The sequence below is a fragment of the Trichomycterus rosablanca genome, chromosome 12 (assembly GCF_030014385.1).
Source record: "Trichomycterus rosablanca isolate fTriRos1 chromosome 12, fTriRos1.hap1, whole genome shotgun sequence".
Taxonomy (NCBI): Eukaryota; Metazoa; Chordata; class Actinopteri; order Siluriformes; family Trichomycteridae; genus Trichomycterus; species Trichomycterus rosablanca.
Genome location: NC_085999.1, coordinates 36,219,832 through 36,364,010, shown reverse-complemented (window position 1 = coordinate 36,364,010; position 144,179 = coordinate 36,219,832). Strand labels below are relative to the sequence as shown.

General features: G+C 41.9%; 7 protein-coding genes, 1 long non-coding RNA gene and 1 other non-coding gene across 12 annotated transcripts; 3 read left to right on the top strand and 6 right to left on the bottom strand.

Moving 5' to 3' along the window:
* The first annotated feature begins 41,870 nt into the window (after positions 1–41,870).
* Positions 41,871–57,231, top strand: si:ch1073-416j23.1 (rac GTPase-activating protein 1). The gene is made up of 16 exons (XM_063006224.1): positions 41,871–41,952; positions 44,238–44,440; positions 44,943–45,079; positions 46,188–46,260; positions 47,305–47,361; positions 48,103–48,201; positions 48,616–48,751; positions 49,875–50,020; positions 50,822–50,983; positions 51,907–52,002; positions 52,630–52,828; positions 55,203–55,308; positions 55,465–55,597; positions 55,687–55,852; positions 56,327–56,438; positions 56,900–57,231. Exons 1-16 carry the CDS (start codon positions 41,871–41,873, stop codon positions 56,952–56,954), a joined length of 1,962 nt encoding a protein of 653 aa, XP_062862294.1. The 3' UTR covers positions 56,955–57,231.
* Positions 57,232–57,664: 433 nt separating this feature from the next.
* On the bottom strand, positions 57,665–68,734 carry gmppaa (GDP-mannose pyrophosphorylase Aa). 2 transcript variants are annotated; one of them, XM_063005548.1, is made up of 13 exons: positions 68,594–68,734; positions 67,418–67,515; positions 65,961–66,064; positions 64,287–64,479; positions 63,369–63,428; positions 62,486–62,616; positions 62,315–62,329; positions 60,890–61,024; positions 60,404–60,501; positions 60,152–60,198; positions 59,963–60,055; positions 59,080–59,248; positions 57,665–58,595 (listed from the first exon to the last, which is right to left on the bottom strand). In XM_063005548.1, the coding sequence occupies exons 1-13, from the start codon at positions 68,631–68,633 to the stop codon at positions 58,495–58,497; spliced, it is 1,284 nt and encodes a 427-aa protein (XP_062861618.1). In that variant the 5' UTR covers positions 68,634–68,734; the 3' UTR covers positions 57,665–58,494. The 2 variants fall into 2 exon arrangements, with proteins under 2 accessions (XP_062861618.1, XP_062861619.1); XM_063005549.1 differs by lacking the exon at positions 62,315–62,329 and having other exon boundaries at positions 68,594–68,733.
* Positions 68,735–70,478: 1,744 nt separating this feature from the next.
* On the bottom strand, positions 70,479–77,505 carry LOC134324386 (zinc finger protein 883-like). Of its 2 annotated transcripts, none has more exons than XM_063006217.1 (5): positions 77,474–77,505; positions 76,953–77,077; positions 74,384–74,494; positions 72,765–72,917; positions 70,479–72,672 (listed from the first exon to the last, which is right to left on the bottom strand). In XM_063006217.1, the coding sequence occupies exons 2-5, from the start codon at positions 77,074–77,076 to the stop codon at positions 71,309–71,311; spliced, it is 1,752 nt and encodes a 583-aa protein (XP_062862287.1). In that variant the 5' UTR covers position 77,077; positions 77,474–77,505; the 3' UTR covers positions 70,479–71,308. The 2 variants fall into 2 exon arrangements, with proteins under 2 accessions (XP_062862287.1, XP_062862286.1); XM_063006216.1 differs by lacking the exon at positions 77,474–77,505 and adding an exon at positions 77,163–77,218.
* A 1,511-nt stretch (positions 77,506–79,016) lies between these two features.
* Positions 79,017–82,313, bottom strand: LOC134324388 (zinc finger protein 883-like). The gene is made up of 3 exons (XM_063006219.1): positions 81,794–82,313; positions 81,599–81,709; positions 79,017–80,206 (listed from the first exon to the last, which is right to left on the bottom strand). The coding sequence occupies exons 1-3, from the start codon at positions 81,924–81,926 to the stop codon at positions 79,065–79,067; spliced, it is 1,386 nt and encodes a 461-aa protein (XP_062862289.1). The 5' UTR covers positions 81,927–82,313; the 3' UTR covers positions 79,017–79,064.
* A 3,060-nt stretch (positions 82,314–85,373) lies between these two features.
* On the bottom strand, positions 85,374–88,887 carry LOC134324387 (zinc finger protein 3 homolog). The gene is made up of 4 exons (XM_063006218.1): positions 88,558–88,887; positions 88,316–88,414; positions 88,009–88,206; positions 85,374–86,674 (listed from the first exon to the last, which is right to left on the bottom strand). Exons 1-4 carry the CDS (start codon positions 88,796–88,798, stop codon positions 85,812–85,814), a joined length of 1,401 nt encoding a protein of 466 aa, XP_062862288.1. The 5' UTR covers positions 88,799–88,887; the 3' UTR covers positions 85,374–85,811.
* Positions 88,888–92,665: 3,778 nt separating this feature from the next.
* On the top strand, positions 92,666–103,296 carry LOC134324553 (protein lifeguard 3). Of its 2 annotated transcripts, none has more exons than XM_063006434.1 (12): positions 92,666–92,714; positions 95,209–95,428; positions 96,952–97,022; positions 98,098–98,162; positions 98,277–98,330; positions 98,413–98,463; positions 98,558–98,597; positions 99,131–99,168; positions 101,303–101,390; positions 102,030–102,125; positions 102,376–102,429; positions 103,048–103,296. In XM_063006434.1, the coding sequence occupies exons 2-12, from the start codon at positions 95,218–95,220 to the stop codon at positions 103,198–103,200; spliced, it is 921 nt and encodes a 306-aa protein (XP_062862504.1). In that variant the 5' UTR covers positions 92,666–92,714; positions 95,209–95,217; the 3' UTR covers positions 103,201–103,296. The 2 variants fall into 2 exon arrangements, with proteins under 2 accessions (XP_062862504.1, XP_062862503.1); XM_063006433.1 differs by lacking the exon at positions 92,666–92,714 and adding an exon at positions 93,067–93,117.
* A 1,617-nt stretch (positions 103,297–104,913) lies between these two features.
* dars1 (aspartyl-tRNA synthetase 1) lies at positions 104,914–141,298 on the bottom strand. The gene is made up of 18 exons (XM_063006212.1): positions 141,159–141,298; positions 138,506–138,608; positions 136,337–136,366; positions 134,922–134,979; positions 133,253–133,345; positions 127,902–128,004; positions 120,751–120,853; positions 120,583–120,663; positions 119,054–119,113; positions 115,954–116,065; positions 113,731–113,865; positions 110,676–110,823; positions 110,177–110,323; positions 108,153–108,195; positions 107,863–107,943; positions 107,668–107,779; positions 106,450–106,521; positions 104,914–105,691 (listed from the first exon to the last, which is right to left on the bottom strand). Exons 1-18 carry the CDS (start codon positions 141,179–141,181, stop codon positions 105,600–105,602), a joined length of 1,596 nt encoding a protein of 531 aa, XP_062862282.1. The 5' UTR covers positions 141,182–141,298; the 3' UTR covers positions 104,914–105,599.
* On the bottom strand, positions 106,244–106,355 carry trnas-cga (transfer RNA serine (anticodon CGA)). The gene is made up of 2 exons: positions 106,318–106,355; positions 106,244–106,289 (listed from the first exon to the last, which is right to left on the bottom strand). It is a non-coding gene; the product is annotated as a tRNA-Ser (tRNA).
* LOC134324383 (uncharacterized) lies at positions 118,327–120,999 on the top strand. Its single transcript, XR_010014171.1, has 2 exons — positions 118,327–118,377; positions 120,165–120,999. It is a non-coding gene; the product is annotated as an uncharacterized LOC134324383 (long non-coding RNA).
* Positions 141,299–144,179: the final 2,881 nt, after the last annotated feature.

The window sequence follows — 144,179 nt, the reverse complement described above, 5'->3', positions numbered from 1 at the left end:
CTGCCCTCCTCTACTGCCAGAAGTCTGATACTCTGTCCTCTACCTGCTGAAATCCATCCCCTGGCCTAAAACTCTCATTCCTTACTGCCAACAGTCTGATACCCTGTCCTCTACCTGCCAAAGTTCATACCAAGGCCCTAAAACTGCCCTCCTCTACTGCCAGAAGTCTGATACTCTGTCCTCTACCTGCTGAAATCCATCCCCTGGCCTAAAACTCTCATTCCTTACTGCCAACAGTCTGATACCCTGTCCTCTACCTGCCAAAGTTCATACCAAGGCCCGAAAACTGCCCTCCTCTACTGCCAGAAGTCTGATACTCTGTCCTACCTGCTGAAGTTATATTAAGTCTTAAAAACTGTCCTTCCTCACTATTAACAGTCTGATACTTTTGTCCTTTATCTGCTGAAGTCTATTTCCAGGCTCAAAATTGCCCTCCTCTAATGCCAACAGTCTGAATACCTGTCCCTTACCTGCTAAAGTCCATCCCCAGGCCCAGGAACTGCCCCTTCTTACTACTAACAGTCTGGTACCCTGTCCTCTACCTGCTAAATTCTGTAACAAGTCTCAAAATCTGCCCTTCCGTACTGTCAACAGTCTAAATACCTGTTCTGTACCTGCTGAAGTCTGTAACAAGTCTCAAAAACTGCCCTTGTCTACTGCCAACATCTTGTACCCTGTCCTCTACCTGCTGAAGTCTATCCCCAGACCCAGGAACCAAACGCTCTGCTGACAACCATAAGAAAAGTCCATCCAAGCTCCTCCTAATTCCATTCCTGTTAGTTATCCTCCAGACACTAAATCTTCCTAACCGGTTGGTCTTACAAGACTCTGATCACCAGGTTTGGACTTTACTTCTTTACTTCTTAACCCATAGTCTTCTGATTTACATCAGATTCATGATCACCTGCTTCCACCAGGGAAATCTACAGCCTTCAGCCTGACGGAGGATTTTACTACCAGCCATAAAGACCAACTCACACGTCCTAATAACCGTGTAGAGAACAAATTGAGTCGTTTACTGAATGGGTCAAAGATGTTTTTCTCAGTACTGTTATATATACTAGATGGTCATATGTATGTGGACACCTTATCAATGTTCTGTTAAAAAAGCACAAACACCCCTTATTTTGTTGGTGGGTAAACCAAAGTCCCCAGAGGAAACACAAGCAAAGAGAACAAGCGAAACTCCTCACAAATAGTAATAGAAAGCACAATTAAAGATCAAACCCAGGTCCCTGGAGGCCATGCTGCTCTGCAGCACCCTCTGTACCACCAGTGTGTCTCACTGTGACCTCCTAAACGTTCATGTGATGTTGTAACGATTAGAGCTGCTGCTGAAGGATGAAGAGTTTGGGATCTCAGGGTCTTTGGGATTAACGTGTCTGGGTAAGTGAAACTCCTGCATGATTTCCTCCGGGAGAGGAGTGATGAAGCTCAGAAATTACAGACAGTGACTAAAAACAGGGTTTAAACCCAAAGCCCCAGGTCCCTAAAGCTGTGCAACACACGCACACACACACACATCTTATTGTCAGAAAGCTTATCGACTTTAATCTTAGGCTCACATTTTTTCCTCCTTCATTCACCTGGCTCTGATTGTTTTGTTCCAGCTTCCTGTGATAAACAGTCAGAAGGAAGCAGATTTCCCTGGTGATCCATAACCAGCAGAACCAGAGGTACCATAAAGAACCAGAACTAAATTACAGTCCTATTAGTGCTATAACAACCAGGTCAGATCCAGTCTTGACCAAAAGAAATAGTCAGAGTCGTTTGGCCACAGAAGAGAAGTTGAAGCATTCAAACCCAACATTGCTGCACCTACTGTAAAGCATGGTGGTGGTAGTATTATACCCTGGTGCTGCTTTGCTACCAGTGATAACACATCAAAACTGAAGCTTTTGGAATGGCCTCTCCAGTCCTGACCTTCAATCCCTTTCGAAAATATGTGGACTCTACTGAAAAGTCAAGTGTGTACCAGAAACATGAGTTATACTGTATATACAAGCAGAGTTGGACCACATGCTTGTTGCTGGCTATCAGTAAGGAGCTCCTCCTAAATTTGAGTTCAGGTGTTTGGCCACACCCATTGCTTACAGGTGTATAATATCAATTATATAAAGTATAGTTCAGGTCTCCTACTTTCTAGTAACAATTTAAGGAAGGCCCTTTCCTATTACAGCATTACTGTTCACCTATACACAAAGCAAGAACCATAAAGACGTGTTCAGATGTTTAGACCAGTCTGGTGAGAAGAAACTTAAGGCGTATATACTGACCTCAGTGCTGATGAACTGAGCTTACAATCTGATTAAACATGCCACAATCAGACACATTTATTTACACTGCATGTTCAAAAGTATGTGGACATAGGCATACGGCCCATAAGCTTGCTGAACACTTACTTTCTTAACCGCTTATCCAAATAGGGTCAATGGGTGCAAGGCACACAGTAACACCCTGGACGGAGTGCCAGTCCATCACAGGGCAGACACACACACACACACACACATTCACCTATAGGGCAATTCAGGGTCTCCAATTAACCAGACTGCATGTCTTTGGACCGTGGGAGGAAACTGGAGCTCCCGGGGGGAACCCACGCAGACACGGGGAGAACATGCAAACTCCCCACAGAAAGGACCCAGACCGCCCCACCTGGGGATCGAACCCAGGACCTTCTTGCTGTGAGGCGACAGTGCTACCCACCGAGCCATCGTGCCGGCTTGCTGAACATCTCATCTTAAAACCATAAACATAAATAGAGACTTGTTATGTTTATGGGCAGTGATAGCTCAGTGGTTAAGGTTGCCACCGCCAAGTTGCCACTGTTGGGCCCCTGAGCAAGGCCCTTAACCCTCAATTGCTTAAAAAATCATGTTCAGTCATAATTGTAAGTCGCTTTGGATAAAAGCATCTGCTAAATGCCATAAATGTTTTAGCATTAACTTTTCTAGGAAGGCATTGAACATTAATGTCTGACTGAACACATTCTCTGTGCACAAAATGGGCAGAAGTTCCTACAGACACACTCCGAGATGGTATGCAAAGCCCTCCTAGTACAGTAAAGGTCGCTATAACAAGTCTATATTTATGTTTAGGGTAGTTGTAGCCTAGTGGTTAAGGTACTGGACTAGTAATCGAAAGATTGCTGGTTCAAGCCCCACCACTGCCAGGTTGCCACTGTTGGGCCCTTGAGCAAGGCCCTTAACCCTCAATTGCTTAGACAATATACTGTCACAGTACTGTAAGTCGCTTTGAATAAAGCGTCTGCTGAATGCCAAAAAATGTAGATGTAAAATGTAAATGTTTATGGCTTTAAGAGAGATGTTCAGCAAGCTTATGGCCCGGCGTCCACATACTTTTGAACATGCCGTGTATATGAACGTGACTGATTGTGTCATATTTAATAAAACTGTAAGTGACCTTGAGTTTTCCTATAAAAATGTAAATGATGATTATTTAGAGTGTTTTTTCTCTCTCCTCAAACAAACCAGTTAAATGAACCGGGATGAAGGTGACACCATGAAAACATGAACCGAGAGCAACATGGGACGTTAGAAAGCCTCCGATAGCGCAGCGCCAGAAAATGGAAGCTAATAAATTTCAGAAATTAAATTAGGCTGATGTGGAGTATCAGACCTGGACACAGTAATGACTCTGAGAAAGTCCTTGTTTTATAAACTACAGAACAGGAACTTACTCTGATGAGCCAAAACATTAAGACCACGCGTTGAATGTGGCAGATCTGATAAGCATAAAGACCTGAGTGACTTTGATAAGGACCAGACTATCCCGTTATCCAGAGCATGGTACCCAGGCAACACAGTGCATCTTGCTTTCTTTGTAGAAGATAAGTAACATAAAGCCTCCACAAGCCTCATTTTCTTATCCGCTTATCCAATTAGGGTCGCGCGGGAAGGGGGATGGGGGTGGGGGGTTGGGTTGGGTGGATGCTGGAGCCTACCCCAGCTTTTCAATGGGCTCAAGGCACACAGTAAAACCCTGGACGGGATGCCAGTCCATCGCAGGGCAGACACACATACACACACATTCACTTATAGGGAAACGGGAAACGATGTCGTTTGTTTTATTTCATAACACTAATGGATTAATCGTTGAGGATGTGAGAGATCTCCAAGCCAGGACAAGATTTTCTTTATCTCAGGTGAGCGATTTATTATTTATAAAGCGTTTTTTAATGTGTTTAAACAGTGTTTTTAGATGTGGCAGTAGTAGATGATTGTTTAAAATGCTAAAGGTTTCAGTAGATCAGTGTGTTTTAATTTCTGAATGGCCTTATTTACATTAAGTGTTATTTGCATTAAGTGTTATTTACATTAAGCAACAGTATCGTATTAGATTACACGTTTTTTTTCCTTCCGATATCCGATCCAGTGATTTGGGCCAGTATCAGACCGACACCAATACAGCGTATCGGATCAGTGCACCCCTAGTCACAACCAAGGCTTGGAAAATCTCTGCTCTACAGCACAAACTTCATTTGCTCAAACAATCTAAGACATTTAGTAAAATGCAATTTAGGTAAAATTAGTGATTTGTTAATGGCATTAACGGAGGATCCACCAAGTCTTCGTCTTTGCAAGTAAAATTTGGGCGTGGCTCACCACTATGTACCAAACCTCATGATAGAATTGTCAATCAGTTCAAAATATCATTTTTCAAAGCAGGTTTGGGAATAATCGAGGTATTTCACCATCTACTGTACATAATATTGTGAAAAGATTTAATGAATCTGAAGGAATCTCAGTCCATGTAGGGCAAGGGCAGAAACCACTGCTGAATGCGCAGTTGTAGCCTAGTGGTTAAAGTACTGAACTAGTAAGCATAAGGTTGCTGGTTCAAGCCCTGCCATTGCCAGGTTGCTACTGTTGGGCCCTTGAGCAAGGCCCTTAACCCTCAATTGCTTAGACTGTATACTGGAAGTTGCTTTGGATAAAGACGTCTGCTAAATGTGCAAATGTAAATGTAAAGACCATCGAGACCTCATGCTGCTGTGATAAATACAGCCACATGGGTTTGAAAGTACTTTAGAAAGCCATTGTTACTAAACACAGCCCGCCACTACATCAAGAAATGCAAGCTGAGAGTCTATAACACAAACAGAAAGACAAACATCAGCTCTATACACAAACACCACCAACAGAGACCAGGAATCCAGCAGAGAAGACCAATCAGTGGTTTGGATTTCAGCACCATTACCGTGAGAGACGTTTATCAAGAGAAGTGTTCGCCGTCAGGCTTTCTGCAATAAACAAATTAGCGCAGAGCAGTTGGAATTAGAAAAACAAATTCATCAGCTAGATAAAAACAATGTTCAACATCCATCAGCCGAGGAACACGAGAAGATATCTGCTCCGAGGCTACGTTCAGCGTACAAGGCTTATCACTTAGTTCTCATGTTTTGTTCAGATCTGATTTCAGTCTTGATGGTTTCTGCTCATGTGTAGGAGAGATCGTTGTTGTGATTAATGCTAACAGACCTCCGGCGTGTAGATGTTTACACGACCAGCATGATGATGTGAGGTTTTTTATACATATGAACCATCACTGCATGGCACCTTCAGCCTCTGCTGAGAAGATGTTCTGCTGCATCTCAGCAGCTTTTCATCTCGCCTCGCTTTTACTGAGGCAGGACCACAATTCTGTGGGCACATGCGTTCATGTCAGTAAGCGCAGTAGTGGTTAGGAGTTAAGGTACTAGACAGGTTGCCACTGGTGGGCCCCTAAGCAAACACTGTACACCGATTAGGCATAACATTATGACCACCTTCCTAATATTGTGTTGGTCCCCTTTTGCTGCCAAAACAGCCCTGACCCGTCGAGGCATGAAGTCTGACACCTTTCTATCAGAACCAGCATGAACTTCTTCAGCAGTTTGAGCTACAGTAGCTCGTCTGTTGGATCGGACCACAGGGGCCAGCCTTCCCTCCCCACGTGCATCAATGAGCCTTGGCTGCCCATGACCCATGACTTCTTTGGACCACTTTTGATAGATACTGACCACTGCAGACCGGGAACACCCCACAAGAGCTGCAGTTTTGGAGATGCTCTGACCCAGTCGTCTAGCCATCACAATTTGGCCCTCGTCAAACTCGCTTAAATCCTCACGCTTGATCATTTTTCCTGCTTCTAACATCAACTTTGAGGATAAAATGTTCACTTGCTGTGTAATATACCCCCCCCACTAACAGGTGCCGTGATGAAGAGATAATCAGTGTTATTCACTCCACCTGTCATAATAGTATGCCACGGAACAGTGTACATGGAACAGCAGTTTATTTGTCAAAGTGAGCAAGAAAACCCAAAAGCTTATCTTATGTCTAAAGAAAATCTTTGGCTAGTCATGTATAATGTAGAACATAACAGAATACAGGTCTGCCTTTGACCCTCTGACACATTCCTTAATTTTCTTCTCCAACCACATCCTACACCAAACCACCTCCAGCTTTTACACACTCCTTACACTTCTACTTCACAGTCTGTAAACTTTATTACATATAACAGTTATCAGTGGGATCCTGGTTGGTTTTGACTGTCCAAGTTTGATCTAGATGTATAGTTTTATGATGTTCAGGTCGGTTAGATTGTTTTTTCCTGGTCTGGTTTGATCTACATCTTTTTCCTTCTCACTCATCAGGAGTGATGTGAGAAATTGTTTTGCTCCCAACTCGAGACTATAAATGGCAGAGCAAATTAGGACAGTTATGTAGATGTTCAAAAAAGCCTCAGGTGTCAACAAAAAAAGAAGACGAGATGAAAAATGTGTTCCATTTATAAGTATGACAGCTAAAAGCTTTCTGTGTTCCAACGAACATCAAAACATCGTCTCAAATTAGAGTTTTTAACAGCATGGAAAACATCTCACTCAGTAACATTATGCATCCGTGTTTGTTTGAGGGGGCACAAACACCTTCCAACCCGGGTAACCTATTTATTTTAGCTTTAGATTTTGTATTAACATGTTCAACAAGCTGGTTTTAGCTGATAACCATCCTCACCTGTTTTCCACAGGCTCACTCCAAAATAGTGTGAAAAGAGTGGAGGCTGCTGTGGCTGCAAGTACAATTCTTTATTTAAGCCCATGGTTTTGAAATGGGATAGCAAAAAAAAGCTCATAGTCAGCTGTCCACATACTTTTGCCATACAGTGTAGTGTAGATGATAACCGATGATACACCTAAAATACATACAGTAATTACACACACACACACACACACACACAGAGTGAGAGAGAGAGAGAGAGAGAGAGAGAGAGAGAGAGAGTGAGAGAGAGAGAGAGAGAGAGAGAGAGAGAGAGTCACAGTGAATAATAAAAATACTTGACTTTATAAAAAGAAGTGTTTATTTGCGTTGGGTGAAACTCTCCCCAGGAGTTCTTTAAATAATGTAAATTGCGTTCTTGTACTGGAACACTCAGCAGGTACTTAAGCAGGACTGGCACAATGATTTATACTGTGGAGTCGAAATTAAACACTTTAAAGAGGCCGAGTGGGAGCAAACACAACCGGCCCAAATTCATTTTAATACTTGGCAGATTAAATGCACTTAGTTTCTCTGTGGGGTAAGAAAACAGGTGTAAGGTGTGAGTGGGGGGTTATTTGGGGTTAGTGAAAGGGTATATGGGGCGAGTGGGGCTGAATGGAGTGAATGGGGAGTATATGGAATGAGTGGGGGGTGTACAGAGTGAGTGGGGTTATATAGAGTGAGTGGGCATATATGGGGCAAGTGGGGCTGAATGAAATGAGTAGGGGGGTATATGGGGCAAATGGGGAGTATATATGGTGAGTGGGGTTATGTGGAGTGAGGGGTGAGAGGGGGTATAAAGAACAAGTGGGACTAATGGAGTGAATGGGGGTATAAGGGGTGAGTGGGGGATATAAAGGGTGAGTGGGGGGTATAAGGGGTAAGTGAAGGTATATGGATTGAGTGGAGGTTATAAGAGGTGAGTGAGGAGTATATAGAATGAGTGGGGGTATAAGGGGTGGGTGAACGTATACGTGGTGAGTTGGGGGGATGTATGGGGTGAGTAGGAGGTATAAGGGGTGAGTGGGGGTTATAAGGAGTGAATGGGGCTGAATGAAATGAGTAGGGGGTATATGGGGTGAGTTGGGCTGAATGAAATGAATGGGGATGAATGAAATGAGTAGGGGGTATATGGGGTGAGTTGGGCTGAATGAAATGAATGGGGATGAATGAAATGAGTAGGGGGTATATGGGGTGAGTTGGGCTGAATGAAATGAATGGGGATGAATGAAATGAGTAGGGGGTATATGGGGTGAGTGGGGTGTATGGGGCTAAATGAAATGAGTAAAGGGTATAAGGGGTGGGTGAAGGTATATGGAGTGAGTCGGGGTGTAAGGGGTGAGTGGGGTTATAAGGGGTGAGTGGGGGTAAATGGGGTAAGTGTGGGGTGGGGAGTATATGGAGTGAGTGGGGCTGAATGAAATAAGTAGGGTGGTATATGGGGTGAGTGGGTCTGGATGAAATGAGTAGAAGGGTACATGGGGCAAGTGGGGTTATATGGAGTGAGTGGAGAGTATAAGGGGTGAGTGAAGGTATAGGGAGTGAGTGGGGGTATATGGAGTGAGTGGAAAGTATAAGGGGTGAGTGAAGGTATATGGGGTGAGTGAGAGGCACTTACCCCATATACCTTTACCCAACCTTTATAGTTGAGTTGGGCTGAATAAAATGAGTAGGAGTGTATATGGGGTAAGTGGCGACTCCATCTACCCTAAGACTCTTTTTCTCGCCTTTCTAGAGAGTAACAGTTGGACTTCGGCAGCACGTCAGGTGATGGGTGGATTGAGTAGTTTGTCGACTGACCATGGTCACAGTTCAACCTAGCTATAGTTAGTGGGAGCAGGATATCAGATGTCTTTCCCTGAACACCCTGGTTATCACTAGGAGCAGTGGGTCGGGTCACTGTGATATTCAGACTGCACTACCCGCTGTCTGACCTCTTACCCTGCCTGACAGGTGACCTCTTTTCTTTTTGCCCCTGTCCTACAAGCACTCTGGCATGGTGGTGTGTTGTGCTGGTATGAGTGGATCAGACACAGCAGCACTGCTGGACTGAGAATAGTCCACCAACCAAAAATATCCAGCCAACAGCAACCCGTGGGCAGCGTCCTGTGACCACTGGTGAAGGTCTAGAAGATGACCGACTCAAACAGCAGCAATAGATGAGCGATCGTCTCTGACTTTACATCTACGAGGTGGAGCAACTAGCTAGGAGTGTCTAATAGAGTGGACAGTGAGAGGACACGGTATTTAAAAACTCCAGCAGTGCTGCTGTGTCTGATCCACTCATACCAGCACAACACACACTAACACACCACCACCATGTCAGTGTCACTGCAGTGCTGAGAATGATCCACCACCTAAATAATACCTGCTCTGTGGTGGTCTTGAAAGGGTCCTGACCATTGAAGAACAGGGTGAAAGGTATAACAAAGTATGCAGAGAAACAGATGGACTACAGTCAGTAATTGTAGAACTACAAAGTGCTTCTATATGGTAAGTGGAGCTGATAAAGTGGACAGTGAGTGCAGAAACAAGGAGGTGGTTTTAATGTCATGGCTGGTCAGTATACACCTGTGAGCAACGGGTGTGGCTAAAACACCTGAACTTAATAATTACAAGGAAAGAAAGTGTGTGTGTGTGTGTGTGTGTGTGTGTGTGTGTGTGTGTGTGTGTGTGTGTGTGAGAGTGTATGTTAGTTTAACCTGAGGCAGTGAAGGATGAAAGAGAAACACACCATCACACACTCCTTTCTAAGAGGATTAACCTCAGCTCAGTATGTATCACACACACACACACACACACACACACACACACACACACACACCATTACAAACACAAACACTTATACACACACACCAATATGCTCACACTAACATAAGAAGGAAACATCTAGATGGTCGATTTGGGTGCCTGTTAAACACCAAAAATTCACTGTAGCAAAAAGTAAGTGGTCAAGGTCTCAGGAGTGTACCCACTTCGTTCTGACCAATTTGTTTCCTAATGGTTTGTTCTTAGGACCATTAAATCTTGATCTTGTACTGTTTTAGGCTTATTTTGCTCCATTGCGTGAGGTTTATAACCAGAGATGAGTAACCTGGAACCTCGAACGTAATGAACTCTGGGTCAGACCGGACGCGGGTCTGTTGGTGTGGAGTCTGAACGGCGTGTAGATCAGCAGCTCGAAGCGAAACGCTGGTGTTTATCTTCTCATCTGGATTAATGAAGCGCTGCAGAAGGTTCAGTCCTCCACTCACAGCGTGACGGCGGGGCAGAATTACCCCCGCTAATTAATTAGATTACAGACTGTTCTAATTGGCAGAGCAGGAGAATGAGAATTCCCCTACAGATGTGTGTTACACACTAATCCAATCACACGCACACACACACACACACACACACACTGTGTGCTGAGAGGTAAATCTAATCAGACAGCTGCCTGTTAGTCTGATTGACAGCTCTCGGGGTAGATAAGTTAATAATAAAAATTCACAGATGTCAGTGCGTCTATAAACCATCCGTTTATTCACCCTGGTCAGGGTCACAGTGGGTCCTGTGTAACCCACAAACACTTGGAGTTTTCTGGGCTGGGTCCAATGAGCACTGTTTTCACAATATTCCAAAAATCATCATGTGATGTTACTGAATGCTCGGCTTTCTCTGTCTTCAAGCGCCCTGGTTAACACTGGACGGTGTTTAGGTCCAGTAACTGTGGAGGAACGTCCATGAAGGTCAGCACTGCTTAATCTTCTTTGGTCTTCTAGTAGCTTTATAGTTTGGGGGTTTTAATGAACAATATTGGAATAAACTGGCCGCCACTGTGTTTATAAACATAGATAACGGATCTACTAGGTGGTTCCAGTTTGCGTGTTAAACTTAGCAGATCTGTTCAGCATAAAGACTTGAGAGACTTTGTTTTGGACCACATTGTTATAGCCAGATGACTGGGTTGAAGTATGTCCCATCAGTAAGTGGTGAGTACCCACTGACAGCGATCCGAGGAGGAACGAGCCACAAACCGCCGACAGGTTGTTGGGCAGCCAAGACTCACTGCTGCTAGAAAATGTGAAGGCTACGGTGTATGGTACGGACCAACAGAAGATCTACTGTGGATCAAACTGCAGATCATTTGAATCCTGGTGATGAGGTGAACATGCCACAACTCACAGTCCATCAAACCCGTCTGTGTACGGAACTGCATAGTCAGAGGCCATTCAAAATGCTCATTCTAACCCCTGTCAACCATAAAAAGCACCTACAATGGGCATGCAGAAAAAGAAGATTGACTGGTCCAACAAATCCTTTTTCTCCAAGATCATGAGAACAGCCAGGCACATCAATATTGGTTGAAGTGGGAGCTTAGTAATTAAGGTACTGGAGTGAGGATCCAAAGTTGCTGGATGATGCCCCACACCACAGCTGTACCATTGTTGGACCCCAGAGCAGGGAGGGCCCTTAGCCCTTAACCCTCAAGTTGCATGACCAGTAGAAACCAGAATAACAAGCATAAATACACAACGAATGCTGGCCAGTCTAGCAATTAGCTATCAGCAAAGTCAGCAATTGATGGTTGGCCAGCCTAATAAAAGCCAGTAACCAGTAACAAATGTTGATTGGCTCTGAGTGGAACTGTATTCTTGTTATAACAGACCACAGTTAGTCTGCATAAACCAGCACTGCCCAGTTATACCAGCAATAGGCCAGTATTTGGGTACAGAAACCAGCAGCAACCAGTATTACACAAAGGAAATAAGACATGAGAGTTCTGAATCAGTTCAACAGAATCAAATCAGAAGAATCAGTTCAAAAGAATCAATTTGCTAAACTGAATCTTAGGTTCTGTGTTTGTGCTGCTGCTGAAGATGCTGAAGATGTGCAGGCAGGCACAAAATCATAAAGTGTGTCTGTCTAAATGAAGCGTTCGATCCGTGCAGGCTTTTACAGTATGGAAAAGATCAGAACCGACATGTTTACTGCATTTATTTTCATCTCAGTCACTGCAACCTGAACCACGTCGGCTAAAAGCACCAGTATAAAAGCGGACGCTAATTCCCCTTCTTTCACTAATGCAAGCAAAATAGAGGTGCACTTATTCCCATAAAAAGACTCAGCAAGAAATGCACTGCAATACAATTTTATTATTGTACATCATCACTGAATGCCTCGCATGAGCCAGGTCCACACTTACACCAGAAAAATATGTCTGACTAATGATCCAAACCTGCTCTCCAAAGTGGATCAATCAAAAAACGCTGCTCCGTGTTTCATTGTGGACGAGGGAAAGTTCTGGGAAATTGCTCAAGCCTTTCCTCCTAATTCCATAATAAACAGACTTTTATTTTAGTGACCTGGTTATTTACACTTAATTTACACCTGTGTTCATTTTAGACCCCAGACCTATTCAATATTCATGAGTTGTTATGGAAGTAATTTGTGAAATCCGGCAACTCTGGTGTAAATGAATGAAAGTTAGCAACACACACACAATATATCGAACATGACGTGATTTTTATAAACAAGAACGGGTCAAGGATTCTTACTGTCCAACAGTTAAGCGTAATGACAAGTGATTCCAAAGATTTTAGGAGCTGGATAGTGTGGAGAGAACACCCTCAAGAACATCCTGTCTTCTGTTTGGGTGCATAATATCATTAAAAGATTCAAGGTACCCAGAGAAATGCTACAATGGATCTTCAAAAAGTTTCTGCACTTTTATATTTTGGTTATAAGCAGTGAGGGTGGGAGGAGGATTAATCGGTCATGTCTGAGAGACTGAGAGACGCTTATAGTCCGGATTTAGCTCCATCTGATTTCCACCTTTTTGGACTCTCAAGGAAGCTTTAAGGGGAAGAAGATTTTCATGTGATGATGATGTGAAAGCAGGTCTGCATCAGTGGCTACGTGCTAAACCAAAAGCAATTTTTTGCTGATGGCATTAAAAAGTTGGTACAACACTGGAAAAATGTAAGGTGACGATGTAGAAAAGTGATGTAAGTTGTTTTTCAAATTCTTAATAAAAAGAGTTTTAAAAAGTGCGGAAACTTTTTGAAGAACCCTCGTAGTTTGACATTAACAAATGACTTTGATAAACCTTTGTCAGTGTTTACAGTTCATCAATACATTACCAATATTGTTCTATAGCCATAGGTCAAAAACACTGCCAACTTCTCTGGGCTTAGACTCGTTAAAAAGAACAGTGGAAACATCAAATGTTGTCTCTGATGAGTCGAATTTTTTAGATTATTTAAAAATATAATAGCTGTTCTTGTTCTTCAGGCTAAACAATAAAAGAACCATCCAGATTGTTCACCGTTTAACAGTTCTAAAACCTGCGTATGTACATTTTCAGCATTAGGCAGACACCTTTATAAAAAGCAACTTACAATCTGAGCAACTGAGGGTTAAGAGCCTTTCTCAAGGGCCCAACAACAGCAATCTGGCAGTGGTGGGGCTTGAACCAGCAACCTTCTGATTACTAGTCCAGTACCTTAACCACTATGACGTTTTAAGCAGCATATGCTTCATTTCGGCATCTGAGAGACCTGAGTGTTAGCCACTGTCTTTCTTGTTGTGGTTTCCTGGTGAGAGTTTGGGTTTTGGCTCAGTGGTGGATTGAGTAGCTGGTGAAGTTGTGTGACGTGCCATGTCCAGTTTCCTGTCTTCTCTATTCTTCTCTCTCTTCAGGCTGCAGCTCATGCTTTTATTTTTGTTTTGTTATTTCTATATTATTTCTATATTTCTATATTATATCATTGGGGTTCTTTTTCTTCTCCATATAAAACATTGGTTGTGGAGGAACTTGAGGGATACAGTCTCCTGTTGTAAGCCAAATTTACCCCCTGCACCTTTCAGACCATGACACAGTGCAAAAATTCAATCTCATAATGAAGTGGTCATACAGTGAACAGCATCCAAACCTTTGACAGACAGAGAAAAGGATGAGGGCTGAATCAGAACCTCTACCTGATGCTCCACCACACGTTCCTTGTTTTTATTTCTGTCACCACCCCCTGCACGAGCTGGACTTCATCCTGGTGATCATCAAGGCATGTCAGAAGAATGGTAGCAGCAAGTCTGGGGCCATCATGATCCAGTCCGAGTCTGGGTGTGTGTGAAGAGTAGAATAACGAGGGTCCCCTTGTCATGTTAAAAATAATAAACGGCCTGATTTCAGCATTCAGCGTTCAGCAGCACCAAAGCACATCCAGTAGAGCAGAGCAGAGAAACATGAATGGTAAGCAGAAATGTCAGAGAGGATGGAAAGAGAAATGCTTTTCATATCAAACACCCTCACGGTGCATGTAAAATGAGGAAGGTAAGGTGTTAGCAAAGCAGAACGTAAAAATAAGAAGTTGAGAAGTGTAATAAATCAGTGCAGTGAAGATGCTAAATGCTCGAATGGAAAAGTGCTAACCATCAACATTTAACATCAACAACCTGGTCTCAGACTGAAAGATTTCATGCAAAAATGATTTCATTCTTTCTTAGGAACAAAATAATGAAACAGCATTTGAATAGAAGAAGCTACAGAGCCACAGCAAACACTTTTAACATCCCTGTCAGTACAACTGGTTCCATCATCCACAAGTAAAACGTTCATTAAGCCACAAAAGAGTTGCAGGACGTCCTAAAAGCAGCAGGACCAACAATAAATAATAAACATCATCTCTGTTCCAACAGCCCACACATTACTCCTCTGTAGGTGGCGCAGCAGGATATTCCGAGATTCTGAACTCCTCGGTTTGAAACTCGGCGTTGCCACCGGTCGGCTGGGCGCCATCTAGCGGGCATAATTGGCAGTGCCTGCAGCAGACACGGTTCTGCTAGGGCGGGATGACCGGACTATGTGGGTGGGGTCTTTGAACGCTGTGTAAGGACCCTGATTAGCAGATAGAGAGGCGCCTGTGCAGAGTGCATGAGTGAAAAAGGGTTTCGCTAAGGGCTGCGCACGGGTCGGAGGAGGCGTGAGCAGCAATATACCCACCTCGACTGCAATCAAGGATCCCTCAGCAGTGGAAGACAAATTAACTAGGCAAAATAAATGCATAAATAAAATAGAAAAAAAGAATTGCAGGACATACAGAAAGCAGCAGGACCAACAATAAATAATAAACAATCATCTCTGTTCCAACAGCCAACACATTACTCCTCTGTTAACACAGAAGCATGTGGGTTCCACAGTTAAGAACCGCTTATTTAGACTAATCAAAACAATCTTTGGTAATAATTCAGCTGAACGTGTTTTGAAATAGAAGTGTTGCTTATGCGTAAGATCCCAACAGTACCAAACCCACAGTGATGTGTGGTGATGGGAGCATCATGACATGGAGCTGCAACAATACTGCAGCATCACATCACCATAGAGAAAAATAAGAATGAAGTGAAAGTGCTGAGACATTTTATAAGAGGAATTAATCTCATTGATCAAGAAAATACATCTGGATTTTTAAACAGAAAAATCCAAACACGCAACAAGAACTCAAGAAGCGTTTCACAAAAAGACAGAACAAGTGTTTGCATGGTCTAGTCAATCTCCGAACTTAAAACCTGTCTAAAATTTTGAGGACTTTGAAATTGTAAGCTCCTTAAAGAAAGCATTGTCACCATTTCTTGAAAGAAATGAATAAAAATGGCAAAATTCAAATCAAATTCATTCAAAAGCTACTTATTGGGCACTTAGGCACACAGAGGTCTAATTGGCTAACTCACCAATACAGAGTCTGAGAGTCTTGAGTGTTAGCCACTGGCTATTTTCTAGTGGTTTCCTGGTGAGTGTTTGGTTATGGCTCAGTGGTGGATTGAGTAGCTGATTAAACTGCATGGAGTGCCCTGTCTCTGCTCTAGTAATGTCCAGTTTCATCTCATCTTCATTCCTCTCTCTCTTCAGGCTGTTTTTTTTCTTCTCCTTATAATACTTTGGTTGTAGAGGAGGTTGAGGGTCAAAGTCTCATTATATCATGACTCAGTGCAACAATTAAACCTCATAACAAGGTCATCATACAGTGAACATATTCCATAACATCCCCATTGCATAGTCAATTCATTCAATCGTATTTGTTCCAAAGAACCGTAATGATTTCTCACTTTCAGAAAGCCCGGGGCGGTGCATCAGTCATGGGCGTTAGCGCTGTTGCTACTTTGTTTTGCTCTGTAATGAAAAGTGAGTGTGTTGTTGTCTACAGTAAATAGCATCTGCTGTGTAATTCATCTCCTCTATCGATCCTCTCGCATCATTCACATCTGCTTCAACTATAATTGATTTTACTCTCAGTCTCGCTTGCTAATAATCTGTTAAAATGTTTATTCTCTTCGCAGAATGTCAGGATCACGTCCAGAAGGAAAGGAAACCTTAGAGAGATACAAATGGGGAAAGAATTGGCTATCTGGGAGAATCTAGGAGATTGGCTAGATCGTCGTACAGCACCTTCACCTTCTTCCTAAAAAATTAACCTTGAGTTATTGGTGGATTTATGGTTTGACTCATTTTGTTGAAACTAATAATTGGTTGTAGCGTTATTAGCTACACTATATTGCCAAAAGTATTCACTCACCCATCCAAATCATTGAATTCAGGTGTTCCAATCACTTCCATGGCCACAGGTGTATAAAACCAAGAGCCTAGGCATGCAGACTGCTTCTACAAACATTAGTGAAAGAATGGGTCGCTCTCAGGAGCTCAGTGAACTCCAGCGTGGTACCGTGATGCCACCTGTGCAACAAGTCCAGTTGTGAAATTTCCTTGCTACTAAATATTCCACAATCGACTGTCAGTGCTATTATAACAAAGTGGAAGCGATTGGGAACAACAGCAACTCAGCCACCAAGTGATAGCCACGTAACATGACAGGGCGGGTCAGCGGAAGCTGAAGAACATAGTGCGCAGAGGTCACCAACTTTCTGCGGAGTCAGTAACTACAGACCTCCAAACTTCATGTGGCCTTCAGATAAGCTCAAGAACAGTGCGTAGAGCTTCATGGAATGGGTTTCCATGGCCGAGCAGCTGCATCCAAGCCTTACATCACCAAGCGCAATGCAAAGCGTCGGATGCAGGGGTGTAAAGCACGCCGCCACTAGACTCCAGAGCAGTGGAGACGTGTTCTCTGGAGTGACGAATCACGCTTCTCCATCTGGCAATCTGATGGACAAGTCTAGGTTTGGCGGTTGCCAGGAGAACGGTACTTGTCTGACGTGTGTAAAGTTTTGTGGAGGGGGGGATTATGGTGTGGGGTTGTTTTTCAGGAGTGCACCAGTGCACAAAGTAAGGTCCATAAAGACGTGGATGAGCGAGTTTGGTGTGGAATAACTTGAATGGCCTGCACAGAGTCCTGACCTCAACCCGACAGAACACCTTTGAGATGAATTAGAGTGGAGACTGCAAGCCAGGCCTTCTCATCCAACATCAGTGTCTGACCTCACAAATGTGCTTCTGGAAGAAAGGTCAAAAATTCCCATAAACACACTCCTAAACCTTGTGGAAAGCCTTCCCAGAAGAGTTGAAGCTGTTATAGCTGCAAAGGGTGAGCCGACATCATATTAAACCAGGGCCAGAGTGGGCCCCTTTTTCAGCCCGGGAGTTTCATGCCCAAACTCGGCCCACTTTTTCCATGGAGGAGGAATTTGAATAAATGAAACAGCAGCTAGCTCTTACAATGCCTTTTTATTGGGTATATAACAGAAAACACTTCACTTAAACATGTTTAATTCAAATTTAAATCAGATAAAGATTTAAAAGGTAAAAAAAATGTGATAAAGATGAAAACTTATTTACATTTGTACAGGAGCAATAAGTTAACGGTGTCATTGTCTATAGACATAAGACATGGCTTATCTGCTGCTCTGAGGCTAAAAAAACATTTAATTAAGGGTTAGCCTATTTTGCTGAATAACATAACATGCTTGAAGGTTATTATTATTTTTTTTTTAAACAATTTAGCCTACGTATATTATGATGGTGTAAAATTGATAGTGATTTAGGCTATTTGTCTCTATTTGTTAAAATAAATTAGGCTATTGTGCTGCCATCTTTCTGAATGTCTAAACAATTTTACATATATCATGTATATTCTCTACGTTATATTTTACATTACAAATAACTATTTTAGTTTAAATAACTCTGTTAGACTATCCTCTACCTGTCCCTTCAGTAGTCATGGCCTCCTCGGGATCATCAGTACAGTAGCGTTGGAACAAAACATTCCATTAATGAGTTAGGCTATTCAATAGATTACACTTCAAATTATGTTTATTATTTTCAGCTTGAAACTGGATATTTGTGATTAATGGTGTGTATTGGGTTCTACAAAATAAACTACGCTAAGTTGATGTTGCAAATGTTGCGCAATAGCCTTACAGTGACAATACAAAATTATTTTTATATCTCTCTTTACCGGCTGCAACTGGGGTCTGTCCTCTGGAAAACAGGTCTGTTCATTTGGCAGCTTTCTTTTTTTTAACCTGGCCTTTTCGGCTCCACCTAGCTTCTTCCTGCCCTGCATCACCACCGAGTGCGACTGATGGTTGCGCTATTCTGTTGCTGTATTTACTTTTACCGGCGCTCCAGAAAAGACGCCTCGTGGGCCAAACCAACTTAAACATTTGGGAGGGGGAGAATTCCCTCAGATGGTAGAACCCATCTGATCTACTGCGATGTAAGGGCTGCGCTGTCAGATGAATGGAGAATTAATGCAAGAAGAAAATGAAATAAGTGACAGATAAGTGTCAAGATTATTTTTCCCAACCGGCCCAATTCGAGATTGACATGAGCCGGCCCATCGGGAATCCTCCCGAATCTCCCGATTAGCCACTCCGGGCTTGTATTAAACCCTATGGATTAAGAATGGGACTCACTCAAGTTCATATGCGTGTGAAGGCAGACGAGCGAATACTTTTGGCAATATAGTGTATTTTAGCTTGATCATCTGCTTTGGACAGCCTTCATCAAGCTCTATTCGTTGGGGTTTTAATGTCGGACTCTTTCAGTACAGTCCAAATATTTTTGATACAGCTGAGGTGGGGGTTTTAAGAACAGTATTACATAAATAGTACTAGTGTGTGTTTGGCACAATGTCCTGCAGATTCACCAGGTTGCCACTAATATCAGAGAATTTCAGGGTTTTAATCTTCCTTCCCATCCACTTTCTCCACTTTCATCTCAAGGTAGTCAAAGCATTTACTGTAGGGAATGCTATATGTCCAAAAATATGTAGACAGCTGACCCTGAGCTGGGCATCCATAGGCAATAACATGAAGCAATGCACTCATAAATTAATGCCCCCCTTCTTCCTAGTCTCTAATCTTCTGGAAGGGCTTTTCAAGATGGTAAATAATATAAGAAGTCAAAAGAATAGTTGTGAGGTCAGGCACTGATGTTGGAGGAGGAGAACTGTCTTTGCTATCCACTTAATCCAATTTGTTCCAAAGATTTCCAGGTCTCTGGTGTTTCTCCATGCCAAACTCATCATACCAGGTCTGAATTTGTGCACATGGAAATGGCTGGGACAGGAAGATGCTTAGTCCAAAATGCTGACCCAAAATTAAAAGCATCATTTAATCATTTATTTGATGTCATTGATTTAATGCACCTTTAGATAATAAAGTGTACAGTAGGGATGAAGTAATGTACCTGTTGTGATTAAAAATGACTCCTCTGGTTGCAGTAATGTATCAGTGCACTGGTAATGGAAGTGAAATGTATAGAAATGCATCATCAAATTGTCTTATTTTCTGCAGAGCAGCGAGTATTTTGTCCATAAGTGGTTCTTATAAATGAGTCTCGGCTGAGCAAACACACCCCGCTTAAATGCCGGACAAACTGAATCCAGATGAGATCCAATCTGAGCAAAGTGATCTAACAACATCAGATGATTAGATTTCATTCTGTTAATTCACGTCAGTGATGAAAAACTTTCCAGTGCTTTTTCAAACAACAATTAACACTAAATATTTGGGAATTTTAATGACTAGATGGAAATTAGAATCACTCTTAGATAGATAGATGGATGGATGGACAGACGGACGGACGGATATATAGATGGATGGTGGATGGATGGATGGATGGATATATAAATATATAGACGGATAATAGATATATAGATAGATGGATGGATGGATGGATGGATGGATATAAAGATGGATGGATGGATATATACAGTAGATATATAGACAGATGATAGATATATAGATAGATGGATGGATGGATGGATGGATGGATGGATGGATGGATGGATATAAAGATGGATGGATAGATGGATGGATGCATGGATGGATGGATGGATGGATGGATGGATGGATGGATATATAAATATATAGACAAATGATAGATATATAGATAGATGGATGGATGGATGGATATAAAGATGGATGGACGGATAGATAGATAGATATATACTGTAGATATATAGACAGATGATATATGGATGGATATAAAGATATATAGATGGATGATAGATAGATGGATGGATGGATATATAGAGATATAGACAGATGATAGATATATAGATGGATGGATGGATGGATATAAAGATGGATGGATGGATGGATATATAAATATATAGACGAATGATAGATATATAGATAGATGGTGGATGGATGGATGGATGGATGGATGGATGGATATAAAGATGGATAGATGGATATATATGGATGGACGGACGGACGGACAGACAGATAGAGATTCCGAAATTAGCCAAGCAGGTTGCACATACACACCAAGCACTTTATTAGGAACACCTATTTGATTCATCCACATTCTTCTAAGCTTCACCTACAATACATTTGAACTTGGTGAGTATACAATTACTAACTGTGGCCCATCTCTTAATGCTCCAAACAATGTCAAATTAAATGTAAAAAAGTGACCATGTGCAGGAATAGAACCCAGCTACAGAGGTTATTAGAACCCTGGATCTGTAGGATCTCTATGATAACCACACTGGACTGAGTGATGAACCACTCCACTCATCTGAGCTGCTTTTATCCCTTACCTCTTTTCTCCCGAATCCTCACAGTGTGTATGTTCAGATCAGACGTGTCCACTCTTTTTGATCCGTGTAGGAATTACAGTGGATGTCGGATTTGAACAGGACCTCGTTAAACTATCGAGGTCTGACAGGTTGGTAATTTGGACTCAGCACCATTAGCCTCCATCAAGTAGAATTATGGGTAAAATATCCACAATATTGTGTCATTTCTAAACAAGAGCAGAAACCAGAGGCATCAGGCACAGGGGAACAGAGCACGCTTCCATCCGAAAAGCTTTTAGCATGATGCTTTACTGCAGCTTATTTATACTTCAAAAAAAGTTTAAACCCTGAAACCTTTTTAAAACAGGTCACTGTGTATGAAATCTTTAGTGTTTTAGAGAAACTGGGGCTAATCAGATCAACCTTGTGGTATGTCATCCAAATTCCTTGTTAGTGAGTACAATTTACGGCTGGCTAATTCTATGAGCCAATATAAATAGGACTAGTTTGACTGGACCAATTACAAATAACAAGGAACAGTGGTCCCGTGCCAGGGCTGCTACATGATGCTGAGAGGAAATTTGTCTTGATGCTTTGATGTACTTCAAAAAACACTTAATAACAGGTCTGTCATTTATTAAAATCTGCCTGCTGAAACATGGTTGTCCACAGTCACGCGAGCTTTCTTTTTGCATGAGGCTGCCATGTAGGAAAGGAGTCCCTGCTCTTGATTCGTCTTTGTCCAAGGAACCAGCAGTAGCCCTTGGCGATATAAAGCTCACTTGATTGTAAACAGTGTTGCCCATGTTCATGGCAGACCATCCGACCATCCAGAAAGTTTTGCATTGTAGGTACTTTGACTATCTTCTACACTTTGTATTAAAGGGTACTGGAACGTGAAACTGCAGCACCAAAGACCATACTTAAAGAAGCCACCCTAGAGTGCATGCAAATTCAGATCGGAAAGACAGTTCACCTTGTAACACGACAGTGGCCCTAAGCATACAGCCAAAACAACACTGGAGCTTTCATTCTGACGGATCTTGAAAGGATCTTCCATGAAGAATGGAATGAACTGCCCATATTCAGGTTTGCAAAGCTTGTAGAGGTCGGATCTAAGAAGAAGGGTCGTCTACAAGTCGTGATCTATTTGGGCAGTACAGAGCACTTATAACCAGTACAGAGCACTTATAACCAGTAATAACAGAGAGAAGTTTAGTTCCTGTGTGGTACTTTTAGTACATTCAGCCACGTTACGCTTTATTTAGATGAAGCTTTTTGGGGATTCAGAACCCCGAGCTGCAGAACCACCACATGTGAAGTTAATTCAGCTAAACACAGATACATGTGGAGCTTTTAGACTGGATTTGATTGTTATTTCACACAGACGGATGTTCATGTCATGGAAACATGGCGATGTTTTATCTCTCAAGCCGAGCGCTGAGACAAACACGTCTACGTCTTCTTATCACTGATAGCTGATTGATGCTTTTTGCATAAAAACGAACATCTGTAACAACAGCACAAATCACCACAGATAATCTACACGCTCCACCATCATGTTACTCTTTACTTTCTTTATGTAACGCCCACCGTTGATGACGCAAGCTTGGTTCCCAAAAACTGGTGGAAATGCGTGTTGGTTCTCTACAAAACACCAAGGTTCTAAAAAACCTGAACAGAACCGGTTCAAGAACCATGGTTCTTTTGGTGGAAAAGCGCTATGTGAGATCAATCCATAAGTGGTTATTGGTCAGACCAAGGCTTTCATCAATCGTAATTTGGTGATGGCGCTAGGGTCTGAAATCTTTCCAGTCCAGTGTAGGTTTATTAATAATTACCAACAGCCGCTCTACCGCCATGTCATTAAATGTTATCACAAGTTAGAACAGGATCGAATCAATGGAAGCAGATTTGCAGGTGAAGCGATGACTGGAGGACTGCAGCGTCCATGAACGGGTCTTTATTCTGCACCATCACATGATTAGAATATTAAAGATCATTAAAGATTCTGATGACCACGCAGGACGAGTTTTATTATCACGAACCAAATAATGAATGAACCCATTTAAATACCAGGTCCAAATCATCTCGGCCGAAGTCTTTCACACAAACCAGATTCAACAATGTGCTTTAATAATCCTGCTCCGTGTGAGAGATGGAATTATTCGGAGCTCATTAGGTCTCTATGTACGTCCATTTTCATCCAGACTGATTTCACTAAGCTCGCTTTGTGTTCACGAAGAACTGAAGCTGCACGTCAGCGTTTTTATTTTTACTCTGAAGGTCAAGGTTGATCTGAAGAAAAAAGGAAACGTCCACTTGAGCCAAGTGAAAGAACTTCTTTACTCGGAAATTAGGAAATAAAAACCTAAAACCCGTCCTGAGAGCAGCTGCTGGAAGTAAACGAGCTCATACGCTTTTATGTACATCATATAGCCAAAAGTATGTGGACACCAGACAAAAAGCTTGGTGGATATCTCCAAAATCATGCACTGATATGATATGGAGTTTCTCCCAGCCTAACTGTGCAGCTATAACAACTTTCACACAACAGAGGCCCTAAGCATACAGCCAAAACAACACTGGAGCATTCATTCTGACGGAGCTTGAAAGGATCTGCCTTGAAGAATGGAATGAACTTCCCATATTCAGGTTAGTAATGCTTGTAGAGGTCGTATCTAAGAAGAAGGGGCGTCTACAAGTCTTGAATTAGAGGAATTATGAGTGTAGTATAGAATAAATAATACATTAACAGCTTTTACTTTGTCATTCTGGGTTACTAATGATAATTGTATCCATTTAAAATCAAAACTGTGTACTGATATGGAGTTTCTGATATGCTGTTTCTCCCAGACCCATTTTGGAGCTATAACAGCCTCCACTCGTCTGGAGAGGTGTTCCTCAGTATTTTTGGAGTGTATCTGTTGTGGTTTAAGGCATGTGGAGTGGTTTATCACACAGCACAGAATAAATATCAAACAGCTCCAGGGTTCTGAGACCTGGGTTCTATCCTTTTCCTTTATTTATTTTACTATTTAATATATTAAGGGCCTTTTTTCTATTTTATTTGTGCATTTTCTCCCATTTTCTCCCAATTTAGTGTAGTCAATTTATCTTCCGCTGCTGGGGGATCCTTGATTGCAGTCGAGGTGGGTATATTGCTGCTCACGCCGCCTCCGACCCGCGCGCAGCCCTTAGCGGAACCCTTTTTCACCTATGCACTCTGCACGGACGCCTCTCTGTCTGCCAATCAGGGTCCTTACACAGCGTTTGAAGACCCCACCCACATAGTCCGGTCATCCGGCCCTAGCAGAACCGTGTCTGCAGCAGACATTGCCTATTATGCCCGCTAGATGGCACCCAGCCGACCGGTGGCAACACCGAGTTTCAGCGGAATATCCCGCTGCGCCACCTGGGCGCCCATATTAAAGGTCTTGATCAAGAGCCCAACAGTGGCATCTTGGGGTGTCAGGGCTTTTTTTACCTTTAAATCAGCACTCCTGTACCATAGCTGCTAAGCTACCACTGGTCATTGTCAGTGTGTGTTTCCTCTACATATTGTGGTTTATTTTAACCTTCTAAGACATGCAGAAGGTGGATTGGCTGCTTTGAATTGCTTCTTGTAAGTATTGCTGTCCTGCAATCGACCAGACCCAAGGGTTGAGGTCACAAAACATATCAAACTGCATCTTTAACATCTTTAAATACCAATTTACTGAACATCTTTAAATTACTAAGACACACCCAGGGACAATCCAGATCAGCCAATCTACCTTCTGCACAGTGTTTGAAAAGGTCAGGTGGAAACCCCCACTCACACACACTGACCAGAGGCTGAGAAAAAAAATCCATGTTTCTGTGTGACTGAATATACCAGCTTCTTCAACAGTGAGTTGAAATTTGAGTTCTGGAACGTTCTGCTCCATAAAACTTTGACTTTTATGTGAGGAGAAGCTTCGTACGTTCATATTAAATATGATTTTCCACCACCAGAACCTGAGAGCTGATAAAGTGTGTGTAGCACTGCCATGTTCCCCAGAGGGCAGAGGTGCCAGTGCCAGAATGAAGCATGGCAGAACGTTCACTCGTTCACGCTGGTGCACACCGTGGTCGTGCAGACGGGCAGGCGTCTCATCATTCCGGGTCCCGGGCGAGCTCAGACTGACATCATGATGTTGAATCACAGCCCATTAAACACTATTAGCAAACAATCAGAGATAATTGAATCCACCTCCTGACTCCTAAATAGATTAAAAATTACAGATACGAAGGAACGAGAGAAACATCGCGTCTCTCACCAACCAAACACGCAACATCTCATGTTCACCAACCATCATCAAATAACATGGTGCACTGCGTTATCATGCAACGTATAATGATCAAGGCCCTACCTAATTCACGGACTGTGAAATGAGCCGCTTCCCATGTAATATGCAGTTGAGTGCATTTTTTCACTTTGTGGATTCCATAATCAATGGAAAAGTGAGCTTCTCTACTCATGTGATCATCTCTCTGTAGTCTGTGCTCAAAAGAACAAGCCAGTAATGTATTATGATCCCGATAGTTTGTCTATATACAGTTTATTTCTGTCTTTATAAACATACATATCAGCAAACTCTAAAGACGCTCGGTTACATCAGCAAATGTTCGTTAGACCAAGATGTATGTCCAAGATTTACATTTAACTATTAAGGTCGGCTGTGCCGTGTATTGTAGCTTCCAGTTATTCTATCATCCAATTTATGAGTGTAATTTAATGACTGCTGTGAAATGTGCCGCAATTACGCTAATGCATCATGACAGCTAAATCAACATTCCCAGGAAGTCATTCTGGATGCACTACGTAAGAATGTGTGTGCTAGACTGGCCTGCCTGCTGTCCAGATCTGTCTGTGCTATTGAAAATTTATGGCGTCATAAAGGGGAGAACTAGACAACAGCGAGCACAGACTTTTGAGCAGCTGAAGTCTCAAAACCAGCAAAAATAGAGAAAAAATTACCTACATAACTGCAACAATTAGTGTCCTGAGCTCCCAAATTATTATTTTTAATTATTATTAAGTCTCATTAATCGGAAAGCTGATGGAACACCATAGAGAACATGCCTCTGTCCAAGCTTTTTTGGAGTGTGTTGCAGGCACCAATTTATAAAATGATCACAATGATCAGTGAAAACAATAGAGGTTTACACCGATCGGGCATAACATTATGACCACCTTCCTAATATTGTGTTGGTCCCCCTTTTGCTGCCCCATACGCAACAAACTGTGATGCTCTGTGTATACTGACACCTTTCTATCAGAACCAGTATGAACTTCTTTAGCAGTTTGAGCTACAGTAGCTCGTCTGTTGGATCGGACCACACAGGCCAGCCTTCGCTCCCCACGTGCATCAATGAGCCTTGGCCGCCCATGACCCTGTCGCCGGTTTACCACTGTTCCTTCCTTGGACCACTTTTAATAGATACTGACCACTGCAGACCGGGAACACCCCACAAGAGCTGCAGTTTTGGAGATGCTCTGACCCAGTCGTCTAGCCATCACAACTTGGTCAATTTTTCCTGCTTCTAACATCAACTTTGAGAATAAAATGTTCACTTGCTGCCTAATATATCCCCCCCACTAACAGGTGCTGTGATGAAGAGATAATCAGTGTTATTCACTTCACCTGTAAGTGGTCATAATGTTATGCCTGGTCGGTGTATATCATTTATTACTACTTTTGCCAGTTAAATGAAGATTTTTATTGCCTGTATTAAGTAAGCAAACTTTATAGAATGATAGTTCATTAGAAACTAAAATTATATTAAAAGATTCAAGTTTTTATTTATACGTATGTTAAGGTTGCCAGATTTTTCCAGTTAGAACATCAGTAAGCTTCACTAGTTTTCCTCACATATTTGTTTATTTCAGGAGTGCTTACATTACCTAAACACCGCCTGTCTCGATAATAATGGCTGTGTTTTGTATCCTGTCCTCCTCCTGACATGTTTTTTAGCAAACACGGTTAAAATGAGCTCCATCACGGTGACGTTACTGAAGAGGAAAATCACATCAAACACAGACAGGAAGCTACGACTTCAAATTAAACAAGTTAATGGCTTTCAGATTCAGAAAAGCACCGGGAAAATTAAATCAAAAGCGCCGTTGTTCCTTTCAATCGTTTAATCAAGCGTGGTGAGTCGCAGCAAATGAAATTAGTATGAAACGCTGCAGCTCCGGCGGAGAATCAGAACTCAGAGAGAGAGAGAGAGAGAGAGAGAGAGAGAGAGAGAGAGAGAGAGAGAGAGAGAGAGAGAGAGAGAGAGAGAGAGAGAGAGAGAGAGAGAGAGAGAGAGAGAGAGAGAGAGAGAGAGAGAATTTAACATACATTTATTTAAAACCAACCATAAATAAACAGTGATTAATTTGGGTCATGAATAAATCAATAAATATATCGGGTGCTGGGGTGTGCAGCGATCTATCATGCTAGTCTACCACCACAGGGTTTATTTCGCCTGCCTCACAATAAATGTATCCATTGACCCTGTGTTCATTCATTCATTCATTCATTCACTGTATTACCGCTTTATCCTGGTCAGGGTTGCAGTGGGTCTGATTTATGGAGCAAAAGGCAGAAAACATCCCGTACAGGTCGCCAGTCCATCACAGGACACACTCACATGCATTTACGCATACACTCACACCCAGGGCAATTTTCAGTAACTCCAGCTGGCCTGACTGCATGTCTTTGGACTTGTGGGAGGAAACCCACACAGACACCGGGAGAACATGCAAACTGGAAGCTGGAAGAATGAGGTGGAAGACTGAATATTGTTGTGGGAATTCAAAATAACCCTTAAAGATCGACACAGACAACCGGGGTAATAGTGAAAGCAAAAAATCAATGTATTACTCAGCTGAGGACCCATCTCATAATGCAAACACACACAGCTTTACAGAAGAGGAAGGTGGATACTGTCCACCCTATCGCAGCATTTATACCACGCTTTACTGCCCCCAGAGGCTAACTCTGCTCAGCGACCCAGCCCAAGGCCGACTTTCCACACCAAACTTGTTTATCATCCTACAAGAATAGTCAGCTTGTTAAGAACATAACGTACTTGCATAAGAATGCGTAAGTAACAAAACTGTGAGTGCGGGGCTGCCCATGCCAAGGTCAACATATCTCTGGACCTCAGAAACCTTCCAAAAGTCTCTTCTACCTCTGCTAATTGAACTAAGAAAGCAGAAACTTAACGTTTAATGCAAATAACTAATAAAATGTAAAATTTCCAGTCACAATATAGAATATTAAATATGGAGTGTTAGATATAAGTGGATGAAATCGGAGGAATGAAGGTGGAAGGTTGAAGATTGGAAGAAAGAAGGATAAAGATAAAAGTTAAGACAGAAAAATGAAGATAGAAGACCGGACTATGTGGGTGGGGTCTTCAAACACTCTGTAAGGACCCTGATTAGCAGATAGGGAGGTGCCTGTGCAGAATGCATGAGTAAAAAAGGGTTCCGCTAAGGGCTGCGCGCAAGTCACTGATGAGTTTCCGTTGTTTTTGTTATGAATCAGACTGTCTGACTCAGACAGAGCAACAGACTAGAAGATTCGTTTATCTCCAGTGTCTGATAAAGGTTAATTTGGTAAAACTATGCATCCATTTAAAATCAGTTACCACCGAATCGGCAGAACCGCTGTCGTCATGGAGACGGACGGAGCCGGGATGGTGGTGGTGCGTCCGAGCTTGACATCGTCTGTATTTTATTTATTTCATCTGTATTTCTGTCAGACAGCAAAAAGTTGGATGAAAGTAGGTGGACTTCATGCTTTAGCCACACTCTTTGCTAACAGGTGTATATCATTCACTATATTAAATAAATGATATGCTTTCAACTATGTGACAACAGTTTGGGGAAGGCCCTTTTCTGTTCCATCATGATTGTGCCCTGGTCTACAAAGTCTGGTTTGTTTTGACCTGTTTGGTGTTTCCAGTGGCCTGCACAGAGCCCTGACCTCAACCTTTTTAAACACACATGGATTGCAGTCAAATGCTTTTTGACTTAATGGGCACAAACTCCCACATACACAGTCCAAAATCTTTTGGAAAACCTTTCCAGTAAAGTGAAGACTCCTGCTGAGCCAACTCAACAAGATCATGAACACTAAGATGTTCAACAAGATCATGGCCAGGTGTCCACACACTTCTGTTCAGTGTACTTCTGCTGAAATGGGTCGTTGTTGATACCTCTATCACCCCCTGGTGGAAAAAAAAGCCACATCACTGAAGAACATCACTTGGTAGAACTAGACGATCTCTGGCTGCTGCAGCCCTGAAGGTGTCAGAATAAACTAAAGGTGTAAGAATTGACTAATGAAAGGATGAATTAATCACGTATTCTCTAGACTGCAGGTCTCATTTAAATACAGACAGGAAGTCAATACACATTACCGTCCAACTCCCAGCCGAAGATCTACTGACAATCACACATTCACCACTGTCAGTTCTGCTGAACATCTACAGACACGTCATCACCATCACTCACTCAGACTTACAGCAGAGGAGCTGATGGCTGGGTTCTAACTCAGGGATTTTTCAAACCCGGGGTCGCGACCCTTCTGTGGGTCATGCTTAGAAAGTGCTCATGCTTAACTAATGAGACTTTTTTAGAATTCGTGTTATTGAATGTAAAGGTTTGCTCACCCCCGGTCAGCATTTATGCTTCGCTGATTTTCCAAGTGGTTTATTTAAAGGTGGCTTTTAAAGTTTTAAAGCTCCCTCAGGTGATTTTCCTGATGAGTTTAGGAAAATGCTGCATCCGCTATAAAAATATAAATTAAAATGTATGTGCATTTTATCTGTAATTCACTAAATCTTCTACAGAAATCATGAAAGGTTTTCAAAACCAAAGCAGTGACACGAAAGAGAGATGAAAATGTCTCAAAGTACAATCTGAATAACACTTGATAAAGTGGACTAATGTATGTTTGTGACTGTTCAACTATTCTTGAGAACCAATAAACCTGCACTTGACTCCAGTACCTGGTCTGAATTTAAAATGATTATTTAAGTATGTTGATTAAGAAGATTCAGATCTATTTCTCAGCCTGGACGGCACTGTTGGAGTTGAAAAACAGCCCGCTGATGCTACAACACAAGTTATGTAAGTTTGGGATTTACCAAAACTTGAACGTGAACCGTAGAAGACCCACTATTTATTACAGATGCACACCATTTCCAAGGTCCTTGTAGGTGCCACTTGAGGATTTTGGTTTGAACAGGAGTGGTACTTGTTCCCAAAAGTCTGAGAGCGTTCCCATAATAAATCACAAAAACTTGAGCTATAATGGATCCTGGGATAAAAGATGAGACTCGATGTACGAGGTTCGGTGTGAGGTTTGCGATTTATCTGATTTATTATGGCAGATGTTCATTCCGTAAATGTGGTTCAAAAATGATAGAAACCACTTAAATAAAGCGAGAGAAACTTCAAACAGACTGAAGCTTTGAAGTTCGGTTTCCTCCATTATGCTAAAACGACAGGGCCGAGCACTTTTTCAGAATTTCATTTCACACCACATTTAAGTCGAAATGATGAAACTTATCATATTCCAGAACGTTTTACAGAATGTCCTTTCTAGTCTGGATGTAACATGTGGGGGTGAAGGGATGTTCAAAGTCCAAAAACACTGGACAGGGGGCAGGAAGACACCCAGTGCAGGGTGCAAACAATCTCAGGACATCATACACATTACATCAAACACTCACATAACCTACAGAAAGTCAGGTGCCCAGGTGGCGCCACTGTATATTCAGCCCTCCTCTTCTCGCCCCTGCATTCTGCACGGGCATCTCTTCCGCCAATCAGGGTCCTTACACAGCGTATGAAGACCCACCCACCCACACATAGTCCGGCCCCCTCCCTGCAGATACGGTGCCCAATTAGTATCTGCTGCAGGCACTGCCAATTATGCCCGCCAGATGGCGCCCAGCCGACCGGTTCGAACCGAGGAGTTCGAACCGTGCTGGACCACCTGGGCACCCTACCACTGGATATTCTGCTGGTACATATACATTTGCAGCATTTAGCAGACGCTTTTATCCAAAGCAACTTACAATTATACAGTTTGAGCAATTGCGGGTTTGGGACCTTGCTCAGGGGCCCAACAGTGGTGGTGGTGAGGCTTGAACCGGCAACCTTACGATTACTAGTCCAGCATCTTAACCACTGAGCTATCACTGCCCACAATAGTGAGGAATCTCAGCTCTGCTACTGGTCATCTGGGCGCCCCCTAATGGTCATAATTTATTCTCATAATTTAGTCATATCTAATTCCAATGCACCATCCTGTTCTAACAGATTAGTACCCGCCCCCTCCGACATGCACGTCGACATCCTGTTGCTCGTTTACACCGGTCAGTGCTGGACACCCTGCTCTGTATGTTCCTCCACAACTCATGCCAGTGTCTCGACCAGACAGCAGGAACCGCTGTTCACAAGCTTGAACTCTCTTGTTGGAAAAAACTAAATAATTTGTCAAATTTAATGTTATCAAAAACCCTCAACAATTTCAAAAATTAACCGCCATTGGGCCACTCAGGTGGCGCAGCGGTAAAATACGCTAGCACACCAGAGCTGGGATCTCTGATACATCCTCTGCTGGCTTATTGATGGCACCTGCACAAAGTTAGGAAATAATCCTGATCAGGGTGTGGCTCTCCGTGCACAAGGCTGATCCGCATATGAACTCGCCTCGTGCAGGTGAAAAGAGGCAGTCGGTACTGCACAAGTGTCATGTTACTGTGCTGTCATTGCTTTGTGATGGTTGTCTGCAGAGATGTCAGCTTTCTCCAATGCCTTGTCTCATGTTGCCTGTAGCAGACTAGACTTGATAATGCAATCCAGCTTATTTGGTCTTCTTCTAACACTTCAGTGTTGCCTTCAACGAACTAACCGGATATGATTTGGTTCAGTATACTGGAGTTCCTCCACACCAAACTCATCTCGGATAGCGACCTGTCCGCAGAGGCATATTTGTGATATTTGTGCTGAAACAGACAAGGTCCTTCCCCAAACTGCTGTAACAGAGTTAGAAACATAATTTGTTTATAAACCTGTTAGCAGTGGGTGTGACAGAAACACCTGACCTCAGTAATATAGAGGAGCGTCCACATACTTATGAGCATATCGTGTATTTTATTATGAAAGAAGAAGCTGTTCATTTAAATCATGACATTTTCCTTCAGGCCAGCCATCCCGGAGCGTCTGAGCGCTAATCTTAGCTGGACTCGGCGCTACGCTACATGCCTCTCCAAGAATAGTAAAGCACTTTTAATCCCCTGAAGGAACCCCTGAAGTGCCCTTTTCACCAAGTGGAACAAGTTTTGGCACGGCGAGCTCTAAGCCGTAATGAGTTTCTATTTATTCTCTGGGCTTTATCGCACAGCTTACACACAGCGCAGCACCTTCTGAAGAACAAGAACACCCGGAGCTCTGAAGCATCTCGCGCTCGGCTCTTCTGTAGTGTTGTACTGACGGAGACGCTCTGTGGTTTACGTCTGAGCTTTAATGCTGCAGAATTTAGGTTTCTGAGGACCGAAGAATGAGCTTTGAGAAGAAAAAAATACAGATGATTGTGGTGGAAAGTGAAAAAGCCACTCGGAGCGAAACCTCAAGATCCTCAACCTAATAAAAATAATAAATCATTATTGTGTTTACTCTGTACACACTGAAGCAGGAAGAGAAGATCTGCTCTGTATTTACATACGAATAATATACATACCTGACATGTCCAAAAGTATGTGGACACCCTTCCTAATGGTTAAATGATTGGTGATTCGGGCCCACTCTTCGCCAACAGGCATAAAAATAAATTCTATATTTATATAAATTATATTATTCAAAATTTGTGGCAACACTTTGAGGAAGGCCCTTTCCTTTTCCAGCATGAACGTCTGGTGTGAGCTGAATAGAATAAGGAGAAAGGCAGTAAGTACAGATGAACGAGATGAGGTGGTATTAGAAGAATTAGAGGGGCAGTGGGTACAGAGGAATGAGATGAGGTGGTATTAGAAGCAGTAGAAGAGCAATAGGTACAGAGAAACGAGATGAGGTGGTATTAGAAGAATTAGAGGGGCAGTAGGTACAGAGAAATGAGATGAGGTGGTATTAGCACAAGCAGAAGGGCAGTAAGTACAGAGGAATGAGATGAGGTGGTATTGGAACAAGTAGAAGAGCAGTAGGTACAGAGGAACAAGATGAGGTGGTATTAGAAGAAGTAGAAGACCAGTAGGTACAGAGAAACAAGATGAGGTGGTATTAGAACTAGCAGAGAGGCAGTAGGTACGAGGGAACGAGATGAGGTGGTATTAGAACCAGCAGAAGGGCAGTAGATACGGAGGAACGAGATTAGGTGGTATTAAAAGAAGTAGAAGAAGAAGAAGAACAACCTTTATTGTCATTATACTTGCGTACAACGAAATTTAGTTTGACACTCTCCGAAAGATAAAAAAGAAGAAGCAAAAGTATTTACATAAGCATATGGATATTTAAGCATATGGATATTTAAGCATATGGATATTTAAGCATATGGATATTTAAGCATATGGATATTTAAGCATATGGATATTTAAGAAGAAGCAAACGTATTTACATAAGCATATGGATATTTACACAATAACCAGTACAATTTAAAAGTATGGATTTCAAGATAAATAATAAAATAAATTATGGGTGAATATGAATATATAAAGTGACTGTGCTATGTGGAGATACCAGTTCAGTTTCAGAAATGATGATTTTATGCTTGAGTGAGAGAATGGTTGTAAGAAGATGTGCAAATATGCAATGTTCAAGTTCACAGTCTATGAGGTGCTGGGAGGGGTGATGGAGGCCACAGCTCTTGGGAAGAAGCTGTTCCTCAGTCTGTTCGTGTGTGCACGAATAGTCCTGTACCGCCTCCCAGATGGTAACAGGGAAAACAGATAGTTCCCAGGGTGTGTTGCATCCTTACTGATGCTGTCGGCCTTGTTCTGTAAACGGTTGTTGTAAACACTGTCCAAGTTGGGGAGTTCGGTCCCGATGATACGTTCCGCCGCTCTGACCACCCGACGTAGGTCCTTCCTCTCTGAGGCTGTGCAGCTGGAGTACCACACAGTCATGCAGTTGGAGAGGACGCTCTCGATGGTGCTGCGATAGAAGTTCACCAGGAGTTTTTGAGGAAGCTGAGCCTGTTTTAGCTTTCTCAGGAAATAGAGTCTTTGATGTGCTCTCATGTTCAGGTACGAGGTGTAGTAGGTGTAGAAGGGTAGTAGGTACAGAGGAACGAGATGAGGTGGTATTAAAACAAGCAGAAGTGCAGTAGATACGGAGGAACGAGATTAGGTGGTATTAGAACTAGCAGAAAGGTAGTAGGTTCGAGGGATCGAGATGAGGTGGTATTAGAAGAAGTAGAAGAGCAGTAGGTACAAGGGAATGAGATGAGGTGGTATTAGAAAAAGTAGAAGAGCAATAGGTACAGATGAACAAGATGAGGTGGTATTAGAAGAAGTAGAAGACCAGTAGGTACAGAGAAACGAGATGAGGTGGTATTAGAACTAGCAGAAAGGTAGTAGGTTCGAGGAATCGAAATGAGGTGGTATTAGAAAAAGTAGAAAAGCAATAGGTACAGATGAACAAGATGAGGTGGTATTAGAAGAAGCAGAAGGGCAGTAGGTACAGTTGCTTGTTCTAATACCACCTCATCTAGTTTCTCTGTACCTACTGCCCTTCTGATTGTTCTAATACCACCTCATCTCATTCCTCTGTACCTAATGCCCTCCACCTCATCTTGTTCCTCTGTACCTATTGCTCTTCTAATTGTTCTAAAACCACCTCATCTGATTCCTTTGTTCCTACTGCCCTTCAGAATTCAGAGCCAGGATTCAAACCCACAACCATCCAGTTGGTAACCCACAGCTCTATCCACCAGGCTCCCACTGTTCTACCTGCTCTAATACCACTTCATCTTTTTCCTTTGTACCTTCTGCTCCTTGCTCTTGTTTTACATCTACATTCAATCAGTCTTTTGTAACCTCTGCTCCCTCGGCTTGTTCTACATCTACCTTCATTCAACTCTCCGTGACCTCTGACCCCTCCTTTATTTATTCCTCTGTACCTTCTGACCCCTCCTTTATTTATTCCTCTGTACCTTCTGCCCCTTTCACATCTTACAATGTTATTCTCATTCCACACGTTCTTTATCAGTATGTACTTTTCACTCGTTCTTTCTGTTCCAATTTTCAAAGAGCCTCTAGTCCAATGATTTATTTTTTTATGCTCCTCTACATGCTCCTCTAGGTCTTCCAATTGTTTATCCAGCACTTCTGCTAATTCGTTTTCCTCTGCTTGCCCTTCATTAGCTTTGTTAGCTTTTCCCCTGTACACAACGCTGACGTCTCTGCAGTATTCGCCGCAGATTCGTACGGCTTCTATTTCACGCTAATTGTTTTCAGATCAAACATGACGCTTCCTCTCCAGAGAGCGGGATAAAAAAAACAACTAGAACATTTGCAATAAATCACCAAGGTGGCAGCGTGTGTGACAGATTCTCCTCCACCCTAAAAGTCATTTTTATCTGCGTTACTAAATGATGAGGTGCGCAGGGAGTTCGCGTTCAGCTTGGCTAATATGAGGAACGGTGACATTTTCAAATGCGCTAAACCCAAAGCAGAACCGGGGGCTGCTTCACTGAGCATGTGCAAACAGTTCTGCTGTGGGAAACGCTGCACTCTGAGCTCAAAGTAAGTTTGTTTTGTGCTAATTAATTTCCTCATCTCAATTAGGGTAATTAATTTACCCCCGGTTATGAAACTTATGAGCTGTGAGGGGCAAAAAAAAGAAAAATCAAATGATCTAACAAGCTAGTAATGTAGCATGAAAACTGTTTGAGTTCCACGTGATACGTTGTTTTTAAGCTCTATTTAGCAGAAGTAAAATACAACCTAAAGGCAAACATTAATATGTATAGATGTTGCATCTGCACCTAAGGGCCCAATTCCAAAGACCCCTGATCACAAAGGGGCCCCAGGTGCGGTGGCTAAGTGGGTAGCACTGTCGCCTCACGGCAAGAAGGTCCTGGGTTCGATCCCCAGGTATAGCGGTCTGGGTCCTTTCTGTGTGGAGTTTGCATGTTCTCCCCGTGCCTGGGGTTTACTCCGGGAGCTCCGGTTTCCTCCCACAGTCCAAAGACGTACAAGTGAGGTGAATTGGAGATACAAAATTATCCATAGATATAACCTTGAGTAGCTACCGTTCCTGTCATGAATGTAACCAAAGAGTAAAACATGACGTTAAAATCCTAATAAACAAACAAACAAACAAAGGGGCCCCACAAAGATGGTAGAATTTACATCATATTGCCAAAAGTATTAAATTCAGGTGTTTCAGCCACACCCATTGCTAACAGGTCTATAACACTGATTATATTTTAATGTAACGGTGGTGACAACAGTTTGGGGAAGGCCCATTCTTGTTCCAGCATGACTGAGAAAGCTCCATTTACGGCTGACATCCAAAGTGACTTACAGTACCATGACAGTATATTGTCATATGACAGCAATTGAGGGTTAAGGGCCTTGCTCAAGGGCCCAACAATGGCAACCTGGCAGTGATGGGACTTGAACCAGCGACCTTTTGATTACTAGTCCATTAAACCTTAACCACTAGGCTACAACTGCCTACAAATAGAAATCACTCTTACTAAAGGCTGTTCTCTTTCTGATGATGGTTTTATCATCTGGGACCAACATGCATCAGATGGACGTCTCAGCTTTCAGAGGAGCGCAATCAACAACTGCTTGCCTTACGTTTCAATTTTATTCAGAAATTGAAGCTAGCAGAGGATGGTCTGGTGGGGTGTGGTGGAACTTCAGTGGCCTGCACAGAGCCCTCACCACAACCCTGTGTACCATCTTTGGGATGAATAGGAACACCGATTGCAAAACATGCTTGTTCAATGTCAGTGCCTCACCTAACAAATGCTTTGCTGATTAAATAGGCACAAATACCCACAGATGCACTCTAAAACTTTTTTAACAGCAGTAGCTTAGTTAAGGTACTGGATTAGTAATCCAAAGGTTGCCGGTTCAAGCCCCAACATCACCAAGTTGCCACTGTTGGACCCCTGAGCAAGGCCATTAATTTACTGTAATTTACTGTATTTACTGTAATTTGCTTTGGATAAAAGCGTCTCCTAAATGCAAAAATGTAAAAAGAGTAAAGGACAAATAGGATGGTGGCAACTCCATATTAATGGTTTTGGAATAAGATGTTCAACAAGCTTGTGGTCAGGTGTCCAGAGACTTCAGCTCTGAGGGCTTTTTTTAGGAACATCAATTGTTATTTCATGTTATATCATCATGACCCCGAGCTCTGGAAAGTCCCAACTTGCCGTACTCACACAGGCCAGTGGTGGTGGAGACACGGGTTCACAGAAAGGGAAGTTCATTCCCTGCACCCCATCAAACATTACTCATTACACCTTTGGGGAAACGCATAATAATCACACCTGGGACTTAAAGATGTTCAATGTTTTTAACTATTAGTTTCATTTAGAATTTGATGCCTGCAACACACTCAAAAAAAGTTGGGACAGAGGCGTGTTTAGTACTGTGTCTATTAGCTTCCCTATTAGTGAGAGTTTTTAACAGTTTAAACTGAGGACCTTGATTGAGCGCTTCCTTCAACGCCGCCTCTGTTCCACCCTTGGTTTCAAGTGGCAAGACTACGTCACCAACGAAGAGGTTCTCCAGCGAGCCAACCTGCCCAGTCTGGAGTCCATACTGCTGCAGCAGCATCTTCGTTGGGCTGGACACGTAGCAAGGATGGAGGACACACGAATGCCTAAAGCCGTCTTCCTTGGCGAGCTGAAACAGAGCAAACGTGACCGCGGCGCTCCCAGAAAACGCTTCAAAGACCAACTAAAGAAGCAGCTATCATTGGCTGGGATCCAGCACCAGACATGGCAACAGGAAGCACTTGATCGGGACAAGTGGCGCTATTCCATCAGAAGAGCCACCAGAAAGTTTGAACACGAGAGGAGCGATGCAGCAAAAGAGAAGCGCAGGAGGCGGAAAGAGGGATCAAAGAATCAACCAATAAGAGCTCCAGTTCCTTCCTTCATCTGCCCAAGATGCAACAGAACGTGCACCTCACACATCGGCCTCTTCAGTCACCAGAGGGCTTGTAAAAGCTGAAATCATCTTCTTTCTTCCCATGATCCTTGCACGCGAGAAACCAGCCATCATCATCAAACTGAGAACACTCACTTATTGTTGGATTTTTTTCCATTCTTGCTTAGATTCAGCTGCTTAACAGTCCATGATCCCTGTTTTTAACAGTTTGGATGGTCCATTTCACCGCAGTTTTTCCTAAAAACAAGATAAAATGTTGACTGATCTGACTATAGCTCACTTTTCCACTGTCTTTCGGTCCATCTGAGATGGGCGCAAGCCCAGAGAACTTGGGAACGTTTCTGAATACAGTTGATGTTTGGCTTTGTCTTTGCATAATAGATTAACAATTTTCAATCCCATGTGAGCGCTCAAAGGTGTCACACATTCAACAGTGGTTGCCCTAAACTGACTGAGATTCCATGAATCTTTTCACATTATTATGTACAGTAGATGGTAAAAGACCTCTGGTTCTTGAGTCTGGTTCCTCTCAAGGTTTCTTCCTGTAATTATAAGGGAGTTTTTCCTTGCCACTGTTGCCCTCGGTTTGCTCGACAGGGGTTTTGGTCTGTTGGGCCTGGATTCTGTAAAGTTGCTTTGAGACAATGTCTATTGTAAAAAGCGCTATATAAATAAAGTTGACTTGACTTGACTTGACCTCAGTTATATGCATCCTTGCATTAGGAAACTTTGTACAAACTGGTGAACCCATCAATGGCCCATCATTGTTTGCAAAGACTGATCCTTTGGTGGATCTTTCTTTTATACCCAATCACAATTCACCTGCCTAAATGTTGAACCACAGGTGGCTCGGTGGGTAGCACTGTCGCCCCACAGCAAGATGGTCCTGGGTTCGATTCTAAGGTTGAGCTGTCTGGGTCTTTTCTGTGTGGAGTTTGCATGATCTTTCCGTGTCTGTGTGGGTTTCCTCCCACAGTCCAAAAACATGCAAGTGAGGTGAATTGGAGATACAAAATTGTCCATGACTGTGTTTGACATTAAACTTGTGAACTGATGAATCTTGTGTAACCACTAACTACCGTTCCTGTCATGAATGTTAAAATCCTAAATAAATAAATAAACGTTAAACCTCCACCCATCCTTGCTCGTTAATAACTGAGACTTTTGTTAATGCTTTTTATACACCCAATGATGACAGCATCATATATAGAAAGTTCCAGAGTCGTCTTATATTGCTCCCGTCTTAACTTTTTCAGACTGTCTCGCAGGCATCTATTTTAAAAACACGTCTGTGTATCAGTTCATTTCAGGTGAAGCGTTGTGGAGAGTAACAGGCTCGTCTGTGCTTAAATTAGTAAATTAATCTTACTGCATATTTGCACATAATCATTCATTCCCCTAAACAAACAGCCCCCACAGATAAAGCTATTAAGCAGAACATGATTAACTACCACACCCCTTCCTCCAGCTCATAACTCCCTCTATTAAACTGCATGGTCGATAATAAAGAAAATCCAGTTTTATTATCTCTGCCGCTTCTTTGCAGGGTTTTTCTGAACATCTCCTCCTCATTCTGTCCAGCAGTCGCTATCAGAATTACATTTGTTATCAGGGCTCTGCTGGAATGCAGAGTTTCTATTCGAGCAGGAAGTGAGTTAGTATGAGAGCGGTGGATTTATACACGGCAGGAGGTGAAAAAGTCATCGGTAGAAAATATACAGAAATAATATGTACATCAGGTTCTCCACAATGAAAAACAGGAGCTCTGGTAACAGGGGAATGTAGCGACACAAACATGCAGTGGCATTCAGAATAAATCTGTTTTTCTCCTCAGTGTTTGTAAACACACACACACACACACACACACACACACAGAGGTTTAATGCACTGTGTGTTGAGGCAAATTCACCTCACTGGGTCGGTGTGCTTTTTTAAATCATAGATCTCTTTGTACTAACCACTCAATTTCTATCCACACTTACCAAACTGCTCGTCTTTGCTGGTGCATGATGCTGCTACCGCCATATTTTACAGTTAGAATGGTGTTACCAGGCTAATGTACATTTTGTGTTTTAGACTTAAAACCCAAATCACTTAGAATTCAAGCATAAAGCCGCTCAGGTGGCACAGCGGTAAAATACGCTAGCACACCAGAGCTGGGATCTCTGATACATCCGGCTGGGCTGGGCGGCTACATGAACAATGATTGGCCCGTTGTATCATCATAAAGAGGAGAATCAGAAAACAGCGACCACAGACTGTTGAGCAGCTGAAGTCTCGTATCAAGCAAGAATGAAGAAAATTCCACTTTTAAACCTGCAACAGTTAGTGTCCTCAGTTTCCAAATCATTAAAGTCTCATTAATAAGAAAGGTGATGGAACACAGTATTAAACACGCCTCTGTGCCTCTGTCCCATCTGTGTGTTGCAGGCATTAAATTCTAAATGTGTCGATATTTAAAAAATATAATGAATAAAAAATAGTGAAGTCTTCATTTCATGGTTAAAGCAGAATGCAATTTGAAAAATACATTACTGAGTATTATCATTCTAAATTATAAGTGTAAATTATAAAGTAAATGTTCAATTCATTTATAAACATACAAGATGGAACCTCATCAAATGAAACCAATGGAACCAATCAATGAAATAAATAAATATCTGGCAAGACAAATCTAAATACTAGTAAGATTTTAGTTTAGTAAACCTAAAGTTTGGCAAATAATAATAATTTAAAATAATAATCTGGTGTAGATGACATAATTGAACACTGAGCCACTATCAGGATGGAGTATGCTTCGGCTCTCTGTTTATGGAGCCTACATTACACTTCTGTTCATATTTACTGCAAAGAACACCTTACAGCAGTTTAGTATATTACATATCTCATCTGATAATATTTACAGCAATGACACTTTTTAAAGCTTTTTTTATATTATATACTACATTTTTATTATACAGTACTTATTTCATTACACAATGTTGTCCAACAATACTTGTGTACTTTAATACTGGTGACCTTTAATACTTGTGTACTTTAATACTTGTGTACTTTAATACTTGTGACCTTTAATACTTGTGTACTTTAATACTTGTGTACTTTAATACTGGTGACCTTTAATAATTGTGTACTTTAATACTTGTGTACTTTAATACTTGTGACCTTTAATACTTGTGTACTTTAATACTTGTGTACTTTAATACTTGTGACCTTTAATACTTGTGTACTTTAATACTTGTGACCTTTAATACTTGTGACCTTTAATACTTGTGTACTTTAATACTTGTGACCTTTCATACTTGTGTATTTTAATGTATCTTGAGCTGCTGTAATAACTGACTTTCTCTATGGGAGTAATAAAATGATCTATCTATCTATCATCTATCTATCTATCTATCTATCTATCTATCTATCTATCTATCTATCTATCTATCTATCTATCTATCTATCTGTGATGTGGAGCTCATGTGTTGATCAGTTGTGTAGGAAGTGTAGATGATATGTAGATCAGGTGTAGACGATGTGTAGATCAGGTGTAGATGATGTGTAGATCAGGTGTAGACGATGTGTAGATCAGGTGTAGATGATGTGTAGATCAGGTGTAGACGATGTGTAGATCAGGTGTAGATGATGTGTAGATCAGGTGTGCAGGTTCAGGTGAGTGTGTATGTGTGAGTGTTTAATGAATGAATGAATGAGTTACATGATGGGTGAAGAATTTATCCGTGAGCTGCTCAACCTTTACCTGCACCGTATCTCTCTGGAACACAACACACACTCTGAATTAGGTAACACACACCCTGTCTCACACACACACACACACACACAAACACACGGTTTAATCAAACAATTCTTAAACTGAATATTGAACCGTGTTGTGTAGTTTTTAGTGCTGTAGTGTAGTCTTTACATGCCTGAATCTCAGTGTTTGTAGACTGAATCACTCATATTTCAGGTTAAGTTTGTATTGGTGTTTATACAGATGGTGTCTTTAATTTGTAAGCAGGTTTACTTCTCAGCAAAACCTCAGTAGGACCTAAACTTGAAGAACCAAACATAAATAATGTCTAATTTATTCAAGAGTTTTGTTTTTTTAGCTGAATCTAAAAAGTTTCCTGTCCACATTTATACACAAATTATCTGCTCTTTTGGAAGGTCAAACAAATGTATGAAGCCACTTTGTTTATATTTCTATTAGCTGTTAGTTTGAGTTGGATATTCTTCTATCTGATGATTTATGACGGTGTTAATCTAATTATATTTATTAGTAAAAACTATGTTGATATTGCAAATGTCTGCACAACAAGGTCTGAAGTTTCTTTGCTTGTGTCTCATTTCTGCTCGGTTAATATTTTGATCTGCGTTTATTTCTGCTTCATCACGGTTTCATTTCTGGCTTTAATGTCCCCGTTTGCAGTCGGTGCACGAAGCAGCAATGTCTGTAAATCAGCAGCAGATTTTATCAGAGACATTTTCCACCATCTGAACCAAAGTCATTTCAGAAGCAGATTAAATATCAGACCCTTCAAAACTGAAGAGTTACACTGTGAAATATGTGTGATTGTGAAATATGTATGAGTGATTTGTTACTAATGTGCATATGGAGTGTGGTTTGGGACACATCCACCTTACTGATAGTGTTTTATTTAAATAGGGAATGGGGTTTGGAACACATTAGTGATAGTGTTTTAGTTTTGTAAAGAGTGTGGTTTGGGACACATTCACCTTACTGATAGTGTTTCATTTATATAGTGAATATGATTTGGGACACACATTACTGATAGTGTTTTGTTTATATGATAAGTTTGGTTTGGGACATGTCCACGTTAATATACATTAGTGTTTTGTTGATATAATTAATATGGAGAGTGGTTGGGGACACGACCACCTTACTGATAGTGTTTAATTTATATAATGAGTGTGGTTTGGTACACGTCCACCTTACTGATAGTGTTTTGTTTATACGTATAATGAGTGTGGTTTGGTACACATCCACCTTACTAATAGTGTTTTATTGATATAAAAAATCTAGAGTGTGGTTTGGGACACGTCCACCTTACTAAACATTAGTGTTTTGTTGCTATAATTAATATGAAGTGTGGTTTGGGAAACGACCACCTTATTGATAGTGTTTTGTTTATGCAGTGAATGTGGTTTGGAGCACACATTACTGATAGTGTTTTATTTATATAATGAGTGTGGTTTGGTACACATCCACCTTACTGATGGTGTTTTGTTGATGTAGTAAATCTATAGTGTGTTTTGGGACACGTCCACATTACTAAACATTAGTGTTTTGTTGCTGTACTTAATATAATTTGGCACACGTCCACCTTACTGATAGTGTTTTGTTGCTTAATTAATATGGAGTGTGGTTGGGAACACGACCACCGTACTGATAGTGTTTTGTTGATTATAGTAAAAATAGAGTGTGGTTTGAGACACGTCCACGTTACTAAACATTAGTGTTTTGTTGCTATAATTAATATGAAGTGTAATTTGGTTTATTGGTTTGGGAACCAACCACATACTGATAATGTTTTGTTGATATAGAAGTGTGGTCTGGGACACAACCACCGTAGTGATAGTGTTTTGTTCATATAGTGAGTGTGGTTTGGGAACCGTCCACATACTGATAATGTTTTGTTGATATGATAAATATTGAGTGTGGTTTGGGACACATCCACTTTGTTGATAGCGTTTTGTTGATATAGTAAATAGGTAGTGCAGTTTGGGACACATTAATATTACTAATAGTGTTTTGTTACTATAGTAAATATGTAGTGTGGTTTGGGACACGTTCATATTACTAGTATTTTGTTACTAATATGAATATAGAGTGTGAATAGGATTTTACACTATAACAACATCTAACACCTGGTTTAAACATTGCAGACAACAGTCATGACACCCAAGTGTATGTCATAAAGCTCGTCTATGTAGCTGATATAGCAAAAAAAATCAAATAACTCACTATAACCGCTTATTCTTCATGATAACAGTAAATTGTAAACAGGACAACGTCACATTTTTTCATTTTCTCTGAACCTCACTGACTTCCGTTTCTCCTCAGAGTTTATTGAGATTGTAAGAAACTTCGAGCTGGTCAGGAAGAAATGGCTCCAAGCAGAAGTGGAACTAAAGAAATACAAAGAGCTGCTGGTGAAATCGGACGTGACTCGAGCCGCTCTGGAGGTCAAACTGAAACACGCCCGAAATCAGGTGGACGTGGAGATCAAGAAGCGTCACAAAGCTGAAGCCGACTATCAGCACCTGGTAGTACAGCTGACACGAAACCTATGCACTTATACTGCCATGGAACCAAGGGTTCCTCAGGGTTCCTGGTTAATGAACTGCTTGTTAGATTATTGTATACTTAGAGAACACGGATTAATTATCTTGATTTTTATTTTATTTTTTCCTAGAACTGTTTTAGAGAAGATTCAAGACTTTTCTTAGACGGCTTTTCACATGATTTTGGAGTGTGTGTGTGTGTGTGGGGGGGGGGGGGGGGGGGGGGTGTATATGATGAAATATTCCAATTTATTTAAAAGTTGTTCAATGGGGTTGAGTTCTTTCACACCAAAGATCCTGTCAAAAGGCCCCGTGATGAATTGATGACCTGCCTGTGATGCACTGCGCCCTGTGCTTCCAGGGAAACTGGACTCACTGAGACCCTGACTAAGAGTCAGTGGCTGAAAAACATGAAAATAAAATTGAAAAAACATAATAATAATAAGAAGAAAAATAATCATTATAATTATGATTATTGGTGCAGGAGCGTCAGATGCTGCTGATGACGGATATTCTTGCTCATGATGGGAAATCGAACGTCGGCCTTAATGATGAACAGAGATCCATACTGGCCAGCTTCCACCACAGAGGAGCTAACATTACACAGCACAGGAGACAACGGTACACACACACTTACACACACAGCACAGGAATCAACTATACTCGCACATAGAAGGACACACACACACACTTACACACACAGCACAGGAATCAACTATACTCGCACATAGAGGGACACACACCTACAAACAGATACTGAAGAGCTAACATTACACAGCACAGGAGACCACACACACACACACACACACACTTAGAGCACAGGAAACAACTATACTCGCACATAGAGGGACATGCACACACACACACACACCTACAAACAGATACTGAAGAGCTATCATTACACTGCACAGGGGCCAACAGCACACACAAACACCTACAACACAGGAAACAACTATACTTCCACATAGAGGGACACACACACACATCTACAAACAGATACTGAAGAGCTAACATTACACAGCACAGGAGACAACGATACAAACACACACCTACAAACAGGAAACAACTATATATTCCCACATAGAGGGACATACACACTTACACACACCTGCAAACAGATACTGAAGAGCTAACATTACACTGCACAGGAGACAACGACACACACACACACACACTTAGAGCACAGGAAACAACTATACTCGCACATAGAGGGACACACACACACACACACACACACACCTACAAACAGATACTGAAGAGTTAACTTTACACTGCACAGGGGCCAACAAGACACACACACACACTCTCTTAGTATTTGAGTTATAGTAAAGATTTAGATTGCCCTCTAATGGCCAAAAGGAAGAACACAGAACACCCCCAATGCTCCTTCTTGTTTATTTATGAAATGGCACCTGGAGGTAGTGTGGCTTGAACCGGTGACCTACTGATCATTAGTTCAGTACCTTAACCACTAAGCTTCCACTACACTTGTGCAGGCATGGGGCATTACAGGATAGATGAAGCTCCTGAAGGTGAATAACTGATTATATAAAATAACTGTAACATTTGTGGCATTTAGTAAAGACAAACTTTGTAAGTTGTTTTTTTAAGTCAGATAAAAAACAGCCCCTTCAGCTGTAAATCAATATCTGTAAATTAAAAATGTCATTAAAAGCTCGTCTGTTCACTCTGACCTTCCTGTTATCTGATCATGATGAATCTCTGACAGGTTATCGGTGATCGATGAATCGTCTTTCCTCTCTCACTCCGACATCAGCTACGACAGAACCGATGATGATCTGGTACATCTGTTCATAAAGATCTACAGTTAAAGTACAGAAATATTTACCCCCCTCATCCTGCAGAGCTGGATTTATCTTTTTTGAATGATGCAGCAAATAAAGAAAGAAAATAAATGATGTAGGATTTTAGAGTTGCAGAATATTTTGTTCATACTGCCATGCATAATATTGCTGATCTTTATGTCCTACAGACTAGCAGTAGCTGATCTTAAAACCTACCGATAGTCTGTAGGACCACCGGAATGGTTCCAAATGGTTTCAACTAGGGATGTAATGATACACTCTACCCACGAAGCGATACAATTCATGATACTGGGTTCACAGTTTCTAAACTGAAATTGAAGACAAATTATGACAAAGTTTCCTTTTATTATTTATTTTAAAGAAAAATAAAATACTGTATTTGTGATGATCTTTTATTTATCTAAATAAGGAACGCCCTTTTATTTCTGAGGTAGGTACAAACTATGCAAAACAATTTTAAATTAAGCCAAATTTTGCTGCAAAACCCTGAATTCGGCAAGCAGGCGTATAGTTCCAGTGACGTCAACCAGGTGAGGTGAATAGCACCAGTGCCCTCTGTTGTTTACAGTAAAAAAAACTGTGGATCTAAGGATCAACACTTGACAAGGACTACAAACTGAAATATGAGAATTACCAACCTTTTCTGCCCTGAATTTAACCACTGTGGGAACGCGGTGTTAAACATCTAAATAAATAAATAAATGATCCCAAGAAGCTTACCAAAATTGTTTATTGGAGATTGTCAAGACACAAAGATGTTCCACCAAGTACTAAGGATTGAATTATAAAGGTGGTTGAATAATAGTGCTCATGGAAACTTGTCAAGAGAACTCGAAATGATTTGGACTGATGCTCACAAAACTACTGGTAAGTATCTTAAATGTTCTTTGTCTGTTTACTGCATCATCATCATTATAAATTAGTAAGGGCGGTGAATATTTCTCCTTGCAAATGCATGCTTATTTCACATACCTTTTAAATGTTAGAATATTGATCTAACAGATTGGCTTGTGTTTGTAGGATCTGGATGGAGTTTCTGTTGTGAAACCTCTGAAGTCGAGACCTCGAGAGAAACGAGTGAGTCTACACTGCTGTACTTTTTTCATTCACACTATACAGGAGAACTTATGCTGTACTGTATTGATATTTTAATACCAGTACATTTGTATGTGAATTTCACCATATGGCCAAAAGTATGTGGGTGCCTGACCATGAGCTTGCTTCACATTTCCTTCCAAAACCATGGGTAGAGCGCATTTTTTGGAGTATGTCTATAAAGGTTTGTGTTGTCAGGCACTGATGTTGGAAAAGAAAGAATTGAAAAGTCTAGCTCCCAATCAGTTCTCTAGACTGTCCCATAAAATAGATGGATTTAACTTATTTATTGGTATGGTAGGACTGGATGGATGGATGGATGAATGGATGGTTGAATTTATGGGATTGGATGGATAGGAGGGATGGATGGATTGGGATGGATTGTTTATTATTTTTTGGAATGGTTGGACTGGATAGATGGATGGATGGATGGATGGATAGGATTGGATGGATGGGATTGGATGGATGGATGGATAGGATTGGATAGATGGATGGATGGATGGATGGATGGATGGATGGATATGAACTTCAAAAAAGAGCCCTCCCGAAAAAGCATATTATTGATTTTATACACGTATTAGCAATGGGTGTGGCTGAAACCCCTAAACTCAATGTGATTTTTTTTTAAATAAATGTATTTTCACCTACTGTACCTTTGGTCATATGTAGTATTAGTTTATGAATGCTTTGCTCATATTTTGGTTTATTTCTTAATCTTGTTAGCGTTCCTCAATGGGACCAGTTGTTGGTCTGCCCATTCAGAAACGTGGTCGACTCAGTGGACGCTCTGGAGATCTGCTCACCTCACGCCAAGCTGAGAAGGTCTGTGTGTTAATAAAACAGATTTGAGACTCAGCATTATTAAGTTTCTTATTCTGCTTCAAATGTGCATGGATTTGAGAAACATACAAAAATATAATCAGTGTTATTAGTCGAGGGTTCTGACGTCTCAGGTCTTGAGACCCAAATGTGTCAAAACAAAAGGCACAACTGGCTGCTTGAAATTGTAAGCAGTCTTATACACTAGGTCACCAACTAGGTTATCTTGAGTCTCAGCAGTGCTACCAACCTGGCCAGGCACTCAACAGACACAACTGGGCATGTCTAAGAGAGGTTGGTGAGATGGGTTGCTCATTTTTTTTAGTAGATCTAGGTCTGTAATATACAGTATAAGTGTATGATTTGCACTCCTCATGCTTGGCTTAACTAAATTACTTGAATGATGTTTGTGTTTAGGAAGTTGAAGCGACCGTGGTTACAGCATCGGTCACCACCCCAGATACCGGAGGTCAGATCCACATGGTTATTGATATTACACAGGAAGCACCAGAGCCAATCAGATCCCGAGCCGATCTGCTCCCGTCTGTGAACGGTGAGTCTCGGGGTGTGTTCTACACTCCTTGTTTCTACACTCACTGTCCATTTTATCAGCTCCACAATATAGAAGCATTTTGCAGTTCTACAATTACTGATTGTAGTCCATCTATTTCTCTACATACCTTTTTAACCTGCTTTCACCCTGTTCTTCAATGGTCAGGACCACCACAGAGCAGGTATTATTTAGGTGGTGGATCATTCTCAGCACTGCAGTGACACTGACATGGTGGTGGTGTGTTAGTGTGTGTTGTGCTGGTATGAGTGGATCAGACACAGCAGCGCTGCTGGAGTTTTTAAACACCGCGTCCACTCACTGTCCACTCTATTAGACACTCCTACCTAGTTGGTCCACCTTGTAGATGTAAAGTCAGAGACGATCGCTCATCTATTGCTGCTGTTTGAGTTGGTCATCTTCTAGACCTTCATCAGTGGGCACAGGACGCTGCCCACGGGGCGCTGTTGGCTGGATATATGTTTGGTTGGTGGACTATTCTCAGTCCAGCAGTGACAGTGAGGTGTTTAAAAACTCCATCAGCGCTGCTGTGTCTGATCCACTTATACCAGCACAACACACACTAACACACCACCACCAGTGTGTCACTGCAGTGCTAAAAATGATCCACCACCCAAATAATACCTGCTCTGTGGTGGTCCTGTAAGGGTCCTGACCATTGAAGAACGGTGAAAGATGGACTACAGTCAGTAATTGTAGAACTACAAAGTGCTTCTATATGGTAAGTGGAGCTGATAAAATGGACAGTGAGTGTAGAAACAAGAAGGTGGTCATAATGTTATGCCTGATCGGTGTATACCATGACCTGCGTTCCAATAATTTAATACTGAGTAGAAAAGGAACCATTGTAGAGATCATCAAAATCGCATCCATTACAAGTGAGGCTAGCAGGTAAGGTACTGGACTAGTAATCAGAAGTCGCTGGTTCAATCCCCACTTCTGCCAGGTTGCCACTGTTGGGCCCTTGAGCAAGGCCCTTAACCCTCAATTGCTTAGACAATATAATGTCACAGTACTGTAAGTCGCGTTTGGAGAAAAGTGTCTGCTAAATGCTGACAATGTAAAAGTATGTAAACTTGTATATTGTGTATGGTGTGTGTTACAGAGCAGACATCAGTGTGGGTCTCTTCTGAAACCACCGAAGCTGAGATACCATCACTGATGGAGGAGACGAGGGTGGAACCCACAGTTCCTCAAATCTTCACTCCTCCTGTGGATACGAACGTCCAGCATGTCTTTCTGGCTAAAACTGTATGTACCTCATGAACGTTCATCTCAAAACATCCTTCTTTACCCATAAATTTGGACATTTCCACCACGTTCAATTGTCTTGTTCATGAATTTGGTTTAATTTATCTGTGGAACGGTGGCTCGGTGGGTAGCACTGTCGCCTCACAGCAAGAAGGTCCTGAGTTCGATTCCCAGATGGAGCAGTCTGGGTGCTTTCTGTATGGAGTTTGCATGTTCTTCCCATGTCTGTGTGGGTTTCCTTTGGGAGCTCCGGTTTCCTCCCACAGTCCAAAGATGTGCAAGTGAGGTGAACTGGAGATTCAAAATTGTCCATGACTGTGTTTGACATTAAACTTGAACTGATGAATCTTGGGTAACCAGTTACAATCCTAATAAATAAATCAAAAGATTATGGGTGTCATCACAAGCACAATTGGCCATGTGTGATGTGGGAGGATCGGACGTGGGTCTCTTCAAGCTGCCGCTGCAATATTCGATGCGAAGTTGAAACCCCACCCAGCCCCTCCTTCCCAAACACAGCCAAATGTGCCTGTTGAGTGCCCTGCCAGAGTCAGGCCTTGGCAGCTAGTATATGAGAGCTTCGCACCACCCGAGTCCCCAAGAGTTTTGTAATTATTATAAAAGAATGAAGCCAGGAAACCTGGATATTTGTATATTTCATCTGCCAGAAATATTGTCCCAGTGCAAGGGGCTTGTTATGAGGCAACAAAATGATCTAATGTAACATGCAAGCATTTTATATAGACTGTAGTAGAATCGAGTGTACTGTATGCTGATGGTGACTCTGGATTCTGACACCAGGTGATCCGTCCTGAGACGTGCACCCCCTGTGGAAAGCGGATCCGTTTTGGAAAGATGGCGGTGAAGTGCAGGGACTGCCGTGCCGTTGCTCATCCTGAGTGTAAACACCTGTGTGTGGAGAAATGTTCATCCAGTACACACGGACCAGTTCAACCCAACCACGTAATGATGGATTTTAATTATTTATTTGGATGGATGGATGGATTAGATGGATGGATTAGATGGATGGATTGGATGGATGGATGGATGGATGGATGGACGGGGGATGGATGGATGGACGTATGGACGGATGATGGATTTATGGGATGGATGGATGGATGGACTGGATCCATTGTAGATAAATAACTAAAGAATGGGTTGGTTGTGCGGATGGATGGATGGATGGATGGATGGATGGATTTGATCTATTGTAAATAAATAACTGAAAAATAGGTTGGCTGTGTGGGTGGATGGATGGATGGATGGACTGGATCCATTGTAGATAAATAACTAAAGAATGGGTTGGTTGTGCATATGGATGGATGGATGGGATGGGATGGGATGGGAGTGGATGGATGGATGGATGGATGGGAGTGGAATGGATGGAGGGATGGGATGGGAGTGGAGTGGAGTGGAGTGGAGTGGATGGGAGTGGATGGATGGATGGATGGATGGATGGGATGGGATGGGATGGGATGGGATGGGATGGGATGGGAGTGGATGGATGGATGGATGAGTGGAGTGGAGTGGAGTGGATGGATGGATGGATGGATGGATGGATGGATGGATGGATGGATGGATGGATGGATGGGATGGGAGTGGATGGATGGATGGATGGATTGGATTGGATTGGATTCATTGGATAGATGATTATTTACTGATAAATTGATAAGCTCCACCCACAATACATAAACGTTGTAGGTAAACAATTACTGTCTGTAGCTCATCTGTTGCTCTGTAGACTTTGTCATTTACTCCTTCCACAGCTTTACCATCGATGTTATAAAATAATAAATGAATGTGTGTACCAAACAGGTGTTCCTAATAAAGTGCTCAGCGAGTGTAGCTAGATGCTGAGTAAGATTGATGTTTCTGGTTGTTTTTAGGACACGTTGGAGAGTTTCGCTCCCTCCGCTCAGCTCAGGATCCCATCTGTGATCACGGAGTGTGTCAAAGAGATCGAGAGACGTGGCCTGGAGGAGGTAAACCACCACTTATTCATCATCGGTCCTCATCAGTAAGATAGTGCTGATATCATCTCATCTTCAGACTTCAGATCATCTGTTTTCATTATCATTGCAAGGATGGTACAGCTGGTAGCAGTGGTGTCACTTCAGCATGGGTCAGTGTGCATGCAAGGAATGCAAAGAGGAGAAGGATTGAGGTTGTGGTTGCTCATTCAAGGGTGAATTAGGACTGTCTATGAAGCCACACTGTTGGAGTGCATATCATTACAGATGTTATCTTTGGTTTTGTGTAGTACTCCTGAGTCCATGAGGTTTTATCACAGTAACTTGATGGTTTCTCATGCAAGGACTTGAGTCACACACATGCAACAGTGGTTTCTAGCCTTGCCATAAACTGATTAAAGTTCCTTAAATCTTTTCACTAAATTATGCACAGTAGATGGTAAAAGACCTAAATTATTAAAATTTTGCATTTTATTTGTTTTTGTAAGTTAAATAAAGACGTCCCAACTGGGGTTTGTTTTTTGCATGGTTGTCCTACTGTGTAATTACATCTCTCTCTCTCTCTCTCTCTCTCTCTCTCTCTCTCTCTCTCTATCTATCTGTCTATCTGTCTATCTGTCTATCTGTGTGTGTGTGTAGAAGGGTCTGTACCGTGTTCCAGGAGGTGAACGGATGGTGAAGGAGTTGAGGGAACGTTATCTCACTGCTAAAGGCCCTCTGATGCTTTATAAAGTGGGTGAAATCCATGTGGTGTGTGGACTTCTCAAAGACTTCCTGAGGAAACTCCGAGAACCCCTTGTCACCTTCAGACTTCACAAAACATTCATGGAGGCTGCAGGTAACATCTACATGGCAATATTTTATTAAATCTAAATTACACTCATGTACTTTATAAAGCTGTGTTTTTCCCAATTTCCCATCCAGCCTTCCCTTCCTCAGGCACAATCAACTGTGTCAGCTGGGTGCTCTATCATAAACACTAAGCAGAAATCCACCCTAGACAGGGTGTTAATCCATCTCAGAGCATCACATATTCCCATACTCGTCTATATCTAGGGCCATTTAGAGCAGCCAATCCCTCCTATGCATGTTTATGAAAGGAAGCCAGCGTAGCTAGAGGAGACCCAAACAATTAATATGATTAATTTAGGACATGCCAGCGGTTCTGTGGAGGCTTAGTAAAATGGTTGAAGAGGCCTATTTAAAAAGTTGTCTTGTTTTTTCCACGGGGCAGTATTTGTGTTACTCTTGTTTATCAGCTCTGTTTTGTGTCTTCTGCATCCTCAGGCTGAAGGTTTTTAATTATAAATGAAGACGATGACTGACTTCCAGAATAATGTTGTGTAATTTTCTTTTCTGTCTAATGAAAAAAGGATGTAAATGAGGGTCGAAGGTTTTACGCCGGTGTTTCTGTGCTCTGTCTTTGTATCACTTGAGGCGTAAACGTGAAGTCGGAGCCGAACGGATGAGTCTGATGTTTGTGGTTTATTGTATTTCAGTCACATTTCGAGCAGCGTGGACTTTCATGATTTAATGCTTTAACGTTTTTCCATTTAACCCCCAAACTTGGTGCCTTAAGTTTTAGTGAACAACAGCGCAAACAACGTTTTTTATATATATTTTTTTGGTTTATGCATTTTCTCCTGACTTTTTAGCGCGTCCAATTGGCCGATTGTGTCATTCTTTCTCTCCACTAATGCCGGCCCCGGCTCTGATTTGAGGAGAACGAAGCTAACCTGCGCCCCCTCCGACATGTGGGCAGCAGCCGTATGCATTTCGTCACCTACACTAGATGAGATCAGCTGCGGATCAGCTCTGTGTACGGAGAGACTCACCCTGACAGCACTCTTTTCCCTGCCTGTGCAGGCGCCATCAACCAGCCATCAGAGGTCGTTGTTGCATCAGTTATAAGAGAGTCCCTATCCGGCTTAATGCCCTGCCCCTATATGAACAACAGGCCAATCGTTGTTCATGTGGCTGCTCAGCCCAGTCGGCAGGCAGAGCCGAAATTCGATACAATGTATTTGAGATCCCAGCTCTGGTTCCAGCGTGTGTTTTTGCTTTTATGATTCTTGAGATGTGTGTAGAAGTCATTTGGGGTCCACCTGTCACAGTCTGGCTTGATTTGACATGGTTTGGAAAGGCACACCTTGATCTATAAGGCTGCACAATTTTATTGACAGCATTAACAGGGTATCTGGTGATAACTGAGGGACGGATGAATGCAGACAAATACAAAAACAGAAATACAGACAGAAAATATCCTCCAAAACACACACAAATGACACTTCGTGACTCTTAAATCTCGGTCCTCTGACCCACTCCTTCCCTTGTCAGAGGAAAAAAAAACAGCATAGTTTACCTTGTTCTCTTAAGGAAATAGTTCAGCCCTAGAAATGCAACTAGCAAACAGCACAGAGGTTTATCACCTAAACAAAATGGCTCATTTTTAAGCGAAATAAAAATCCCCATTACAAATTATAACATCATTATATAAGCTCTGTGTGCATGACACTGCACCCATGTCCCCACAGCCTCTCATTTAGAGGGAAGATATGATTGGTCAGTTTTGTTCCGGTGCTGGGAATCCTGACTGCGTTGCAGTAGGGTATATTTGCCTGCTCTATGGCTTTTCTGACCCGTGCGCAGTCCCTCGAACCCCTTCTTTTTTGCCCATGCTTTGGTGGATTCACACATGAGGCTCATCCACTTCTACACAGGCACCTCGGGCTGCTAACCAGGGTCCTTACACAGCATTTGAAGACCCCACCTTACGTAGTCTGGTCTTTTCCTACCCAGCAGACTCGATGGCCAATGTTGTCTGCTGTGCTTGCTAGATGGCGCCCAGCTGACCGGTAGCAGAGCCGAGATTTGAACCGGGGTGTTCAGAATCTCAGTGCTGGTATGCTATCCCACTGTGCCACCTGGGCGATTGGCTGATTGGTCAGTCATTTGAAACTGTCATCTGGTGTCTTGCTGAATTGCTATTGCTCAACCCTCTGTACATTTATAGCTGGACCACCAATCACCAACATTCTTTCTAGCAAGATCAGAGCAAAATTCTGATAGGGAGACAAAAGGGGCTTCTTTAAGTTAACCCTTTACATTCCGATACAAATTGAATAGTATGAATTATTTATTTGCTTAGATTTGTCCGGTAAAAAAAAGTGTTTGCCGGCTTCACAAGCATTTTACTGATGTGCCTTGTACAGAACTGGAAGATGACGATAACAGCTCAGCAATAATGTATCAGGCAATCGGAGAGCTTCCCCAGCTGAACCGAGAGACTCTTGCTTTCCTCATACTGCATCTACAGAGGTGAACCAAACACACTTACTCACATCACTTTAGAAATCATACAGCCATACACTTGATCTTTATGTGTTCATTATGGAACATTATTATATACATCAAAATTAAACATCTCATCACATACATGCAATAGAAAACTAACATCTGGATGCATTTTTGTAGAGTTACTCAGAGTCCTAAGTGTCAGATGAATGAGAATAACCTGGCTCGTATTTTTGGACCCACCATTGTCGGGCATGGCATGGCAGAGCCGTGTCCCCTCACCATCATGAAAGATACCAACACACAACCCAAAGTTAGTGCTTCACTCAGTCACTTACAATGATGGATAGCTCCATGCATGCAACTTTCTAAATGACTATTTGAACCCCTACTGTGCTGCAGGTGATGTTACGACTCTTCTCCTTCCCTGCTAATTACTGGAAAAGTCTCCTAAGTTCAAAAAAAGAACAACACAGCTCAAACACTTGTACCCAACCTAAGAGAGATGAGCTCATCTCATCTGTGATCCAGTCCAGCATCAGCAGCACAAATGCAACCACTGACCGAGGTACACACATATGTGCTGTTGTAGGTTAAATAGACAGGAATTAATCGCTCAATAAGCAGGTCTGAACTGTTGGACAGGTATTAATCGCTGTAGGCTGAACGGTGGGGCTAAAATGCTGTAGGCAGAATAAGCCTGGGACTCCTGTAGGCATAACAGGCTAGGAATAAACCTCTAAAGATTAAACTGGGGGGAATAAACTGCTGTAGGATGAATTGGTGAAAAGATACAGCTAAACTAAGACAGGAATAAATTATCTGAAAGAGCGTCGATAATTCACAGGCCGGGTGTAAATGGACAGGATAGTGCTGTAGGCTGAATGGGTGGGGATTTAATTCTGTAGGCTGAGACGTAAGTGCAAATAGTTTCTTTAAATCGTCCATACAAACTTTTTAGCAATTTAACAGCCATGCCAAGTTCAGATTTTTATATTGTGGACCTTTTAAATCCTTTATTATTTGGGTGTGTTTGTCGCAGACCGGATGTTTAAACCCCTCACCTCTCCTGAGCTGAGTAAATACAGCAGGACTCCAGGAGGCTCCTCTCTTAAAGGCAGGATTAAGAACCTGGGCAGTGCCTTTAACAACCCGTACGTTACATTCACACATTTATTCATGTAATTCACGTTTGCTCTGTGTAAATGTGGCTCTGTGTAAGTTTTCCAATGTAGTCGACGATTTTGGAGGGATTTGTACATATTTGTGTTCAATCTGTTCTATAGAGTTTAACTGGGCTCTGAGGGCCTTGGTCCAGTGCTCATTAGGCTAAGCATGAGAGAGCCTTCTCCAAACTGTTAACACTGTTACCAATTGGAAGCATGTGATTTATTCATTTAATATACCTGTTAGTCATGGGTGTAACTGAGCATCCAAATCGAATAATTAGGATTGTCCACTTACTTTTGGCTATATAGTATAATTCACTCATCAAATCATACAGCAAGCACTCATTCTGTTTAGGTCAGAACATACTTTGTTTAAATTCGTCCTAGTCTGTATGTGTTCGGATTCACGCATCAATAATAAAACACAGAATTTTTTTCTCTTCTAGCAGTAAACCCAAAACTGAACCTGCGAAAAAGAAGTTCTTCACTTCACCAAAGTGAAAGGAGGAGAACCTGCTCAAGTGTCTTAGCAGCTGTATGATTTTTACCTGTTCAGAATTTTCTGGTGGTTTCAGGGCAGAATGTAGTGACCCGGGTCAGTACTGTGACTGTCAGCACTTTAACATACATTATACTGAATATTGTATGACACTGTATAATATAAAGGGTTTATGTGTGTAATATAAAAAATACTAGTGAATCTATATTAAGTTTTGGAATGAATGGAATAATAAGTAAAAAATAAATGTTAACATTAATGAAATTAAATAAAGAATGAAAAGTAAAATAAATACATGGAGGGTATATTGTGTTATTTCTAAATAAAATGTTCTAAGGGTTGGGTGTATGAAGCTTTTTGTCTCTATTTGCATCTGTAATTTAGCTGCATTTTGGGCAAAATCTGTCTCATATAAACCTGGAGTATAACTTAGTCAAGGCAAATTTATTTATATAGCGCTTTTTACAATGGACATTGTCTCAAAGCAACTTTACAGAGTCCAGGACCAACAGACCAAGAAAAAAAAGTTTTCAGGTTTTGATGTTTTTACTTTGTTATTCTGGGTGATTATGTGTAGCTTAATGGTAAAAATGGTGATAATATCCATTCACCATTAAATCCAGTGTGCAGAAAGTCACAAGGTGTGACTCTTAATTCATTGTGTGTGATGGGTGTAGATTAATTGAAAAAGTCAATGAACATACATACAGGATATTATTATTATACATTTTAATTCATTCACTTTCTTATCCGATTATCCAATCAGGGTTGCAGGGGGCGTGCTGTAGCCTATCCCAGCTTTTCAAAGGGCGCAAGGCACACAGTAACACCCTGGATGGGGCGCCAGTCCATCGCAGGGCAGACACACACACACACACACACACCCTTTCACCTATAGGGCAATTCAGTGACTCCAGTTAACCTAACTGCATGTTTTTGGATTGTGGGAGGAAACCGGAGCTCCCGGAGGAAACCCACCCAGACACGGGGAGAACATGCAAACTCCGCACAGAAAGGACCCGGTGTGCCCCGCCTGGGAATCAAAGTGTATTAAATTGAAAACTATACAAAGACAATATTATTTTAACTTTATGAACTTTATGGTGTGTGTACATACACACACTATAATGTTCCAAAAGCTTATATATATATTATATGTTTATATATATACACATCAAATGTTATGCCTGCAACACATTCCAAAAAAGTTGGAACAAGTTGGAATAAATCCTGTTTAAAAAGCAGGACTTTAATTTACCTTTATTTTATTTATATACCCTGTGTATTCCTAAACAAAAGCTGTGTACTTTTCTCATCTGTATTGTCATTTTCACTTTCACAATTTACAGGAGGAATTAAATAAATAGTGAATCGTGACTAGGAGTCCATGTCACAACACTGTCAAAAATTTCACAGTCACCAGATTAACAGTTTAAGCTGCTGTCTATATACTTTTGACCCGACAGACATTTCCAAAAACCATGTAAACTTTTGACCTCAACAGTAGCTAGGTATATAGGGGATTACACACACACACACACACTAGAGTATAATTTGGTTTTTGAAGCTGCGGTTGAGATCTTTGTGTGGAAGGACGATGGAGTTGAGGATGATCACTTCAGACGGGATGGTCACGTTACATCCTGCGCAAAGAAGAAAATGAAAGTACTGAATTTCACAAATGAATACATAAATGAATGTACAGAAGAAATAAAGTTATCCAACACATGTATCACTATTGTGAAATAACAGCACTTGTCGCGGTCTGAAAAGGATTTTTTTACGACACTAGGACTCCACTGAATCACAGTGGGTGCCTTTAACACCAAAAAATTGGACTCCTGTGCAAGGTCCACAGAGTCCAATTTAACGAGTTTATTGTAGAAAAACTTTAGTGGCCTACAGAGACTTGACCTCCACCGTATTAAACACCTTTGGGATGAACTGGAACATTGACTGTGAGCCAGGCCTTCTTTCTTAACAGCAATGCCTGAGGTCAGAAATGCTCTACTGACTAAACAGGCATAAATTCCCACAGACACTCCTATACATGCGCATGATTTTGGAATGGGATGTCTAACAGGTCAGGCGTCCACATAGTGTCATAAAAATTGTATAAAATCCCACCTAGTATAGTAATGGACGGTGTTAGTTTTCCTTCTCTGAAGAGAGTCTCACTGTCCATTTTAGCGTACGGGTCGTTGGGGTTCGGGTCACTCGGGGTTCCTTCCACTCTCGCCCATCTACCGATGGTGCTGTCCCATCCAATAATGCTGTTCAGAACACAGCTGTGATCCTACACACACACACACGCACACATCAGATGTTAAAACAATCATCATAGCATCTCTACTGTGAATCATGGTGGTGGTAGCATCATGCTATATGAGGGCGCTTCTCACAGAAAGACTGATAATAACTGAAGGAGGATGCATGCATCTAAATATAGGAACATCCTGAAAACTCCCACTACAGCACAAGCAAACTCGTACTGGGGTGACGGTTCACCATCCAACATGACAGTGACCCAAAGCATAGAGCCAAAACAACAGTAAAGCTAAATCCCAGACTTAAACCCCAATAAACTTCTGTGGGAAGACCTGAAGACACCATTCAGTTCACAGACGCTCGTCATACAGTCTGACGGAGCTTAAGAGGATGTTGCCCAAGGCTTGTAGTGACGTATGCAGGAAAGTTAAATGGTAATAATAACCATTCAATATAAAGCATCAACACAAAAGTGTACAATGATCTCCTGTTTCTGCTTCTCACTTTCATCCTTTAAAACTCAACTCAAAACATACCTGTTTTCTAAATATTTTGATCTATTCCCTCCTGTATACAGTTGATAATGATTTCTTGTAAAGCAACCTTGAGCATGGAAAAGGCGCTATACAAATCGAACTTATTATTATTATTAAAAAGTGAAAGGGTTTGAATACTTTCTGAACCCACTGGTCTTATATTCCGGCTAGCGAATATCATAATTTGAAGCAAACCTAGAACACACCTGTAACGTGGCCCCGTGGAGGATGATGGACTCTCTCACTCGAACCCCGGCTCCGATCGTCACCCCCATCCCAATGGAAACGTTCGGCCCAAGCTATAAAACAAGTGTAGGATTATTAGCATTATTATTATTATTATAGGATTACTGAACTCTGAACCACTACACATGTTTAAAATAAACACGACTTACCGCTGCAGTCGGGTCAATAACGGCTGTGGGGTGGATGTAGACATTTCCTAAAAATAAAGATCATTCATTACTATCAGAGTTTTTACTTTTATTACTGTTTTATAAGAATGTGAGGGATTGGGTATTGGGACACCCCTTCCCATCAAACACAAACTTTACCATCACAGATACTGTTGGGAAAAAAAGAAACAACAACAAACAGATTAATTAGGAACTCTGACAACAAGAAACCAAACCAGACAGAAGAATCACCGATTATTTTTGGTCCTGCGTCCTTATTAGTAGCCAGTCTCTCGGGATGAGATTTATGGTACTGGTTCAGGTACAATCGACTCGCATAGATGGCTGATCTACAAACAGGGAATGTGAAAAGGATTAATTAACTTATTTATTTATTAGGATTTAAACCTCATGTTTCACACACTTTTACACACTCGCTTGTATCAGGCCAATGTACGAGGACGGATGATTTGGTGTAATTAGCACAAAATCTGGACCCCTGAGCAGTGGAAAAAGCTCATAACTGTTCAACATAGACGATCCATGTTAGTGTTGGCAGCAACTGTGAAGATCAATAATTATGAGGTAAATTCTTAGGACACGGTGCACCATATGGAGCTTGTATAAGATGTTTGGGAGATAAATGCCGGCCCTGGTCCTAATTAACTCATTGATATGCGTATAGTGTTAACCGTTTCCGTTATTTTGTCCACTCAGGTGCAGATGATGAGAACTTACCCAGCAGACTTGATCTGGCTCCAGAATCGATCGGTTTTATAGACGTAAAGTTTTTTCTGAGCCGCCAGCGCTGTGAAGATATCCTGCTCCAGTCTGATCACCTCCGCTCTCTGCTTTCCGTTGCACTGTTCATCTCTAGAAACACACAAGGTGCGGTCAGAAACCCAGACTTTAGGAATATGTATTAGCGGCTTCTAATTTATGACAGACACCATAAATGTCTGGACACATTTGTTACAAGTCCTAGTAAACAGTTGGTCCACAGGAAACTAACGTACACTCAGCGCTACTCTTTTATCCCATAGTGGGGTGTCAAAACATTTGCTTAGGATGTTATACACTGATCAGCCATAACATTAAAACCACCTCCTTGTTTCTACACTCACTGTCCATTTTATCAGCTCCACTTACCATATAGAAGCACTTTGTAGTTCTACAATTACTGACTGTAGTCCATCTGTTTCTCTGCATGCTTTGTTAGCCCCCTTTCATGCTGTTCTTCAATGGTCAGGACCCCCACAGGACCACCACAGAGCAGGTATTATTTGGGTGGTGGATCATTCTCAGCACTGCAGTGACTCTGACATGGTGGTGGTGTGTTAGTGTGTGTTGTGCTGGTACGAGTGGATCAGACACAGAAGCGCTGCTGAACTGAGAATAGTCCACCAACCAAAAATATATCCAGCCAACAGCGCCCCGTGGGCAGCGTCCTGTGACCACTGATTGACCATCTATTGCTCAAACAGCAGCATCGAGCGATCGTCTCGGACTTTACATCTACAAGGTGGAACAACAAGGTAGGAGTGTCTAATAGAGTGGACAGTGAGTGGACACGGTATTTAAAAACTCCAGCAGCGCTGCTGTGTCTGATCCACTCATACCAGCACAACACACACTAACACACCACCACCATGTCAGTGTCACTGCAGTGCTGAGAATGATCCACCACCTAAATAATACCTGCTCTGTGGTGGTCCTTTATGTTACATCTTGTAAAGCACAGTGGGACCAGATTGCTACCATTTTTATTAGTAAAGTATATTTAGTTGTGTGTTTTTTATTTTGTTACCTGGGTCGTGGTAAAAATAATTGACAACATGTCGGTCTCGCTTGAAAAAAGGGACCAAAAGTATAATCATCTGATCATGACCTTGTAGGACTATAGCAGCCTCCACTGATGTTTTGAAAAGGCCTTTCAAAAGACTCAACTTTTGTGAGGTCACTGAAGGGCCTCCGGCTCCACCAAACACCAAATTCATTAAACCAAAGCAATCATTACAAGGGGTGTCCAGATACTTTTAGCAAGATATTGTATGTACTATCACTATGAAAGTGTTGCTCAGTTGCCTACACACACTCAGCAGTGCAGAAAAGCTTCACTCTAGTTCTACTCCACACACTCCACACATCTCCAACATGACTTACCCTTCATACGCATATCTGATGACGAAGAACAGCAGAGCAAACCAACGCAGAGAGGAAAAAAGGAGGAATAAAAGAACGAATGAGGAAGGTTATGGAACTGAAACGGAGGGATAAATGAAAGGATGAATGAAGGGATGGCACACAGAGGTACAGAGATGATGTTCCACTCACAGCATCAGATCCTGCTGGTTCTTCTGGAAAACGTCTCCGATGTGCTTGAAGATCTCCGGGGTGAAGAGATAAATTCCACAGTTAATGATGTCGCTCACAAACGTGCTCGGCTTCTCCACGTAATGCAGCACCTACAGGAGAATCACACAAGAGAACCCGAATCCTGGGATTTAAACCACAAGTTAGAGACCATGTCCATGTTAGTCCAGAATTCTCAACCAGGTTTTGGATCTGTGACACCACCTTCTTGCATTAAATTGACTAATCACTGCGCTAGATGTATGATGAAGATGATGATGATGATGCCCTCCCTATACATAGTGCACCTTAATGCCACTGCCATCTACACTCACATTTCACTTAAGGAAAGGTTTGGCTGGTTTGAAGAGAAGACTATACAGAAGGACATGAAGATGCTCCAGCAGAAATATGACCTGAAATTTAATATCTAACACAGTCAGGGACAATTTTGCATCTTCAGTTCACCTCACTTGCACGTCTTTGGACTGTGGGAGGAAAACGGAGCTCCTGGAGGAAACCCACGCAGACACGGGGAGAACATGCAAATTCCACACAGAAAGGACCAGCTGGAAATGAACCCAAGACCTTCTTGCTGTGAGGCGACAGTGCTACCGACCGAGCCAATGTGCCGCCCCAAATAAGCGCCAGGAAACCAAAAAAAAAAAAAAAATAGATTGAACTCAGAACTGCAATTCTGCCAAGAAAGATCTGACCAGAGTTGGAGGTGTCTGTATATTTTTGATCCTAGAGATTTATGTCTTAATAGATCAGTCAGAAAGAAAGAACAGCTGTAACTATCATTTAAATCGTAGGACCGCCATAAAATACAGAACGTTCCTGTTAGTTTTGCGGTGTTTGTTACCTCACTGGTTTGTTCGTTCTCCACGATGCAGCCGTAGTTTAACGACTGTTTCCTGTTGGCCTGCAGACAGAAGAACAGAAGTTGAACAGAAGTTAGACAGAAGTTAGACACATGAGGGTGTGTATGGGTGTGTATGTATGGTTAAGTGTGTACAGATGTGCACCTAGATCTCTGATCCTCCCCCCCAAACCATGTCTACTTATGCACAGTCAGAAAGGAATTGGCAATGACTAAATTGGTATATGTGAACAGTAGGAACCTTTTATACACACTGATGAACCTAAGCTTTAGGACCACCCACCCAAAATGCTGTCAAAACAGATCTAACCCACCGAGACATCTAAAGAAGTCCTGTGGTATCTGGTACCAGGACCTTCAACATCTGTACGTTATGAGGTGGATTCTCTCACAGTGCACCCCAGTGCAACTCTGCCCCAGGTAAACAGTGCACATGTTTCTGACTGTTCATATAATATTGGAGAAAACAAGATTTGCCGGACCAATAGATCTTCTTCCATTGCTCCAATGTCTAGTACTGACGCCTGTGTGGCCACTGTGGGTGCTGCCCACAGTGGACAGGTGTCATCCTCATCACCAGGATTAAAATGATCTGCAGTTTGATACACAGTAGAACTTCTGTTGGTCTTCATGTTCTCTGGCTTCAATGAGTCTCAAACACACATCAACCTCTCAGCAGCTGGAGGCTCAGCCCTCCCTGGACCCCAAATGTCCCTCAGGTCTTTATGCTGCATTCAACACGTGAGCTACAAGGAACCACCATGAGCCCGACATCTAGTAGATCCCTCACCCTCAAATGTCCAGAGCTACCAAATACGTGTAGCCATTCACACCTTCAGTGGGTATTCCTAATGTTTTGTCTCATCTGTGCAGATGTACCACACACCATTGTGTACTGACCGTGGTGCCCAGGATGACGAAGCTATGAGCGTCTCCGTGCTCCTTCTGAAAGCTCAGCATGTCCTTAAGAGGAAACTCCGAGCACACATCTGCGTTCAGGACGAAAAACGCTTCAGGAGAACCAGACAGGATCTGATCTCTAAAATGATAGATCCCTCCTCCAGTTCCCAGAGCTGCATATTCCTGTAGGTATCTGATCACACAACATAGTCCAGATATAAATCACAGACATTCCAGTAGTGATGTTTACATTTACAGAAACACAGCATGTAGGTAAAACAGTCTAGGTGAATTTAGTCTTGAGTTTATCAGCCTTATATAATATAAATCTCACTCATCTCAAATCTTACCATCAAAGCCAAGCATTCACTGTGAAGTTTCTACAGGAACACTACACCACAATCCAAAAATATCATGAGAGCTGAGAAAAGCTAAGGTCGGTGTGTATGACTCCATAATCTGGCAAAAATGGGATTCATAAGAGGCTAGTAGAAGGAAAACTAGATCTATGAATTTCTATGAACTAACCCATCAAATTGGAACCTTTTGGACAACAAGGACCTTGTTTGTCTAGTTAAAAGTAAACACAGCATATCATTATACCAACTGTCAAATGTGGCAAAGAGGGTGATAGCATATGCTTTGCACCTTTATTGCTGTTAACAGGGGAACAATGAATTCCACTCTCTAGCAGAAAATTCCCCAAAAATGTCAGGTTATCTGTCCATAAGCCAAAGCTGAGGTGTAACGGGTTATGCAGTAAAACAACGGTCAAAAATGCAAAAGCAAGTTAATGTCTGAATGGCTAAAAGGTCGCAAAGTCCTCTTTGAACCTTGCTGAACTCCAGTGACCCTTACAGAGCCCTGACCTCAGCCCCACTAAACAAGTTAAGAATAAACTGGAACATTATAAAACGGATAGTTCCGGTCCTAAAATCTGATTGGCTGAGCCGCGTTCGAAGCCGTTGTAAAATAAAGCAATAAGCCACGAGAGGCCGTGCATTACTGTGATTTTAGCACGGGGATGACTTCTTTCCCCGTGCTAAAATCATAGCAGTAACGTACGGTCTCGAGTGGCTTATTGCTTTTATAAAACGGCGGTCAACATAAAATATAATAAATACAACAATGTTTAATTCATAAATGTATTTATTGTGTATAAACTTACAATAAAGCATTCTTCCGCGACGCAAAATAGTTCGATTAACAGTGTTGCTAGGCAACATGAGGGCGAAAATAACATACATTTTTTCTATTCAGTGGCGTATTAATATGGAATGATGTGAGGTGGTCATAGGTGTGCGTTTATCGGGGATTTTACAACGGCTTCGAACGCGGCTCAGCCAATCAGATTTTAGGACCGGAACTATCCGTTTCGCGTCGTGCCAAAAACGTCATCCCCGTGCTAAAATCACAGTAATGCACGGCCTCTCGTGACTTATTGCTTTATTAATTAACCGTTTCCTGACCAACATCAGTGCCCAGTCATACAAATGAATTGTGAGAAGCCTTCTCAGAAGGGTGGCTGTTGCTAAAGCTGAACATATCACATAGAGGTCACTATTTTAATACCATTTGTTTTTACATGGTATGTTTAACAAGCTCATGGCCAGGTGTCCAAATACTTTTGGCCATATAGTGTATATTGGCAAGTCTTAAGTACAGCGTGCTCACCTTATAGGTATCTTGAAATCTTGCTGTGCCGATGATAAGAATCGGTTTAGCGCCTCGTTCGGTTGGTAAAATCCAATCAGCAAGATCTCCTTCATGTTTGGGACCTGAAAACAGTCAAAGCATTTTCATTCTGAACATCCAGAACAGTTCAGGCAGAGTTTGCAAAACAAAATGTAAGCGGCTGTTCAGTTCCATTGATTTATAATCACAAACTATGTTCAATAATTATTATCACTTAGTAAAACACTGTACATTATTTATCTAGGCTTATAGACCGATCAGCCACAGGGCGGCACGGTGGCTAAGTGGGTAGTACAGTTGCCTCACAGCAAGAAGGTCCTGGGTTCGATCCCCAGGTGGAGCGGTCTGGGTCCTTTCTGTGTGGAGTTTGCATGTTCTCCCCGTGTCTGTGTGGGTTTCCTCCGGGTGCTGCGGTTTCATCCCACAGTCCAAAAACATGCAGCCAGGCTAACCGGAGACACTGAATTGTCCTATAGGTACCGAGCCGCTAGGGTGCATAAACCAGTGCATTGTAGTGCTGGTCCCAAGCCCGGGTAAATAGGGAGGGTCGTGTCAGGAAGGGCATCCGGCATAAAAACTGTGCCAAATCAATAATGCGGATCACGATGGATGGATGGATAGATAGATAGAGAGACTGATCAGCCACACCCTGCCTAATATTGTGTAGGTCCTCCTCACCACCAAACCTGAACTAAAGTGCCCATGGCCCTGCCACTGGTTGTCCTTCCTGGGACCACCTTTTATAGGTACTGCATACTGGAAACACCCCACAAAGCAGGCACCCCTACAAGACTGTATAGTTTACAGTGGACTTAGTCTCAGAGAGTCAGAGGCAAGAGAAATCCTGTTTGGCTAGAGTTCATCATCCTTTAGGGCATCCTTAGTGCATTCACTGCAGATTCCATCACATCAAGCAGTGGAAACAACGTCAAGAGAGTCAAAACCTTTTCAAAACTGAAAATAATATTGCTAAATGTAATTGCTTATAAATCCTTTAAATATTATTACTATAATTAAATAGTGTGAAGCTCTGAGAAAAGTGGACATGCTGGTGGTAAGGGGTCATGTTTTCCAGCATTCGCTAGGCACAGCATTGACTTATGTCCACTAATGTGCTCGTCTATCAGTTCTATCTCCTCCCTGCTTTTATTTCTCTCATTAATTGCGGTTATTTTGGCTGACCTTTATTTTGTAGTTTCATTCATTCTGTTTGTGACTTTTTGGTCTCATTCTTGTTCTACCTTGTTTGAGCATCTTGCATACTGGGTTCATTCTCCCTGGACTCTGTGGGGAGGCACGCCCTGCCCTGCCCTACTCCATATTAAAAATTAGTTATTTTAACTTCTGGATTAAAATTTCAACATCTGTTTAAAACAAGAGGACAGAAGGGTGCTGTGTATAGAAATACATTAAGGAAGGTTTTTTCCTGTGTTTACCTTGGCGCAGGCCTCAATGTGATGTTGCACCATGGGAACTCCTGCGACAGGAAACAGGGGTTTGGGAACCTCAAAGGACAGCGGCCGGAAACGCGTTCCTGTTGTTTATATGTAAATAAGTGATTAGTGTTACTACACCATACAGATAGAATAGAACACCTTTATATGTCATATACACTGATCAGCCATAACATTAAAACCACCTCCTTGTTTCTACACTCACTGTCCATTTCATCAGCTCCACTTACCATATAGAAGCACTTTGTAGCTCTACAATTACTGACTGTAGTCCATCTGTTTCTCTACATACCTTTTTAGCCTGCTTTCATGCTGTTCTTCAATGGTCAGGACCCCCACAGGACCACCACAGGGCAGGTATTATTTGGGTGGTGGATCATTCTCAGCACTGCAGTGACACTGACATGGTGGTGGTGTGTTAGTGTGTGTTGTGCTGGTATGAGTGGATCAGACACAGCAGCACTGATGGAGTTTTTAAACACCTCACTGTCACTGCTGGACTGAGAATAGTCTACCAACCAAAAATATCCAGCCAACAGCACCACGTGGGCAGCGTCCTGTGACCACTGATGAAATTCTAGAAGATGACCGACTCAAACAGCAGCAATAGATGAGCCATCGTCTCTGACTTTACATCTACAACTAGGTAGGAGTGTCTAATAGAGTGGACAGTGAGTGAACACGGTATTTAAAAGCTCCAGCAGTGCTGCTGTGTCTGATCCACTCATACCAGCACAACACACACTAACACACCACCACCATGTCAGTGTCACTGCAGTGCTGAGTTGGGCTGTATGGCAGAGCTGGGATTCGAACTCTTTCAGTTGATAGCCCAAAGCTCTACCCACTAGGCTACCACTGTCCCAATTACTGACTGTAGCCCATATGTTACTCTTTGTCACCCCCCTAAACCCCATTTATTAATCAATCGGGACCCATAGGAACCCCACTGACCAGGTGATATTTAAGTGTTGGAACACTGTCAGCCCTGCAATTACACTAATAATGGATGACATGGACTTTTGGACTGTAGGTTACTTAAATGTCATCCAATCTGTAATTTTATATAATATCCTTCAATAAAAACGTTTACAAACATTGAGAAATGAAGCCTGTCTGACCTGAGGTCAAATTCATGTAAACAATAAATGTTTTTACCTTTCTGCGCTCCTCCAATCAGAATCACAGCTTTCAGCATTCTGTCTGATTTACACGCTGATACAATCTAGTAATAATGATGAGTCTAATATTAGTACAGTCTCTATATTAATGACCTTATAAAATATATATTATTATTATAGAAACTGTTATATACACATATATAACACAAAGCTCCAGTCTGAGCGTGTTTATACTCTCCTAAACTTCACCCACATTTCAAAATAAAAGCCTCAAAATTACTTTTCAAAATAAAACCTTTATATTATTGTTATTATTATTAACGTCATATTTTACACACTTTTGTTACATTCATGACAGAAACTGTAGTCTCTGGACTGTGGGAGGAAACCCACGGGGAGAACATGCAAACTTCACACAGAAAGGACCCGGACTGCCCCCACCTGGGGATCGAACCCAGGACCTTCTTGCTGTGAGGCGACTGTGCTACCCACTGAGCAATACAATTCACAACACAATTGTCAAATAAAACATTCCAAATAAAGTCCTCACACTAAAACACTCAAACTCATACTGAAATGCTCTTAACATCTTCTATCTGTAAGTTTTCCTATCCAACAGGACTCGTGTCGTGTAAATCGTATGTAGCACATTAGCCTAGTACAATCATCCATACAGTAAAATATGTTGGTGTTAGCACAGTGTATTGATGATTTAATGAGCAAGGACTGAAAGTCTGGTCAGTTTAACCAGGCAAAACTGTGTGAAGTACTAAAATCAACAATTTATTTATTAGGATTTTAACGTCATGTTTTACACACTTTGGTCACATTCATCAGTTCACAAGTTTAATATCAAACACAGTCAGGGACAATTTTGTATCTTCAGTTCACCTCACACAAGTTCACTTGCATGTCTTTGGACTGTGGGAAGAAACCGATGCAGACACGGGGAGAACATGCAAACCACACAGAAAAGACCCGAACTGCTCCACCAGAGGGTCGAACCCAGGACCTTCTTGCCGTGAGGCAACAGTGGTACCCACTGAGCCACCGTGCTGCCTCAAATCTACACAAAGCCGTTTTAACAAAAATCCATGAGACACTCCAGTGGATCTCATGCTCCGTCACATTTGCTGGCTCGAAATCAAGCAATGATGGTTCATTGGACTGTGCTGGGTTTTGGGTCTTCAGGGCCAGTGTTGGGTTTTAAAGATATTCAAGTACATCATCTGGTTTCCCCATCTTATGTACCTTGAATCCTGTGGGCTTGAACCTTCAGTGCCACCAAAGCCAAAGTTGGATGTCGTGCAAATCTGCAGTGACTGTAAATACAATGAAGATAATGTCCAAAAACTCAATACTAGACTTTGATTGTATTACTGACTAAACTTTTGATTAAATCCTGTTACACTTAGTATGCTTTGCATTTGGAATAATATTCTATTTATTTAGTTTGTTTAATCATAATTTCATTATTGCAAATATCCTCTAGGTCTTCTTTACAGTAAAATCTTAGTAATGTTGCCTTGAGTGTAAGAAAGGCTAAGAGTAAAACATATTGTTCAGTTGAACTCAACATCTTAACAACTTTTATTAGAGGAAGAATGCATTTATTTTCACATAAACATAAGAAACACAAACACAAGAAGGTTCAGCCATTGAACTGCACACCTGGATCTGGAAGGGTAAAGGGTTTGGTTTAGGAGTCTAAAAGTAGCTGCTTGGTGGAGCCAGGATTTAAACCCTTAACCTTAACCAACCCACCCAGGTCACAGACTGTTTGTTCCCCTCCCATCAGGCAAAAGATACAGGACCATCAAAACACACACAAACAGACTGAGGAACAGCTTCTTCCCCAGAGCTGTAGCCTCTATTTACACCCCCCCCCCCCCCCCCCCCCAATCAATACAAATTGTGCAATACTTTTTTTTCCACTGCAATACTGGTTATGCTGTTCTGTTTTGCACTATTCAAACCCAGTTCATATATCAGACTCAGACTCAGCTTTATTGTCATGATGATATATTCATATCATCATGTAAATACTCCTTATTTCCTATGTTTATTTATTATTATGTTTTACACATTTTAAATACATTCACGACAGAACAGGTAGTCTCTCATTACACAAGTTTAATCTCACTTGTTCATCTCACTTGCACGTCTTTGGACTGTGGGAGGAAACTGGAGCACCCGGAGGAAACCCACGCAGACACGGGGAGAACATGCAAACTCCACACAGAAAGGAACCGGACCGCCCCGCCTGGGGATTTGACCCAGGACCTTCTTGCTGTGAGGCGACAGTGCTACCCACTGAGCAACCATGCCACCCCCACATTTCCTATAGTTTTATCTTATTTTTGTTGTACGTAGTTATATAGTTTGTATCTTATTTTTTATTATATTATTGCCGCTGGTCTTACTGAGAGACACCAAACAAAGTTGTTGTATAACTACAATGACAAAGTCTATCTTAATCTTTTAATCCATATTCCAAAGCCTTAACCACTAAGATAACTCTGCCTAAGTTCTGCAGCATCCAGGTAGGAGTAGCTGCTGGAGTTAAAAATATTAATAGATCTAAGGAGCATCAACAAGAACCTTAAGAAAACCAAGTTCAGTGATGTGAGAGGTAGAAGAAAGCAACAAACTGATGTGTCGTGGCTGTAGCAGTGGAAGCTACTTTTAATAATTACACAATGTTTCTTGATGGGACAAGTTCAAAATGAACAAATCTTAATTCATACAGGAGTTACTCTGCTGTGTGAATGTGCTGGTGTCTGTTTAGATTACTTCTTTCGCTGAAGCTCTTTCCACACTGTGTGCACTGATACGGTTTCGCTCCGGTGTGAATGCGCTGGTGCGAGTGGAGATTACCCTGCCGGGCAAAAGTCTTCCCGCACTGTGAACACCGATACGGCTTCTCTCCCGTATGAATGTGTTGGTGCTGTTTGAGAACACTTCTGTCTGTAAAACTCTTCCCACACTGTGAGCAGTGATGCGGCTTTTCTCCGGTGTGATTGCGCCGGTGCGACTGGAAACTACACTGCTGGGCGAAACTCTCTCCGCACCGTGAGCACCGATACGGTTTCTCCCCTGTGTGAATGTGCTGGTGCCGTTTAAGATGACCCGGGCTGGTAAAACTCTTCCCACACTGCGAGCAGTGATGAGGCTTCTCTCCGGTATGAACGCGCTGGTGTTTTCTGAGATTACTCAGGTGCGCAAAACTCTTCCCACACTGTGAGCAGTGATGAGGCTTCTCTCCGGTGTGAATACGCTGGTGCAGTCTGAGATGACTCGGGTGCGAGAAACTTTTCCCGCACTGCGAGCACCGATGCGGTTTCTCTCCTGTGTGAATGCGCTGGTGTCGTTCAAGATGACCTTGGTTGGTAAAACTCTTCCCACACTGTGAGCAGTGATGAGGCCTCTCTCCGGTATGAATGCGCTGGTGTATTGCGAGATGGCTCGGGCGTGAAAAGCTTTTCCCGCACTCTGAGCAGTGATACGGCTTCTTTTTGATGTGACTGGCTTGGTGGCGTTCAAGCGTGCTCAGGAAGGTAAAACTTTTCTCACACAGTAAACAGTGATACGGTTTTTCATCGGTGTGAATGAGCTCGTGTGAGTGAAGACTAGCTTTTTGTGTAAACCTCTTTCCGCACTGCGAGCACTCGTACGGTTTCTCTCCTGTATGAATGCGCTGGTGTGTTTTCAGATTACTTCTGGAATGAAAATGCTTCCCACACTGCGAGCAGTGATACGGCTTCTCTCCGGTGTGGACACGCTCATGTTGGTTGAGAGTACTCTTTTGAATAAAGCTCTTCCCACACTGTAAGCACTGATGTTCGTCCTCTTCGGTGTGAATGCGCTGATGTGATCTGAGAACACTTGGGTCGTCAAAACTCTTCTGCGTTTCTCTGGAAGCTGAGACATCGTTGAAAGGACCGGAAACTGTTTGCTGAATGCTGGTACTTATGGGCAGCAGATTCTCGTATTTAATCTCTCCAGAATTCAGCAGCCTCAGATATTCCTCATGGTGGCGACTCTTAATGTGGTTGAGGAGATACATTTGAGAGGTGTAGGAGAACACACACAAGGAGCAGGAGAAGCCTTTTGTGTCTAGAGCAAGAAAGATAAAACACACCATTAAATTAATGACCTGAAATGTGCACTGAGTGGAACCGCCTCTCCTCTATTAAACACTCCCAGACCTGCGTTAGGGATACTGGACTCCTGAACCTCTAGACCGGATGGAAGGGTTTGTATGGCTTGGTCAGTGACCCCAATGGGATCAGGAGTATCAGGAATGGAGTGAGCTGGACCGTGAAGTTCACACTTGTTGTAGGATCTGCAGTCCTCACAGTCTGGAAGAGGATGCAACAGAAGGTAATACATGTTAGATGTGTTTTATTTGCCTTTAGATAAATAATCCCAATAATATTTGAAGATATAAATGTAGATCTTAATAATTTTATTGGTTGTTGATTTCTCTACATGCGATGTTCAGTTATTTTTGCTTTACATCATGTCAGTGCTCTTGTATGATCATTACTTGACACATTAAGTAAGATTATACAAAAATGTTGTGTTCTATTATACGTATACGACACACTGTGCAATATAACGTGCAGTCACTATCTAATTATACAACGTCACCGACAGAAATCTTAGGCCTGGGCCGCTAAGGTAAAAACACATGCTGGAAAACCAGAGCTGGGATCTCGAATACATCGTATCGATTCTCAGCTCTGCCTGCTGAGCGGCCACATAAACAACGATTGGCCTGTTGTTCAGATATGGGCGGGACTAAGCCGGATGGGGTCTCTCTCTCATGACTGGTGCAATTACGACCTCTGCTGGCTGATTGATGGCACCTGCACAGAGATGAGAAAAGAGTGCTCTCAGGGTGTGTCTCTTCGTACACAACGCTGAGCTGCACTCGTCAAAGTGTAGGTGATAAGATGCATACGGCTGCTGCCCACGTGTCGGAGGGGGCGTGGGTTAGCTTCGTTCTCCTCAATCAGAGCGGGGATCGGCATTGGTGGAGAGGAAGCATGACGCAATCTGGCAATTGGACGCGTTAAAAAAGGGAGAAAAAGGGAGAAAATGCGTAAAGAAAATATATATATATATATACTGTATATATATATAAAGAAATCTTAGGCCTGTTGTATATGTACATCACTGAATAAAATCACAGTGACGTGGAGTCAGAGTGCTCCACACATCAGTTTAGCATCACCCACTGCTAGGGATGTAACGACACACTTTACCCACAATGCGATGCGATTCATGATACGATTTTTTTTCACGATTTTTTAAACAAAAGTTTCCTTTTATTACTTCTCTTTAAAAAAAAAATAAAAAATACTGTATTTGTGCTTATCTTTTATTCATCTAAATAATGAATGCCCTTTTATTTGCAAAACAACGCTGCACATTTCCCTTTTTGTGTAAAAAAAAACTGAAATGAAATTTTAAAACAAATCCCACATTAAATGAATAATACGAATAAAAAAAAGTATCCTCACATAAATACATTTGGCTGGAAAATTCCGAACCTGGCAACCCTGTAGTGACGTCAACCAGGCAAGGTGTATAGCGCCAGTGCCCTCTGCTGTTTAAAGTGAATATCGATTCATTATACATGTAAACCGATTTGAATCGTTACACGTGTGAATCGATTTTTAACTGTCTTGTGTTGTGGTGCATCGTTACATCCCTACCCACTGCTGTCCTGCTACTGTCCAGTCTGCCGCTAATCTGACCCTCTTAAATCTCTTTCTTGGTCTCTTACAGTCTAATTATAAAATGCAGTAAGTTCTCTTACACAGGTGATCTTCATCTTCAGGTTCCTTCTTTATAACAACCCTTATGGGGAAACCTTCATTCTGTTGGTCCACAGGAGTGATGTGTTCCACAGAGCTTGATGTTCCTCCACCTAAAGTTCCAATATTAATACAAAATACAAAACACAAAAATTAGGGACTGTTTTTCACTCAATAAAGCCCCTGTTCTATTGCTCCGTACCCTAAAGCAGCAGTTCCCAACCTTTTTTGCACCACTGACCGGTTTCATATAAGATATAATTTCACAGACCGGCGGGGGAGGGAGGATTTAAAATAAAATTATACGAGTGTAATAAAAAACACAAAGTGCATAATAATACTACTCATCAATTATGGAAAATCAGTGGGGACCCTGTGCTTTTTTTGTTGCTGAAACAAGATGAGAGGTGATAGAAGACTATAACACCCTAGGTCTGTGACCCGGTGGTTGGGAACCACTGCGCTAGGCCACAGCTGCCCTTCAATTTTTGGTTTGTCCCACTGTGGTTTTTGTGGTCTTTCATTTTTGCAACCCTGGTTAAGTTTTTTTTGTTTGTTTTTTATTGGACTGATGATTCTTAAATGATTGCATTGGACCAATCGTTAGTCTGCACTGTTTCTCACTCCACCCACCCAGAGCCGTAGATAGAGAGAGTTGCGACACTCCTTGATCTCGCCGCTACGCGGTCACGTGGTTCATGTAACCCTCCAATAGTTCCAAACAAACCCGGCGCTGTCATGTTCTCATATGGGACAGGCAGCAGTGAGTGAAATATTAAACAGTAAATAATAAACATTTGTACAATTTCTGGGTATTTTCAACTGCGTTTACATTTACTGCATCTGCTTTAATATCAATTTGGTATATGAAGTGGAAGATTGATGTTTATAATGACTTAATAGGTCGTTCTTGTTAACACACAGTACATTATATTAGCATACATTACATAATGCGATATCATTAAGTAGTAGAGACAATATACAGTACAGAGATTAGACAGTTTTTTATGTTTTGTTTTTTACATAAACTAATCTCCCTTCACTTTCCTGAGGATTCATAATAATAATCATTTTGGTTAAACACTAAGCCATGTGGCTGGATTCATAAGGTTTACCTGCACTGAATGAACAGATTCATAAACACACTACCGTACCAATACCTTTAACATTATAGTGCAGGTACATGAAATAGCATTAATTCATGTCTTATTTCATGAGTAAGTAATAATTTATTCCTACATGTAATACATGAATTAATTCATAATTAATATGCACTAGTTCATTTTGTCTAATGTAAGTGGTGGACAAGGTACACAAACCATGTAGTTGAGTTGAAGTAGAGATATCCAAGGTAACATATTACTCCAGTAAAAGTAGTAGTAAAAGTAAAATACTCTTTACCTCCACTAAAGTACTAAACTAAATTTACCTTCAAATGTACTTAAGAATGAAAGTAAAAGTATAATGATTTATTATGGCTCTGATGTTTTATTATCATTTCTGTAACAAGACTCTTGATTAATCAACTTTTAATTAATCAATTTTAGGTGAAAAGACTCTAGTGTCAATAATTTAGCTTAGCTGACTAAGCTAAATTCAGTTATACCTATTAATTAAGATAAACATGTAACATTTAGTGCTGAGCAAATGCTAAATAATAACAGTATTACGTATATTAATGACATCAAATTCATAATTTTTTTTAAAACAAAGCAACAAACAGCTAAAAATGCTTGATAAGTAGTGGAAATGAATGGGGCTCTATGGGATGTTTGGAACTATACAGAGCTCCACAACCCGGAAGCTGCACAGAAAATATGTCCCGCCCCCTTTCCAACGGTTCCCTATGGGAGTGTCGCCACTCTGTTCTCTCTACCGCTCTGCACCCACCCATACAGCCTGCTCCAGTATGTTTGGTCTCTGGTTTTGTAAGGTACAGTGGTACCTTGTAACTCAACATCCCCTAAACTCAAAATCTTTAAAACTCTACGCCCTTGCGAGAAATTTGTTCCCTTAAACTCAACGTGTTCAGCTTTTTAAAAATGTATTTGTTTAATTTCAAGTAACAATGAACTGCCGCTTTGTTCAGCGCTCGGCTTGAGCGGTGCGGTAATACGTCATCAAAGTGTGCAAATGAGACGAAACGCGTGGAATAACCATCAGATTCACTCTGAAAGCTCCACGTGTATCTGTGTTTATCTGGATTTTCCTCCCTGTTTCACTTTTAAACTTGTGTTACAGCTCGAGGTTCTGAGAAATTGTAAGAATCAGAATCAGCTTTTTATTCAAGTGTTTTTATATTATATTTGTGTTATTTTCAGTGTATAAGTGTCAAAAACAACCCCATTATTTTACATGAGCCTAAAATATATGCAGTTCCAAGGGACCATGGAACACATTGACAGGTTTCCCAACCTCCTACCCTGAAACTCAACGCCACTCACAGAACCAATTGACGTATTAAATGTTGGATCATGGATTAAAAAGCAAAACATACACTAGACAGCCGTTATCAAATCTAACTCGAGTAAAAAGGCTTAGATTGAACTTTAATGATCTGTCTTATCTTACAGAAATAATCTTCATCTTCAGTGTCCTCCTCTTTAACAAGCTTCTTTAAGAATCCTTCACTCGCTTGGTCCACAGAGCTTTTAGTCTCCTCATCTGCAGTCATACAGGCCTCCATCTTCTCCATCCTAACAAAGATAATAACAATCAACATAAAATAATCATTATATTATCTAACTGTGCCCGAATACTCACAGTTAACAGCTACATTACCTGGTAACCATATCGCCTGTGATCCCCCACTGTCCCAATTACCAGTGTACACGCATTAGTGTTCACACCTAAGAAACAAGACTTATACGTACATAGTGCACTTTCTAACACACTACCTAGTGCACTATGTAGGGAAAGTATATAGATTTGGGACGCTAACAGTTAGCCTAGTAGCACAGTTATCAGTTTTAGCGTTAATTTAGCTTCCGTATTTAAATCAGAATGAAGCGTAAAGCCGCATTTTCTAATAATTATTTTTAATAATTTATTTTTACCCCATTAGATGAAATTATAAAAACAATAATACACACAGCGTTAGCTCCTAAACATCATCATCTGCTGCTGCTTTGTGTCTGGTTGTTGATGTTGAAGGTGCATTAGCAGCTCCTACAGGACTGGAGCGTGGAGCTCCACTTACCATATAGAAGCACTTTGTAGTTCTACAATTACTGACTGTAGTCCATCTGTTTCTCTGCATGCTTCGTTAGCCCCCTTTCACCCTGTTCTTCAATGGTCAGGACCCCCACAGGACCCCTACAGAGCAGGTATTATTTAGGTGGTGGATCATTCTCAGCACTGCAGTGACACTGACATGGTGGTGGTGTGTTAGTGTGTGTTGTGCTGGTATGAGTGGATCAGACACAGCAGCGCTGCTGGAGTTTTTAAATACCGTGTCCACTCACTGTCCACTCTATTAGACACTCCTACCTAGTTGGTCCACCTTGTAGATGTAAAGTCAGAGACGATCGCTCATCTATTGCTGCTGTTTGAGTCGGTCATCTTCTAGACCTTCATCAGTGGTCACAGGACGCTGCCCACGGGGCGCTGTTAGATGGATATATTTTTGGTTGGTGGACTATTCTCAGTCCAGCAGGGACAGTGAGGTGTTTAAAACTCCATCAGTGCTGCTGTGTCTGATCCACTCATACCAGCACAACACACACTAACACACCACCACCATGTCAGTGTCACTGCAGTGCTGAGAATGATCCACCACCCAAATAATACCTGCTCTGTGGGGGTCCTGACCACTGAAGAACAGCATGAAAGGGGGCTAACAAAGCATGCAGAGAAACAGATGGACTACAGTCAGTAATTGTAGAACTACAAAGTGCTTCTATGTGGTAAGTGGAGCTGATAAAATGGACAGTGAGTGTAGAAACAAGGAGGTGGTTTTAATGTTATGGTTGATCGGTGTATATATACCAGCTTCTTCCCCTGGGTCATCAGGCTGCTGAAAAGTGATCTCCATAGTCAGTGGCCGGTGATAGCTCAGTGGTTAAGGTACTGGACTAGTAAACAGAAGGTTGCCGGTTCAAGCCCCGCCACCACCACGTTGCCACTGTTGGGTCCCTGAGCGAGGCCCCTAATCTTCAATTGCTCATCGTGATCCACTTATTGTGTAAGTCGCTTTGGATAAAAGCGTCTGCTAAATGCTGAAAATGAAAATGTAAATGTAGTCAATCCACACCATACACAACCCATTCTGCACTCTGCACTTTACTCACCTGAACTATCTATATCCACCACACTTGAACACATCTGTACATTAATAGCCTCTAAACCATATCTCTATATATTGAAAAGATGGTGCTAGTCTATGTAAGTGAATGTGTATTAAGCTGCAATTGACAAAAATCCAATAAAGCAGAAAGCTGTGATTTCCATACTGTCTTTTGCAGGTATTTAAAAACAACAGATCTCCACCTAGGCACCTACACGGAAAATGACTAGCTTGTCCGAGGGAGGGAGGTCGTAGAGATTCCTCAAAAGCTCAAAAGTATAAAAGTAGCAAGCAGCCACTGCCTTTTGGGACTGGATCCTCTCTACATAGAATAAAGCAGCCAACAAATGTTTTGATTGGACAAGTTTATAATGAACAAATCTTAATTTATACAGGAGTTACTCTACTGTGTGAATGTGCTGGTGTCTCTTTAGATTACTCCTTTCGCTAAAGCTCTTTCCACATTGTGTGCACTGATACGGTTTCTCTCCGGTGTGAATGCGCTGGTGCGAGTGGAGATTACCCTGCCGGGCAAAAGTCTTTCCACACTGTGAACACCGATACGGCTTCTCTCCCGTATGAATGTGTTGGTGTTGTTTAAGAATACCTCTTTCTGTAAAACTCTTCCCACACTGTGAGCAGTGATACGGCTTTTCTCCGGTGTGATTGCGCCGGTGTGATTGGAGGTTACACTGGCGGGCGAAACTCTTTCCGCACTGTGAGCACCGATACGGTTTCTCTCCTGTGTGAATGTGCTGGTGCCGTTTAAGATGACCTGGGTTGGTAAAACTCTTCTCACACTGTGAGCAGTGATGAGGCTTCTCTCCGGTATGAATGCGCTGGTGCAGTCTGAGATTGCTTGGGTGCGAAAAGCTTTTCCCGCACTCTGAGCAGTGATGAGGCTTCTTTTTGATGTGACTGGCTTGGTGTCGCTGAAGGGTGCTCAGGAAGGTAAAACTTTTCTCACACTCTGAGCAGTGATACGGTTTTCTATTGGTGTGAATGAGCTCGTGTGAGCGAAGACTACTGACTTCCGTAAACCTCTTTCCACACTGTGAGCACTCATATGGTTTCTCTTCTGTATGAATGCGCTGGTGTGTTTTGAGATGACTTTTGTAGTAAAAATTCTTCCCACACTGTGAGCAGTGATACGGCTTCTCTCCGGTGTGGATACGCTCATGTTGGTTGAGAGTACTCTTTTGAGTAAAGCTCTTCCCACACTGTAAGCACCGATGTTCGTCCTCGCCGCTGTGAATGCGCTGATGTGATCTGAGAAGACTTGGATCATCAAAACCCCTCCCACACTGTGAGCAGTGGTAAAATTTCTTCTGCGTTTCTCTGGAAGCTGAGACATTGTTGAAAGGACCGGAAACTGTTTGCTGAATGCTGGTACTTATGGGCAGCAGATTCTCGTATTTAATCTCTCCTGATTTCAGCAGCCTCAGATATTCCTCATGGTGGCGACTCTTAATGTGCTTGTGGAGATAAATTTGAGAGGTGTAGGAGAACACACACAAGGAGCAGGAGAAGCCTTTTGTGTCTAGAGCAAGAAAGATAAAACGCAACATTATAATCATTACAATTTATAGTATTGCACAATGAATTCCTCACTTTTTGCACATATTACTGTGTTGCGGATTTGATGCTAAATGGATGTAATAACAGAAATCACAGAAAATGACAAAGAAATCAAATACTGAAATCTTTTATTTACAAAAGTACTCAGACCTTTTATTGTGCCACCTAAAGGTCAGCTCTGAATCATCATATTTGCCTTAATGATCCCTGAGATGAGTCTAGAACCCAAATGGAGTCACCAGTTGCAAACAAAACTGATTGGACATAGTCTGTAATACAGTGGCGGCTCCTGCCAAATCTCTCAGGGGGGGAAATTGTTGCGATGATGGCTAAGGTGACCCGTTCGATGGGTAAATTAAAGCTTAAATAATTAACATTTTATGTCATCTGTCAGTTTGCCCTCACAAATAACTTTGAACATGGAGAGAGACCAGCTTTACCATCGATCATAAAATGAAGTAAAGCCTTCACACTAACAATTTAATCTAGTCTTCATCAGCATTTTATTTTAGGTGCAGCAGATCCTGAGGTAATGGTCATGTTGACAAGATCGCTCGCTGCTCAAATTATCGCTACACCAGGTTACGTGTGACGCAAGCACGTAAGCCCTCCCGGAACCCATACAGATTGTATTCCAGTGCCTACAGTTCGAAAAAAAGTGCCTTAATATGAGAGTCTATCAGAGCAATCCGAGCAATTTTCAGTCAGTCAGAAAAGGGGCGGTACTGCACGGGACACATCTCGACGCTGATTGGACTACGATATTCAGAGGCAAGACAGACCGTCTAGAACAGTCACAGCTAGTGACAGCTTTGTGATAGAAACATTTCTTCCCTTTCGCCCTTTGGTGATGCGTCGCCCGATCGCCCTAAGGAACAAGCCGCCCATGCTGTAATGGCAACCCTGGGTCTATAAGGGCTCCCAATTTACTTTGCACTGTCAGGACAAACCATGAAGTCCAAGGCAAGGTTGAAATCTTTCTGTAGATCATTACTTATAAGATCATTACTTGACACATTAAGTGAGATTATACAAAAATATTTTTTTATATATCTTGTTATATCCCACTATATTACACACTGTCTGATTATACGAGGTCATTGTCAGAAATTTCAGGCTTGCCTGTATATGTACGTCGCTAAATAAAACGAGTCATGGTGTCGTCCTCCTATTAATCCAAAATTTCGACTGGTTAGCAGGTCACATTGTGCATTACTCACCACCAAGATAAAAACCCAGAATCAAGCCAATTATCACACAGTGTAATGATGGTCTGATGCTTTTAGATCTCTTTCTGGGTCTCTTACAGTCTAATTACAAAAAGGCTGAACATTAATGTACTTAGTTCTCTTACACAGGTGATCTTCATCTCCAGGTTCCTTCTTTACAACAGGCCTTATGGGGAAACCTTCATTCTGTTGGTCCACAGGAGTGATGTGTTCCATAGAGGTTGATGTTCCTCCACCTAAAGTTCCAATATTAATACAAAATTAAATCTAATTTGAGTAAAAGGTCTTAGATTGAACTGTAATGATCGGTCTAATCTTACAGAAGTAATCTTCATCTTTAATGTCTTCCTCTTTTACATGCTTCTTTAGTAATCCCTTATTCGCTTGGTCCACAGGGGTGTCGTGTCCCAAAGGGATTTTTGTCACCTCACCTGAAGTCATACAGGTCACCATCTTCTCCGTCCTCACACGGCTAATAACACTCAAACCAAAATAATTAATCCATTATCTATTTGTGACCAAAGACCGAATGGATTAAAACATAGCAAACTGGCTTGAGCTGGAAGATACCAACGTTGGTGTGTGTTTCCTAATTTCCTAAAATTGATTATTTTAAACAAATGCATGCAAATCTAATAATTTAGTGTGTTCATGGAGACTGAATGATGACTAATGATTTTGTTTCCATGTTTTAAGGAGCATGTCTTGGTTCAGGTGGATGCTTCAGTCCAAGAAATAGGAGCTTTTGTAACACAGGAAAGTCTGGAGAGGAGCGTCCAGCCCTCCTCTTGAGCCTACTTTCCCAGGACAACAAGGAATTCAATTACTGAGATATAATCAATACAATACAATATTCACAATCTAATACCTTACCTAGTGCACTACGTAGGAAACATAAATCCATTATAATTCACTAACTAGTACACTTTGTAAAGAGTATAAATACATTAATAAATACACTATACACCGATCAGCCATAACATTAAAACCACCTCCTTGTTTCTACACACACGGTCCATTTTATCAGCTCCACTTACCATATAGAAGCACTTTGTAGTTCTACAATTACTGACTGTAGTCCATCTGTTTATCTACATACTTTGTTAGCCCCCTTTCATGCTGTTCTTCAATGGTCAGGACCACCACAGAGCAGGTATTATTTGGGTGGTGGATCATTCTCAGCACTGCAGTGACACTGACATGGTGGTGGTGTGTTAGTGTGTGTTGTGCTGGTATGAGTGGATTAGACACAGCAATGCTGATTGAGTTTTTAAACACCTCACTGCCACTGCTGGACTGAGAATAGTCCACCAACCAAACATACAGGGGTTGGACAAAATAACTGAAACACCTGTCATTTTAGTGTGGGAGGATTCATGGCTAAATTGGACCAGTCTGGTGGCCAATCTTCATTAATTGCACATTGCACCAGTAAGAGCAGAGTGTGAAGGTTCAATTAGCAGGGTAAGAGCACAGTTTTGCTCAAAATATTGCAATGCACACAACATTATGGGTGACATACCAGAGTTCAAAAGAGGACAAATTGTTGGTGCACGTCTTGCTGGCGCATCTGTGACCAAGACAGCAAGTCTTTGTGATGTATCAAGAGCCACGGTATCCAGGGTAATGTCAGCATACCACCAAGAAGGACAAACCACATCCAACAGGATTAACTGTGGACGCAAGAGGAAGCTGTCTGAAAGGGATGTTCGGGTGCTAACCCGGATTGTATCCAAAAAACATAAAACCACGGCTGCCCAAATCACGGCAGAATTAAATGTGCACCTCAACTCTCCTGTTTCCACCAGAACTGTCCGTCGGGAGCTCCACAGGGTCAATATACACGGCCGGGCTGCTATAGCCAAACCTTTGGTCACTCGTGCCAATGCCAAACGTCGGTTTCAATGGTGCAAGGAGCGCAAATCTTGGGCTGTGGACAATGTGAAACATGTATTGTTCTCTGATGAGTCCACCTTTACTGTTTTCCCCACATCCGGGAGAGTTACTGTGTGGAGAAGCCCCAAAGAAGCGTACCACCCAGACTGTTGCATGCCCAGAGTGAAGCATGGGGGTGGATCAGTGATGGTTTGGGCTGCCATATCATGGCATTCCCTTGGCCCAATACTTGTGCTAGATGGGCGCGTCACTGCCAAGGACTACCGAACCATTCTGGAGGACCATGTGCATCCAATGGTTCAAACATTGTATCCTGAAGGCGGTGCCGTGTATCAGGATGACAATGCACCAATACACACAGCAAGACTGGTGAAAGATTGGTTTGATGAACATGAAAGTGAAGTTGAACATCTCCCATGGCCTGCACAGTCACCAGATCTAAATATTATTGAGCCACTTTGGGGTGTTTTGGAGAAGCGAGTCAGGAAACGTTTTCCTCCACCAGCATCACGTAGTGACCTGGCCACTATCCTGCAAGAAGAATGGCTTAAAATCCCTCTGACCACTGTGCAGGACTTGTATATGTCATTTCCAAGACGAATTGACGCTGTATTGGCCGCAAAAGGAGGCCCTACACCATACTAATAAATTATTGTGGTCTAAAACCAGGTGTTTCAGTTATTTTGTCCAACCCCTGTATATCCAGCCAACAGCGCCCTGTGGGCAGCGTCCTGTGACCACTGATGAAGGTCTAGAAGATGACCGACTCAAACAGCAGCAATAGATGAGCCATCGTCTCTACAAGGTGGACCAACTAGGTAGGAGTGTCAGTGAGTGGACACAGCATTTTAAAACTCCAGCAGCGCTGCTGTGTCTGATCCACTCATACCAGCACAACACACACTAACACACCACCACCATGTCAGTGTCACTGCAGTGCTGAGAATGATCCACCACCCAAATAATACCTGCTCTGTGGGGGTCCTGACCATTGAAGAACAGGGTGAAAGGGGGCTAAAAAAGTATATAGAGAAACAGATGGACTACAGTCAGTAAATGTAGAACTACAAAGTGCTTCAATATGGTAAGTGGAGCTGATAAACTGGACAGTGAGTGTAGAAACAAGGAGGTGGTTTTAATGTTATGGCTGATCGGTGTATAGTACACTTTGTAAATACGTTAGTACACTTCGTATGAAACACGAATCCATTTTCTAACACACTATCTAGTGCACTGTGTAGGGAAGACAAATCGATTTGGAATGCTGACAGTTATCCGAGTAGCACAGTCAGCCGTTTCAGCGTAATTTAGCTCCTGTATTTAAAACAGAACAAATCCTTATAATGTCAATATAAAAATAAAACTCTATTATACGAAACTGTTAGTGTAAATAAAATAATAATAATTCATCTACGCACCATTAGTTCCTTAACTCCATCTGCTGCAGCTTCTTTGTTGTGTCTGGTTGTTGATGTTGAAGGTGCATTAGTAGCTCCTACAGGACTGGAGTTTGGAGATGCTGAAGCAACCTGATTCTTAACATCTGTACAGTGTAGAGATACAGTACTGGAGAAACCTGATGTTCATCATATGGAAATGTACTTAGTGCATTACAACAGTACAAAAAACATTTGTAGAAGCCCGTTTGGCAGCAATTACAGCTGCAAGTGTTGGATATGTCTCGACAAACTTCGCACACCCAAATTTATCCCATTTGTCATTGAAGATCTTGTCAAACTCTGTCAGATTGGATGGCATATGTCTGTAAACTGCCGTCTTCAGGTCTCTCTGCAGATGTTTGATGGGGTTTAAGTCTGGTCTTTCACTGGGTTACTCAGGGACCTTGCACTGAAGCCATTCTAGTGTTGTTTTGGCTGTTGGCTGAAATGTTACCAATTTTCCCACAGGCTTCAACATAATATGACTTCAACCACAGTAGTCAAAAGTATTTAGACACCCCTCCAAATTATGTATTTAAATAATTGCTTTTTATGTGTATGATTATATATGTATGATGGTACAAACACAAAATGAATTGTGCTTCGTTGTTACCCCAGACATTGCATGTAGATTTATTTCTATTTTTAATACACAACTAATCCCGCTTCGTGTCACGGTGGGTCCAGAGTCAAGCCCTGAAACACTGAGGTCAAGGCAGGAACACATCTGTACACTTTAATATTACAAGTACATGCTAAAGTGGTCATTTTCTTTAGCGACACTACATGAACAGAGGCATAAACATGGAATGAATCAAAAGGACTGACACATTAATTGATTTTAGATTGCGGAGCCAAGTCAAACACCTCCAGTTTATGTGCTGTTTACTGATTGTCCATATTTGTGACACAATTCTAGAAGCATAACTGCTGAAATCAACTTGTGCATGGTTACAATGGTTTTGTTCATAAAGCTTTATGCACATAGTACAGCGAGATAAAGCTACACTCCATTGTGAATGCGCTGGTGTGTTTTGAGATTACTCTGTTGTGAAAAACGTTTTCCACACTGGGAACAGTGATAAGGTTTTTCTCCAGTGTGAATGCGCTGGTGTGATTGAAGATTACTGTAATGAGTAAAGCTCTTTCCACATTGGGAGCAGTAATACGGTTTCTCTCCAGAATGAATTCTCTGGTGTAGTTGGAGAGTACTCTGGTGAGTAAACCTCTTCCCGCACTGTGAGCAGTCGTATGGTTTCTCTCCCGTGTGAATGCGCTGGTGTCGCTGAAGATTAGCCTGTTGAGTAAAACCCTTCCCACAGTGTAAGCACTGATAGGGTTTATCTCCAGTGTGAATGCGCTGGTGTCGGTCCAGATGACTCTGTTTAGTATAGCTCAGGCCACACTGGAAGCACTGGTAAGGCTTTTCTCCAGTGTGAATGCGCTGGTGTAGTTGGAGAGAACTCCGGTGATTAAAACTCCTCCCACATTGGGAGCAGTGATACGGTTTCTCTCCGGTGTGAATGCGCTGGTGCGATTGTAGGTGACTTTGTTGAGTAAAGCTTTTTCCACACTGTGAACACAGATAGGGCTTTTCTCCACTATGAATGCGCTGGTGTATTTTTAGATTACTCAGCTGACCAAAACTCTTTCCACATTCAAAGCAGTGTTGAACTTCAACTTCTGCTGATCTGTTAGAGGAGGTTTTGCTTCTTGTAGGAATCACAGTCTCATTCTTAATGTCTCCTGAATTCAGCAGTCTCTTAAATTCCTCATGGTGTTCTAACCTAACGTGTTTGTGAAGGTCAATCTGACATGTATTGGAAAGTGAAGACATGGAGTTTTCTGAAAGGAAGTTCTCCATTTCTGAAAAGAAAAACAAATTTAAAAAACATTGTGAAACATTAAGGCGACACTCTCTATGGGTCAGTCCTTTTTAGGTAATAATAGTACGAGATGCTGCCATGAGTTTGCCAAAAGCAGATCCCATGTTAAAACACAAGACACAAGAAATGCTGAATGATCTGAAAGCCTGGTATTCAAAACGATTTGTGACAATTCAGTGGGTTTAATGAAAAGGCTGTTTAGAAGGGTTGGAATTTGCTGACTATGCTCTAGAGTACCGCAGGCAGATGTGACCAAGAAAGACCCTAAAAAAGCTGGAAACCAGACTAAACTCAGTAGATCCCATCAACAGGAAAAAAGTACCCCAAGATGGTCCTGACTAAGAGCCAAAGGGGAGAAGGCAACAATGAATATGGACACTAGAAGACATAACCAGTAATAAAGATATCTGACCCCAATACCACTTACTTTACATCAATCTGGCCTCCATGGATTTGCTGCTTTTATGACAGCAGCAAATTCCTGGAACCCGTTTTTATAAGCCATCAATTATATAAACTGAATTCAAAAATAGCTGAAATTGCCGCTCAGGTGGCGCAGCGGTAAAAAGAAACGCGCTGCAACCAGGGCTGGATTCTGAGAGCGTGGTATCGAATCCAGCCTTGCTTTACCGGTTCGAAGCTGAGTGGCTATATGAGCAACGATTGGCCGGTTGCTCATGTGGGGGGTGGGACAAAGAACCGGATGTGGGTCTCTCTCTGTCAGAATGCGATTGCGTTCTCTGCCGGCTGATTGGAGGCGCTTACACAGAGATGGGAGAGGGTGCCCTTAGGGTGTGTCTCTCCGCATGCAACGCTAGGTGGCGCCAAACTCGTCGATGTGTGGGTGGCAAAGATGCATCTGGCTGCTGCTCGTGTTTCGGAGGGGATACGGGTTAGCTTCGATCACCTCCGTCAGGGCAGGGTTCGGCATAGACAGAGAGGAAGCACGATGCTAATTGAACAATTGGATGCGCTAGAAGGGGAGAAAAAGGGGTAAAAATAAAAAATAAAATAAAAAAAAATAGCTGAAATTCACAAAAAGCCAATAAAACAGATAGCAGTGGTTTTCAAAATGTCATTTAGATGTATTTAGATAAAAACAACAAATCTGCACAGACACTGACTGGCTTGTCCGAGGTAGAGAGTTCATAGGGATTCCTCATAACCTCTGTAATTAGGGAAAGTATAAAAGTGGCATTTGTGTACAAATGGTTTGTTAACGTGGCGACTCGTTCTACATCATCTCAGGACAAATTTTCAGCCTGTGGTGTTTGTACTACTGATGTCAATTTAATTAAGGTTTTAGGAAATTACCATTTGGAACAGTCTCTCCTTTATTAAACACTCCCAGACCTGCATTAGGGATACTGGACTCCTGAACCCCTAGACTGGATGGACGGGTTTGTCTGGCTCGATCAGCGACCCCCATGGAAACAGGAGTATCAGGAATGAAGAGAGCCGGACCGTGAAGCTCACATTTGTCGATGAAGAAGGATTTGCATTCCTGACAGTCTGGAAGAGGATGCAACAAAATAATAAACATTGACATCAATAATAAATAAATGTTTTTGTTAATATCAAATAAATGATGATGCCTAAAGCATTAGAAGGTACAAAATACATAAGTAATCTTCAGTTCCAGGGTCCTCCTTTTTTACAGGCTTCATCAGGAATCCTCCATTCTCTCGGTCCATGCAGCTTTCTGTTTCTCCACCTAAAACTCCAATTTAAACATAAACACAAACGTCTTAAGTATAAATGTCAAATACAAAACACAAACACCTATTAAAGCTTATGGGTTTAAACCATTAGAACAAAATTATTATTGAGCTGCAGACTGAACTCTGAGATCTTCAGTTTTACCTTCCTCCTCTTTCACAGGATTCTTCAGGATTCCTTCATTGTCATTGTGTGGTGGGTAGCGCTGTCGCCTCACAGCAAGATGGTCCTGGGTTTGATTCCCAGGTGAAATGGTCTGGGTCCTTTCTGTGTGGCGTTTGCATGTTCTCCCCGTGTGCACGTGGGTTTCCTCTGGGTGTTCCGGTTTCCTCCCACAGTCCAAAGACATGCAAGTGAGGTGAACTGGAGATACAAAGTTGTCCATGACTGTGTGTGACACCAAACTTGAGAACTGATGAATCTTGTGTAATGAGTAATTACCGTTCCTGTCATAAATGTAACCAAAGTGTAAAACATGACGTTAAAATCCTAATAAACAAACAAACATTGTCATTGTGTTGGTCTACAGGGGTGATGTGTCCCACATGGCTTTTTGTATCTCCATCTAACATCATACAGGTCTCCATCTTCCCATCTTCACAAAGCTAGTGATAAAGAAAAATCTAATTATTGTTCAAAAAACAGGTTTCAATATGCTCCGGTGACTCTGTTCGAGGGAACATAAACCATCTATCTAATACACTATCTAGTGCATTATGTAGGAAACATAAATCCATTATCTAATACACTATCCAGTGCACTATGTAGGGAACATGAACTTATTATCTAATACACTATCTAGTGCCCTATGTAGGCAAAGCAAATAGATTTGGGATGCTACCAGCAGAGCTTATCGTTTCTGCGTAATTTACCTTCTGTATTTAAAGCAGAATTAATTTTAAAGCCTCAAATTCTCACAATACTAATCTTCTATTTTAGCTCCATTAGATAAAAAACTGTTAGAGTAAATAAAGAAAAAATTTCATCTACACACCCTTAGCTCCTCATCATCTGCTGCTGCTTCTGGTTGTTGTTGTTGAGGCAGCACTGAGGTGCATTAGCAGCTTCTACAGGACTGGAGTGTGGTGATGCTAAAGAAAGCTGATTCATATCATCTGTCCAGTGTCGAGATACTGGAGAAATCTAGCTAAATTAATAAATGCTTTTTAACATGCTTGAAGCATGATCTGCATTGATCTATTCATTGGAAAATTGGATTAGTTTATGTTCACGTTTTCTGCAAATATAAGTTTTAAGGTTTCATTCTTGCATAAACAATTGTGTATCTCATTTTAATTTATATGAAAATGTATAGACAATATATAAAAACAGAAGGGACTGAATGGGAGACTGTGTTTTCATTTTCATCTAATGCAAATTCTGAAAACATTTAACTTAAAAGGATGCAAAATGTCAGAACAGTATAAACAGTTATGACTTGCAGGTATAAGCTGTTCATGTGGGTATGTTTGACCCAGAGTAAAAGGACTGGGAGCAGAAAGTGTTAAAAGTTTAGTGTAAATAATAATACTAAATCAAAACACAAGTGAGCATAACGTTTTTTTTTTAACTCAAAAGGGGAACAAAGGGTTTTTTTTCTCATGGACTCGCCTTCACCTGCTTGTTTAGAAATAATTGTGTGTTTTTTTTATATCTTGTTAATATACCTAGATTTACAAACTCAATTTTTCAACTTTATTTTATATATATATATATATATATATATATATATATATATATATATATATATATACAGTGTATCACAAAAGTGAGTACACCCCTCACATTTCTGCAGATATTTAAGTATATCTTTTCATGGGACAACACTGACAAAATGACACTTTGACACAATGAAAAGTAGTCTGTGTGCAGCTTATATAACAGTGTAAATTTATTCTTCCCTCAAAATAACTCAATATACAGCCATTAATGTCTAAACCACTGGCAACAAAAGTGAGTACACCCCTAAGAGACTACACCCCTAAATGTCCAAATTGAGCACTGCTTGTCATTTTCCCTCCAAAATGTCATGTGATTTGTTAGTGTTACTAGGTCTCAGGTGTGCATAGGGAGCAGGTGTGTTCAATTTAGTAGTACAGCTCTCACACTCTCTCATACTGGTCACTGAAAGTTCCAACATGGCACCTCATGGCAAAGAACTCTCTGAGGATCTTAAAAGACGAATTGTTGCGCTACATGAAGATGGCCAAGGCTACAAGAAGATTGCCAACACCCTGAAACTGAGCTGCAGCACAGTGGCCAAGATCATCCAGCGTTTTAAAAGAGCAGGGTCCACTCAGAACAGACCTGGCGTTGGTCGTCCAAAGAAGCTGAGTGCACGTGCTCAGCGTCACATCCAACTGCTGTCTTTGAAAGATAGGCGCAGGAGTGCTGTCAGCATTGCCGCAGAGATTGAAAAGGTGGGGGGTCAGCCTGTCAGTGCTCAGACCATACGCCGCACACTACATCAAATTGGTTTGCATGGCTGTCACCCCAGAAGGAAGCCTCTTCTGAAGTCTCTACACAAGAAAGCCCGCAAACAGTTTGCTGAAGACATGTCAACAAAGGACATGGATTACTGGAACCATGTCCTATGGTCTGATGAGACCAAGATTAATTTGTTTGGTTCAGATGGTCTCAAGCATGTGTGGCGGCAATCAGGTGAGGAGTACAAAGATAAGTGTGTCATGCCTACAGTCAAGCATGGTGGTGGGAATGCCATGGTCTGGGGCTGCATGAGTGCAGCAGGTGTTGGGGAGTTACATTTCATTGAGGGACACATGAACTCCAATATGTACTGTGAAATACTGAAGCAGAGCATGATCCCCTCCCTCCGGAAACTGGGTCGCAGGGCAGTGTTCCAGCATGATAATGACCCCAAACACACCTCTGAGACGACCACTGCTTTATGGAAGAGGCTGAGGGTAAAGGTGATGGACTGGCCAAGCATGTCTCCAGACCTAAACCCAATAGAACATCTTTGGGGCATCCTCAAGCGGAAGGTGGAGGAGCGCAAAGTCTCGAATATCCGCCAGCTCCGTGATGTCGTCATGGAGGAGTGGAAAAGCATTCCAGTGGCAACCTGTGAAGCTCTGGTAAACTCCATGCCCAGGAGAGTTAAGGCAGTTCTGGGAAATAATGGTGGCCACACAAAATATTGACACTTCAGGAACTTTCACTAAGGGGTGTACTCACTTTTGTTGCCGGTGGTTTAGACATTAATGGCTGTATATTGAGTTATTTTAAGGGAAGAATAAATTTACACTGTTATATAAGCTGCACACAGACTACTTTTCATTGTGTCAAAGTGTCATTTTGTCAGTGTTGTCCCATGAAAAGATATACTTAAATATCTGCAGAAATGTGAGGGGTGTACTCACTTTTGTGATACACTGTATATATGTGTGTGAAATAAACATTTATTCAATCAAATACATAAAAAATTAACAAATAAAATATACGTATTTTATTTATAACTTATAGAAATAATTTAGAATTTATTTATAACTTTTAAAATAATTAAAAGTAATATGGTTTTATATTAGGGCGGCACGGTGGCTTAGTGGGTAGCACTGTCGCCTCACAGCTAGAAGGACCTGTGTTAGATCCCCAGGCGGAGCGGTCCGGGTCCTTTCTGTGTGGAGTTTGCATGTTCTCCCCGTGTCTGCGTGGGTTTCCTCTGGGAGCTCCGGTTTCCTCCCACAGTCCAAAAACATGCAGTCAGGTTAATTGGAGACAATTAATTGTCCTATAAGTGAATGGGTGTGAGTGTGTGTGTGTGTGTGTGTGTGTGTGTGTGTGTGTGTGTGTGTGTGTGTCTGCCCTGTGATGGACTGGCGTCCCGTCCAGGGTGTTACTGTGTGCCTTTCGCCCATTGAAAAGCTGGGATAGGCTCCAGCAACCCCCCGCGACCCTAATTGGATAAGCGGATAAGAAAATGAATGAATAAATGGTTTCATATTTTCAATATGTAAAATAATAATGAAAAATGTAGGAATATAATAATAATACCCAATTTTTATTATTCTGTAATCTCATAAAAATTCCAAAAAAAAGTGAATATTTATTTGTTTATATATTTTTAAACAAAAACACCATAATCTCAACAGGTTTTATTTATATTATTCTAAAACAACAAAATGCTACAACTGATGAGTCATGTGGAGAGTCGGCTCACCTTACTTAAAGGAATCGGTTTAGAGAGTCGACTCTTTCACGATAAAGCTTCTCTGCCTTGGTAGCCAGAGTGGAGCTCTGCTTCAGAGTGGAAGTTACTCTCTCATCACCTGTATCATCATCTGGTGAGTCTTTATTATTTACTGACGTTTAAACACAATTAAAAACATTGATTAGATAATAATTGCAGGTAATGTTATTGTACTATGTTTGGATAGCTTTACTTGTGAAATACCTTTATATTTATAAACTAAAACGTTCAAGAATTGAGGTTACATTATAACACTCAGAAGTCATACGTTTTAATTTTCGATGCATAAATAACTTAGACACGGGTTGTATCTGTATTGTAGAAGTAGTCCACTACTTAGGGTGTATACATCATTCACTACATCCCTTAGATAGGGAACATATTTAGGACTTTAAAAGCTATTTGGGACACATCCATACCAAACAGTATATTTAAGTGGTTCAAAACCGGACCGTTAGTATCCATGGCGACCCCAAACCGTTATTAACGGTCAGCAGGTAAAACTAATATTATTCTATTAAGTTATTAATTAATGTATTTATTTACGTTTTATTTACTAAATATACAATGCAGTAGGTTTATATAACACAAAACTAAAAAAACAAAAAAACATAAAAAGTGCAAACCCAATTTCAAAATAGTTGTGACAGTAGGTAAAATGCAAATAAAAACAGACAGCAGTGATTTGTAAGTCTTTCTTTTACAGTAATTAATTGAAAACAGCACAAATTAGAGATATTTAATGTTTTGCCATATCAACTTTAGTGATTGTCATTGTTTTATTCACACACAATTATAAGGAATTCAGCCATTTTACCATCTACAGTCTGTAACATTATTAAAGGATTTCGGAGATTTAAGATTTAAGGATTTGTAACAAAGAATGGTGCGACCATGGTGAAAACACCAAGATAAGAAAGATCATTTCACCAAGAGGGCAATGTGTATAAGATTATTTTCAAGCCCTTGAACTACTTCAGCAGGTGCCACGTTACACTTTGTTGGACTTCACGACCATACTCCACAAACCACTCTTGACCAAGAAGCCCAGGAGAGGTCGACTGGAACATGGCAGATACAGTACAGGCCAAAAGTTTGGACACACCTTCTCATTCCTGTGGTTTTTCTTAATTTTTTTAAATTTTCTACATTGTAGATTAATACTAAAGACATCCAAACTATGAAGGAACACATATGGAATTATGTAGTAAACAAAAAAGGTGTTAAACAAACCAGAATATGTTTTATATTTTAGATTCTTCAAAGTAGCTATCTTTTGCTTTAATGACAGATTTGCACACTCTTTGAAATTTTCTCAACCAGCTTTATTAGGTTTCCACCTGGAACGGTTTTCAATGAATGTTTGTGCCTTGTCTAGAGTGAATTTTTGGAATTTGTTGCTTTTTTAATGTGTTTGAGACCATCAGTTGGGTTGTGCAGAGGTAGAGTTGGTAAAATATAAAACATATTCTGGTTTGTTTAACACTTTTTGGTTCACTACATAATTCTTCATAGTTTGGATGTCTTCAGTATTAATCTACAATGTAGAAAATACAAATAATCAAGAAAAACCATTGAAGAGAAGGTGTGTCCAAACTTTTGGCTGGTGTGTCCAAACTTTTGGCCTGTACTGTATATCCAGAGATTTGGGACACAGTTCTATGTAACGACAAATCAAAACTGGAACTGTTTGGCCGCATAGATCAGCAGTTTGTGTGAAGCAAAAATGGCAAGGCTAATGACCAGAAGAATACTAATCCTAACAGTCAAGCAAGGAGATGGGTCAGTGACGATGTGCGGATGTGTTCTGCTGCAGGAACTGGTATCATGGATTCACAGAAATACCAAAGCATTTTAAAGTGGAATATTCTGCCTTCTGTGGTGAAATTGGACCTGGGTGATCACTGGACTTTCCAGCAGGACGATGATCCCAATCAAACTTCCGAGTCAACCAAAGCGTCCTGATATATTCTGGAGTGGTCTTCTCAGTCTCCAGGTTTAAATCCCACAGAAAACCTTTGGTGGGATATAAAGAAAGCGGTTGCAGCATGAAGGCCTTCATACCTGACCGAGCTGGAAGCTTTTGCGTGAGAAAAATGGACAGATTCCACAAGATAAGATAGGTGTGAGAAGTTTGGCAGCACTTACTGAAATCGCTTATTGGAGGTCGTCAAGGTCGACAAAGGATGTTCCACCAGGTACTAAAGATGGGGGTTGAATAAAAGTGTGCATGGACATTTGTTTAGGGAACTAGATGTTTTTAGACTTGTGTCCAGATGAACTGATTCAACTTTGTGGATTTGTGTACCTGGATTACTGAGCATTCAGTTCCAAACGTGTGTACCAGCAGTACATGAATGCAATTCGACAACAGTGTAAGTTCTGTTTGGATGCCCATGTAAAAGCTTAGGATGATACACTTTAGTCTGATCATTTATGTACTGACTTAATTGCTGACATTAATAAATATACAGCTTGTATAAATTAGTGTATCAGGTGTCACATCACATTTTCTTTCTTGCTTTGCTGTTTCAATTTCCTGCTGTATTTTCTGTGTCTTCCTTTTTCCAATGAAACATCTCATCCAGAGAATCATCATGTTTAAATCTGATCTTCCTCCAACGTATGAAGAGTCCAAACATCAGCAGCATCAGTATGGTGCTTATCCACAAGGGGCGACTTATCCATTCGCACCATACACATTGGCTCCTCATACCACAGCATGGCATGGATCAGGATACCCAGCTCCAGGAATGCCCTCCATCATACCAACCTACCTGTCCTCAGGAGATCCTACTTCCAACCCAGGTACAGGAGACAAATCTAAAGAGGAACTGTATTTTCTATAAGTCTGTTTGCGTCCTGGTTATAATAATGAACAAATAAAGGATCTATAGGAAATATTTGCATTAATCTAAATTTGTTAGTTTCCTTGGAGTGTCTAATGTCTTCATAAAGAAGTGTTCCTATAAAGAAGTGTTCCTATAAAGAAGTGTTCCTATAAAGAAGTGTTCCTATAAAGAAGTGTTCCTATAAAGAAGTGTTCCAATAAAGAAATGTTCCTATAAAGAAGTGTTCCTATAAAGAAGTGTTCCTATAAAGAAGTGTTCCTATAAAGAAGTGTTCCAATAAAGAAATGTTCCTATAAAGAAGTGTTCCTATAAAGAAGTGTTCCTATAAAGAAGTGTTCCAATAAAGAAGTGTTCCTATAAAGAAGTGTTCCTATAAAGAAGTGTTCCTATAAAGAAGTGTTCCAATGAAGAAGTGTTCCTATAAAGAAATGTTCCTATAAAGAAGTGTTCCTATAAAGAAGTGTTCCTATAGAGAAATGTTCCTATAAAGAAGTGTTCCTATAAAGAAGTGTTCCTATAAAGAAATGTTCCTATAAAGAAGTGTTCCTATAAAGAAGTGTTCCTATAAAGAAGTGTTCCTATAAAGAAGTGTTCCAATGAAGAAGTGTTCCTATAAAGAAATGTTCCTATAAAGAAGTGTTCCTATAAAGAAGTGTTCCTATAGAGAAATGTTCCTATAAAGAAGTGTTCCTATAAAGAAGTGTTCCTATAAAGAAGTGTTCCTATAAAGAAGTGTTCCTATAGAGAAATGTTCCTATAAAGAAGTGTTCCTATAAAGAAGTGTTCCAATAAAGAAGTGTTCCTATAAAGAAATGTTCCTATAAAGAAGTGTTCCTATAAAGAAGTGTTCCTATAAAGAAGTGTTCCTATAAAGAAGTGTTCCTATAAAGAAGTGTTCCTATAGAGAAATGTTCCTATAAAGAAGTGTTCCTATAAAGAAGTGTTCCTATAGAGAAATGTTCCTATAAAGAAGTGTTCCTATAAAGAAGTGTTCCTATAGAGAAATGTTCCTATAAAGAAGTGTTCCTATAAAGAAGTGTTCCTATAAAGAAGTGTTCCTATAAAGAAGTGTTCCTATAAAGAAATGTTCCTATAAAGAAGTGTTCCTATAAAGAAATGTTCCTATAAAGAAGTGTTCCTATAAAGAAATGTTCCTATAAAGAAATGTTCCTATAAAGAAGTGTTCCAATAAAGAAGTGTTCCTATAAAGAAGTGTTCCTATAAAGAAGTGTTCCTATAAAGAAGTGTTCCTATAAAGAAGTGTTTGCACAAGTGCATGTTATCGTTTGCCCATGGAATAGATGGAATGCATTGTAGGATGATCCACCTCACAACATATAGATGTTAAAAAAACATGCTGTGATGTCCTGGTACCAGATACTTCAGGACTTCCTCAGATGTCTTGTGGAGTCCGTGTGTGGCGGGTGATCCTAATATTTCGGCTCATCTGTGCTGTATGTATTTTTGTTTGGATTGCAGGAGGAACTGAAGGTTTTGCTACACATGAATTATATGAAAGCAAAAGTGTTCGACATGCATTCATTAGAAAGGTGAGATCAACTTTTTTTACCTCTTTTAAACAAATTTTAAAGCTTTCTAATCAGAAAGGAAATTATTTAAAATCATTTAAAATGAATTATTGTTATTATTATTATTAGTAGTAGTATTACTATTAAGTGGAATTAAGTTGATTTTAAGTTCTTGTTACCTTGTTGATAGTGTTCCTCCTGGCCTTCTTGTCTACTGTTTGTCTTCAGGCTTTCTTATGGCTCGTTTATTGTTATTGGTTTATCTTGTTGCTAGTCATCCTCTTCCTCTTTTACCTTTAACTCTTCCAAGCATAATTGTCTCTTTCACTTAAAGGGTTCATAATGCATAATGTCCCCAATAAGAGAACTATAGTCTGGTGATCTGGGATTCCTGGGAGAGGTTTGATCTGGTTGAGGATCCATTTGTCTTCTTTGCTATCCACGGTCTCTCAAAATTCTTATTTCATAAAGAACCACAGAAAAGACCATAGTCTGGACAATTCAGATCTTTAAAAATCTTCTCCAGTTCCTTCATTCTTGTTCTTCTGAGGTTCAGTCTGTGACTGCTGGATTCTTTGCTGATAAAAAGTGTAGCGTCAGACCTATCGATGATTATTGATGTGTCGTTACTTTGAGTACTTGAACCCAGTGCAACAATGAAGCCTGTGTTTCTGTCACAACATTTTTATACCACTAGATTAATAAACAAAAAATCTGTGTGTTTATTTTTGACCCAGTATAAGCTCCACAAGACACTTGTCTTCATCTTACTCTGTCCATCAACCACCTGCATGTCCCCCCTCACAGCATCCTTGGCCCAGCAGTAGCATAGTTGCCACTGGTACCTGGCTGGTCAACAGTACTAGCTTCACACTACACTTGTGAACAACTCAAGTGTTCTGATCATTCAAGAAAAGAACAGTTACAGGAATCGTTACAATCCCAAACCATCCATGATACTCACCCATTTCGAATGTGTGCAAAACCTCAGGAATCTACAGATAAACAAATACTTGCTGCGACATTTCTAAGGTTTGATTGTACTGTCTATAAAATGCAATATCTTAATTTCATGAGATATTTTTCTGTATTGCAGGTTTACCTGATTCTAGCAGCCCAGCTGTTGGTCACCGCCTCCATCGTCGCTGTGTTCACATTTGTGTGAGTATCAGTTGCTTTTTTTTTCAAACCTTTTAGTTTGATTGAAATTCTGTATTGATTTCAAACTTGTCATTAATGCTACACATGAGAAACGCTCCGATTGTTTTTGTGCAGTGAGCCTGTGCGACTCTTTGTGATCCAGTATCCAGGCATTTACTGGGCTTCATTGTAAGTCTGGTTTACATCACTAACTAAACCATACAAGCTATCAAAGAACTAGTTAATAAAGCTAATGTTTTTTTTTCTACAGTGCTGTGTATTTTATCACATACATGGTGTTGGTCTGCTGTGAAAAAGCACGGTAAATTCATCAGGTTTTTTTTTTCCCACAAATCAGCCACTAAATCATTATTGTTATTAATATTGTCAGTATTATTGTAATTATTGTTGTACAGGAGGCGCTTTCCTTTAAACCTTGGGCTCCTCTTCATTTTCGTAAGTGTTCCTATAATACAGTATTGTAACTGTTGTTAGATGTTTGGTAAAGATACACTATATGGTCAAAAGTATTTGGACATCTGCCCTAGAGCATGTCAAAAACAAATAGTATTATAGTGACCTCTACATGTTCAGCAAGAACAACAGTCAGTCTTTGAAGTGTGCCTGTGGGATTCTGTGCCCATCCAATTAAAACCATTTGTATGGCTGGGCACTCATGTTGGTCAAGTAAGCCTCAATTGACGTTCCAGTTCATTCCAAAACTGTTCAGTGGGGCGGGGTCAGGCCACGAGTTTTTTTTTCATGTCTTCATAGGGGTACAGTCATGCTGGAACAGGTACAAGCCTCCCTAAACTGTTGCTGCAAAGTTGGAAGCATAGAATTTCCTTTATATAGTTAATTTATTACACCGGATAGCAATTGTTTTGTCCCAATACTTTTGTCCAAATAGTGTATTTTAGATTTTCTCTGGTTTTCCTGAGTGTTGGAGTTAGAATGTGCCAGGCTAATGCATTTCTTTCTTCCCACAGACAATTGCCTTGTCCTACATGGCAGGAACAATAGCAAGGTTAGACACACACTCACACACAAGCAAGACTTTACTGTTTGTAAACATCCAGCAAGCACTGGCATAAGAATATACACTGAGAAAAAGTAATCGCCCCCTTTCTGATTGCCTCTGTTAGTGCATTTATGTCACACTGCATGATTTCAGCGGACATGTTCTTTCAAATAAAACTCTACACAATTTCTAAAACAATATTTTACTTGACTTACCAACTACCAGCCAGTTCATCACGTTTAAGAAGTAAGCCATCTCACCTTGCTGGAAGGTTTATTGTGTAAAACATACAGTGGTGTTCAAAAAAATAGCAGTGATTTTAAAAAAGTGAATAAAGCACAAAATCATTATAATAACTTTTATTTCCATAAATGCAAATGCACTGAAAATACTACACTTTCAATTCTAAATTAAAACATTAACTAAATGTAGCCAGTTTGTGTTTATCCTTTACAGAAAGTTAAGAAAAATGAATATTAGGCTGTTCAAAATAATAGCAGTGCCAGCATTTTTCTTTAAAAACTCAAAAAAATTATCTATAACATGAAAAAATGTTTGAGGTTTCACTTTACTTTAAATTACTAAACTAATATTCAGTGGCATAACAATTGTTTCCGAGATCTGTGTTGCATGGAGTCGACCAACTTCTGGCACCTCTGAACAGGTATTCCAGTCCAGGATGATTAGACGACATTCCACAGTTCTTCTGCAATTTTGGGTTTTGCCTCAAAAAAACGTGTTTCAGACGTCAGCCCACAAGTTCTCTCTGGGATTGAAGTCAGGGGATTGGGCTGGTCACTCTATTACCTCAATCTTGTTTGTCTGTAACCAAGATGTTTTGGGTCATTGTCATGTTGAAACACCCATTTTAAGGACATTTCTTCTTCGACATAGGGCAACATGATCTGCTCAAGTATTCTGATATATTTAAACTGATCCATGATCCCTCGTATGTGATAAATAGGTGTAACACCATGGTATGAAAAACATCCCCATATCATCATTTTGTACCACCGTGCTTTACTGTCTTCACAGTGTACTGTGGCTTGAATTCAGTGCTCGAGGGTCGTCTGACATACTGTCTACGGCCACTAGACCCAAATAGAACAATTTTGCTTTCATCAGTCCACAAATGTTGAGCCATTTCTCTTTGGACCAGTTAATGTGTTCCTTGGCAAATGTTAACCCATTCAGGACGTCTTTTTCTTAACAACGGGACTTTGCAGGAGTTCTTGCTGGTAAATTGGCTTCACTTAATCATCTTCTGTACTTACTGGTAACTTCAGATGTTCCTTGATCTTTCTGGTGGGGATCATTGGCTGAGTATTTGCCATTTTGGCTAATCTTTGATCCAATTGAACAGTAGTTCCACGCTTTCTTCCGTATCTTTCAGGTTTTGGTTGTCACTTCAAGGCATTTAAGATTATTTTAGCTGAGCAGGCTATAATTTGCTGCACTTCTCTGCATGTTTTTTCTCTCTACAATCAACTTTTTAATCAAAGTACGCTGTTCATCAGAACAATGTCTGGAACAACCCATTTTACCCAATATTTCAAAAGGAAATGAGCTATGACCATGTCCTAATTGTTGGGTTTGTTTTGTTTTCAATACTCTACTACACTTTCAAGTCAATTTTTTGCTATGTAGAAATAGCATTTCTACTAAAAACAGTGATTTATCAGGTTAATGGTGTTGGACTGCTATTTTTTTTGAACACTACTGTACATATTCACGTATCAAAAGTATGTGGACACCTGTCTGAATGATTATGTTCAGGTGTTTCAGCCACACCCATTGCTGACAAGTGTATATAATCATTATATAAAATGAATTATAACTTTGTGACTTCCAACTTTGTGGCAACAGTCTGGGGAAGGCCCTTTGCTGTTCCAGCATGACTGTTCCCCTGTTCACAAAGTAATATTTGTAATGACATGATTTGATGAGTTTGTTGCAAAGGGGAGTTTATTGTGTGGTCGATACAGAGTCCTGACTATAACCCCATCAAACACCTTTAGGATGATTCAAATCACAGACTGTTCTTGCCAGTGTCCACATATTTTCCACCACAAACTACACAGTGGAAATATAAAAAACGTTTGGTTGATAAATAACCAAACGTCTGTGTTGGTGGTTTCAGTTACTACTCGACTAAAGCGGTGTTCCTGGCTCTGCTCATAACGGCCATCGTGTGTGTGGTGGTAACAATCTTCTGTTTCCAGACGAAGGTAAAGATCGTCCAGCGCTGCGGCCTCTCAAACGCCTCTTTGTTTCGTCTGATCAAATGAAACCGTTGTCTCGCCTTACAATGACTGCCTGTCTGTGTTAAAACATTCATGCTGCACCACTAAGAACAGCCCAGACTGTTCCAGACCCTGAGCCACACATTAACTCTGCATTATTCTCATCTCAGCAGTGTCACACCAACACACCTTTTGATCAGGGAGTGTATCGAATATTGGTGTAATGTCCTGGTTTTTCTGTCTGACTGGCATCTCTAGGGTACCGGGATGGAGCTTAGCTGCTGTTTTTGTTACTGTTTTATCATAAAACAGATTTCATACGTTTCTGCTTGTGTTTCTAATATCTGTTTATATACAAACACAAACTATACATTTTCTAATATGTCTTCAGTCTTTATTTATTACTACGATTACAGCTACGTTCACTAGCGATGAACCTGCCGTTAGGTGTACTGTGTAGCAGTATTTCCCAGCCTGTGTGAACAGCTAGTGATGTGTACAGTACAGCTACAACTTCAAACTGAACTGCACCAAGTCAAGTGTTTGCTTTGTGATGAAACCATTCTGTGTGTGTGTGTGTGTGTGTGTGTGTGTGTGTGTGTGTGTGTGTGTGTGTGTGTTTAGGTGGACTTCACCTCCTGCACCGGTTTGTTCTGTGTTTTGGCGATTGTGGTTTTGATAACAGGCATCATAACAGCCATCGTTCTCTCCTTTCAGTATGTAAGTTCCGAAGCTCACACCCGTCAGAAGCCGCATTCATCTCATCCGCAGCATGATGGCTGTGTGATGCATATTTTACATTTGTAGTTCAGGCACTGGACGGGTCAAGGGTCCGTCAGTGGTAGTCGGGCAGTGTTGAGACTCGAACCCTCAGCTTTTACTGATCGTTAGCTCAGTGCCCTCACCAACGTGCCACCACAGCCCTGTGTATATGATCTGTCAACGTATTGCGCTGTGGTTTCTCCGTCAGGTTCCGTGGCTGCACATGCTGTATGCTGCTATAGGAGCGATTGCTTACACACTGGTGAGTTCATCCTACTCTTATTTACTTGGGTCAGGGATATTTACAAAAAATATAAAGTCATTCCCATTTATTTTAGCTGGCTGGCTGTGGTGCTCATATCAATAACTGATATCAAAGGGCCACGTGTGCACACAAGTACTACATGACCATAAAATGATCTGCAGTTTGATTCACATTAGATCTTCGGACGGTCCATACCAGATGCCGTAGCCTTTATGTCCTATGGCCCACCCCCGTTCTGACCACTGTTGGTGGGTACTCACAATGGCTGCCTGTGACACCCCAAGTTTGGGAGATACTTCAACCCAGTCATCTGGCCATAAAGATCTGGTTCCTATCAAAGTCTCTCAGGTCTTTATACTGATCAGATCAGAACTACGAGGAACTACCATCATCTAGTAGATTCTTCACCCTCACATGCACCAGTGCTACTAAACATGCGCTACCATCAGAATACTAATGTTGTTTTCCGATCGGTGTTGGTTAAACTTAATAGGTGAAGTAAAAAGCTGTTCTACCAGTCACACACAAAATAATCAGGTTTGTTGACAGACTCGAGTAAACTTTATCATTAACATTCTACGCATGTAGACACACTCCGTGTTTTTGTGTGTGTAGTTCCTGGCGTACGACACTCAGCTGCTGCTGGGAGACCGAGCCCAGAGTCTGAGTCCAGAGGAGTACGTGTACGGAGCCCTCTCCCTTTACACCGACATTATCCAGATCTTCATCTTCCTCCTGCAGCTCACAGGCTCCTCTTCCTCTGACTGAACACATAAAGAAGCAGTAATAATCTTTCTCTTCTTTTACTGAGAAGCTCCATCTATTAAACTAATAACCATGAGTTATTATCAGTTATAACCAGTATTACTGAAGAGCACACTGTGGATTGGTGTGTTTGGGTCTGGACTGCTCGTTCATTTCCACTTGCTTTAGTGTACTTGGCTGAATACTAAAAAACACTGCTGTAAAAAACTAAGAGTAGCATATCCAGAATACATTTTGAGCATACTTATCCAACGCTGTGGTGTGTTTCCCACTGCTCAGTACCCTACAGTACCATCAAATCCAGACCTAGTTTCTGAATGTACACAGGTACTCATGAGAAGTCACTGAAGGTGGGGTTGTGACACCATTCTCTACCAGAGGCTGAAAGCAAATACGCCCTGATGATGATTTTTATTTTTTCTGTATTTACAGCACTGCTTTGCTGACCTCTACAACACCATGTATTTTATTCTCTGTAAACTTTCGAATGTTAGAATTGAGGTCATACTGCACCTCGTCAGCTGACCAAAAGCAGCTCTCAAGGTTTTCCATTTCTCTAACGATAAACGTATTAAAGCTCTGATGCACCAGTCAGGTCAAGCAAATCAATCAAGGTCGGTAACAACACTGAATATTGATTGAGTCCTGGACTGGACACAGACACTTTATTTATGTATACATCTGCTGCAGGTCATGTAGCTCCTCAGAAAGCAGGTTAATGTGTTCATGCATGTAACTGCATGTAATTACATAACTTGAGACATATTTATCAATAAAACCAGGACAAGGACAAATACTTTTTTACGCCGACATAAACAACTGCACACAGCCTCTAACTGGCTGAAGCACGGTGAGATCAAAATTCATTTTTATTAAAGGTTAATAAGCCTATAGTTTAACAATGCATTAATTTAACATGAACATCAGTGCACTTTCCTCATTCCGACGTCTATCTGAACAGAATAATAATCCTCCACATGCACTTCTGGTTATTTTCTGTGTGTTTATGGTCGTTTTGTTTTTGGATGCATGTACTGCAGATGGTTCTATTTTCATAATATAAAACTAAACCCATAAAAAAAATAGCCTTGTGTGATTCGCATCTTCATTCTGGACCCAAATGCATCTATGGATTTTGTGCTTGGTATGTTAGGACAAGTGTGAACTTTCAAGTGTCGTAGATACATAATAATTTGCGTTTTTCTTTTTCAATCTACTTATTTCAATATACTTAATGTATACAAAGTAAATAGATAAATACAATTAAAAGTTTAGTACTGTGTTTTTCTTTTCATTTTATAAAATCTGCTTTACCATTTATTGGAGCCTTGACTTGAACCATGGTCCGACACTAGTCCATTTTCTGCAAACAGGATCTGTAATATTTCAGGTCTGTTTTTTCCTCCAAAAGTACTGGGATCGTCTTAAAACGTTATGACGTTATGGACTTCGTGAGGAACCAGCAGATCTTGAATAAGAAGTTGGCTGGCTTTTCCAAAAAATTAAAAGTGGATTGTGGCTGAAACTTTTTGCAAGACGATGATCTGGTCACTTGCTGAAGAAAAATCAGATGTTTCTGTTTTGGAAATGAAAATCGGCTTAAATATTCTAACCTCTATAAAAAATAATAAAAAAACAAAACAAAAAAAACAATAAATATATCTGGTTCTGAAATCACTGCTTCATTATAAACAATTATAAGAATGAAAAAGCTGGTTTGTGTTAATAAGGCTTTTTATTTATTTTTTTATTATCCTCCCTCCAAGTTATACACCTCAAAAGTACCCAGTTGCAATCATCTCTGTAAGTCAGCTAGTTAGTTCTGTTGTGTGTAGTGCATCTGATTAGCACAGATTATTCAGTAGAAAAAGACAGAATGTGAGTATGAAGTTAGGTATAGTCAGGTTTACGCCCAACTTGTACACTAGCGTATCAAAGTTTATTAGACAAAACAGCTGTTTTTACCCAGAAACCACTATTATTTCTATTGTTAGAAGCGTCAGACATGACTGACTGTGTCTAAGAGAAAGGGTGAAACGGTTCCTTATTGCTGCTGCTGGCTGGTTAAAAAAACAAGTGCTTTATTTTCAAATTCCATTTATTATGCTAGGATTTGCTACTAGAGAATTAGGCTTGGTCGTAAACTGCACACTAGTGTGCTAAATGTGTGTAAGAACTCCGATTCAGATACTACTACGCTAAATAGTACCTCTCAGCCGTTAGCAGTTTTTATTAAAGTCCACTGGTTTAATCTTCACCTTCACACTACACCACACACACCTGACCTCTGTAAACTCATTATTACTGATGTTACACACTGCTGGTTTGGTATTGTTAGATAATCCTGACAGTTAGTGGACGTCCTGGTGTACGTTTGTGAGGTCAGGTGAACGACGGTTTCTTTATGGGGTCAGGCGTTTGGGGTCACGGGGGAACATGGAGGTCTGACGAACGTTGTGCAGTCCCAGGTACAGCATGGTCACTCTCTCCAGACCTGGCGGAATAACACAAACCATCAGTAAATGTGCTGTAAATAAGCAATACACACTGACGAGACAGAATATTAGGACCATCCACCAAACATGTACACAGCAGTGCTGAATTTTGTAGCATGTAATGGTGAGGGGGTCTAAAAAATGTTGGACTGACGGCAGTGTTGAAAAATGTGCTTTCCAAATTAATATTGATTTTCATGATCTTATTGATATACATGCAATCACCTCACTTGCACGTCTTTGGACTGTATGTGGGTTTCCTCCGGGAGCTCAGGTTTCCTCCCAGACAAGGGGAGAACATGCAAACTCCACACAGAAAGGGTTCGCCCCACCTGGGGATCAAACCCAGGACCTTCTTGCTGTGAGGCGGCAGTGCTACCCACCGTGCCGCCCCATGCAACACTAATAATTACACAATTATAAGATAAGATAACACTTTATTGATCCCGAAGGAAATTTCAGAGAGCTAGCGGAGGATGGTTTTGATCCATCGACCTCTGGGTTTTGGGCCCAGCACGTCTCCGCTGCACCACTCTGCTCACTAAATGTCATGTCAGAAGTGGGATTCGAACCCACGCCTCCATTCGGAGACCAGAATCCTCCATTACTCTGGAAGGTTGTTAACCTCGAGTCTGGCGCCTTAGACCGCTCGGCCCTCCTGACATCTGACATTTAAACTGTTAATAAAGCTTCTTGAATTTGATGTAGGAGTGAGAATGAGCTAGAGAGAGAGAAAGAGAGAGAGGGAGAGCTTTACCGATTCCTCCTCCAGCATGAGGTGGAGCTCCGTAACGGAAAGAGTCAATGTAGGCTTTGATCTTCTCCAAATCTAAGAGAGAGAGAGAGAGAGAGAGAGAGAGAGAGAGAGCAGTGTAAAAGCAGTGAAGTGACAAAAAAAAATCATGGACAAAATGTAGGTTGCTTGAAGAATAGTTTGGAAAAACTCTGTAATAGAGAATCCTCATTTTATTTCTATTTACTTATGCATTTTCTCCCTTTTTCTCCTAATTTAAATAGTTAATTTGTATTCCACTGTGGATCCCCGATTGCATTAGGGGAGGGTATACTGTACGGTCCTTCTTTACACCCGTGCTTTGGTGGATTTGCACATGAGGCTCATCCACTTCTGCACAGGGTCCTTGGACAGCGTTTGAACACCCCACCCACTTAGTCCGTTTCCACCCCACCCGGTGGGCAATTTTTTTTGTCTGCTACAGGCACTGCCAACTGTCCCCGCGAGACGGCGCCCAGCCGACCGGTAGCAGAGCCGAGATTCAAACCGGCGTGTTCAGAATGTCAGTGCTGGTGTGCTAGCGGAATATCCCGCTGCACCACCTGGGCGTCCAGTATATGGTTTTTACTGCGACCCAGGCAACACATCAAAACACATCAAATTGATCAAAACACATAACGAAATATACTTAATGAAAAAGGTGACAATCTGGTCCCACTGTGGTTTACAAAGTGTAACGTAACGTAAATGCCTCCACAAGGGGGCATTCATGTACAAGTTCATTTATTTATTTATTATTACTTTTTGTCTGGCCTATTTTTTTGGCTCACTCTATAAAATTATGGTTAAGCAGTTCTCTTTCTAGTGTGGCTCGTCAGTGCGGCAGGTGGATTCTGTCGTGTCACATAAATAGTTTTCTAGTTTAACAGCCCACATTAATGTGTATGGAGCAGTGGTTACTACTCAGTCACGTAATGAGATCAGTGCAGAACTTTCTAGAACTTCTACTGTAATGCTTGTGGCTTAGTACAATAAACACAAACTAGCCCTATGTAACTGGGCACAGAGAAATCACCAGCCGTGTTTACAACCTGCATTGTGTGAACAGTGTAACCATTTAGGATATGCTTTCTCATAACACACTGAAACCCCTAATAGCAACAGCAGGGCTTAAATGCCATGACGATAAGTTTGGTGTTCTCCATTGGCCTCCCCAGTACCCAGATCTGAATGCGTGTGTACCGATGCCATGGTGCAGAGCTCTCTCTGTGAGCAGCTGAGCATCGTGGACTCTCTGAGCTCCAGACAGAATCTCCTCTCCCCTCATGAACATGTCGTAGGAGTTGGAGTATTTCTGCAGAAATAAACACACCATATTAGCATGAGCTGAAACCTTCAGGCTTAGATCTGACGTACGAAACACAATCAGATACTCGCCGGGTTGTTCGGATCCGGCATGGTGTAAAACGGTCTCACAGCCAGCGGGTATTTATCCAGCACGTAGAAATCAGTATCATACTGCAAGAAACAACAGCACAGACTTTATTTAACATGATAAATTACACGTATCATCATGGTAGAAAGGTGAGGACTGCACTGATCTGGCACAGCAGCACCTCCTACTGGTAGTCAAGCCCACAGACATTGGCAGTGTTAGAAATAAATACGTTTTGGAATTAATACTAATATATCGGTGTAACGGCGGTGATGCTGCTGGCGTTGTTTACCTTTTCCTTGACGAGGCGGCCGAGCAGTTTCTCGTTGGGCGTGCTGCAGAAATAAAATACAGGGATGAATAAATAAACAGGGTTAGACAGAGGATTTAGTTTCAGGTTTTGGACCTGGATCTCTGTGGCTGCTGCTACGACAGTGACTGAGAATTAAAAGCGCCGTGGTCAGCTCAGTAATCAGCAGTAAATTGCTGCTAATGAGTTTACATTTACATTTTGGGCATTTAGCAGACGCTTTTATCCAAAGCGACTAACAACACTGTGACAGTATATTGTCCAAGCACTTGAAGGTTAAGGGCCTTGCTTAAGGGCCCAACAGTAGCAATCTGGCAGTGGTGGGGGCTTGAACCAGTGACCTTTCGATTACTAGTACAGTATCTTAACCACTAGGCTACCTTACCCTGTATTAATTAAACTGTATACACTATATGGGCAAAAGTATTTGGACATCTGACCATGAGACTGTTGGACACACCATTTAAAAAACTTAAGAGTAACAGCTAGGTGAGCTTTTCAGTTATAACATATAACTGTATATAACTGCCACTCTGCTAGAAAGGCTTATCACAAGACCTTAAAGTATGTCTGTGGGAATTTGTGCCCATACAGTCAAAAGACCATTTCATATGGCTGGGCACTGATGTTGGTCAAGAAAGTCTCGACTGATGTTCCAGTTCATTCCAGAGCAGATCAGGTCACTGGAGTTTCTTTAAACCAAACTTTTCTTCATGTGTTTATAGAGTTTGCTTTATTCACAGGACACAGTCATGCTGGAACAGGAAAGAGCCTTCCCTAAACTGCTGCTAAAAAGTTGGAAGCATTTAATTTTTTTTCTATAACTGACAGCTGTGATAAGGAGTGTCCCAATACTTCTGCCCATATAGTGTATGTGGTTTATAGCTAACCTACTAGAGCAGGGGTGTCAAACTCAAGGCCCGCGGGCCAGATCCGGCCCGCCGCGTCATTTGATCCGGCCCGCGAGAGCTTTAACGACTGTACGATTGTTGTGATGGTTCGCCTTTAAGAGACAACGTGACATCGTAGTCATGACAACTAACTTTAACCTTCGTTAAGAAGCCATGTGACTTTTACGGCAAAAGAACGCGGGGTAGCGTAGTCAGTAACGTAAACAATAATAAATAAATACAGATAATTATCCTGCAATATAATACCCAAGCATCGTCTGTAAGTAGTGGCGTTTATATTCTCAGTTGTTAGTAAATGTTTAGTGAGTATATCACAGCGTTTTAGTTACAAATTTACCGTAATTAAATACTATTGTTACTGTTACTATAGCAATTAGTATCTTTACACATAATTTTAACTCGTTATTTTACGTTTGGTTAAATCTCATATTGTACCAGATGTAACACTTGACTACAGCTGTGTGCTTTTACTGTATTAAGTTCTTTATTGTTTTTATTGTTTGTATTTTTACTTCATTTTGATGCACACGGTGTATCACACAGCTGGAAAGCAAATAAACCGACTGTATTCTGAAGAGAGCTGTCTGTCTGTCTGTCTGTCTGTCTGTCTGTCTAGCTGAGAAAGGGGGATAAACTATTAGTGAGGGCAGAATGATTGTCTTAAAAATACACTGTAAAATCCTAAATAAACTGCATCTTTCAAAATGCATGCTGATTTTGTGACCTGCAAAGTGACACATCCCACCAGTAGATGATGTTACACATATTTACACATGATCCTAAAATGTACAAGAAGATAATTAAGAAAATGAAGCATAAGGAGGAAATTTAATGAAAGTGAAAACAAGTTTGTGCTTCAGGAAGAAAAGCCGGTGCGTCTCTTGTGTTATGAGGCCGCGTCTGTGGTAAAGTAGAACAATATAAATGCAGAATTCAGCCTCCAAGAAAAACAGCAATGTGACTGCAATCACAGCAGGATACGTTACAATCGGCCCTTTGAGGGCCACAATAATGCTGATGTGGCCCTCGGTGAAAATGAGTTTGACACCCCTGTACTAGAGGCTCATGAAAAGATGTGTGTGTGCGTGTGTAAACCTGAGATCTTCCTCGTCTCCCATCTCCACTCCGGCCAAGCGCAGCAGGGCCACTGCCTCCTTAAACTCCAGCCTCAGGGTGGGCTCCAGGAACTTGAACGGCTCACTGGGGTACTGCTTACACACCGTCTGGATCTCCGTCTGGAAACTACAGCACACACACCATCACACACACACCAGGAGCTGCTGAGCAGTATATTCAGTTCTTTACTCCTCCTGACCACTAGATGGAAGCAAAGACCACAACCAGCAGCCGAGGAGTCTTTCATCCATTCTTATTTTGGTCTGGGTTGTAATTTAGAGCAGCTAGTCTAATGGTTTTATTCTGTGATGTGGGCAACAGAAACCCGGATAAACTCGAGAACATGCAAAACTCTGCACAGACAGTGACCAGAGGCGAGGATTGAAACTAGGACCTCAGGACTGACGTTAAATTGATGCTGCTAGGTAAAAACAGTGATAATACGGCTGCATTCATTGGTTGAGCGTGTGATGCGTACTTGTCTCCGAGTCCTTTGAAGATCTGCACCATGGTGTCGGTGATGGAGTCGATGACCTCGTGGTAGTGATAGCTGAAGGCCATCTCAATATCCAAACCTACGAACTCGGTCAGGTGACGATGGGTGTTGGAGTCTTCAGCTCTGAATACTGATGGAGAAACACAATGAGAGTGAGAGAGACTCGCAGGAAGGATCTGAGACCCTAAAGAGCTCATAGTTCTGCAACCTTTTAGACCGAGTACCGTCTTCTATCAAACCAGAACCTTCAAGAACGACCTGGACGACTGGTGTGAGATCTTTTCTTCCGTTTCCTTAGTCGACTGATCAATTTAAATGTTTGGTTTATTTACACCCATCCACCTATCCATCCTACTGCTTTTACATCCAACCATCAACCCATGTACCCATCCATCTATCCACCTACCCACCTGTTTATCCTCCCATCCAGCCGATCTACCTACCTACATACCCACCTGTCTACTTGTCCTGCTGTCCATCCATCACCCATCTATACATTGACCTACCTGTTTGCCCTCCTATCCATCGTCTACCTATCCTTATATCCATTCAGCCACCTATCCATCTACCCACCCATGCACCCATAAACCTGTCTATCAGTCTTCCCATCCATCCATCAATCCAATTATCAATTTACCAGTATGTCCACTCTACATCCACCTATCCATATAAGTCTACCAGTTCATCCATCCATCCATCTACCTACCATGTATCAATTCAACCATCAATCCAAATACCTACATACACACTCACCTACCTACCAGTTCATCCATTCACCTATCCATCTGTCCACCCATTTAGCCATTGACCATCAACTCATTCATGCATTCATCCACCTATCTATCCACCTACCGACCTGTCTGTACATCCTCCCATTTATCCATCTACCTATGCCATGTATTAATCCAACCATCTATCTACTTACATACACATTCACCTACCTACCAGCTCATCCATTCACCTATCCATCTGTCCACCCATTTAGCCATAGATTCATCCACGCATCTATCCACCTACCAACCTGTCTGTACATCCTCCCATTTATCCATCTACCTATCTAGCCATCTATCCATTCACCCAGCCACCCATTTATCTACCCATCCATCTAACTACGTGTATACCTACATCTACTGGTCCATCCATATGTCCATTCATCCTGCCATCCATCTACCATCTACCTAGAACAGATCTTTCTCCAAAAATGTACCTTCCTACATATCCAGCCAGCAATCTTCAAAAGCACTGAACCATATAAAGGCACATGGTTGCACAACAATAAAACTTTCGATAGGTTTATTTACCACACTGGGAAACCAGGGGAACCCCGACTGTGTCCACGTGACCTAAACCCTCACTGAGTCACTGAAAGCGAAACAACACCAAGAGTTTCGGTAAACAGGAAACTTTCTACTGGTTTGAATGTTCTTTGTACAGGTGAACGACCTAAGAGGACAAATGATACGTCACCCCTTGAACACATGCACCTACACCTGGGGGTTCGGGTCCAAGTTACCGGGGTTGTGCGAGACACAGCATGTTACCAAGACATCATACAGTTACCTGGTAATTACAGTGTCAATTCGAGTGTGAAGAAAAGATGATAGACAAGTGTGCAGGAGAAGTACTGAGATGAGAGACGTGATATACAGAGAAGAGACGCCAGGAGGAACATTAGATGATCAGACGTCCAAGAGATGTATAACATTCAAGAACTCCAGTGGTCTGCACACAGCTCAAACCACAACTCTATTAAACAGCCAGAAGATGAATAGGAATGTGGATTCTGATCTTATAAATGTTCTTTTGACCGAAAGGGCAGATGCACTCCAAATTTTTAGGAACAGCCATTACAGCCTCAAAGTCCATTCATTCTGCTGTCCATCCATATTGATCACTTAGTGTATTATAATGTGTTGAGAAACGAGCTCAAAAACAACAAAACAAATAATTCAATATTTTACCTGCTCAACTTTGGTGCTTTTTATAAATATAAACTCTAATTAAACCCTAATCCGATGCATGAAAATCATTCCAAAAAAGTTGGGACAGGGGCAACATAAAACTTTGACTCAAGGGGCAGATGCCAAAACCATTAGTCTCTAAAACTCTACATTAATCATCTATTATGGGATTAGAAACACTATGGAATGAGAAACAAGCTAAATAACAGGTGTCTACATACTTTTGGTCATATAATGTAGCTGTATGTTTAGGTGGTTTTGAGTGTGAAAAGGGTTTGTTGTGTACTTTCCAAGTAAACACTTTCGATTAACTCAGGGTACTTTCACTTTTCTGAGAAGCACTGCAGGGTGCAAGCAGAGGCTCACTGACAGGAACAGACCCAACATGGTCCTTACTAAGTTCTCATTGTGGCATCACCTCCAAGGATTTCATTTGGACCCCTGAGCAATGCAAAAATTATTCTTGGATGAGGACTGAACGTTCATCCAAGCCAGAGTCTGCTTTACCTGTTCAGCATTGGTCATACACAAGCATAAATCAGATTATTTTACGGTACCAGACGCACCCTACGGCGCAATCACACTTCCTGGTTTCTAGGTGATGTTTGGATATGTCCAGTAATACACCGATTAGGCATAACATTATGACCACCATCCTAATATTGTGTTGTTCCCCCTTTTGCTGCCAAACAGCCCTGCGACTGTGATGCTCTGTGTATTCTGACACCTTTCTATCAGAACCAGCATGAACTTCTTCAGCAATCTGAGCTACAGAAGCTCGTCTGTTGGATCGGATACTGACCACTGCAGACCGGGAACACCCCACAAGAGCTGCAGTTTTGGAGATGCTCTGACCCTGTCGTCTAGCCATCACAATTTGACCCTCGTCAAACTCGCTCAGATCCTCACGCTCGCCTTGAGAATAAAATGTTCACTTGCTGCCTAATATACCCCCCCCACTAACAGTGCCGTTATAAAGAGAGAATCAGTGTTATTCACTCCACCTGTCAGTGGTCAGTGGTCCTACGAAGTGAATGCGGTTGGAATTTGAATAGGACGTGTGGAGTGTAGGTTACCTGGTCCAACACAGAAGACCTTGTCGAAGTCAGCGCAGATACACATCTGCTTATAGAGCTGAGGAGACTGAGCCAGGTACGCAGTGGTCTTAAAGTAGGAGACGGTGAAGACGTTAGCACCTCCTTCACTGGCAGCTGCAGGGAGAACATGACAAACATGCTACATCATCATCAAACACCAATACATATAATCTTTCAATATACTAGAGGGTCAAAAGTGTATGGACTACAGTTTGTGTCTGTTTCTAGCTAAAGGTAGTTTAAAGTAGGGCATATTGGAAAAGCGTATAATATCGTTTGTTTGTTTTTGTTTGTTTGTTTATTAGGATTTTAACGTCATGTTTTTACACTTTTTGGTTACATTCATGACAGGAACGGTAGTTACTCATTACACACAAGGTTTATCAGTTCACAAGTTTATATCAAACACAGTCTTGGACAATTTAGTATCTTCAATTCACCTCACTTGCACGTCTTTGGACTGTGGGAGGAAACCGGAGCTCCCGGAGTAAACCCACGCAGACACGGGGAGAACATGCAAACTCCACACAGAATGGACCCGGACCTCCCCACCTGGGGTTCGAACCCAGGACCTTCTTGCTGTGAGGCGACAGTGCTACCCACCGAGCCACCGTGCCGCCCGTTTGTTTTTGTAATGCCATGTTGTCATATCTATGGCAGGGCAGTTGTAGCCTAGCGGTTAAGGTACAGGACTAGTAATCGAAAGGTCGCTGGTTCAAGCCCCACCACTGCCAGATTGCCACTGTTGGGCCCTTGAGCAAGGCCCTTAACCCTCAATTGCTCAGACAGTATAAATGTCACAGTACTGTAAGTCGTTTTGGATAAAAGCGTCCGCTAAATGCTGAAAATGTAAATGACATTCACAGCAGGAATCAGTGTTTTACGCTAGTTTATTTTGTTTTGTAATATATATATATACTGTATATATATATAAAGCATATAATATTAAAAAAAGGCAAATGTAAACACTATATAGCCAACTACCCTATTTCACAAACAAATGGTATTAAAATAGAGCGACCTCCACCCTCCCGAGAAGGCTTCTTACTAGACTCTGAAGTATTTCTGTGGGAATTTGTGCCTATTCAGTCAAAAGATGACAGCATTTGTATGACCGGGCACTGGTGTTGGTCAAGAAAGCCTGAACTAATGTTCCAGTTCATTCTAAAGCTGTTCAGTGAGGCTGAGGTCAGGACTCTGTACGGGCCACTGGAGGTTCTTTAAACCGAGCAACTGTTGTGACTGAAAAAACATGAATTCAGTCATTACAAGGGGTGTCCCAATATTTTTGACCATATGGTGTACAGTATGTCATGGACACACACAAGAACAGGATAGAAAATGGGCTGGTTGGTAGGTTTAATGCCCATATGTACCAACTCCCAGCATGATGATTCTTCATCATAAAGCTTTCATGGTTTGTACCATGTTTATGTTTTTATAAGTTTATCCTTGTCAGGGTTGCGGTGGGTCCAGTCTCATTGGAATCACTGGGTACAATGCCTGATTGGTTGATGGCACCACTGGGGATTTGAACCCTGGATCACAGCAGTAGTGGGCTAGTTTAATTTACCACAATGCCACCTGCACGCCCTATGAAATTTTTTTCCTAAGCAGTTATGCCACCATAGAGCATTTTAAAGCAGCCAAACGTGACAGTTCCTCTTCTAACCCTACAGTGTACATTCAGCCTTCACACAGCGGTCGAATGTTATAGCACACGGCCGGCATGTGTTCGTACCCGTCAGTAGGTACCATGGTGACACTGAATACGTGTGGACTGTAAGAACATCATGTTCCGTCACTGTGAGCACGTGGCCGGGTGTGCATGGGTTCGGTGGGAGCGGTTTATTAGCGGACGTTGTTTTTTTTTTTTTTGAGAACCGTCGTCCAGGCCACAGGTGGCACACCCTGAAAAAGCGGCAAGTTTAAATGAGAACGCTGTGCACTGACTGGTTGAGAAAAATGAGGAAGCGAAACCGACGGTTGTGTTCTTTCGTTCCCCGTGCCGAAGCTGCGAAACCGCAGACCTACGTAAGCGTCATAAGACGGAGGATGCTGGGACTCTGTGTCTGATTGGTGGAGCTAAAAAAGGGACTATATAAGAACACGACGGCGAGAATGTGTGTGAGAGAACGAGAACGAGCTCGTTATGTTCATGATGTGACACACACACACATTTGGGAAAGGTGACCGAGGTACCTGAGATGATTTTGGGGGTCTGGATCTCCACGAAGCCCTTCTTAATGAGGGTGTCTCTGAAAAGCTGACACACCCCCGACTGCAGACGGAAAATCGCCTGGCTCGTCGTCGTCTGCAAAACATCAGAAGCGCATTGTTGTTAACTTAGAGTTTACACACACGTGTAAGGAATCTAGACACTAGACTTCAGCCACATCTACACCATGTGGACAAAAGTATTGGGACACCCCTTCTAATTACTGAATTTAAGTGTTTTAGCCACAATAATAGAGCTGTAATAAATCAATTACATAAATGACATTTTATGCCTCCAACTTTAGGGAAGGCCCTTTCCTGTTCCAGCACGTCTGCACCTTTGTGAAACTGATATTATATATATACACGGTATATATATATATATATTGTCTTATGCATTTTCTCCCCTTTTTCTCCCTTTTAGCGCGTCCGATTGCCCGATTGCGTCATGCTTCCTCTCCACCAATGCCGATCCCTGTTCTGATTGAGGAGAACGAAGCTAACCCACGCCCCCTCCGACACGTGGGCGGCATGCCTTATGCATCTCATCACCTACAATTTGACGAGTGCAGTGCAGCTCAGCGTTGTGTACGGAGAGACACACCCTGACAGCACTCTTTTCTCATCTCTGTGTAGGCAGCATCAATCAGCCAGCAGAGGTCGTAATTGCACCAGTCATGGGAGAGAGACCCCATCCGGCTTAGTCCCGCCCATATCTGTTCATGTGGCTGCTCAGCCTAGGCGGCAGGCAGAGCTGAGACTCGATGCGATGTATTCGAGATCCCAGCTCTGGTTCCAGCGTGTGTGCTGCGCCACCTGAGTGGGCGTGAAACTGACTGATTGATTGATTATGGACCTGATTGATTTTGTGCACAAGTTAGGTATGAAAGAACTCCATTGGCCTGCACAGAACACTGACCTCAACCCCACTGAATGTCTCTGAAAAGAATTGGAATGCTAACTGTGAGCCAGGCCTTCCTGTCCAACGTTTGGTTCGAGTATGGTGCTTCGGCTGTTCTTCAGGCGATTAACAAGGTCCATGCAGGTCGTTAGCAGATGGTCAGTGAGATCAGCCAATCCGCTACTACCTTTACATTTCATTTACACTTTTATCCAAAGCGATTTACAATGAACAGGGCCGGCTTGGCCACGGCAGGACTCGAACCCCTGACCCTCCGATCAACCACAGAGCCACTCCTGGCCTACATGGTAGAGGACATAACACTAGGGTTGCACTCCATCTTACAAACACCAGATCACATTCAAGAGCTCAGTGGAGGACACATGATATACTCTCTCTCTCTGTGTACACCAAGAGAACAGAACAGACCTAAATGCTTGATCCCTACTACAAAATCATCGGTTTGCTCTGTTGTCGCCCTGATTTGAATTCAGTGCAAATCAATACAAAGGCATTCTGATTGATCACCTGATTAATATGACTAAATATTTATTCATGGGAGTGGTTCTTCTAGGATGACACAGAGGCTGACATCCATCATACGCTCCAGGTTTTGGAACAGCGGCGTCCCATAGCTCAATGTACTTGTAGCATAACCTGTAGCACATGATGGAAGTCGGCTTCTGTGTCATCCTGGAAGGTTTTACCAATAAATAAAATAATAATAATAATAAAGTTTCGGAGTCTCAGAGTCTCAGAACAGGACGTACTGAAGTGCTGAAGCACATAATGTGTAGAAATTAACTGTCTCAGTCACAACATAAACTACCTGGTTCCAAACTACATAGGAAGGGGAACATTAGCACACAAGCTGTTCTTCAAGAAGCATAATGGATATAACTCCAGTGGTATAACTCCAGTGGCAGGGCAGTTGTAGCCTAGCGGTTAAGGTACTGGACTAGTAAGCAGAAGGTTGCTGGTTCAAACCCCACTAGGTTGCTGTTGGGTCCTTGAGCAAGGCCCTTAACCCTCAGTTGCTTAGACGCGTCTGCTAAATGCCAAAAATTTATATGCAAATGTAGAAATCACAGCAATTTTGGACTCGCCAAGCATGTTAAAAGACCGTCTGCCAGCGGAACACGACCTGTCTGAATGTGTAGTGCCGGCTGTGAAGTGTGGTGGAGGAGGGATAACGATCCACGAACAATGTTTTTGATAGTTTGAAGCCTTTAGGTTTAGTTTCTAAAATGGTGTTAGATACCATAGCATTAAAATGTGCTGCCAACACTGTGGCAAGAGTTTAGGGAATGCCATTTCCTTGACAGCTTGAAAGTTTGTCCACCTGCACACCTGTTACCGCTCATGTTCTGTTCTGTTGTTGCGGTTGCAGACCGACAAAGGTGTAAATGATGCGCCAACAAGCTACCTTCTCACTAACTCTTCACACATGTACTAGCATGTACGTCAGCACCACAAGGTGTGAAAAAAACATCACGTGTACGACAAAGGTACTTCCTGTTCCTCTCCTGACTCTACGCACCACACATCTGCACTTAGCCACCCTTGCCAACCTGTGCGTGGTCCATTTCAAATGAACTGGGACACTGACTGTGAGTCAGGGCTTCTTGTTTATCGTTTATCGTCCTTTTACTGAACGACAAATTCCCAGACAACCTTCTTCCCAGAAGAGTGGAGGCTGTTATCGCAGCAAGGGATCACATGGTTTCGAAGTTTACCATTCAACAAGCTCATGTAGGAGTCACACAACTGATAACCAAGCTTAAAAACTTTCACTCCAGCTTGAGAGTTTAAATTTTAGCAGTGCTATCGACCTGGCCAGGCATCCAACAGGCACGATGGTCGACAATAAAGCACAATTACTAACTGGACTCACTTTTTACACCCGCCAAACCCCTTTTTAATAATCGACTGACCAGATGTTGTCAGGTAGTGGACCACTCTCAGCACTGCAAAGAGACGTATATGCTAAGCAGCAGGTGCAGCAGTGTTGTTGGGATTTTAAAACCCTGGTTAAACGTACTGCCCTCTTTATTACAGACACATGCGCTGTTAGTGCAGAGCCGGGTTTATTGCATGATATGTGGTGATCCTCCTCCAATCACGTTTGTGCGTATAATACCAACCAAATTAGGGGGAACGGGGGAGAGGGGCACAGCGACTCACCCTCAGGTCGATGACACGGTTATCCAGTTTGGTGTCCTGGTTAACAGTGGCTCTGCCTTCCTGCACAAACAACACACAGGTGCAACATTAATATAAATACAACATTAATATAAATACAACATTAATATTTCTCCTAGTGCACAAGCACATGCAAAAGTTTGTGCACCCTGATCAGAATCCATGGTTTGGAACCATAAGTGATAATGCTCTTATAGAGCTTCGTATTTCTATGTAAAATTATACAAAAAGATCAAAACCACCTCCTTGTTTCTACACTCACTGTCCATTTTAATCAGCTCCACTTACCATATAGAAGCACTTTGTAGTTCTACAATTACTGACTGTAGTCCATCTGTTTCTCTACATGCCTTTTTAACCTGCTTTCACCCTGTTCTTCAATGGTCAGGACCCCCACAGAGCAGGTATTATTTAGGTGGTGGATCATTCTCAGCACTGCAGTGACACTGACATGGTGGTGGTGTGTTAGTGTGTGTTGTGCTGGTATGAGTGGATCAGACACAGCAGTGCTGCTGGAGTTTTTTAATACCGTGTCCACTCACTGTCCACTCTATTAGACACTCCTACCTGGTTGGTCCACCTCGTAGATGTAAAGTCAGAGACGATCGCTCATCTATTGCTGCTGTTTGAGTTGGTCATCTACTAGACCTTCATCAGTGGTCACAGGACGCTGCCCACGGGGCGCTGTTGGCTGGATGTTTTTGGTTGGTGGACTATTCTCAGTCCAGCAGTGACAGTGAGGTGTTTAAAAACTCCAGCAGCGCTGCTGTGTCTGATCCACTCATACCAGCACAACACACACTAACACACCACCACCATGTCAGTGTCACTGCAGTGCTGAGAATGATCCACCACCTAAATAATACCTGCTCTGTGGTGGTCCTGACCATTGAGGAACAGGGTAAAATGAGGGTAACAAAGCATGCAGAGAAACAGATGGACTACAGTCAGTAATTGTAGAACTACAAAGTGGAGCTGATAACATTGTCAGTGAGTGTAGAAACAATGAGGTGGTTTTAATTTTATGGCTGATCGGTGTATATGACACACTGTCCGATAATCACGTGCAGTCTGTGTCTGATTTTACCATCAGATCTGGTCGTGTCTGGGGAAGGAAAGCCGAGGCGCTGACACGAGTGGCGGAACATCAGGCTCTGGCAGGCAACCAACCTTGCTCACCATGAGGTTTAATGACCCTGGACAATTATGAGGGGTGTCCAAAATTATCTCGTCACTCCATTAGACTGATGTGTTGCAGCCACAAATTACAGAAAAGAGGCTGCAACATTTCTAAAAGCTCTGGGACTACATCGAACCACAGTTCGAGAGCCAAAAGTTCCAATCGAATCAAATGGAGGAACCTTGGAAAAGGGGCGAGTCTATTTATGTGCAGCAGGCTTGCTGGAATTCCTTTTTCAACCAGGAGAAACACCAAGAATGTAAAAGCAGCAGTGAAACACGGTGGTGGTAGCATGAATGTGCTGGGCTGCTTTGCTGCAGGTGCTCATTACCTCGTCACCTTCTCCTTCAGGTCTGACGGCATCCTCCAACTGCAGAGGCAGCCGAGCTTCAGCCTGACTGACCACGTACAGCTGAGAGAGACAGACAGAACAGATTTATTAATGCAATTGTTGAACCATGGCGACACAAGTCTTATCTGGTTCTGCTGTGAGTTTTACCCTCTCGACGTGCAGCTCCACGTCCTGCTGAGAGCAGCTCTCGATCTTCTGCTCTACCTTCTGCACCACGGCCTCCACGTCCACTATACTCTCCTTAGTGATACTGGGGGGGCGAGAAGAGAGAGACGGATCAACAGATGAATCGACAGACACACCTCGGCTGCTGCCTCTGAGCAGATGATTTAACATAAACGAGCATCCAAACAGATTCTCTACTGTTCCATAATGCAATAAATCATATTTATTAAAGTAGTCGTTTCTACACTCACTGTCCATTTTATCAGCTCTGACTGTAGTCCATCTGTTTCTCTACATACTGTTTTAGCCCCCTTTCACCCAGTTCTTCAATGGTCAGGACCCACACAGGACCACCACAGAGCAGGTATTATTTGGGTGGTGGATCATTCTCAGCACTGCAGTGACACTGACATGGTGGTGGTGTGTTAGTGTGTGTTGTGCTGGTATGAGTGGATCAGACACAGCAGCGCTGCTGGAGTTTTTAAATACCGTGTCCACTCACTGTCCACTCTATTAGACACTCCTACCTAGTTGGTCCACCTTGTAAATGTAAAGTCAGAGACGATCGCTCATCTATTGCTGCTGTTTGAGTCGGTCATCTTCTAGACCTTCATCAGTGGTCACAGGACGCTGCCCAGGGGGCGCTGTTGGCTGGATGTTTTTGGTTGGTGGACTATTCTCAGTCTAGCAGTGACAGTGAGGTGTTTAAAAACTCCAGCAGCACTGCTGTGTCTGATCCACTCATACCAGCACAACACACACTAACACACCACCACCATGTCAGTGTCACTGCAGTGCTGAGAATGATCCACTACCTAAATAATACCTGCTCTGTGGTGGTCCTGTGGGGGTCCTGACCACTGAAGAACAGCATGAAAGGGGGCTAACAAAGCATGTAGAGAAACAGATGGACTACAGTCAGTAATTGTAGAACTACAAAGTGCTTCTATATGGTAAGTGGAGCTGATAAAATGGACAGTGAGTGTAGAAACAAGGAGGTGGTTTTAATGTTATGACTGATCGGTGTATATATGTAGTCATATCTCACCAAAAAAACAACACTGGTTTGCACCTTGCGCGTGACATGTGACAAATATGCTTTGATTTGATTTCTCACTCTCACACACTCACACAGACTTTCACACACACTTTCTCACACACACACACTTTTACACACACACACCTCAAGGAAACCTGTTTACTCTCTTGAGATTAAAGACTGCAAGTCGATAATGCAGTGCCAACAATGCTGCTCCTAGTAGATGGGATGTGATGGGAACCTGGCGTTTGCACCAAAAATGTACAGAACTTACAATGGACTTTATCACAGGCTACACAAGGAGGACGGGGGTCCCTGCTGAGTCTGGTTCCTCTCGAGGTTTCTTCCTGTTTTTTAAGGGAGTTTTTCTTTGCCACTGTCGCCCTGGACTTGCTCAACAGGGGTTTTTGGTCTGTTGGTCCTGGATTCTGTAAAGTTGCTTAAGGACAATGTCTATTGTAAAAAGCGCTATATACTGTAAATGAGTTTAAGTTGACTTGACACACACACACACACACACACACACACACACACACACACACACACACACACACACTATATCTTGATACCTCTGCACAAGCTGAATGTGAGACAATGTTGCCATTACGTTGCATCAACATTTCAAAAGTGTGTTGAGCAAAAGTTTTGGCACCTTGTTTCATTGCCAAATGAATAACAGTCGCACTTGGTGAACAAGGAACTGATTTCTGCACATTTTAATTTATAACTGCTGGTTATTCAGTGGAAAAAAACAATTAAATAGAAATGTGCAAAAGTTATGCACGTTTAATACAAAAGCACATTTCCAGTAAAGTTGGGATGTACGTCTGGAATCGACACGATACAAAAAAATAGATTTTGAATACACACAAATCACAGATTCCTTTTATTTTATTGCATTTTACAAAACATCTCTGTCCCAACTTTTCTGGAAATGCAGTGTTATGTTGGTTTCACATAAACCAAAGGTGCACAAACTTTCCCAGAAGCATGTGCACTAACAGATTGTTTATTATTTGTTTATTAGGATTTTAATGTCATGTTTTACACTTTGGTTACATTCGTTAACTCATTACACAAGATTCATCAGTTCTCAAGGTTATATCGAACACAGCAATGGACAATTTAGTGTCTCCAGTTCATCTCACTTGCATGTCTTTGGACTGTGGGAGGAAACCGGAGCTCCCGAAGTAAACCCACACAGACACGAGGAGAACATGCAAACTCTACACAGAAAGGACCTGGACCGCTCCACCTGGGAATCAAACCCAGGACCTTCTTGCTGTGAGGCTCCAGTGCTACCCACTGAGCCACTACGGCGTCCCGGACTGTGTGTAAAACACAATGAAAAGGAGAATCTGTGATTTGTTAATTCACTGGGTCTATCTGAGTTCTAGAAGGAGTTTCTGATGTACAGAGTTAATCATCCTCACATAAACCAGGGGTGCACAAACTTTCACAAAAGACTGTGAACTAACAGGAAAAAAACAAAGACTGTGTTCACATCTCAGAACACGTTCTCTTTGGCGCTAAAATCGTATTACACGGTGCAATGACAAGGCCAAGCCGTGTTTTCACTGAGTACGTTTCAACACCACACGGTAAAGAAATGTGGATGGAAACCTGTTGGTGTAACTCGACCCGCTTTCGGTCCTCTTCCACTGCCTCGTGTGTGTTCATCTTCAACATCACTGCACACTTTCTTACACACTATAGGTGGGTATAGTGTGTAACACACACACACACACACACACACACACACACACACACACACACTACCGAAGCTTTCTACACACTATAGGTGGGTATAGTGTGTAACACACACACACACACACACACACACACACACTACCAAAGCTTTCTACACACTCTGAGAATTTCAACATCTTTAGCCAAAAATAACAGCAGATACACTTTCCTTACCACACACCAAACCACCAACACAACACACACCCCCCTGTTCATCCTTCTCACACACACACACACACACACACACACACTCTCCAATCATTTCACACCAAACGTGTGAAGAAATAAACGGTCGATTTAACTCAAGTTTCCTTTTTCCTATAATAAACACCAGCTACCCTACATGGCCAAAAGTAAGTTGACACCCCACTTACTTCTACTTAGGGCAGTCATAGCCTGGTGGGTAGAGCTTGGGGCTAATAATCGGAAGACTGTCGGTTCAAATCCAGGCTCCGAGCAAGGCCCTTAACCCCGTCTGCTCCAGGGGCGCCGTACAATGGCCGGCCCTGCGCTCTGACCCCAGCTTTCAAACAAGTTGGTATATGCACAGAAAGAATTTCAATATACTGTACACGTGTGTTTGCATATACAACAAATAAATGACTTATATATGACTTAGTTGGACGATCATGGTCTGGAGGAACTCCAGTGGTCTGACCCCCTATCTCAACACCTTTGTGATGAACTGAAATGCCAACAATGTCTTCACATCCAAAAGTGCCTGATATTACGTGCTGTTATTCCCACAAACACACAAAAAACATTGTGGAAAGCTTCCCCAGAGGAGTGGAGGCTGTTAGAGCTGCATCATGCTCTGATGTTCATTTGCATTTACGTTTGCGCCATTTAGCAGATGCTTTTATGACTGAGCACGATTTGAGCAATTGAGGGTCAAGGGCCACGGTCAGGAGGCCCAACAGTGGCACCGTGGTGGTGGTGGGGCTTGAACTGGCAACCTTCTGATTACTAGTCCAGTACCTTAACCACTAAGCTACCACTGGCCCAATGATAATTACTATTTACATTCACTGCATTTATCAGACTCTTTTATCCAAAGTGACTTACAGTACTGTGACAGTATACTGTCTAAGCAGTTGAGGCTTAAGGGCCTTGCTCAAGGGCCCAACCAGACCCAGCGTTCCTCTTGGATAGCACTGGTTTCCCCCTTGCTACTTTCATATGAATCCCATTTTTGATTAGTCTTTGTGTTTTGTTTTGTCTGGAAGTTTAGATGATTGTTTTAGTGAGGCCCCTGCTTAATTCGTCTTGACTGCACCAAGCCACCTTCTGCATGTTACATCAGATTGGCAGTGGACGTAGAGCGCTAGTGCTAAACTGGCCTGCCTGCAGTCTTGTCTATTGAATACATGCATTATAAAGGGTCCAGTGGTAGCTCAGTGGTTAAGGTACTGGACTAGTAAACAGAAGGTTGCCGGTTGAAGCTCCACCACCAAGTTGCCACTGTTGGGTCCCTGAGCAAGGCCCTTAACCCTCAATTGCTCATCGTGTTCCGCTCATTGTGTAAGTCGCTTTGGATAAAAGCGTCTGCTAAATGCTGAAAATTTTAAAGTTTTTTTTAAATTATAAAACACTAGTTTAGATAATCATTTTAGGGTCTTGACTACACCAAGCCACCTTCTGCACAAGTATATTTATATTTTTGTCATTTAGCAGACGCCTTTATCCAAAGTGATTTACATTACAGTTACAGTTTACAGTCTGAGCAACTGAGGGTTAAGGGCCTTGCTCAAGGGCCCGACAGCAGCAGCCTGGCAGTGGTGCGGCTTGAACCAGCGACCTTCTGATTACAAGTCCAGCACCTTAATCACTATCAAGTAGAGTGACAGTGCTAAACTGGACTGCCTGCAGTCATGTTTATTGAATACATGCATTAAAAAGCACAAGAGCATAAAAAACACACATAAAAGCAGGCCGCTGAGCGTAAACTAAGTACATCACACTCCAGCGTCAGGCTGTATTTCTCAGTGTGAGTGTGTGTGTCAGTTTCCTCTCCTCTGATTTATGTAAGTTTGTGGTTTATTAAACCGTTGAAGCTCATTGCAGAATCGTCGAAGTGTGAAATGGGGATTGATGCAATCAGTGAGATCCGAAGAAGCTGCCAACCCGCTTCTGCGAAATCCTTTTGATCACGTCTTTGTGAGTGTATAAGTGTGTGTGTGTGTGTGTGTGGGCATGAGGTGCAGTAAAAGCTTTTAAAAACGCTCGGATGATGAGCAGCAGCAGGTTTCTGTTGTGCTGTAGTTGCTTCGCCTGGCTGAGTCGTTAATGTTCAGTACACACTGATGAGCCAAAATATTAGGACCAGCCACAAAAATGTGCATGGTAGTGATTATTTAACAGCACTGGTGCATGTGAGGGTGAGGGATCTACTAGATGTCGGGCTGATGGTGGTTCCTCGTAGTTTATGTGCTGTATGCAGCAGATCTGATCAGCATAAAGACCTGAGGGACTTTGATGAGAACCGTGAAGTATCTCCCAAACTGCAAGGGGTGTCACAGGCAGTTGTGTTGAGCACCCACTGACAGTGGTCAGAAGGGGGACAAGCCACCAACCTCCAACAGATTGTTGGGCGGCCAAAATCATTGATGCCAAAGGAAATGAAGGCCATGGTGTCTGGTACGGACCAACAGAAGATCTACTGCGGATCATTTGAATCCTGGTGATGAGGTGAATGAGCATCAAACCCTTCTGTGTACGGAGCTGCACAGTCACAGGCCGGTCAAACTGCCCATGCTAACTCCTGTCCACACTGGGTCTGTCCGAAAACCTACTGATCTCCACACAGACGCATTGTACGTCATCCTACACTCCCGAGAAGAGGGCGTGTCTAAATTCTTAGATCCCTTAAAATGCTCCTACTGAGGCGCCTTAATTCTGAGCGATGATCTGACTGAATAACGAGGGAGCGCCCGACGCCTCCTTAAATGTGAAGGCAAACCCAGCACTCAGTGCGGCACGACTTTTCACACCAAAAAATGACACATACGCCGGACGAATGTGGAGCAACCAACAGAGTTCCTTTCAAAAACAGCACCAAGCAGGACAGACAGGCTCTCCCTCCAGGGGGTGGTGCGTTCAGCTGAGCGCATCATCCGAACTGAGCTTCCTGACCTTCAGTCCATATACAGGAAACGGTGCTGGTCAAGGGCCAGGAGGATAGTAAAGGACCCCAGTCATCCCAGTAATGGACTGTTTTCTTCGTTACGGAGGATGAGAAGGAGCTTTTTTCCACAAGCTATTCGAGTCCTCAACCAAAATAGCAATCAGGACTAACGTACACGAATTTTAAATTATGTGTATATATGAGTATAAATATAGATATATATGTATGTGTGTATATATGTATATTTGTGTATACAGGTTCTATGTATATGTATACATTATTGCATATGTTGCACAATAATAGATCAATATTATGTAAAGTTCTTGCACTGTTGTCACTTTTCGCACACTTGGTTCACTTTAAATTACTTTTATTTTTAATTATATTGAAGCTTTCTTAATTTCAATTTTTAAATTTCTGTATTCTTTCACTTTAGATTTTAAACATTTCTACTTTCTGTATAATATATATTTTTGTCTACTTTGTTTACGTTTTGTAACTAATGTGGCTGAGCAGGTCACTAAAGCATTTCACTGCCAGTTGTACCGTGTATGACTCTGTATGTGACAAATAAACCTTGATTTGTAAATAAATTCTCATTGATTTTTAATTTGTATAAAGATTTGATAAATAAAGTGTCGTTTATTTGTAAATTCGGGCTCGTCAGGGACCGTTTAACCGTTTTCGGCACACTGAGGGAGACGTTAGCTGGTGTGCTAGCGGGTTATGCCGCCTCAGTCTGTTGGTTTGAATGGCCTGAGGCTAACTGTGTTAGCTTAGTAATCGCTGTCTAAGTAGTGCGTCTAAATAATCTGCCTCATGAATTCAATGTCTTGTTGGAATCCTCTCTACTGAGGCAGCTGATCAGGTAGGCAGTAGGCAGCAGGGCAGCCCACTATATTTTCAGACAGCTGGTCAGGGATATGTGCATCGTTTACACACAAATGCTGACTGACACACACACACACACACACACACACACACACACACACACACACGCACACGCACACGCACACGCACACGCACACAGAATAATTAGTATGTGTGAAGCTTTTGATCTCATATCGTCTCTCTTTGATCTGTCGACTCTGTGGTTGGTTATTTTGAAAGGTTTCTCCTCCAGAACGAAACACAACAGTCAGCTGAAAATAGAAACTGGAAGGTCTGTGTTTTTTCTCCCACCATTGTTTAGGTGGTCAGGAAGCGGCTCTCGGTACTCACTTAGCGGTGAACTTCACCATCTGCTTGCTGGCTCGCTCTCCCACGGCCACCAGAGCCTGGACGTTGAACTGCTGCTGACGCAGGACCAAGAAGCACTGCTTCCCTAAAACACAACCACAACCAGAAGATAGAAACCACATCATCAGGTTCACATCTCACCAGGTTCTCCTCGTTACAAACATCTCAGCAGGTTCCAGGTCTAATTTACCCCTTTTAACCCTGAGAACTCTCTGATCCTGACCAGAAGATTAACTGACTGCATACACTCTGTATATTTACCCTGATTATTTACTTATATACATACTTATATACATAGTACATCTACACCGCATTCTTAAAGCTTGCTCGACTGTGGACAGTGTAACCAATCATTCAGTGGCTTCCAAAAATAGCCAAAAGAATGTGGACGCTTTGTTTATTACTGAGTGAGCATTTCATAGCTAAAAGCTAAACGCACACAATCAATTACACACTGATCAGCCACAACATTAAAACCACCTCCTTGTTTCTACACTCACTGTCCATTTATCAGCTCCACTTATCATATAGATGCACTTTGTAGTTCTACAATTACTGACTGTAGTCCATCTGTTTCTCTACATACTGTTTTTAGTTTTTAAATACCGTGTCCACTCACTGTCCACTCTGTTAGACACTCCTACCTAGTCGGTCCACCTTGTAGATGTAAAGTCAGAGACGATCGCTCATCTATTGCTGCTGTTTGAGTCGCTCATCTTCTAGACCTTCATCAGTGGTCACAGGACGCTGCCCACGGGGCGCTGTTGGCTGGATATTTTTGGTTGGTGGTCTGTTCTCAGTCCAGCATTGACAGTGAGGTGTTTAAAAACTCCAGCAGCACTGCTGTGTCTGATCCACTCATACCAGCACAACACACACTAACACACCATCACCATGTCAGTGTCACTGCAGTGCTCTGTGGGGGTCCTGACCATTGAAGAACAGCATGAAAGGGGGGTAACAAAGCATGCAGAGAAACAGATGGACTACAGTCAGTAATTGTAGAACTACAAAGTGCTTCTATATGGTAAGTGGAGCTGATAAAATGGACAGTGAGTGTAGAAACAAGGACGTGGTTTTAATGTTGCTGATCGATGTATATATATACAGTGTATCACAAAAGTGAGTACACCCCTCACATTTCTGCAAATATTTTATTATATCTTTTCATGGGACAACACTATAGAAATAAAACTTGGATATAACTTAGAGTAGTCAGTGTACAGCTTGTATAGCAGTGTAGATTTACTGTCTTCTGAAAATAACTCAACACACAGCCATTAATGTCTAAATAGCTGGCAACATAAGTGAGTACACCCCACAGTGAACATGTCCAAATTGTGCCCAAAGTGTCAATATTTTGTGTGACCACCATTATTATCCAGCACTGCCTTAACTCTCCTGGGCATGGAATTCACCAGAGCTGCACAGGTTGCTACTGGAATCCTCTTCCACTCCTCCATGATGACATCACGGAGCTGGTGGATGTTAGACACCTTGAACTCCTCCACCTTCCACTTGACGATGCGCCACAGGTGCTCAATTGGGTTTAGTCCATCACCTTTACCTTCAGCTTCCTCAGCAAGGCAGTTGTCATCTTGGAGGTTGTGTTTGGGGTCGTTATCCTGTTGGAAAACTGCCATGAGGCCCAGTTTTCGAAGGGAGGGGATCATGCTCTGTTTCAGAATGTCACAGTACATGTTGGAATTCATGTTTCCCTCAATGAACTGCAGCTCCCCAGTGCCAGCAACACTCATGCAGCCCAAGACCATGATGCTACCACCACCATGCTTGACTGTAGGCAAGATACAGTTGTCTTGGTACTTCTCACCAGGGCGCCGCCACACATGCTGGACACCATCTGAGCCAAACAAGTTTATCTTGGTCTCGTCAGACCACAGGGCATTCCAGTAATCCATGTTCTTGGACTGCTTGTCTTCAGCAAACTGTTTGCGGGCTTTCTTGTGCGTCAGCTTCCTTCTGGGATGACGACCATGCAGACGGAGTTGATGCAGTGTGCGGCGTATGGTCTGAGCACTGACAGGCTGACCTCCCACGTCTTCAACCTCTGCAGCAATGCTGGCAGCACTCATGTGTCTATTTTTTAAAGCCAACCTCTGGATATGACGCCGAACACGTGGACTCAACTTCTTTGATCGACCCTGGCGAAGTCTGTTCCGAGTGGAACCTGTCCTGGAAAACCGCTGTATGACCTTGGCCACCATGCTGTAGCTCAGTTTCAGGGTGTTAGCAATCTTCTTATAGCCCAGGCCATCTTTGTGGAGAGCAACAATTCTATTTCTCACATCCTCAGAGAGTTCTTTGCCATGAGGTGCCATGTTGAATATCCAGTGGCCAGTATGAGAGAATTGTACCCAAAACACCAAATTTAACAGCCCTGCTCCCCATTTACACCTGGGACCTTGACACATGACACCAGGGAGGGACAACGACACATTTGGGCACAATTTGGACATGTTCACTGTGGGGTGTACTCACTTATGTTGCCAGCCATTTAGACATTAATGGCTGTGTGTTGAGTTATTTTCAGAAGACAGTAAATCTACACTGCTATACAAGCTGTACACTGACTACTCTAAGTTATATCCAAGTTTCATGTCTATAGTGTTGTCCCATGAAAAGATATAATAAAATATTTGCAAAAATGTGAGGGGTGTACTCACTTTTGTGATACACTGTATATAAACATACAGTATGTATACAAATATAATGATATGCATCTTAGCAGCAATAGTGTGGGGAAGGGCATTTCCTGTTCCATCATGAATGTAACTCAGCATGACAAATTCACACTCTGAGGTCGCACTCCAACATGTTGTGATAAGCTGTTTTAGCTGGAAAGGAGAGTTCATGGACTTTATATTAATGGATGTGAGTTTGAAACAGGTCGTCTAGCAGACGTATGGTCAGGTGTCCACAATTTTTTGACCACATGACAATCTACACATAATGTAAATAAAATAAAAGCTGAAATGTCGACACCTAAAATCAGTACCGCTCGCCTCGACATGTGGCAAGAAGTTCTCCAGATATTTAATTTGTTGTATTTGGTGATCCATCCAAACATCTGGATGATGTTGTCCACAAAAAGCATCAGCATCCTCCCGCGTGTTAGACGTTCCTCAGGAAACGTAAACTTAGCACCCGGCCTCTTTTTAGCTCCCGAGCACGAGCGAGTGGAGATCAGAGAGACGTCGGACTCTGTGATGCCCAGCAGGTGAGGAAAAGCTCCATCAGGATGTTATTCTGCTGTTGTTCTCGCTCGTTTCTGTGCTGTTCCCAAGGACATCATTCATCTCACGAAAAAGCAAACAAGGTCAGCGGGGTCCCGAGGCGGAAGTACTCCAGGAAGGAAACGTCAGCGATGGAATTGAAACGCAGCCGTTTATCTGTGAACGACATTCTCAGCACGGGTGTGGACATGCAGCGACGGGTTTTCGAGCTGAAGCATGATCGGCTGGGGTTAAAGTGAGCCATATCTTAATTTTGGGTGTGTGGTTTGGGACACGTCCACATGCACTCTATATGGCCAAAAGTATGTGGACACCCATAATAAGCATTGAGCTGAATTTTTATGTATGAGCCACACCCATTGCTAGTGAGTATACAAAATCAACCATACGCTTCCAACTTTGTGGTAACAGTGTGGGGAAGGCCGTTTCCTGTTGGTGCCTGACCGTGGCCGTGCTTACAAGCGAGGTCCATAAAGACGTACAATGTCAGGTTCGGTGTGGAAGATCTTCAAGAGGCTGCACAGGCCGCTCAGGTGGCGCAGCGGTAAAAAGAAACGCGCTGCAACCAGGGCTGGATTCTGAGAGCGTGGTATCGAATCCAGCCTTGCTTTACCGGTTCGAAGCTGAGTGGCTATATGAGCAACGATTGGCCGGTTGCTCATGTGGGGGGTGGGACAAAGAACCGGATGTGGGTCTCTCTCTGTCAGAATGCGATTGCGTTCTCTGCCGGCTGATTGGAGGCGCTTACACAGAGATGGGAGAGGGTGCCCTTAGGGTGTGTCTCTCCGCATGCAACGCTAGGAGGCTGCACAGAGCCCTGATGGGATGAACTGGACCACCCACAAAATTGTGCACTGTGATTGCCTTCATCGCTCCTTAAGGATGCATCAGATCCTCCGTCATTATTCAGTCAGTTTACATCTTTGGATTAAGGCACCTCAGTAGGCAGCATTTTAAGGCGTCTAAGAATTTGGACATGCCCTCGTCTCGGGAACGTAGGATGCGTCTATGTAGAGAGATCACTAGGTTTTCAGACAGACCCAATTAAGTCGTGGTTTGGACCAACAGAAGATCTACCGTGGATCAAACTGCAGGTCATTTTAACCCGAGTGATGAGCATCAAACCCTTCTGTGCCAACCAAAATGCCTGTGCAACTCCTCTCCACCGTCCAAATCATCATCTATGAGCACACAGGCATTGGAACTGTTCGATCTGCTCATTCTGGTTCCTCCGTCCATCTATTCATCTATTGTTCATTTTACAGTCCACTTCAGTCCATCTAGCCGTCCCTTTGTTCACTGAACATCTATCTTTTCCTCTACCCATCCCTCCTGCCTCTCAGGCTTTCTATTCCCTTTGAACACTGTGCATTGGGATTGCCTTCACCACTAAGGAAGCGTCGGACGCTCCCTCGTCATTCAGTCAGATTATCACTCAGAATAAAGGCATCTCTGTAGGGGCATTTTAAGGCGTCTAAGAATTTAGACATGCCCTCGTCTCGGGAACGTAGGATGCGTCTAGGTAGAGAGATCACTAGGTTTTCAGACAGACCCAATTAAGTCGTGGTTTGGACCAACAGAAGATCCACTGTGCATCAAACCCTTCTGGGCCAACCAAAATGCCTGTGCAACTCCTGTCCACCGTCCAAATCATCGATCTGCTCATTCTGGTTCATCTGTCCATCTATTGTTTGTTTGTTTGTTGTTTAACGCTATGTTTACACATTGGTCATTCTCAAGGCAAGATAGGTACCTAGATTTTGTACAGGTTATTTATTGTCCATCTATTCATCTACTGTTCATTTTGCTGTCCACTTATTTCTACCTTTATTGCTATTGGTCCATCTAGCCGCTCCTTTGTTCACTGAACATGAATCTATTCCTCCACCTGTCCTCCTGCCCCTCAGGCTTTCTCTCCCCTTTGAATGGCCCGTGTCTACCGGTCACTTTGAACAGGACGGAGACAGAGTGGCGCTCACGGCGTACATTTACACGACAGACGGGGACAGACAGACCACGTACAAACGTGAGACGACACGACGGACCGATTACTGGCGTCCAGACCCTTCATGTTCTTACCTTTGGCTCTGCTGGTGTGAATCCTGGCGCGCACCCAGACCGACTGGCCGGCTCTCTCAGGCGTCAGCTCCTGCACTCGCACCAGAGTCCTGTCTGCCTCCCGAAAAACAGAGAGAGAAGGAGTGAGAGGGTGTAAGGGTGTGTGGTGCGTCACATCAAAGCCCCCCACCCCGACGACAACACAGTAACGTGCACTCGGATTACAAAACCTGAACTGAGAGTGTCTAATAAATATGAATCATGACCGGTTCCCCTGACACTGTCCTGTCTTCAGCACAAAGTTCTGACCACGTACAGTTCCTCACTCCTCCACAGAATGTAGTGATCTCTTCTTGAATTAATATTTTACGTCTACAATTGGATATATCCAGTTCCCCTGTGCTCTCCAGTGATCCCTAATGCAATTTTGTATCTCCAGTTCATCTCACTTGAACGTCTTTGGACCTTGGGAGGAACTCGGAGCACCCAGAGGAAACCCATCCAAACACAGCCCACACCTCCTGCAACACTGCGGCAGATTTTTAGAGAGCTTTAACACAGAGGCGCTGTTTCAGGCAGCGAACTGAAGGGCTGCGTTTCAAACCACAAACTATTAATAATTAGCTGTTCGCATATTACTATAGCCAGCTTGGCTTATGCTAGGAGATAAGATAAAGGGCCAATGCAGCCCCAACAGCCAGTTAGCTGCAACCAACATGGACATTCCACTAAAAAATTGATTTTTTTATTAGTGAAGCATTTGGTCAAGCTTATGAACGTGTACTTTACTGCCAAAAGTATGTGGACACCTGTTTTTACTATTAAGTTTGGGCATTTTCAGTCGCACCCATATCTAATAGATTTACATAGTTGTTATTTAAAATCAGTTCCTGACTTCTTTGGTGTGGACGAACTCCAGTGGCCTGCACGGAGCCCTGACCTCAACACCACTGGGATAAACTGGAGTGCTGATGGCAAGTCAATGCCTAAACACACATTTATTTCAAATAAATGGGCAAAATCTGGTGGAAAGACTTGCTGGAGAGGTGAGGGCTGTTATAGCATCAACATAGAAGGGAGCGATGAGCAACTTCCTATTCATGCACATGGTTTTGTCCAATCAGCTCATTCTTAGAGAATAGAACGCCTTTATTTGTCATATATACTTATACACAAGTACAGTTTAATGAAATTGCTTGGAAGCTGGGGTCAGAGAGCAGGGTCAGCCATTGTACAGCTCCCCTGGAGCAGAGAAGGTTAAGGGCCTTGCTCAAGGGCCCAACAGTGGCTGCATGGCAGAGCTGGAATTAAAACTCTCAACCTTTCAGTTAATAGTCCGATGCTCTACCCACTAGGTTACCACTGTCCCCGACTTCCGAGCATGTAGTTTATCACAGTACTTGTGACATGTTAGTGGCAGCTCCTCTCGCTCTCTCATTGGCTGTAATCACTGGGTTGCAACTCTTTGCTGGAAAGCAACACGACTTGACTGATGAACAATAGTTTCACATACGCTTAAAGAATCACAGAGCTGAACTCTACAGCTGGGCAGACTGTAATAAAGGGGTTATTAGGCCACGCTGAGGTCTTTAAGTGTTATTACCCTCTCGTTTGGGTGATTTACAGTGAAGTGACCCTTCACACACTCACAGCTCTGCTGGTGGTCTGAGAGGAAAATGAGGTTACTGACCCAGTTTCTGCTGTGACTGCAGCAAAGCGCACACTCCGTAACGATCGCTGGCGAAGTCCTAACACACACGGAGAGAGAGAGAGAGAGAGAGAGAGAGAGAGAGAGAGAGAGAGAGAGAGAGAGAGAGAGAGAAAGGAGGCTATTCAGGAGGCGGTTCAGGAGGTTAGATACATTTTAAAGACAACCGCTTATACAATGGTGTGGAAAAAGTATTTGCTCCCTTTCTGATTTCTTCGGTTATTACATGGATTCCATCAAGTTGTGCAACACCCATACCACCTTCGGTAGAAATAATGTGGCTGCATCACCTTAACACTGCCATAAGTGTGGAGGAATTTCAGCTTTACAAAACTGACCACAGCATCTCCGAACTGGGAATTCAGTACTGGGTGGTTTAGGCTGCTCCAGAACATCCATTCTGATTCGTTTAAACTCGCTTTTGTCTATTTTGAACTCACTGTTTTTATTTTTTATACTCGTCCTGCTGCATAATCTAAATACACAGATGATCTTTATTTCCACTCTCTATTACAAATGCTGATGCAGCAAAGTTGTTTGTTTGTTTATTAGGATTTTAACGTCGTGTTTTACACTTCGGTTACATTCATGACAGGAACGGTAGTTACTCATTACACAAGATTCATCAGTTCACATGTTTAATATCAAACACAGTCATGGACAATTTAGTGTCTCCAGTTCACATCACTTGCACATCTTTGGACTGTGGGAGGAAACCGGAGCACCCATAGGAAACCCACGCAGACACGGGGAGAACATGCAAACTCCACACAGAAAGGACCCGGACCGCCCCACCTGGGGATCGAACCCGGGACCTTCGTGCTGTGAGGCGACAGTGCTACCCACTTTAACCATGTTTCTTTCAGCCATTCAGATTTAAACTTGCTTTTGTTTTTTTTCTATTTTTATCTTCGTCCTGCTGCATAATCCAACTACACATCGACTGCAGCTCATGGACAGATGATCTTCATTTCCACTCTTTATTACAAAAGCTGATGCAGCAAAGCACCAGCGGATTATCACACTATCTCCACCATGGCTGCTGAGGAGATTTTCTATAAAATGCTGTAACACTAGAGAAAATGCTTGATTTGCTTCGTTCCTCATTTTTTAAAGTAGTCCGTCCATAGAACTTTATCAGAGATCTACAAGGTCTTCCCAGTGTTTCAGAGACATTATGTAAATGCTGGGAAAGTAAATAAATAAAAGCTATTGCACATAATGTCTGGTTTTTATTATTGTGTAAAATCTTCTGTTTATCTTAACTAAATTAGTGTGATAGATACAAAATTACAGCAGGGGCGAATACTTTTTCACAGAGGTAGAACACTATTATCTAAATCTAACTCTATAGGTGTGTGTTGGGTCAGTTTTGATGAATGAGATTTGGTACTCACATCTTCTTCAGGAGCCTGCTGCTCAGCTGCCTAAAAACACAAGAGAGACACAGAGAGACGAGCTGAAAACACCAGCAGGATCAAAAGTACAGACTCAACACCGCAAAACAGACGCCACAGCATTACTGCCAAAGTACAAACACCAAATTACAGTCACCGAAGTATGCCAAAGTTTGTTTGTTTGTGGTTTATTAGGATTTTAACATCATGTTCTACACACCTTGGCTACATTCCTGACAGAAACGATAGTTACTTGTAACAAACACAGTCATGGACAATTTTGTATCTCCAATTGACCTCACTTGCACGTCTGTGTACTGTGGGAGGAAACCGGAGCTCCCGGAGGAAACCCACACAGACACGGGGAGAACATGCAAACTCCACACAGAAAGGACCCGGATCGCTCCGTCTGGGAATCGAACCCAGGATCTTCTTGCTGTGAGGCGACAGTGCTACCCACCGAGCCACCGTGCCAAACACCGACACTGAAATACTAGATACCAGTACAGGCAACAACGCACCGACACCGTCATTGTAATGCTGTCATTATCGAATGGCTCAGTAATTTACAAGTAAGGAAAGTGTTCAGGTTTGCAGTAGCAATATTGCAATTAACTCTGGAATACCACTTTCTACAGTCCATAACTTAATAAAAAATCTCTGAATGTAATCCATGACGTGTCTGTAATGAACAAATCCACATGGAGTCTGGAATCCTTCAGAAAACCCTCATCAGTAAACACAGATCATCACTGCATGTACAAATACAGGTTCAGATTCAAATATCCAGAAACAGCAGTGTGGCTGCTTATTAAGAGAGTGTAAGTGTGAGTCTGTCTTGTCTGCAGTCCAGAAATCTAAAATGTTTGGAGCATTATGAACCACAAAGAGCAGAGAGATTGTTAGAAAGTATTAGTATGGTGTTCGGAATAAAGTGGACAGTCAGTATACAGTATAATAACTGAATTTAAATGAAGGTACAGGAATGTTGGTGGGTTTGAACTAGGGGTCTTTATCTTATCTTTATTTGAACGATCCGATATCGATTCATATAAACGCGAGATCGATCTTTTAAATACGCCCCTTTTTACGGTGCACACGGAAATCTGTCACCCCCTTTAATTTCGCGTGACCAGCCAGTGTTTTTTCATGCAACGAGATCTGACCTGCACATCAGTTCAGCATGGCAGAAGCTCAAGTTATGACCACTACAGCACTGATTTTCGCTCGGCGACGGGTCGGTGCTGGATTCGGGAGGAACTCGGTGTTCGCTCTGCGATCAAAACTCGGCTCTCGATCAATGTGAGAAACAGCGAGGGGAAACACAGGGGAGAGGTTGGAAACAGGTGGTAATATAGTTTCTATCAGAATACATCAGCACACGAGTTTTACAGTATTTCTGACCTGATCGTTCTCTACCAAACAAAATATTTATTAACCTCCAACTCACTATAGAACAAGCCATGCTGCTCGTGTTGCCAGATCCACTCAGATTCATTTATTTCATCAGCGCACAAACTTTCATCTCTCGCTACTTGTTGATGTGCATGTTTGGACGTGGTATCATTAAACCTTTCATCACTTCTCACGTGTGTTTTCGTGACAAAACGTAGTTTTGGAGAGCAGAGAAGCTCGCCCGTGATTCCCCCTGGTGATAGATGGTGTAGTGTAAAACCCCCCATCGCCGATCAGTCGTGTAGTGTGAACATTACAGCGACCACGTGTTAATCAGAGCGTCGTGTAGTGTAAACTTGGTATAAGCTGTTCAACAGCCAGGTGTATGTTTACATTTACAATGTTGTAGCATGTCAGACATATAAAATAATAATAAAAAATGAATGTTACTGTTTTCTGTTTTGGATTAAACAAATGTTTTTAATAATGAGTGTTCTTTGTACAATTATCACATTCGTTCTCTGAACATCTGTACATATTTAAACAAAACCTGTTAATGTAACTCAAATATGCCTAAATGTGTTGAATCGAAATTGAATCGAAGATCGAATCGAATCGGGACCTTGTGAATAGGAATCGAATCGATCCAGGAAATGAGTGGCGATACCCAGCCCTAGTTTGAACAGAATTGTAATGTTCATCCGTTTCATAAACAGAGTAAGTGCAGGAATTGGGCACAATGGTGAAGCTGTTTAAAAAAGCCACCACACACACCTTGGCCTGCTTCTCAGCCTTCTTGGCTGCTTTCTCTGCTTCCTTCTGCTGTTTCTTCAGCGCTTTCTTCGACTGAGCCGCCAACTGCTCCTCCTCGGCCGCGCTGAAACAGGAAACGAGACAAGAGACTCGGCTTTAACACCATTGTTTCCACACATGGCATGATGGGAATGCTGGGCAGGGTGAGATTGGGCTGAGATAGAGTGGGAATGTTCTGACTGAACCTGAGGAAGGTAGAGCTGATATAATAACTCGGAGCGGTCACGTACCAACGTGTGGAACAAACGGACGTGAAAATCCGTGTGGGTATACGATTACTGACTGTAGTCCTGTTATAGTGTACATCTGTTTGGGTTTAGAACTGCAGTGACACTAAATGAACGTGTGTTGTTCTGGTGTGAGTGTAGCAGGTGCAGCAGGGTTGTTGGGATTTTAAACACCTCACTAAGAACAGCATCCCTACAAAGTGCCCACTGATACATTTAGTTTCTAATTTATTTAGTGACAGTGTGTCTGTTGTCTATTATATGTGCTGTTTTGTTTTTGATAGGAATTTTAGGAGTGTTTCTGCCTTTGTGTTGTTGAATAGTTCCTTCATGGTCTTTGCTGTTAAGATCTGTTGTCTCTTGTGGTCATAAATGATCCATTTCAGGATTAAATGTTTTATTGTAAGCTGTTTGGCATGCTGCACAATATGAGGCAGCTTCACCCACTGATAAAAGACGCTACACTTACAACCAGCACTAACAGGGTCTCATGTGTTCCTAATAAAGAGGCCAGTGCGTTTAAACTGAATTGAAAAATCCAAACAACACTCCTGCACCTGCTACAAACCCTCAATACAACAAGGATAGTTTCTGAACCCAGTGTGGATCACAAAGCCTGGACACATGGAAAGATCACACATCTCTCTCAGTATCATACAGTGGAAGTCATTGCTGCAGCATCATGGAGGCGATTCCTCGTCCATCCTTTCCTTCCTTAGACCCGTCTTGATCTCATCTTGGTCTTGATCTCGAGCACTAAGGTTGGGTCTTGATCTTTAGAGGATGAATGGTCAGAGTGATGTTTCACAAAGAAGCTAAACTAGATTTGCATGAGGCCGACATGATCTCGACTCACACAGCTAATCAGAGCGCTGATCATACAGATCACGTGATGATGAAGTGTATAGCAGCACCGTTTATTTAGCATCAGATCAAAGTGTTTCATCATCATTATAATAAAAGCATGCAGGTGTATTAATGGGACAAGGGTTAGATTAAAAACGTTTCACTTTAGCTTCCAACCAGCTCAGTGGTTCAGATCCAGCAGGTCTTGGCAGCCAGTTTATCTGCACAACTTTACTGGTAAAGCTTTTCATATTTCCTCATCAAACAATTTGTTACATACATAAAACATCCACTGAGACAGTATAAAAAAAACAAGCTAAAAAAAATCACAGTAATATCTATATACATGTAAACATTAGATGTTAGTGTACGCACAGCACACAATAATGGAAGGTATTTATTATAAATTATTATGAATTATTGAAGAGTCTGATTGCCGCTGTTAGGAACGACTTCTTGTAGCGTTCAGTCCTGCTTCTAGAAGGAATCAGCCTAAGACTGACGGCGCTCTGTCAAAACACCTCCAGGGCCTGAAGTGGGTGTGAACGATTTGTGATTATCGAGTTAAGTTTTGTGAGCATTCGTAACTCTGCTACCCGCTGAATTGAATCTTGTTCAGACCCAATTGTGAAGCTGGCCTTTCTGATAAGTTTATTAACTCTGTTTGTGTCACCCCAGCACACCACTCCAAAGAAAAGAGCACTGGCCACCACAGACTGATAGAAGGTGCACAAAAGGGGGGGCTGGTGATGTTAAAAGACTTGAGCCCTCTTAAAAAGTGCAGTCTGTGAACTCCAAGGTACATGTAGCTGGGTACAAGATCCACCTCTGTTCCCTGAATGGTAACTGGCTCTGGATACTTTCTCTTCCTTCTGAAGTCCACCACCATTTCTTTAGTTTTTGCGATGTTAAGTTGTATGACACAACTTATAAAAAAAAACATTCATGTATTCGCATCATTCATGACTTGAATATTTTATTAATGAATATTTAGGTCGACACGTTCAGCACTGCAGCTGCTGTAACCAGAGACTGATCCTCTCCCAGTATAAACAGCTGGTATAGACTCATCTAAATAGACTCATCTCCTGCAAAGAACAGTCATGGATAATGTCTTTGGTTCAGTGCTAGGACCAGTAAAATTGCAAGTTGTTTGTGATAATTTACCTTCATAACAACTGAGCACAAAGGAAGCACGAGTTTAAATTATGCTTTAATTGTTATTACATTAAGAGTTTCACTTTTAATCCAGAAGACAGCACAATAATGAACTTTCAACGCTGATGCAATCTGATGCAATTTTCTTTCCTATCCGTTTTCCGTCATGTCCCGCCTCCTTTTTAACGATTGGCTACCATTATTCCCGTTCTTCGCAACGATTCGCTAATACTGTTAAGATACCGTTAAAGATGCACGAGCTGTCCAATCGCACCGCAGAAGGCGGGATCTCTCGGAATATGGGTGTAAATAATGTCACTCGTATTATCAGGTGATTATTGGCTACAAAAACACGCCAGAAGTGTTTAAACTGAACGACTCACCCCTTCACATCTTCTTTAGTCATGCTGAACTTAAATGGTGCTTTTTAGAGCGAAGTCTGTAAATAATGTCGATTTGTGATCCACTGCACAGACACAGCTGAGCAACAGAAACCATGCGGAGAAGGAAGGACGGATTTCAGCTGCGCACCGAAACACAGTTTGGTTGCGGATCCGAGTGGAAACGTTTTACGCCTAAGGTTCCGCTACTGTCCAAGCTGTGTTAAAAGATTCACTTGAGTCGATTCAATAAATGATACAGACTAGATGCTAAATAAATGCTATTTTGAGTCGATTCAGTAAATGATTCAGACTAAATACTAAATAAATGCTATTTTGAGTCGATTCAGTAAATGATTCAGACTAGATGCTAAATAAATGCTATTTTGAGTCGATTCAGTAAATGATTCAGACTTAATACTAAATAAATGCTATTTTGAGTCGATTCAGTAAATGATTCAGACTAAATACTAAATAAATGCTATTTTGAGTCGATTCAGTAAATGGTTCAGACTAAATACTAAATAAATGCTATTTTGAGTCGATTCAGTAAATGATTCAGACTAGATGCTAAATAAATGCTATTTTGAGTCGATTCAGTAAATGATTCAGACTAGATGCTAAATAAATGCTATTTTGAGTCGATTCAGTAAATGATTCAGACTAGATGCTAAATAAATGCTATTTTGAGTCGATTCAGTAAATGAATCAGACTAGATGCTAAATAAATGCTATTTTGAGTCGATTCAGTAAATGGTTCAGACTAGATGCTAAATAAATGCTATTTTGAGTCGATTCAGTAAATGGTTCAGACTAGATGCTAAATAAATGCTATTTTGAGTCGATTCAGTAAATGAATCAGACTAGATGCTAAATAAATGCTATTTTGAGTCGATTCAGTAAATGGTTCAGACTAGATGCTAAATAAATGCTATTTTGAGTCGATTCAGTAAATGATTCAGACTAAATGCTAAATAAATGCTATTTTGAGTCGATTCAGTAAATGATTCAGACTAAATACTAAATAAATGCTATTTTGAGTCGATTCAGTAAATGGTTCAGACTAGATGCTAAATAAATGCTATTTTGAGTCGATTCAGTAAATGGTTCAGACTAGATGCTAAATAAATGCTATTTTGAGTCGATTCAGTAAATGGTTCAGACTAGATGCTAAATAAATGCTATTTTGAGTCGATTCAGTAAATGAATCAGACTAGATGCTAAATAAATGCTATTTTGAGTCGATTCAGTAAATGGTTCAGACTAGATGCTAAATAAATGCTATTTTGAGTCGATTCAGTAAATGATTCAGACTAGATGCTAAATAAATGCTATTTTGAGTCGATTCAGTAAATGATTCAGACTAAATACTAAATAAATGCTATTTTGAGTCGATTCAGTAAATGGTTCAGACTAGATGCTAAATAAATGCTATTTTGAGTCGATTCAGTAAATGGTTCAGACTAGATGCTAAATAAATGCTATTTTGAGTCGATTCAGTAAATGAATCAGACTAGATGCTAAATAATGCTATTTTGAGTCGATTCAGTAAATGAATCAGACTAGATGCTAAATAAATGCTATTTTGAGTCGATTCAGTAAATGATTCAGACTAGATGCTAAATAAATGCTATTTTGAGTCGATTCAGTAAATGATTCAGACTAAATGCTAAATAATGCTATTTTGAGTCGATTCAGTAAATGGTTCAGACTAGATGCTAAATCTTTACCTCTCAACACTAAAGTACCGGTAAATGCACGTAAATGAACCACCTGAGATACCACAGTGTGCTGCGTTATGGATCAGAAGGTTGAGAGTTCAAGCCCCTCCAACAATAAGCTGCCACTGTTGGGCCCTTGAATGAGGCCCTTAACCCTCACTTGCTTGTGTTGTATCCTGCATCAGTTGTAAGTCGCTTCAGATTAATTTCACACTGACCAAATGAAAACGTCAATGTAAATACTATTTAGCAACACCCTAGCAACCACCTGGGATATCACAGCAAACAACAAGGTAGCAACCGCCTGAATCATCAAAGCTTCCACTTAGCAGCATCACCTAAACTACCATCAGTCATCTAGTCAAACCACAGCAACTGCTCAGCTAAGCTATGACAAAGATCTAGCAACACCATAACAACCGCATGCAATACCACAGCAACCACCAAGCAACAAGGTAACAACCGCCTGAATCATCAAAGCTTCCACTTAGCAGCATCACCTAAACTACCATCACAGTCATCTAGCCAAACCACAGCAACTGCTCAGCTAAGCCTAAAAGATCTAGCAACACCATAACAACCGCATGCAATACCACAGCAACCACCAAGCAACAAGGTAACAACCGCCTGAAACATCAAAGCTTCCACATAGCAACACTCTAGCAACCATCTAAACTACCATCAGTCATCTAGCCAAACCACAGCAACTGCTCAGCTAAGCCTAAAAGATCTAGCAACACCATAACAACCGCATGCAATACCACAGCAACCACCAAGCAACAAGGTAACAACCGCCTGAAACATCAAAGCTTCCACATAGCAACACTCTAGCAACCATCTAAACTACCATCAGTCATCTAGCCAAACCACAGCAACTGCTCAGCTAAGCCTAAAAGATCTAGCAACACCATAACAACCGCATGCAATACCACAGCAACACCACAGTAAGCACCTGAAACAACACAGCAACCCTTAGCAACACCATAGCAACCACCACATTTATCTTAGCAACCATTTAGCAACATCCAAGCGGATACCTGGGATACTACAGAAACGACCTACACACAACAATCTTGCAACATTTCAACTACTACCTAAAATGTTACAACAATGATTTAGCAACACCCTAACACTATTAGGAAACTGCTTAAGCTGTGCAGTCATTGTTTTTGTGTTAGGATGTGCACGCTGCATGTTCATTCAGTGCTTGAATATGTTTTTAATTAAAAGATTTGTAAGTAACCTTTAGATATCGCTTATATATTTTCAGACATTGAAGAAAATGCAACAAAACTTTATCATT

What these genes read in the sequence shown, in the direction of transcription:
- si:ch1073-416j23.1 (XM_063006224.1), top strand. Translation starts at nt 41,871, where the DNA reads ATGGGTGAAGAATTTATCCGTGAGCTGCTCAACCTTTACCTGCACCGT. An exon ending in ACACAGCACAGGAGACAACG is followed by an intron (nt 45,080 to 46,187) that starts GTACACACACAC and finishes AATCTCTGACAG; the next exon opens with GTTATCGGTGATCGATGAAT. An exon ending in CCTCACGCCAAGCTGAGAAG is followed by an intron (nt 48,202 to 48,615) that starts GTCTGTGTGTTA and finishes GTTTGTGTTTAG; the next exon opens with GAAGTTGAAGCGACCGTGGT.
- gmppaa (XM_063005548.1), bottom strand. Translation starts at nt 68,633, where the DNA reads ATGCTGAAAGCTGTGATTCTGATTGGAGGAGCGCAGAAAG. An exon ending in GATTTCAAGATACCTATAAG is followed by an intron (nt 64,480 to 65,960) that starts GTGAGCACGCTG and finishes TTGTGTGATCAG; the next exon opens with ATACCTACAGGAATATGCAG. An exon ending in TCCACGGGGCCACGTTACAG is followed by an intron (nt 59,249 to 59,962) that starts GTGTGTTCTAGG and finishes GTGTGTGTGTAG; the next exon opens with GATCACAGCTGTGTTCTGAA.
- LOC134324386 (XM_063006216.1), bottom strand. An exon ending in TGAAGATGAAGATTATTTCT is followed by an intron (nt 74,495 to 76,952) that starts GTAAGATAAGAC and finishes TTGGAACTTTAG; the next exon opens with GTGGAGGAACATCAAGCTCT. An exon ending in GTCCAGTATCCCTAACGCAG is followed by an intron (nt 72,673 to 72,764) that starts GTCTGGGAGTGT and finishes TTCTTGCTCTAG; the next exon opens with ACACAAAAGGCTTCTCCTGC.
- LOC134324388 (XM_063006219.1), bottom strand. Translation starts at nt 81,926, where the DNA reads ATGGTGACCTGTATGACTTCAGGTGAGGTGACAAAAATCCCTTTGGGA. An exon ending in TAAAGATGAAGATTACTTCT is followed by an intron (nt 81,710 to 81,793) that starts GTAAGATTAGAC and finishes TTGGAACTTTAG; the next exon opens with GTGGAGGAACATCAACCTCT. An exon ending in TGGAGATGAAGATCACCTGT is followed by an intron (nt 80,207 to 81,598) that starts GTAAGAGAACTA and finishes TTCTTGCTCTAG; the next exon opens with ACACAAAAGGCTTCTCCTGC.
- LOC134324387 (XM_063006218.1), bottom strand. Translation starts at nt 88,798, where the DNA reads ATGGACAACTTTGTATCTCCAGTTCACCTCACTTGCATGTCTTTGGAC. An exon ending in TCCTGTGAAAGAGGAGGAAG is followed by an intron (nt 88,415 to 88,557) that starts GTAAAACTGAAG and finishes TTTAAATTGGAG; the next exon opens with TTTTAGGTGGAGAAACAGAA. An exon ending in AGGAGAGACTGTTCCAAATG is followed by an intron (nt 86,675 to 88,008) that starts GTAATTTCCTAA and finishes TTTTCTTTTCAG; the next exon opens with AAATGGAGAACTTCCTTTCA.
- LOC134324553 (XM_063006434.1), top strand. Translation starts at nt 95,218, where the DNA reads ATGTTTAAATCTGATCTTCCTCCAACGTATGAAGAGTCCAAACATCAG. An exon ending in GACATGCATTCATTAGAAAG is followed by an intron (nt 97,023 to 98,097) that starts GTGAGATCAACT and finishes TCTGTATTGCAG; the next exon opens with GTTTACCTGATTCTAGCAGC. An exon ending in TTGGGCTCCTCTTCATTTTC is followed by an intron (nt 98,598 to 99,130) that starts GTAAGTGTTCCT and finishes TTCTTCCCACAG; the next exon opens with ACAATTGCCTTGTCCTACAT.
- dars1 (XM_063006212.1), bottom strand. Translation starts at nt 141,181, where the DNA reads ATGACTAAAGAAGATGTGAAGGG. An exon ending in AGCAGGCTCCTGAAGAAGAT is followed by an intron (nt 134,980 to 136,336) that starts GTGAGTACCAAA and finishes CGTGTGTGTTAG; the next exon opens with GACTTCGCCAGCGATCGTTA. An exon ending in TGCCGGATCCGAACAACCCG is followed by an intron (nt 107,780 to 107,862) that starts GCGAGTATCTGA and finishes TTATTTCTGCAG; the next exon opens with AAATACTCCAACTCCTACGA.